Source organism: Neodiprion pinetum, chromosome 4 (genome assembly GCF_021155775.2).
Source record: "Neodiprion pinetum isolate iyNeoPine1 chromosome 4, iyNeoPine1.2, whole genome shotgun sequence".
NCBI classification, from domain to species: Eukaryota; Metazoa; Arthropoda; class Insecta; order Hymenoptera; family Diprionidae; genus Neodiprion; species Neodiprion pinetum.
The window spans coordinates 24,990,826-25,110,749 of record NC_060235.2 but is presented as its reverse complement, the minus strand read 5'-3'; the positions used below and the strand labels follow the sequence as shown (position 1 = coordinate 25,110,749).

At 40.6% G+C, this 119,924-nt stretch overlaps 4 protein-coding genes across 10 annotated transcripts; 3 read left to right on the top strand and 1 right to left on the bottom strand.

The window, feature by feature from the left end:
- The first annotated feature begins 8,718 nt into the window (after window positions 1-8,718).
- Oatp33Ea (Organic anion transporting polypeptide 33Ea) lies at window positions 8,719-18,634 on the top strand. 3 transcript variants are annotated; one of them, XM_046620652.2, is made up of 8 exons: window positions 8,719-8,873; window positions 11,600-11,811; window positions 13,867-14,292; window positions 15,705-15,943; window positions 16,044-16,323; window positions 17,233-17,428; window positions 17,512-18,116; window positions 18,190-18,634. In XM_046620652.2, the coding sequence occupies exons 2-8, from the start codon at window positions 11,625-11,627 to the stop codon at window positions 18,387-18,389; spliced, it is 2,133 nt and encodes a 710-aa protein (XP_046476608.1). In that variant the 5' UTR covers window positions 8,719-8,873; window positions 11,600-11,624; the 3' UTR covers window positions 18,390-18,634. The 3 variants fall into 3 exon arrangements, with proteins under 3 accessions (XP_046476608.1, XP_046476610.1, XP_068991745.1); XM_046620654.2 differs by lacking the exon at window positions 8,719-8,873 and adding an exon at window positions 9,547-9,633; XM_069135644.1 differs by lacking the exon at window positions 8,719-8,873 and adding an exon at window positions 10,141-10,329.
- Window positions 18,635-24,889: 6,255 nt separating this feature from the next.
- On the top strand, window positions 24,890-31,803 carry Oatp58Dc (Organic anion transporting polypeptide 58Dc). 2 transcript variants are annotated; one of them, XM_046620651.2, is made up of 6 exons: window positions 24,890-25,957; window positions 26,042-26,151; window positions 26,906-28,018; window positions 28,481-28,868; window positions 30,186-30,283; window positions 30,410-30,551. In XM_046620651.2, exons 1-5 carry the CDS (start codon window positions 25,633-25,635, stop codon window positions 30,254-30,256), a joined length of 2,007 nt encoding a protein of 668 aa, XP_046476607.1. In that variant the 5' UTR covers window positions 24,890-25,632; the 3' UTR covers window positions 30,257-30,283; window positions 30,410-30,551. The 2 variants fall into 2 exon arrangements, with proteins under 2 accessions (XP_046476607.1, XP_046476605.1); XM_046620649.2 differs by having other exon boundaries at window positions 24,896-25,957; window positions 30,182-30,283; window positions 30,410-31,803.
- Window positions 31,643-36,903, bottom strand: LOC124216305 (solute carrier organic anion transporter family member 2A1). 2 transcript variants are annotated; one of them, XM_046620647.2, is made up of 9 exons: window positions 36,292-36,903; window positions 35,992-36,201; window positions 35,548-35,806; window positions 35,208-35,349; window positions 34,802-35,093; window positions 34,434-34,623; window positions 33,936-34,194; window positions 33,420-33,852; window positions 31,643-33,018 (listed from the first exon to the last, which is right to left on the bottom strand). In XM_046620647.2, the coding sequence occupies exons 1-9, from the start codon at window positions 36,548-36,550 to the stop codon at window positions 31,895-31,897; spliced, it is 3,168 nt and encodes a 1,055-aa protein (XP_046476603.1). In that variant the 5' UTR covers window positions 36,551-36,903; the 3' UTR covers window positions 31,643-31,894. The 2 variants fall into 2 exon arrangements, with proteins under 2 accessions (XP_046476603.1, XP_046476604.1); XM_046620648.2 differs by having other exon boundaries at window positions 31,643-33,006.
- A 2,471-nt stretch (window positions 36,904-39,374) lies between these two features.
- dve (SATB1_N and homeodomain domain-containing protein dve) lies at window positions 39,375-119,553 on the top strand. Of its 3 annotated transcripts, none has more exons than XM_046621672.1 (8): window positions 39,375-39,406; window positions 39,623-39,901; window positions 77,426-77,684; window positions 109,684-109,826; window positions 110,194-110,496; window positions 116,099-116,632; window positions 117,576-117,953; window positions 119,062-119,553. In XM_046621672.1, exons 2-8 carry the CDS (start codon window positions 39,809-39,811, stop codon window positions 119,236-119,238), a joined length of 1,887 nt encoding a protein of 628 aa, XP_046477628.1. In that variant the 5' UTR covers window positions 39,375-39,406; window positions 39,623-39,808; the 3' UTR covers window positions 119,239-119,553. The 3 variants fall into 3 exon arrangements, with proteins under 3 accessions (XP_046477628.1, XP_046477630.1, XP_046477629.1); XM_046621674.2 differs by lacking the exons at window positions 39,375-39,406; window positions 39,623-39,901 and adding exons at window positions 62,120-62,747; window positions 63,217-63,279; XM_046621673.1 differs by lacking the exons at window positions 39,375-39,406; window positions 39,623-39,901 and adding an exon at window positions 62,121-63,279.
- Window positions 119,554-119,924: the final 371 nt, after the last annotated feature.

Genomic DNA, 119,924 nt, shown 5'->3' with positions numbered 1-119,924 from the left:
GCCTCTCGGTCAGAATTACCGAGTGGAGAGTGACGCCTCGTTCTTCACTTCCACCGGCTTTTCTACAGGCAGTTATACCCGAGGTCATGCGGTCAGACGGTTGGCTAAACCGTGGACCATGACCCACACGATCAGTCCTTGCCGACAGGAAGGCTGCGTCGATCCTCGGAACGATGGCTTTGTCAATCCGGACGTAGTGGTTTGGGGTCCTCCGTCACCAGGCCGGTAAGTCGGAAGATGGCAAGCTACGGTCTGCCCTTCACGCCGTCCTTACGGCATCCGATAGAGGGGACGGCTGGTTCCTCCTTGAGAAGCGGTGCCCTCGGCCGTCGGGAGGATTTTTATCTCCCTGTTCACCGGCAGTCGAGGCGATACGGAAGGTTCGGTTGGATGCTACCCCGGTAGCAAGAGAAGTGCACCAAGGTAGTCAGTATAGTCTGAAGTCGTCGAGAGCTGGAAACGGTAGCTATCGGTCCCTCGGTGGTCGGGATCGTTGTCGTCCAAGAACCTTATTAGCGTGCGCCGAAGCGCGAAATACAGAATTTACAAAGAAAGAATTAGTCAAAAGTAGTTATTGCCTATTTTGTATCGAGTTCGCTTGGAGTACCCCGCTGAGGACGCGTAAACTAGAAATAATAATGGTTGTGTGCCCTTGTGACGGTGGACTCTGAAACGCCACGTTACAACTCTCTCCCCCCAGGGGGAGACCGGCCAGGTCTTCTACCTAGGTAATGTCACGAAGGCTCTTGTTTGAAATTATGGAGGCTGACCCGTAGACTGCCGAATAAGTGGTTTTGTTGTCCATTGACAACACTAGCCAAAAGAATTAACGGAAATTACGTAAGAGATGGTAGAAACGGAAAACGCGTAAGCTTCGGTAGTTTTCGACGTATGATAGTGTGCACTAGTTAATAAAATATAAGAAAAGTACGGTAAAAGATCACACAAAAAGCGAGTCAGGTAATTTAGTCTTGTATATCCGAGCGCTGATTGTTAGTTTTTGTTTTTGGTTCAGCAGTTTTTGCCCTTATCTCAGTCAGTGACGGTTTTTGCGAAAAATCAGTTCATATAGAGGGTGGTTTGGAGTGATTACGAGACAGTACGGACGAGAGTAAACGTTGACGGATTAAGTCGGTCGTTTTTTCACGGTAGCTTAAATCGACAGGAAGGACGTTAAATTTCCACGACAGCTCGGAACGGTAGAACTGAAGTAAAGTTTTGACGATAGCTTGAAACGGTAGAAATGAAGTTACGTTTTTAAGGATAAATCAGACGGTAGAAACAAGGTAGAATTTAGACAATGGCTCAAACGGTAAAGGTAGAATTAAGTTTTCCGATAGCTTTAGATCTTTATTGTAGATTGACGGTAGCTGAAAACGGTGGTGAATTTAAACAAACGGTAGGCAAACGGTAGCTGAAAATCGGTAGTGAATTTAAATTGATTTAAAAGAAATGGAAGGTCGAAATAGAATTTTGAATTAGGTAGGCCGAAACAGAATTTAGAAAATGGTGTTCTACTATCCGCCTTGCGGGGTCGGACGTGGTGGTGCTCCATAAAATCTAGCATGTTAAATCACAACGACTAAGTTTGATAGATCTTTAGGTCTTTTACATGCACCTTTCCCACTAGTTGTTCCCATCTACCTGTTGCAGTTCCAACACGACCGGGGAGAGAAAACGGAAGATTCGGTAGGGTCCACTAAAATTTGGTGCCAATTTGGCAGCAGCATGTTGAGTAGCAGATGACAGTGTGTGTTGTCGTTTTAACACTAGGTCGTTCACAGTGAAAGCTTGGTCTCGTCGTCGGGGGTCATAATATCGCGCTTGTTTAGCGAAAGCGTCGTCGAGGTTTTCCGTGACCCAGTCCCGAAGTAGTTGGATATGTGTTATTTGTTCTGCCCATAATTTCGGAGGTGTGGGTTCTATTTCGATTTTATCGGTAGCTGATCGTCGGTAGGAATTGATCGATTCGGGTACGCGGCCTAGATTTAGGAAAGCGGGACTCGTATTGAGTGATGTATGGTGCGCGGTGTTACACGCGAATCGGAAGTCTGAGAGGTGTCGGTCCCATTCTCGGTGATCGTTGTTCAAGAAAGTAACTATCATGGTCTTTAGAACACGGTTAACCCTTTCGACCGGGTTGGCTTGTGGATGATACGGCGGTGTCGTGGTATGTGCCGGTGCTCCAGTTAATCCGTACGGCATCCGCGTAAAATGAAAAAGGTTGTCGCGGCGTGTTATGATGGAACGAGGGGGCTTCGCGACGCCGGGTAAAGCTAAGCGGTATCAGGAGGTGTCTGTGCGCAGCTTTTACATTTTGCATCCGGTTTTCCAGAGGACCTCTGATGTCGATAGCCGGAGCGTTGTTTTGGTTTAACGATAGATCATGCGTATTATCGGGAGAAGTATTATTTAACGACATATTATTTTTCGCGCTTATTCCGATTTCATGCGTCGATTGCGGGCTTTGTCTTTCGTCCGTCGGTATTCGTAACGAAGATGTGCCGTCTTCGGCATCAAACGTCGTTTTATCGGGAGTAGCGGGATCAGTCATTTCTCCGATTAATTATAATGTAATATAGTCCTTATCGTATAATATTATATGATTAATTATAATATAATACAGACGGCTTGGCGAACGTTATTTGCGCGAAGTTGGGAGGAGCAGACATCATACATGTAAGATACTCATATACATATTTAAACGTAACATCCAAGAAAAACAAGAAAAAAAAAAAAACAATACGGAACGGGAAAACACACTTTCCTATGGCATGTATTATTGTTTGCGATTTACAATACTGCTTGTAGCGAAGAACACAGTTGAGCGAGCGACATACACACGGCTAATCCTGGGTGTCAATAAGCGGTCACGAGCAACAAATACGGTCTCACTCGTGAGTTGTCAACAACGATAGCGGGCGAGAGAAAAAATTGTTTTTGGCCGCGCGCTGCTCTCCACGAACAATGCGTCGACTAGAAGTGATACTCGCGAGGGATTATTCCGTCGTCATAATAATATCTGTAATCTGGGACGTTGATTTAACTATTCAAATGACGTTATGTAATAACTGTGTATACTTCAATAGTTTAATGAATTAGTCACGAGTTCTATTTTTTGGTGTTCGTAGAAAAGGCGATAATAAAGCTATACCGTGTACGATATACATTGACTTGGCTATTGTGAAAAGATAAATATCTTATTCTTTTGATATTAGGGTGCTTCGTTTGAGATTACTATTTTTCTTTTTTCACTCCATAGACGAAATATCACTCTAGACATATGAAAAAAAAATTCCCACCAAAGCTTCGAGCTCTTAATTTTAATTTTAAGTACTCGCTAAATGAATTTGAAATTTTCCCATTTAATTAACACGTAGAAATAATTTTTTTTTGTCAATTATCTATAGCATCGCGAGTTTTCATACTATTTAATTGACCATGGCCGGAAGTTTTAGAGGGAATCTTCCTCTTTAAAAGTTCCTACAGCTGATTTAGGATGTATAAAGTATCTCGCCAGTAAAAAATTGTAAAGTTGATTTTTGCTAAAAAAATTATGGTTTTTTTCATTTTTCTCCTAAACTACTTAAACTATAACAAAATCAACTACTTGGGGCGCCGATTCCTAGAGGCTGATTTCTACGCTCGGTTATACTCCAAGGAACTCGATATGCGATATGATAGGCAGGAAATAAATAAAAATATAATACGCAATAACAGAAATAAAATACAAGGCACACTGCTATTACAAATAATTATGAAACGAAAAGTAAAGCCACTAGGGCTTAAAATACGATAGAAACTACAGAAGCGGACTGATAGAAATTCACAAAAAATCAGAAAATTCATAAATACAAGAAAATTAATTATCCGGCAGTTACGAGGTCGCTCAGACACGAAAATAATTAATTACCGAAATCGTGCAGTCACACGGCGGCTTACTGCAACTCTAATCCGTGGACCACGATTCACACAAAACTGGCATCGCACGATGCAACCAAAGTCGATAAATACAATAATAGAAAGAATAGAAATCATGAGCAACTTCGTAACGATACGATACAAAGGCAGAAGCCTCACCTTACTGGATGTTCTCAGGCACACGACACTGAATTTAATTTAAATGAAACTTAAAGAAAAAGGGGAGAAAACTAGAAATACGGCAGGAAATTTACGGAAACAAGGATGAAGCTAACGGTAGTGCAGCGATAGAGGGTGTGGAGAAACGGTAGATAAGTAACGATAGAACGAGAGGAAAAGGATCGGTAGCTTAAAACGGGAGAATACACGGATCACTCCGAGTCGTCGATCAGCGGGTCAAGCGTAGAATAGACGGAGGTCGGAGTTCGGCTCGCCGATCTCGTCGCTGCCGTCAGGTGATTCTTCGTCCCTTTGATTCGTTGGTTGACCCCCACCGCAAATAGGCCATCCCCCTGTGGCGAATATCGGTTACCGCTAGATGCGGCGTAATGTGCTGCTCGTGATTTCGTTGTTGACACCAACTCGTACGATTTATTAGCTGCTTTGGTTCACTGTCCAGGTTGCCTGTCATCGGGGACTTCTTTGACAGAGGCGTACACAGGGTGCCTCTCGGTCAGAATTACCGAGTGGAGAGTGACGCCTCGTTCTTCACTTCCACCGGCTTTTCTACAGGCAGTTATACCCGAGGTCATGCGGTCAGACGGTTGGCTAAACCGTGGACCATGACCCACACGATCAGTCCTTGCCGACAGGAAGGCTGCGTCGATCCTCGGAACGATGGCTTTGTCAATCCGGACGTAGTGGTTTGGGGTCGGTCCGGCACCAGGCCGGTAAGTCGGAAGAAGGCAGGCTACGGTCTGCCCTTCACGCCGTCCTTACGGCATCCGATAAAGGGGGCGGCTGGTTCCTCCTTGAGGAGCGGCGCCCTCGGCCGTCGGGAGGATTTTCATCTCCCCGGTTCTAAGACGGTTTTGCACAGCTTGCCCGGTATAGACAAGGTAATGGTAGAGGGGAGGGGTCGTATCCAGTAGATAAAACACAAGAAACAGGTAAAGCAGTGATATTATCAAGTATATTAACAAATCAAATGAATTAATAACAGCCGGAGGAAAGTTGCGAGAAGGAATTAACAAATGAATAATATGTTGGTGAGATAAGCGAGAGGTAGGTGGATGTTTGCGATACTATGGTTCGAGATAACAATCGGTAAGGTTTCAGGGTAATCAATCGGAATAAGCTAGCATGCAATTCACAATCTAAGATACTTAAATTACGTATTAATAATGCAAGCAAAAACAAAATGATATAGCGGAGCAATAGAAAATCATAGTTAAATATAATGGTTAAAGCGAGATAGCAAAATGAGAAGCACAAAAGTTAGTTGAAATAATGAGTGCGGCGAGAATTATAAGAATTCCAAGAATTACAAGAATTATAAGAATTATACGAGGTATAGAGATTGTAACAGTTATCGAATTACCGCAATTATCCGAAATACAATACGTGTGAGAACTATACGAATTATAAGAACTTGAAGGACAAGCTCAGTCAAATCATTATTTGAATTATAGCGGAAAGAGATACACAGATACTACCAATCAAGTAATCGGGTTGAGAATTATTCTCACAGAAATTAGACAGAACACGTAGTCTCTAGTTTGCGGTATGTGCGATACGAAGAGGGATAACGAACGGAACAGCGAAAGATATTCTTGTTATTAAAAAGAGAAAGGTCTTTGTCAAAAGAGAAGAAAAATTTATTTCTTTGTACGTGAACTAATCCTCGTGACTTTCGGCGACATGTAATTATATGATAAGATATTGATGAGAGCAGGAAGATGGAACGCGAAACCCCCCCCCCCTCGAGAAATCCCACAGGCTATACATACGTACCTGTAATTTATTTTTCAATACAAGGAACAATATTCTATTCGTTTTTAAGCTGTGATCGTGAGATTTCTTTCTTATGATGACAAAAAAAAATTTCATCCGATAATGATTCCTTCAACCTTGATTTTACATTAAAACAATCATTACAACATAAATTTATCTGTTCTACTTTGAAAAATTTCTGAAAATTTCAACGAGTTATCAATGTCTTGTGACAAAAAAAAAAAAAAATGCTCAAGCATGTTCGCGGATTCTTGTTATTCACTGATCGTGGAATTTGCAATATTTCCGTTCAATTTTTCGCACACAATACTTGTGACTTCTCTTGCATCGGCAATTCGGTGATAGCGTAAATACAATTGTCCGGAAATATTTGCGATCCGATAAGGATACGATTATCTCCAACATCTGATCCCTGATATATTGCTGCATTGCCGAGGAGTTTGTCATCGCGTGAAATTTCACGCCATATGGCGCACGGACTTCAAAAAGCCTGATTCATTATTTTTCTCCCGTCGGTCTGTCTGGTCCGACGAACTCTCAGTTCAACGTTTTCTCGATCTAAAGATAATCGTGTGCTTATATATCAACGCAACAGCTCGGCGTCGCGACGCTCAGACTAAATCTTACTTTTCCCTCCGTATAGCGAGAGAACAGCGAACGGAACGTCAGGCCAAAAATAGCAATTTCCTTAGTGAAAAATTTCACCAAGGATATAAGGTGTATGTGTGTTGTGTTGGTGTAAACAGGCGGGAACGAGGATCTTTCGTCAAGTCTTATTAAGATGACGCGTACGACAAGCGATCGAGAATTTCAGAGCTAAGACTTAGGCGGAATGTATTCTCGGAAAATGGGAAATATAATTTTACACGACGTACTTATACACTGACGAAACAATCGGTGTAATTATTTGTAATTGAATTGAGTAGATTGATTACAAAATTAGATGCGACTTTCAAGATGCATAAACGAAAGTGTGTAATAACAACAAAATTGAGATTGACCATTTCATCGCACTAATGCGATACAACTTTTTCCTCTTTTTCTTTACAATATCAATTCAAATCTGGCAATGAAATACGATTTTGCCATGCGATATGTATTTGGTGTTAGTCAATGGTCAAAAAATTGGAGGGATCCTCGGTATGGAACGCGTTACTAATAGGTATTAAAAAGCCAGTTTCATCATTTGCCGAATCTTTAATTCGAGAAAAATCCAGAGAATAACCAGCTCTTGTTTCATTTCGATTGATATTGTTGTCTTAACGAATTGATCGGTAAGATAAGATATAAGGAACTTTACTTGACGGTATTTTTAACAAATTTTTGAATTCCAAAAAGGAGATTATAGTATGTTTTTTTATTGAAAATAATCGACACGTGAGGTGTCAGCTTTTTTCTGAGTACTGCTTTCGGCGATAAAACGTTGAAGTTTGCAGAGGTGAGAATTGGGACGCGTAATCTATGTGATCAAATCAGGTAAAATCAGCCGAGGCTTTCGTTACAGATCGTAAACAATGCATAGGATTAGAAATTTTAGCAATTTGTGAATACTGTTACGTAGATGTCTTAATTCTCTCAATTCCTGATCTTCGGAAAACATTAAAAAAACTGCTCAACAAATTTCCAGCAGCCTTAGTTCCGGAAATGAAAATGGTGAACACTAATGAAGCAACTCGCTGCTGTATGACAGAATTGAATTGGAGCAAATTCGTATAACACAAGTTGATGTGTCAAGAGTTTGAGAAACGATTTTATAACTGGCATGTCCATAATGATTGAACTCTGGTATTTTGAAACGGATTCTAACGTTTTTCGACTAATTTTGACTCCTATAAAAATCTCCAGCGATCATGTGGACATTTTTTCTTATAAATAGCCACAAAGTTGATTAAAAGTACAGATTTGCGTAAGTCTGGTAGGACAGATATTCGTCAACAATTATATCGCGCGTTATAAATATACTATACTGTGACGTAACATTTTGTGAATGTCTTTTTAGACAATTTCTGGGGTTCTGGTCAAGAGGTAAACGAGTTCAGAAATATTAGCATCGGATCAAAATCACTAGAGGCTATAATCATTTTGAAATTTCTGATTGTAAAACTTTCTCCATCTGTCGAAATATTAGCTTGTGTCATTTGACTTTCCTTTGATTCATTTCTACTACATAGCAATAATGTTGTTCCAATCGCAATTACTATATAATTGACAAAACTATTATGGTTGGAAATTTTTGAACGTCTTTCTCTCTCTTCCCAATTTTTTATTCACGATCAGACAATTTTACGAGTATAATTAATCTACGCGAAACGTCAAACCTCAGTTGTAGATGTTTTTCTCGGATTTGAATAAATGAATACTTTTTCATTAAAATGACGTCCAAAAATAAAAGAAATTAAATTGCATAATAATTATTATGTAGGAAATATATAAAATAAATGATTGTGATCAACTCTAAATTATCGAAAGGAGAATAATAAAAAAAAAAAACGTCCGAATCAAGTATTTCAATGCAAAGCTCAAATCACATAATTTAACGCGACGCATCGCATCTCAGATGAGAAACGGGGTCAACCACCCCTTGACTCCTTGTCCACCCCACCCAGAAAGCGGTCCGAATCGTCGTCTACATTGCCGACAGAGTTTCCAGATTGGATGCGAACCAATAGGCACAATGATCCTAGAAGCGAGGCGTAATTCGCTGGGCTTTCGCGAGATAGAGCCACCGGTGAACGAATCGGACTATTTGGTGGGAAAGTTAAACAGTTTAATTTATTGGAGGGGGAGTATAGATAGAGGTATGACCCCCCCCCCCCCCCAGTTATACCGCGTTTATTCGTGCAATCAAACTGTGCCAACTGCAAGTGACATTTGGATCGACCGATCCAGCCTCTGCTGCCGAACGCACCTTGTTAGCCAAAAGGAAGGACGCGGGATTCTGCGGTCCTGAATCTATGGAACAAGGAGTGACATCCCCTTGACGAGTTAAGAAAAACGAGGTAAGTCCTGTCGGCCGAAAATTCGAACCGATTTCAGTTTATTACAGCATGAAATCTAAGAGATTAATATCGAGCCTTGGCATCGCGGTGCAGAAAAGATAATCAAAGATGCTTTACCGATTTCCGTGTTTCGAGTACATCGACCTCGACGCGATTTGGATCGTCTACGTCGACGTCTGAGACTCGAAACTGGGAAACGGACACACGACCCAATCGAATGATCCGACGCAGGTACATATTTCAGAGTTCGAATTTCGAACTTGTTGAAACCGGTAAAAGGGTCGGGCAGCGTGCCAAGCCTGTGAATTGCCGTTCGGTTCCGAACAGGAGCATGACACTCGGGCTTCCGATTACGCGATTGCGTAACGAAACAACGCCGGCAGGTGTAAAATCCGTGACTCGTCGATTCTCCCACACAGAAAGAAAGGTAAATTCGGAGCTCTGCATTGCGAAGGTCGGAACGACCAAGAGCCGAAGAGCCGAAGAGCCGAACGATTACGATCGCAATCGCGGATCCGATAACCGGTTTCAACGATAAGATTGAAAAGCAGCGTGTGTGTAATGCTGATAATCCCGGGTGCCGTAAGCCCGTTGAAGAGGGGATTTGTAAGCGGGAAAATTGACGCTGTTGTACCCACGTTATAGACTCGAATGCCTCGGTGAAACGCTTTAAACTAGTCAAGGCCCGAGTCTGTGCGAGGACCGTTTAGGCCGCATAACAGCCTTTATACTACACGGCATTCGTCAGGATGGAGTCGATGTAGATACCTATTATTGTGTCTGCTTTAGACGACAGCTTCATTTTCTTCCATGTCATTTCGCGTCGGCTTACCTTTTGCCGATTTTCTGACCATCCGTGCGGATAAGTTATCGATGATTATGATTTGGCGCGAGGCGAAGTTGAATCATCCAGTATGAAATAACGAGGTTTGGTTGCAACGTTGAATACATGAAAATCTGGACTGCCGATGATGAGGAAAAAATGCACTGTTCTGATTTATACCATTGAAGTTATAACGATCCAGGTCACTGCTATGATTACGAAGAACAAACATTCGATAAAAAATATAATGTGTAGTATCACTGTGACATGCTATATTTGTTTTCTTTACGCGATAGTTTTGTTTTTTTTTGTTATTGTAATGATCCTCCCCCCTCTCAAGCTTGAAGAACAGGTCAACAATTGTACACTTCGAAAAAAATATTTATTCCAATCTACCAAATTTTAGTTTCACCGGTCACGTTGCCGTTAAACGAGAGTTTTTGTCGATTGAATTCGTGGGATTGGTCCAATTGCATACATATGCACAAATAAAGTAATAATTAAAACGACGAAGAACATTGTCATGCGGCCATGTGATGTATGAGAATTCTCCATTCAACTGCTACATTATTTTTCCAGTTGTTACATCTGAACATTTTTAATCCCTGAGTTAAACGTGCCAATGCACCGAGTGTAAGTTAACTTTGAATTTGATCCGAGTGCCTTGAAACAGGCCACAAATGTTCTTTACGTATGGTCAATGCATTAATGACGTTTGAGAAAAAACATTGGAGCTAATCGATCCTCACAGAATTGTGACAAAATTAACGTCACTGAATATGCCGCCGGCATTGCCGGACATAATCCTAGCCAGAGCTTGCAAGTAGGTGAAGCAACCAATTCGCGTAAAAAATCGAAATTAACAACGAAATTACAACATGTTGAGACGTCAATTATTCACTAGAATGTAGAGCTACTTGTTGTTATAATAAAATGTTCATGCTGCCTGCTTTTATTCCACAGAATGTCCGCTCCAAATCTGCTTGAAATCGTATTTAATCTGACGTCTAAGACTTGGATGAACAATCATCCGCAGTTTGATAGAGTATATTTACTTGGTATCTTTTCACTTAGCTATTTGCTAATCTAAATAATGAGCTTGTAGTTTTGCTTGAAACCGTATTTAATCTGACGTCTAAGACTTGTATGAACAATCACCCGCAGTTTGATATAGTATATTTACTTGGTACCTTTTTAACTTAGCTATTTGCTAATCTAAACAATGAGCTTGTAGTTTTGTTCATCTTTTATTTTTAACAAACTCAATTTCCCATCCATCGTTCACCTATTGAAAGGTGCAATTAATCTTGACCTTTAAAAGCTCCCTGTAATCGTCTCGATATATAAATGATCATTAACGCGACAAGACTACTAATGAAGGGTAGTCTGGTAAAAATTATCACCCACTATGACCAAAATATTGCGTCAATTATAAACAGCATCGTGCCGAATCAACGAATCTTTGCGAGGATTACCAACAAACCACGAATCACACTGTTCATGACTCATCTTTGAGCACGATCGAAAATGCTGATTGTGAGTGAAACAAAATATTAAATATAACAAAATATTTGAAGAACGTATTACAAGGTGGACTTAGGCGATGGTGAGTCGTCAAAAAGGTCGGATAACCGATTTAGTCAGGCCTGAACGTAGTTATCTTCGGATTTTACAGGCATTCTGATTGGCGCTACACGAACCTTTTGACCATAACTGTATTGTGACAGCGTTTTGTATCCAGTATAGATCAGAATACGCTGGAGTCTAAATAGTTGCCGGCAACTGCAGGGTCGATAACCCGACACATTCGATCGGAGACGTAAAGCTGTTACGTAACGTTCAGAATCTTGCCATTTCGTTTTGAGTGCGGTAACTTTGAGTAATTTTATTTCGGTCTGCACAGATCGGTGTGGTCGCAGTGATCAATTATGGCCGGGGAACGTGACTGCGGAGTCTTCGGATTCTACCCCCGATGGCTCAGGGGGAAAGCGAACTTCAAGTCCTTCATGGCCGTCTATTCGCTTCTTGGCACCGTGCAAGCGATGTCCTTCATCTACATCACCGTCACTCTAACCACCCTTGAGAAAAGGTTCAAAATTCCCAGTCGCACTACAGGTGAGATATTCCTAATTTCTGTCCACTATTTTGGGGGTGTTTTTGAATAAGTGGAGCGTTCCGAGTGATTCATTGATTCAGTCGCAGTAAAACCAGTTTCATAAATGATTGTGTAAGCCACCGTTTTCGATTGGATTAATTTGGTTTGTAATTTAAATTTCCATCTTGTTTATCTTCATAGATGATCGTCACATTTCCTGATAAATTAAAATAGTAGTAAAAAGACTAAAATCTTCCGAAATTTTTTTTTGCATTGCGTTGAAATATACAATTAAAACGATGTGGTTGTACCGGTTATTACCAGGTGTAGAAGTTTCAGCTCTGTTTCGCTTTGCAAACAGCGTAAACTGGTGCAGAAAAATCCGATTGATACGATCTTAATAAAACAAATGTATTTCTGGTACTCGAAAAATTCCACACTCGAGATTGATCAATAGACACGAGCCAATCTAGAATCTAGCTGCTGAAAATACAGTACATGAAAATATACAGGAACTTTATCATTCGCGAGTATTGCTCATAGATTAGATAGTCATTGTATGAATGCGACGCCATAGAGTGTCTGTGTATATGCGCCATTTCCACACATAATTGCGGAGAGATATGACATAATTTGATGATCAAATGAGAAAGAAAGTTCAAGACTAAAATAATGCGTTGGTGAGTTAAAAATCTACATTTATTAATATTTAACCAAAAAAATAGCGAAGCTTCCCTTCGAAGTAAAAACTTTGGTTTTATAATAATAGTATCAAAAGTTATTCACAAAACAACGATTAGATTCTGTATTGATCAGTCTCAATCCGTATATCGTACATGTATATGATATTCGGACAGGAACTGATAATGTGTAAACAGAGCACTTGTTTGGGTATGGATTTTTCGTCTAAATGCAAGTCACGGATAGCAAGCATTACACAAAAGTACATCCGAAGAGGCGCGTAATAGCCATTGTTTTTCACCTCTCGTTCAAACAAGTCGACTTGTTTATTCAACCAAGCCCAATCCCGTTACGTAATTCAACAATGATCATGGTAATAGGAAATCACAATCAGTGAACGCAAAAAGCGCATTGTAAACGCGAAAAATATCGCAAACAACAATTCGCGATGTAGAACAAGCCCAGTTCGTGCATGTAGCCGATAAGTCAGAGCCTCTATTCATCGCTCCTTCATATCGTCAGCGATTGATCCGTTTTCGAAACCAGTACGAAAGTTATTCTCGTAACGTAAGAAACATTGTCGCGGATAAGTAATCGTCACAAGTGGATGTTGCTATTATTCACCGAATGGCATATGTGTCGGTTTAGTTCCGATCACCTGGCATTGCACTTTATGTATATTCACCTGCGAAAAATGGATCGATCACGCGTATAGCAGCAGGAAGGGAACAACAAAGAAAAGAAACGATACGTGCCGTGGTCCACTTTGAAATGTTGACTGTTGCCCGACATTGCGCAGTAATCGAAACCGATAATGAAATATCATCTGGTCTGGAAGTATTCGAGATTTTTCAGGGATCCGTCAATGCGAAACCTAGCGAAGTCACTTAACCAATGAAAACAAGTTAAAACCGCAGCCGCGCACTATGCGGTTCATTTTTCTCCACCGCAAGTGTAAATATATATATATCAGATACCAATACGCGGTCGGATAAGCATCGTACCTTGGGATAAATACTTGGTCTGAAAAGTGTTTGGGAATCATTGTGTGTGCAGTGTACAAACATCTACAGCACAGACGCTCGTTACCAACACTAATTAAATCAGCAGGTGGTAGCAGTATGTACGCTAGTCCGAAGATATCTTATCAGAGTCAACTATCGGCTTCCAAGAAAATGACTTCTGAGTAAATTTGAATCGTTGTTTACTGCGTAATTGAAAATACGATGTCTATAAAATTCTCGATGCTTGTCGTGTTTCGTTTTTTCTTTTATCTGTCTGCTGACGGAAAATCTCCTCCATACCCAGTAACCTTACAATATCGTTGCGAAATCTCTACGCCAGTCGCGACTAGTTCGACCTCGACACGTTTTCAACATCATAATGAATTTCAGGTATCATGCTCTCCGGAAACGAGGTATCCCAGGTCCTCTCCATCGTCCTGATCTACTACGGAGGGTCCGGCCATCGTCCAAGGTGGATAGCAGTCGGTGTCGCCCTCAGCGCGTTGTCCTGCTTGGTCCTGGCTCTACCGCACTTCATATATGGGCCGGGAAAGGACGCGCTGGCTCTGACCAAGGAGTACCTGGACCACAAGGTGCTGAACACCTCCTCAAATCCCACGGAGGTGTTCGTTTGCTCGAGGACGACGGGGACGGAAATCTGCGACGAGGACTCTCTCTTGGACGTCAGCCTGCTGCCCAGGGTCCTGATCTTCCTGTCTCAGTTCATCCTTGGCATCGGCACCACGCTCTATTACGGCCTGGGTCAGACCTACATGGACGACAATACGAAGAAGAAGAACACTCCGATGCTACTGGGTAAGGATCGTGCCGTCGCCAATTAGAGGAGCAGTTACAGACCTTGCGGGCGAAGGTTGGATGTGTTCTCGAAAGAAGCACCCGAGACAGCACAAGATTAACCCTTTCGCTACGGACGCATTCTACGTCGCGCTGTCCCCGCTGACCGAGCAGTCGCGGCAAGCGTCCGTACTTGCGGAACAACTGCAAGCGCCCGTCAGACGCACAATACCACGCTATCTTACGCAGAGCGAGTGCAGTCGCTCGTAAAAAAAATGCTTAAAAAATTATAACATAATGTTGGGTTACCACGGTCACCGTTCGTACATAACGAGCGTCAAATGTTGGGTTACCATGGTCACCGCTCGTACAGAGCGAGCGTCAGGCGTTGGGTGACTATAGTCACCGCTCGGACAGAGCGAGCGTCGGGCGTTGGGTGACTATAGTCACCAATCGGACAGAGCGAGCGTCGGGCGTTGGATGATCATAGTCACCGATCGGGCCGAAAGGGTTAAAAGTTGTCAACATGATGTCTGAACGATGATTTATGAGCCGTATTTTGAAGTCTGAACGTCGCTAAAGACATCTTTTCGACATAAAGATGTCTGTTCGAGGTCAAAGAATGGGTGAAAAGAAATCTTATCATTTGTTTCAAGACTTTCTGTTTTGTCTTGTCCGTATCTTGACTTGCTGTTTTTTCAAATCCTTATCGATTATTACTGATATACGTTATATGTGTATCTTCTTGAAGAGCGGTAATTTTTTTTCTTGAATGAATTATACACACGATATCCTATCTTCGATACTCCTGCATATTAAATGAAACCGGTGATCGTTCCAACACGTGGCGAGGGCGTGTGAGATAGGTTTGACCTTGGCAAGTAGATCATTAGGTATATAATAAGTACATGGACGCTCATACTTGACGAGATCGGTATCAGGTGGTTGGCTGATTTCAAGTGGGTCGTCTGCCGAGGTTCGGCCTGATTACACAAAAGTATTAAATCTTATGGATCTGAGCCGCGAAAATCATTCAAATTTGCCGGGTCACTTCTCTGGTGAAAGTCAAACGCTTATCACGTGGATAACCTTTCGCTAATATCCGAATAATCGTTAACCTTTGGCTTGTATTTCGATAATTAAGAGTTTCGCGTAGTTACGATTGAAGTTTTTTTCCTTTACGTGGTAACGTAAGTTATAAAGATCGTCTTATGAAGTTCAGACTATCATTTCTCTATGGCTGAAGTTACTATATTTTACAGCAGCATTTCTGTAAATATTCTGAAGTCAATTATACGATCGACTTACCGTCGTCAAACACACTATAATTTGACATCCCCTCGGGGAACTACGTACATTTTATAATTTCGTTAATTAGAATGTTCAATAGATGTTTGATTTCAGTTGTAACAGGAATCATTTTTATTCACCAGGATTAGCGTTTGGTTTGAGAACGCTGGGGCCGGTAGCCGGGTTCTTGCTTAGCTATCTTTGCCTGAGACTGTACATTGACCCATCCCTGCACCCTGTTATAACACCAAGCGATCCAAGATGGTTAGGAGCTTGGTGGCTGGGTTGGATCATCCTCGGCGTCACGATGGGAACTTTCGCCATTCTGGTAGCGCTCTTCCCCAAGGAACTGCCAAAGCGGGAAGAAAAAGTTTCCACCAAGGTGCGTGGAAGAGTTGATGTCGTTAATATCATGTCGTGATTTTTGTGTGGAAAATATTTAAGATATTTCACACTGATCTTTAACTTTCGTATGATAACAGGATGGCGAAATTCCGCTGAAACTGGATTTGTCAAGCGATATCAAAGCTCCGCCACAGCCGCAAGATGCGAATAAACCCGAAGAGTGCAAACCGGATCGAGTTGTCGCGATGAAAAATTTTCCCAAGGCCTTGAAGAGACTGCTTACGAACAAACTTGTATTTTTTAACAATATCAGCGCGGTCTTTTACATTCTTGGAGCATCGGGTTACATCACTTTTTACTCTAAATACATGGAGATTCAGTATGGAACATCCGCTGGCGGTGGCACAGTTCTTGCAGGTGACCTAGTACTTCAATTATCGTATAACCATGTACATACTTAAGGCAATCACTCGAAAGCAATGAGTTCTATGCCTGAAAAATCCTTAACTTTGTTACACTTGTGTGACAATAACGTGAAACGACAGCAAATTGTCGTTTCCTCTGTACGTGCAGGAAAGTCATCGGAAAGCTGTTTATCATAACGAGGGGTCACTTTGAAAAAAATTACGACATTGCGACTCAAAAATTGTAATTTTACGTGTCACGTTCGTTCATCAAAGATCTCGTAGGGATGCGAAAAAATTCACGAAATCTCACACACTTGGTGAGGTGTCCTGGAATTTTGCCGACTTCATCTAAAATTTAGAAGACATAATATTCTATGAGATTCTATCGGGTTTCACAATATTTTGCGTGAGACTTAATAGAATTTCCGGAACTTTTAACAGTTCCGAAGCGTTTTATGAGACTTGGCAAGGACTTCACATGCTTTCACAGACTTTCATGGAAAATGATGGTTTTGTCTAGATTTTGTGACACTCGAATGATTCCATGGAATTTCGTAAAGCTTCATAAGGTTTTCCAGATTTCATTCTCCACATCATAGAGACCATGTCTATAACCAACACGCGTTAACAACCATGCTTATTCGTTGTGTAGATATACATTCTGACTGTTTGTGACTTTGATCATATTCTTGTCTCACAAGTGACACTGAAATCGTTTTCAGCATCGTATGTAACAAGAATAGGAACAAAATGAATGGGAACCACATAAATACGAACTTTCTTTTCTATATGGCATGCGTTTGACAGACAATCTTCGGGGACACGAATGATCACGATAAAGAAAATACGCGTAACTTCAGCCTACGAATTCCTGTCCAATTATAAAATTGATGAGGACGTCTCTTCTCTTCTGTTTCAGGACCATTATCTTTGTGCGGAATGGTGATAGGTTTCGTGGGCTCGGGAATAGTGATAAGTAAGTACAAGCCAGGTCCCAGGCTCCTTCTCGGCTGGAACGTGATAGTGGGTTGTTGCTACCTGGCCGGAATGGTGACATACTCCTTCCTGGGGTGTCCCGACTCTGGCGTACAAGGCGTAGACATGGAAACCTCGACGTAAGCCATGAATAGATTAGGGCGTCTCTCAAGATGCGAACTTTGGCCGGTCGCCGAACCTGAGTGTTCAATTCTCTTCGCAGGTTGAACCTGACTGCACCATGCAACCAGGACTGCACCTGCGAAGGTATCAAGTACTCCCCGGTCTGTCATGTACCTAGCGGAACAACCTTCTTCTCCGCGTGTCACGCCGGGTGCAAGACGATGCTGAACAAAAATGAGTTCGGTGATTGTTCATGCGCAATTGGATTAGGCAGTTTGGAATACGAGGGCCAAACTCCTTCAGCTCCCACGCCAGTTCTGCCGGAAAGCCAAGCACAGTCGAATCAGTCGTCCTCGACGATTGATACCGACAAAGTGGTCAAGGCTGGACCTTGTCCGAGAAATTGTGACGGGCCATACACGTGGTTCATTGTGATAACTTGCCTGATGCAGGTAATCGGCTGCTCGGGCAAGATAGGGAATGTCCTGGTGAATTACAGGGCTGTGGAGAAGGAGGATAAGAGCATCGCCCAGGGATTCTCCCTCATGCTTATATCCCTCTTCGCTCTTATACCCGGGCCCATTATATACGGCACGGTTATCGACTCGACGTGTCTTATTTGGAATGATTCCTGCGGGGAAAGGGGGAACTGCTGGTTCTATCACAAGGACGACTTCCGTTACCTGTTGAACGTCTCCGCGATTGGTGAGTGACTTTACGAGTCGACGCGGTTTCGACGATACGGCAGTAGTCATTTTTAATCCAACCACTATTCCAGGCTTCATCGTGATAGGCATCGCCTTCGACAGCGCCGTTTGGTATCTGGCCAAAAATCTAGATTTGTACGGGTCGGATGAGGTGGACCAGCGGCGGGAGTTCGTCAAGGGTGAAAGTCCTGCGCTACCGGTCGGTAAGAGCGACGCCGATAGGAACCAAACGGTTAGTTCAAATCAGAACTCGGGACAAAACGTGACGTAAACACTGCATTTCTAGATTCGAGCAGTGACTGAGCAAATTACGGTAAATAAATTACACTGCACTACTAACAAAAATGATCGCTGAGGTTTCGAGGTCACTCGTTGCAGGCCGACTGCAGGTGACGTACGTCGCGGTGCACTCTCATTATAGGTAACGAAGCTTACACGAATATTATAGGTACTGTATAATATGTGAAGGAGACACACAATCTTTTGTAAATAAAGGTCATTGAATATTTTTCATAATTTACCAATCGTAATTTATTTTTTATTCTCTCGGCTCTTAGTCCGAGCTCTCATTACGAGGGTAGTTTTTCATCGAGAAAAACGTCGGGAACCCTTTCTTTAATTTTAAATTCGGCAGTTTATACCACTGTGCTTGATGCGGAAGTGAAACAAGAAGTAGAAGAAGAAGAAAAAGGAGAAGAAGAAGAGAAAAACCGACTTAATATATAAACCGCTTTTTTACATGAAAAAATGCTCAATGATCCTTCGCAAACGAAGAGTAATTCCCACAAAGCGGTCGTCTGAATAAAAGTATATACATATATAAATTGTTTTAGCATCCCTTCTCGGTTAGGCAGGGTAGGTTCGACGAGAAAGGGGATGCGGGCTGAGAAGAAGAACCGTCGCTTCACGGTCTTACTCGATTCGTCCGTCTGTCCGTGAAGATCGCGTCAGTCGTAACGGGGAAAAAAGGGGTGGAGGTTATACACGCCGTACGGAGTTTTTGTTTGAGAGCCTTTTAATTTTTAAGCCTCCTAGATTTCGTCTCTAATGAATTCAGCGCCCCCAACTTGCGTCGCGGCGCCTGCGTATCGATCGGCAAGGTCCGTCAGCGATATGGAGATGCGCTCCGGCCCGGTATTAATGGATTAACTGTCACTCGAGCGGAGGGTTCATCGCACCCCCGCCTCCGATGACGAACATCTGAGGAAAGACTCCGCGTTCGGAGTCGCGAATTTTCACCGTCTTGACGGTGGTTGTACGACGACGCATTGCGGATGACCCTGACCCATCTTTCATACAGAACTCATCAGCCTCTTCTAAGCCCAAGTACAGTCGGCACTAAATCTTAACAACGGCCATTTTATCCCCGGCAACGTGCCTAAGCAACGTTGCTGTGTCATCTCGCGCGATGCAGGCAACATCTCAGAGGTATCGGCTACTCAACGAGTCGCATGACGGCGAACGAACTCCAGGACATTGTCATCGTGCTCTAGGAAAAAGGCGTTTCACGGTTAGCCGTGTAATCACCGTCGTTTGAGATCGCGTTGAATTATTTATGGCATTTCACGTGGAATGATTAAAATTCGTCTCCCCCCCCCCTCGCCTTTCCCGCCCCCCATACCTCCCCCTCCACCTATCCCCCCACCCACAAACCGCGCGCGAAGGCGTCAAGACGCTAAATGGTCCAGTCCAGTAATCATGAGTCTAATCTAACTCGTCCGGCCTGGCCTCGACTCTGAATGCTGTAATTTACTTGATTCACTCGGCAATTGGGTTGCAACATTCAATTTACATTTTTGGCTATCATTTTACGCGCGGACCTCTCAATCTTTCGAAAACGAGTTCCTGCGAAACAGCGGACTGGGATTTACCGAAAATTGTCAAGTAATGGGAAAGAAATGGCAGACAAGGAATTTCTGCAAACATTTACGCAATAGAAGTAGGTACCCTTGTCCATTGGTATCCGTGGGAAATTCAAACTGTTTTAGAAAAATTAGAAATCTTATATTACTTTCAAGAAAACAAGAAAGCTCCTTCGAATTGGATAAAGTTACTTTGGTCGAACAAAGCTGAAACTTTTTACCTAATGGAAGGATTTATCGGATTTGACACAGTGTTATTCTTTATCAATCCGCACCGTAAAATCTTGAAATCATCATCAAAGAGCAGGAAATGTTGTTTAATAAAGAAGAAAAAAAAAAAAAATCCAGACGAAGCTTGAAAGCCGGCTTGACAATTGATACGTATCTTTGGTATCCAGTTCATTTTTTTTTTTTTTTGTATACCTTATACCGATAGCTCAGTGTACTGGAACGATATTCGAAATAAGTGAGACGAAAATTTCCGGTGCTTGTAAAATATTCGACGACAAACCTTGCGGCGGCGCCTGTAATGTATCCTGTGGAATGCATGCATTTTCTGCCTTTGCGGAGCACCTGTGGCAGCCACACTCGATTGGCTTAAACTGCATTCGGCGGATCATGAAAATAGGCTGACGATAAAGTTGCCTCGGTATGTTCATTAATCCATCAACTGATATCCGTGACGAATCGCGTGTATACCAAGTAAACAATTTAGTTAAGAAGTCACATAGTCACAGTCACAGACAATGATACACCGGAACACGGATTAAGCAATGATTATTGATGCCCTGATTTAGTATTTGGGATAATTTATGAAAAGTTGTCATGAATTCTGGGGAATTGAATATAAATTTTGAGCTGTTGCGTGATCGAGTCCTCCACAAATTTCCTCATCGCGATAGCCTTATCGTTTGTTATTTACAATAAGGAAAGTTTTATGTCATATACACATGTTCAATGGCGTTTTACTGGGAGATAAAAAATCGTTTTTCTCGACTATGTGTAATCGGCTGCAAACAGTGATTTACGCTGTACATTTGCTGCACAAATTGCGATCTATTCGCAATACTATAGTATCACTTTTCGATAAGATTAGTGACAGGGGCATCAAACTTAACAAGGATGAATTTTATCTGTGATTTCTTCTATTGAGTTGCAATCTCTCGGGCTTCGTTCGGTAAGATTGTCTCACGCTCATGTGAAAAAGGGTGAACCATGCAAACTACAGAATATTCCCATTAATTATATTAAGAAATGTTTCTGATCACCGGGCAACGACATTATCGATGCATTGAGATTCCTTTTCTGTTAAGCATTAACAATAGAGACATTTCAGATGCATAAAAAAAAGAACATTCTTAACCTTCAAATTTAATTGTCTTATAATTTTACTGAACAATTGTGAAAATGACACCCAAAGTATTTGCAAGAAGTATTTCCAAGGGATATTGTCGTCGGCATTTCTAGAATGTATCGAATCATGAACTAAGTAGCCGAAGTACAATCGATCAAAATAACTGTAACAATAAAAATGCAGCAGTTATCGCAATTTATTGTTTGCTCCGGGTGCAATCACACTAAAGTATACCTTCGATAAGCACTAAATTTCAACAATTGATAACGATCATTGGCAGCAGCGACTGAACAAATGAAGATGATAAGAGAAAATAGTCAGGATGATTGGCAAGAAGAAGAAAATTTTTCACTCGCTACTCGTCTTATCAGATCGCGAGTTATCACAAGTTTCTTCCATTTTGTCAACGCACGTATCGATTTCTTTATTTCTCCTGTAATTATTTGGATAGCTGCAGATATTTCAGTATCAGGTACAACTACTACAGGTACTACAGGTTTGCCGTAATGATTTCCATATGCGCATAATAATTGTGCTTGCATCTACTTGTGTAGAAAGCGCTTAGAGGTAAGAAATCCATGAACAGCAGCTGACACCACTTTTGTTGATAAATAGTACCGAGGCTTAGTCTCATTGATTTGATGCAACAACAAAACGGGTTTGCCACGTGTAACTCCAATGTTGTCTCTAACGATTACAGTATTAACGCCCGTGTTATTACTTCAAACAATTATACAGATATCGACGCGATCGAATATCCTATACTCGCTTCTCCTCAATCGTTCTTCTACGGAGTAAAATAGAGGGTTGAAAAAGTCGTTTGAATCTAAAAATCCACTTTGAGCACACTCCAATCGAAGATTTTCAGACGCATCGATAGTGGTTGCTGTAAAATTTTCATGGATATATCGACAGTTGAAAAGGTTCCCGTTCCCTAATCAGGATATTTTAACGGGACCCTTCGCACATAACTTCTCGTCACGCTTTACAGTTTGTCATGGCAGATGATGGTCACTAACGTGGGAATCAAGGAATTATCAGGGTGATTTCCAAACGTATCATTCAGTTAGGTGTTTCGTATTTGACGTTGAGGGTGGAAGAGGGGCAAAGCAGCTATCGCTTGGTCAAAGGTTCAGGACTCTTTGAATTTGGAGAAAGATATTCCACTGAAGTCGATTAAGTCACTGCTGAGAGGATGAAGCTGTGACAGGTAAAGGATTCAATGATGCGATCAATTGTAGGTGACTGGATATCATGAATTTTATTGCGAGTGTACGACGCGTTCGCGTAGTGGGGAAAATTTTGAACATGATTCATGAACATTGAGTAGACCGGAATTTTACTTATCTCGGTTTGAGTGTTTCCACACACCTTGATTAGCCCTAGCATCTAGTTTTCAGCGACCTTCCTAACGCATTAAATCACAAGCTGCGTTTAGCGCGCTCAATTGCACCATCCTATTTATTTTTGAACCAAGGTAAGCACATCGCACTTTACTGACAGCGGCTTGGGTGGATTAAGAGTCATTCGTATAACGCGTTACTTTCTCGGGTCAGTCAAGCTTACTCTCTTTTCAGCAGTGGAATTTTTCTAATCCATTTTTTATGAAAATCTTTGAAACATATTCGACGTTATGAATTTTCGAAGGTACTATCATAGCTCACCCGAACGTGATGAAAGGTGATGTATCATTTCCCATCCAATGCTTCCTTTTTTCACACCCTTCTCTTGCCTCCAAAACGTTGTCTTAATCTTATCAACGAATTTTTTTCTTATTCGTTATTTATTTGTGACATTGTCGAGCTTCTCGTAAAATGCAGGTTTTGTAATTTTTCAAATTCTGCACCAGTTAATGATAGTCGTATTAATATTCAGGGTGGGATTCATTTCTCTCCTATTTATTTAATCAAATTCCACAAATTTAATTTGTTTATAGAAGTAACATTTATGGCTTCCATGCTCTCACCGATATAGTTAACTTGGTTGCAGAACTTAGTTGTAAACGAAAATTCCAAAACCGATTAAAATTAAGGCTCATAATTGCGTCCAACACTTTTGATGTGCGTAACTTTTGACTCTCGCGACTTGTCCAGTTATATTTCGCAGCAACAACATTTTCTTTGCACTTGAACATTCAAGTTTTCGATGGTGTTTTAAATCCATGTGATTGTACACATGAAACTGTATTTCCAATCTAAAAATATCAGCGTCACAATGTTTGAAAATAAAAATGGAAGATCAAATTCACTGTTTAGTCACATCACTTTTTTCACCACAAATTAAATTGGTTTTCGAATTTTTATAACCACTTTTCTTCAAAACCAGTATTTTTTAATAACCTTACCAAATTAAAACAAGTATTAGAGTCATTAAAATTATGTTTATTAAAAAGTTCTTTTCAGAACTATATAAATTAAATACAAGAGTTTATAGTTTGAAAATTGGTATCAAAACTACGATTATCCTACTCAGAATTTTGTGCAATAGTCTCTGTAAACGACGAGGTTTGAAAAAAAGAAACAAAAGCGAGTGATTGTTTCAGACTGAGGGCAATATGTATAAAAAAAACTGCATCAAATCTGAGACAGCGAGAATCAGAAGCTGATCGAGGTTAATCCAGGTATTCGAACATATTATCTCGAGACGCAAAAAATATTATGGCGACACTGAGACGATGGTCGAGGTCAGGATAATTATTCGAAAGTGACATTTTGACGGCAAGGAATACAGTCGGATATACGACATTTTGTTATAATAAAGTAAAAAAAACAGCCAAATGTCAAGGATGTCTAGAATCACACATTTTTGGCGTTACTTTCAGTTACTACGAAGTTGATGCTCGGCCTAATGAAAAATGAAATTTCAGCAATTAGTAAATCGCTATTAGCGAGGACCGCTCGGCGAGCATGCACGGTGGGCAATACGCCGATTAAGTAAGACAGCAATATAGGAGGAAGAGTTTCAAGCGTACATACACGAGAGTACGTAAGTCTGCTCTATTAAGCCATAATGGACGCACAATGTGAGCAGCAAGTTCGCTCTGGAGTAAGCTATCTGACAAGACGCGGGCATCCTCATGCCGATATACGCTTGTGGTCCGATCTCTGAAGTCTCGGAGAGTGAGAACCTTCGAGCATCTCTCGGGAAATCCCATCGCGGGGATTTTCCCCATTTTTCCATTGCAGCGAATGGACTCGACAAGTGGAAACTTCTGCTCAAACCCCGGCGAGAGGTTGCACCAATTGCTGCTGATTTTTATGACGGTATGAGCCGGTGATGAAAAAATGAAAAATAGAGGAAGCGTCGCAGAATTCCGTGCAGACTTCGTGGCAAAAGGACCGGCCGTTTGCTCTTGTCGGTTTGAATCTTGTAAGGGAATATTACGGTGGTGGTGGGGGGGGGGGGCTACGGCCGGCACGGCAAGGTGGTGACTGACTAGATACGTTTGATAAGAGCAGGACGGACGGACGGACAAACGTCTTGCGAGATACGCACACGGAGATCCAGCCGCTGGATGTGTTTGATTCGCGAGGTGGGGGTGGCGGAGTTCCTAGATCCTCAATACGTCTCAACAGCCGAAGGATCTCGCCCTCAGTCGGGATAGAATATCAGCACTTTTCGGATGCGGATTCATTAAGCGCGGCTCGATCGGCGTTTAGGTCTAATTAGGGCTGCGCGTCTCTCCGGACGACGTTGCAAGTTCGCGTTAGTCACTCGGTTAATTTGCTACATTTAGTTTAGAGCCTCTAACGGTGGGTGGCAGTGATCGTGTTCCTTGGAACATCATGCGCATACCCGCGAGCAGACCGGGACTGTGCGGCTATAGCGAGCATGAAGCAGCGTAAATAAACGATAAAGAAGACTTTATTATTTATAATCTCTCTTGTCAGTTGTTAGAGAAACGGTATAGCGGCAGAGCGTCTTTCGTTCTCGAGCTCGGCGTCACGGGGTTTTTTTTTTTTCCCATCTTAGTCAATCCTACAATCCGAACTCTCCCTTTTTCATCCGGTCTCTATCGTCCTTTATCATGCGGTGATTCGTAGGTGTTTAGAATTACGCAATATGTGAATTAGACATTACTCCATCCAGAAGTGAGTAAAAGATAAGATAGAATAGAAGAATAGAAACACGGCTGCTACGCGGTAGAGAGAATACACGTAAATATGGCACACCTGGCCGGGGTAGAAGATTGAAAATTTTTCAACGATGTTTACAACGCGTCAACAGTCTTCTGGGTAACCGATCCGAGATAAAATCGTCGCAATAGCTGCTCACCGTCGAGCAGAAGTCTTGCCAGCATGAAGAAGCCTGACAATAATTCAAACCACGATAGAAACGGTCCGGAGCATGTCAACCTGTTGAGAGTTCCTTCCTCGTCGCCTCAGACGCCGACGGCTCCGAACCGAGGGCTCGAAGATGTCTTCAGAGAAATGCCGATCACCGAGGACACCGCGTGTGGAATTTGGTGTTTCCGCGGTCCGAATTTACAGAGATTCGCGAACAAGAAGGCCTACGTTTTCCTCTACGGTGTCCTCGGCTGCATATTCTCCGCAAGCTTTGCTTACTTCAACGGGACCATCACCACAATCGAGAAGAGGTTCAAGATACCCTCGAAAACTACCGGTAAGAACATCCTCGGTCCGAATCGTGTTTGAAGAGCGGGATTAACGCGTCAAAGAGAATTCACTTTGCTTTTATTCTCAACAGGATTGATTAGCGTGGGCAATGACATTTCCCAACTATTTGTATCCGTCGTACTGTCTTATTACGCCGGTCGAGGTCACAGGCCCAGATGGATCGCCTTGGGCATTTACACGGTAAGTCTCTTCTCCGGCGTCTGAGTCAATTTTCAGTAGCACCGTGCACCGTCTCTGCTTCCTGAAAAACAATCCCAGTCCCCGCTTCGTACTTCCCTCGCCATTGTACAGCTCGATTCATTATTTTCCACGCGAGAGCTGGTCTACCTACCGCGCGTTTAACAGAGGTAACTAATTGTCAATTGACGTCGCGATGCTTACAGCGCGGAGACTGTCTGATAACTCGATCATATTTGCACACTCGTCGTTTCCATTACACTGCGACATCATACGCGTCCCCCTGGGTCTACATCCCAGGTAGCACACTTTTCGGGATTACTGTCGAATGAATACATGAAAAATACTTCTCTCAATTGACAGAAATACGGTGTGAATGTTCACCTGCGATGTGGTACAAATGACTGTCGATAAGCCTAAAGTGGAAGCTGTGTTTCAGAATATTCTCAAAGACATAGAGATCAAGACAAAGTCGAAACAAAAATTTGATATCACGTAGAATTCTCCGTATAGCAAATGTAATAGGATTAACAAAATCTTGACCATTGCTCTGATGACGACAAGTCTATAACTGTTGACTGTTAGCTGTAAATTGACAACGCAGCGGAGAATCGTGAACGTCTGGTTGACGAGTAGTCACCTATCGGTTCAAAATACACGCGTTTGATCTGCCAGCAATAACTGAAATATGAGTCGATCGCTGTGCGTAACCTTAGGTATCCGCTGTATAAACTGTGCATCCACGTATCATCATCAGGTCGTTGTTTTCTGCTGCCTAACGATGCTGCCCCACTTCATGTACGGTCCGGGTGAGGACGCACTGGCCTTGACCAAGGAACACGGACCGCTGGAGTCCAAGAACTCTACGGTCTTCATGGACAAGCAGCGGAAGAACCTCTGCCTCGGCAAAGAGGGACGGGGTGCCGAGTGCGATGAGGCGGAGGGGAACTTCGCGCCCCAGGTGCTGCTGTTCATAGCCCAGCTGATATCCGGTGTGGGCGGATCCCTCCACTACACTCTGGGCGTCTCCTACATGGACGACAACATAAAGAAGTCGAAGACCCCGGCGCTGATCAGCTTCTCCTACTTCCTCCGGATGCTGGGCCCCGCCATCGGCTACGGCCTCGCCTCCTTCGCCCTCAAGTTCTACATCAGCCCAACCCTGACCCCGACCATCACGACCCAGGACCCAAGGTGGCTGGGTGCCTGGTGGTTGGGCTGGATAATCCTGGCCATCCTGCTCTTCATATTCGCGAGCATAATCGCCCTCTTTCCGAAGACGCTGCCGCGGGCCGCGGCTCGGAAGGCTTTGGCCCTGGAGAAGAGCAAATCGGCGGCAAGTTTTCCGAACGAGCAGGAAACCGAGCTGCCCACCTCGATTTCCGACATGATGAAGACCTTCAAACGTCTTCTGACCAACACCACTCTCATGTGCAACAACCTCGCCGCGGTATTCTACTTCTTTGGTTACCTACCATACTGGATCTTTATGCCCAAGTACATAGAGATGCAGTACAAGCAGTCCGCCTCCATCGCCTCCCTCATCACCGGCACCGTTGGCCTCGTATTCAGTGCCTTTGGCATTCTCCTCTCAGGGCTCGTCATCTCCAAGTACAAGCCCACAGCACGCTACCTCGCCGCCTGGAACGTCATTGTCGGCGCCGTTTCCGTCATGGGCATGGTATCCTACGCCTTCCTCGGCTGCTCCGCCAACGACAGTCAGGTCTTCGTTCTTCCCAATGGCGAACTCCGTACCGAATTACCGTGCAACGAACACTGCGCCTGTGATTATGTCACCTATAATCCAGTTTGCTCGGAGGATGGCCACACCTTCATTTCCGCCTGCCATGCTGGATGCAAAAACCTCCAGGTCAGTTATTATGCAGCATCGATTGAGCATCGGTCAAAATTCTGGGTGAATGAAATTCGGGTTTAACGTTTCGAAATTCAAATCCCCCAGACGCTCGAGTGAATGCTAATTAGTGGAAATGACGAGAAATAGAAGTGGTTTGTATTTCCAAGAACGTCGAAACTTTTGTAAATTAGAACCGCCAGAATGATTTATATAATTTCGATCCACGTTTTTTCAATCATGACTACTTCACCGATCTACTCTAGACATGAGCAACTGAAGCAGAAAAATAAAGAATTCTCCACTGATTCCGTTTGATTGATAAATGCGATAAGTCCCATCACGTTTCACTGGCAGGCAAATATCAATGCATGCACGAATATTTTTTTTTATCGAATCTTACCATCTTCACGAGAAATAAGATGATAACTCTGAATCACATTTCTTGAGTCAAGATTAATTGAGTAATTCTCGATCCAGGTCGCTGAAAATGGAAGTAAAATATTTACCCAGTGCAGCTGCGTCAAACCAAAGGCGTCGCAGGCTTTTTCACTCACCCTTCCCTCCAACGTGACGGTCTTCACGGACATTGAACTTTTGGAAACAACGACAAAAATTGCGGACATGCCAATTTTGGGCACCGCCCTTCCCGGCGCCTGTCCAGTCGACTGTATGGACAAGTTTTACGTCTTTCTCGCTGTTGTTTGTCTTCTGAAGTTCAGCGGTGCCACCGGAAGAGCCTCGAACTTTCTTGTTTCCGTGAGGTGCGTCGATGAAAAGGACAAGACCGTCGCTATGGGATTTGGTTTGACAATAATGAGTCTTTTCGCATTCATACCATCGCCTATTCTGTTTGGATTCATTATGGGTATGTTTTAGAGTCTTTTGTAAGATATAATAACGATAAGATGGCTGAAATAGTGGATGAATTTAGAGAATTCATACCTCGATAACCGAATATTAAATTCGATTGGGGTTTATTTAATTTGTAACTATGTAGATAGAGTTTCGCTTACATAATTTTTCATATTAGAATAAATAGTTAGGAAGCATTTTTACTGAAAATATAATTAATCATTTCACTCGGTGATACGTTTTGTGGTACCTGTGATGTCTCAAAAGCGGCTTGATTAATTATGTTTAAATTTGGAGACGGTATTTTTGGATGATTAATCCGTTTTACCACAATTCTACTTTTCTTATCATCATATTTTTTTAATGAGTTAAATAACAAAGTTGTAAATTTCGAACGAAAAATTAAACCCCAATCTCAAACGGTCAACATACGCCTATTGTTTGAAAAATTATAGGAAATTTTAGATCATGGGTAAAAAGATGAATTATCCAAGAACGCTATAAAATTTGATGTAAGTTTGTTCAGCGGTTTTTGAAACATTTTGAGCACGGAAAATATGACACCTAGTAAAAAGGTTGCCGTTACTGTCGACGACTTTCTATCATTTGATTCTAACAAAAGAAAATATACAATTACGTAAACAAAGGTCGATCGATACAATTTTGAATAAAACAAACCCCATTCGAATTGGTTAATTGGTTCTTACGGTACAACGTTCCAAACTTCGAATGTTTCAACCTCAAGTTTTGTTTTATAGTCAATAGTTCTGCTAAGCGCCAAATCTCCAGCAGAATTGCTTTATATCAGTTATCGTCAATTTATCGCAAGATTACTTGAGGAACGATCGAATACACAATTGGGCATAATCAAAACGTTAAATAACCAAAATTCGTTAGAGACAAAAAGACGGAGTGCGACCTTTCTGGTAATTGTCCGTATTGAACGATTTTGATTTGTTTTGTGAAGTTATGCAAGATAATAGAAGTACATCATTTTAAACATTGTTTGAGATATAGAGGCGATAAACTAATTGACAGAACTGCGAAACATTATTACTGAAGTAAAGATTGAAGGGATTGAATTCTAGACTATACCGCGGGTTTTCTGTGAAACTTACCGGTCAACGGTAAAAAAAATACCGTGGTTATATGTTAAATACATCTAATGATACCAATCGGAGTTTCGATTGTTGACCTACTGGCCTTAGGCGGTGAGTTTCACAAAAAACTCACGGTATATGGAAATGATTCGGAGTGTCGAAAGAAAGAAAATGATCACGGATATAAGCGATGTGAAGAATTGAACAATTTTTGATTTTTTTTCAGACAGTACTTGTTTGGTTTGGGGTAAAACTTGTACCGGAACAGGAAATTGTTGGCTCTACAACGGAGAGGCCCTGAGATATTTGTTGAACTTTACCGCCGCAAGTGAGTATAAGATGTTCACGTAATACACGTGAGCATGAACACTAGTTTCGAAGGATGATCGAAGCTCAAGCTGTACACTCATAATTCATGCGCATAAATTTTCACCCAGTATTCCTATAACTACAGGCTTTGTCACAATTGGTACAATATTCGACGTGGGCGTTTGGTACTTTGTCAAGGACGTGAAGATCTTCGACGAGGAGATCGAGCTGGAGGACATCGCTGAAGACACCGCTGACACTTGTGAACCAAGAGGGAAATAGTGGAGTGAACACCCTCGAGAATGATAAAAACGAATTCATCGTCAGAAACAAGACTTCCCAAAGTACCTTAAGCATCTCCTTAGATATTTATAATTAAATTATACAGTATAGGTACGACCATTTCAGCGGTACAAGTACCGGAAGCATATTTTTCTACGTGTATACCTATCGACGTCATTATACTATTCTATAACAAGTTATATGTAATTTATAGCACTTGCGCGAATAACAGAAATCGTGTCAATCCCAGATATTCCAAGGTGAATAATTCTTGCAAGACGGGAATGTAAGACCTGGAGATGGCAATAAAAATCTAAACAAAAATCTAAACACTTTAAAGGAAAACTTCGAAAAAAGTTCAATCGCTTTAGTAGTATAAAATAAACCCAGTACCGTCATCGCACAATAATGATACATTGTATTATTATAATTAAGTTTATCCGTTTCGAATGTCTCCATGTCTAGACTCTAGGTCATCCGCTTTATAATATTCTCGCTGTCTTTAGGTCACCCACTATGCTAGCCGTCAGTACTGCTGATGAATTATAAAAATGAGAAATTACGAGACAAGGAAGATACGTAATCAATCGTTGGATGACGCACGCAGCGTTCATGAGTTTTTCAACAACTTATTAATCAGGTAATTTCAACATTCAATGTTTGACTAATCGAGTTTTATCCAAAGCTTGAAAATCAATTTATTATTGGGCGTCATTGGCCGAAAATGAATTTTCGTGGCATCGAACAATTTCGCGGTCAATTATATTATTAGTACGAAGTCACCAACATTAATGCTTCGAAAATTCTTTTACCTAATTACATTTCAGATAAGTTTGAATTTTCTAGGAATTGATGTCTGTACTTGACGTGAAATTAAAGAGTCAGAATGAAATGGAAATTTAGGATGGTTAAGTGACGAGTGAAAGTGTAAGAGATAAATTTCGATTTTGACGACATGATTTTGTCGAGAGCAAGCCAACGACAGTCTAAATTGAATAATCGTAATAGATAACGAATTGTAACAGAGAATTTAGAAACTTGTTTACCAGATCATAGAATACTTTCGTGATTCAGTTTGTAATTTTTTAAAAACTCGAAGCATAATCTCAATGCCCTGCATGTCTATAACGTTTTAACAAGACTCAGTTACTCAATTCGACTACGTTACAGTCGTTAGGTGCTCTTCACGATGCCAATGTGTAAAAGCTGTACGGTGAAAAATTAGGCAAGTTGCAGAATCACAGCACAAATCAGCATATAACTGTTTTATTGAATAAATATATAAAATAACATGTTTCCTTGTACTATTCAGAGTGACGCGCGATGAGCGGTCGAGCTCGAACCCAGCTTAAAAATCTGTAATCAATGTTAGCAGCTTGGTTCCGCCAGGTGAAGTGGATGGACTGTCACTGCCGAGATTTTCCCGGGACCTAGCCGAGGCCTTGTTTTCTTCAACGTCCGAGAGAGGCAGACTGCCGAAACCGGAAGACCCGCTGCTCTGTGGTGGTGGACTGGTTGGCAGCGGAGGAACTTCCGGTTCCGCGACAACGTCCTCAAGCTTATACTGCTCCGACTTTATCGGACTCTCAGGGCTTCCAAGCTCCTTGCTCGGATCGTAGACGGGAATCTTGTCGAGATTTTCGCGGCTGAGATGACCTTGAAAGTTGTCCTGACTGGCCTGAATGCTCTGGATCTGGAAGCCCGGACTGAGGGGGGTCGTCGGCTCCTTGTCAAGGTCCAAAATCGGTATTCCGACCTCGTTGAAGTCCCCGGTGAGCCTGTAGGGCTCGCGTCTCGCCGCAAGCTCTGGAGTGATCTTCTTTGGTCGCTGCGGAGCCTTGGCCGAGTACTCAAAGCTGTCAGTCTTCGAAAACCCGTCGTCGTTGTCGCTCCTCGACTCGAACTCCCTGACTCTTTCTTGGACAGGGCTCAACGAGCTCACGTTCTGCATGGACCTACTCGGCCTCGACTTCCGTCGTTCCCTGTAGACACCGTCCTCCTCGTCGGACTCGATTGCCGGTTTGGGCGAATCCTGTGTCGGAAAGGATGCTATCCCGATGTTGTTCAGTACAGGGTCGAAGTCTCTGCTGATCACGTTCCTCCTGGTCCTCGGGCCCGCACTGCTTAGATCAATCTCGACGTCCGAGTCCAATTCCAATGGTCTGTAAGCGATTTCGGTGCTGCGTTTTCGCCCTACCGTGTGCGTCTCGTCATCCGTTGATGAGTCCAGCTCGTCTTCCGTTTCCGCTGCCGTTCGGGCCTCGGTTACGGCAGGCTCGGTACTCTTCGTCCTTATGTTGCCTGGACCCAAAGGTCCGAATTTCAGTGGAGTGCTCGTTTGCTTGGCTTCTTCCGTCACCGAAGGCTGGTTGACTCGTTCCTGAGGAACTGCCGTGACTGAATGCACAGTAGGCGTCACGGCAGTATCAACATTCCCAGGATTGTCGTCAGGGTTTTCATCTACGGTATCAACTGGTGATTGTGATAAATGATTGTGATGAATCAATCTCCAAGGGGTAACCGCTTCTAAAGTTTCGCGTGTACTTGACCTCAGAACTTGAAGAGTTCAAAAAAATTCATGACTGCATGACTTCAAGTGGCTTAAGTGCTTTCACGGGTTTACGACTACGAACTTTCAAGAGATATCAAGTGATTCTACGTAAATTCACGAGGCTTTACGTGATTTGAAATAACTTCAAATTGCTCCAATTAACTTTAAGGAACTTTAAGCGACTTAATAACTTTACGTCACTATAGGTTACTTGAAGTGGCTTGATGACTTCAACTGATTTCAAGTGATCTCACAGGATTTTTATTCACGACGTACACCTGCCTTCAGGATTGGTTACACTCTTGCACACATCGTTACTTACCAGATTTTGCTGGCAGAGGTTCCACAACGCCTCCCAGTAACGGAGACGTTTGCACGCCCTGGAGCTCGGTGTCCTCGGGTAGATCAATTTCGGGGTATCCGTACAGCTTAAGATTCCTGCTGAAGTACCAGACGAGGAACTGGAATATGGCACCTATCGCAGCGATGGCCGCTGAGAGGTAGCAGATGTAGTCGGCAAGCTTGTCAGTGTCATATAAGCGGCAAACGATTTCGTCGGTACCCCAAAGCTTGCAAGTTCTCGCCACGATTCGTTCGTACAGCATCTTTCCAGGCATGTAAGCCAGCATGGCTATGTGGGCCATGTGGAAACCTACGGTCAACGCTTTGTCTTGCGGGTATATGGCCCTGAAGACTATGATCACGTTTCCCACCGCCGCCGTAGCGAGCAACGCCGTAATCAGAACCGAGCTCACCTAGTATCAGAGGTTCGAACAGTCGTTGATCATAGATTCGGAGGAGATGGCGGATGGATTCTTGATAACTGGTCTGTACTCACCTGATAAATTATCCAACCGATGTGACAACTCGTTGAGCCGCAGGGTCCGTCCACAGCATCGATGTTGCCCAAGCCCAGCATCTCCTCAACGCAGCTACAGTCGCTGTAGTACTTGGTGTTGTTAACGAACTCAACAGTCGTGCAGCCCGCGTGACACGGGCTGTAGAACGTGAATCTTCCTTGTTCGTCGCACACTGGGCGAAAGTCCGCGTCACGGGAACAGCGGCAATTTTTGTTGCAGTATTTGAGGAGTATCAATCTGTAAATTGAGGAGTCTGCTGAAGTATTTCAGTGATAAATTTAATAACAGTATATGTTAATTGCATAAGAAAAAAAAAAATTCATATTCACCGGCAGTATTTTTACAGAGCAGAATCTAAATATTTCGTATTTAAAAACCTTGTTCTAACCATGCAATAGATTTTTAATTGGTGATTTCGTATTCGACGACTCGTCAACGAAGCAATAAAATCGAAAGTGGATAATTGTTTCTCTTACGTATCCCTGTAGGTTCCAACAATCGACGGCTTGTCGCATGTGGCAAACGCTAGAGCTAGAAAAATTGTTGCCGTTAAAGCCATGGCTATGACGGTGTATCCTGCCACATACGACGCTGCGGGCCTGAACTTTGCGATGATTAGACCAGCGATAATGACTAGCGAGCCCGCGATGATGGGTCTTGTGATATCTGAGGAGAATAATTGAAGATGATATCTTATTGCAGGGGAATGCTGAATGTCACCAATCAAACGGCATATCCTTTGGCAGTCATAAAAGTAGCTGTGCCTTAATTATTATTATCAAATTTGTTTGCTTATTTGACCGAATTGTCTCTTCGAAATGACTAGAGATCAAAGCGAGCTCACGTGCGACTAATCTGGACGTCCATGGGTCACCGAATCCAAGGTACATCCCCGTCGGCCTTGGGATGTAGTACCTTGACTCGAGAAAAATGCTTTCATTCGCCATGAAGTTGACCAATGCGGTTATGGCAAACGAGGCAGCCAGTGCATTGAATATTATTATTTTATTCTCAAACATCCTGAGCACTGATCGAAAAAATCCAGTACTGGCAAGTGCTTGGTTGTAGGATTTAAAGCTGCTGCGTCTGGACCCATTTGCACTGTCCAAGATGGAGGCTGCAGCCTGTTCTACAACCTAAAAAAACTCGTTTTGTACAATGGCATCGTTAGAATTTCATCGATTTTATGTTATATTTAATGTTTTTCATACACCCAGCTGTATTAAATGATATCAGGTACATGCGTTCACCTCTGAAGGTAATCTTCTCGGAAATATAGCAACGAAGAAAGCAGGAATTATTAAAAGAACTCCTAGGATCGGCCAGCCTAGCCACCATGCTCCAATTTGTTCCTGGTAAGTATCCACTCTGCTTAAGCTCTCGGAGTCTATCCTAAACACATTTATTGTCATTTCAGTTTATAATTTACACCATCTGCCAGAGATGCGTTCGCTTGTTGAAGATAATCATCACCAACTTCTTTAAATTCAACATCCTACGTCATTAAATATACCGAACACTACCAACAGTGTACCAAAAGTGTTTGGATTTACTTTTAACTATTTTATAGCCTCAAGTCAAATTGCTCACATCAGGCATAACCAGGCCAACAAGCAGCCCAGCAAGACTCCGAAGCACGTGACAGAGAGAACAACTCCGATGTAGATAGCGACGTTCTTCTTCTTGGTGTTGTCGTCAATGTAAGATAGTGCAAGCGCGTAATACGCTACGCTCGCAATTCCAGAGATGATTTGCACGACGATCAGCAGACCAAGAATCACGTAACCCGTGTCGGTGCTGTCCATGGTCAACGACGCCGTCTCCGGGGAGCAGAGCTCTGGACTGTCATCTGTCGACAGATATATTCATTTTATTGACAGAGAAATTTCACGATCCTTAACAGGTTTCAAGCATTCGTAGTGTGACTCGATCAACGTGACTACAATCGACTCCTGTCGATACTTTCGATGAGCTTCACTTTCACTGGCGTGAATATCGATTCTACCTGCACCCTTTCATTTCTCTCAAACCTACCAGAATAGAGTGACATGTGGGTGACGTTTGTCGACTCAGCTTCCACTTCGTCACTGCTCGCCAGGTGTGGAATGATCAGCGAAATATAGGCGACACCTTGCACCATTACCCAGCCCCCGGTCCATGCGGCTCTGTGGATTCTGTCGCCCCAATACGCGACGAGGAGGCCAACGAACACAGGGGTCAGGCATGAGAGAACAACAACCCATTCTGAAAGGGATAAAAGAGAGCCGTGGGTCACAAACAAGGGTCTTCTTCCACTGTCGAAGGAGGCAAGAGAATGATGTTTCTTTGACTTACCGATGATGGTCGGATCGAACTGAAACTTCCTGGCAATAGTGTGACTCGTGATCAAGAAGTAGGCTTGAGCCGCAGCCTGGACTGTTCCGATGGTGCTAACGAGACCAACGAACAGACTTCGCGTGGCGAACCTGGCAAGTTTGGGGCAGGACATCTGTCCGCAACCACAGTCGATGGATTCATCTGGAATGGGATTGGCGGGTCCTGACAATCCCCCCTCGAGTTCCGACCTTACCACCCTCTGAGGTCCGATCGCCATTTCGATCCTTGTGAGAAACACTCTTCACTTCACTGTTCGAGAGTTCATAACCGATCGAGCGTAATTCGTTATCAGATTGATCTGATGCGATGACGAATCATCCACACCTCGCGATGTGACTCGAGGCTGGTTGTTACAACTGCATGTATCGACTCACCGAGGTTCCCGACACACTTTAATGTTCGACGAAATACTTCAGGGTGAAAGGATAAGCGATACTCCGTAGTTCTTTTTTATCTCAGGCACGAATTCGCCCGTTGTTTTTCTCAAATTCGAGCATTTTTTTTTACCCCGGATGAAACGTCTGACGAGAGAATTAACCGCGGAGGCACAATCTGGTCGCTGGAGCTTCTATAGGCGCGGTGATTCGAGTCCACGTGTTATCTTCGCGTAGATACGGCAACAGATATCTCGCTTGATAAAGTTGCGTGACACACACGCCTTGTCTTCTACTGGCGTATATGGGCCACGTCGAAAACCCGCGCAAGGATGCCCTCCAGTCTGAGGGCCCTTTGTTTCATTTCCAATTCAGGGCCCATTCTCGACGAGGTGAAAAGCAAACTCCTTGAGAATTCGAGGAGTCGGGCCGAACTTACGCCTCACAGTTGCAATTTGTTGACTCGTTGTAAAACATGCTCACCCAGAGCGTAGCTCATAGTACGTAGAAATTAATCTTGATTCAAGTAGTTCGTATCAATGACTCATCGTTCGTTGACTGTAGAATAAAAAAATTACTTTCAAGCGAATTTTACGCAATACGCAATTGCGGATGCTGCGATTGACTCAGCAAAATTATCGTCACTCGTTCAAAGGTTTGAATTTTTTTTTTTTTTACAGCTTTGGAAATTTACTTGAGGTTAGTTATATCAACATAATATAAGCAAACTATAATAGTTGTACTATACATGTAATGCAATAAGTCTTGAGCTGAGAATTGAATCTTTCAAAACACTCAAAACTAACAAAACTTTATACCATCTCAAAAAATGTTCGATCTCGTCTGTGATTGCGATAATTGTGAGAATTCACCTTTAGGATGTGGAAGAATTTTTCGATTCGATTTGGGAAGGAAAAACTCTGAACTCTAACCTACAATTTTTATCCGTCTATCAATTACAGTGCTAAAGCCAGAAAGTAGCAATGACGAAAATGGAGTGTCTGAGTGTGTTATGATTTCGGAAATTTCGGAAGGTTCTGGAACTCGCGAGACGATACGGTAAAAGTCCACCGCAGTCGGCGTTCTAAGAAAATGACGGATGCCAATTAGCATATGAAAGCCTCTGAGAGGCAGAGGGCAGCTTGGGGCAGCACTTGGCAGGGCGATCACGTTTTTGAATATTAAGGGCGGGATTACACGCAGGGCTTAAGGCGCGAAATTTAGTCCGGCAGAACCTGGAAAAAATCACCCTTAATACCCCTCGATGCGCCCCGGTAGGCGGGGCACCATCTTCCCAGAAATGTCTACCTCATTTGCATTCGTATTTGCACTTGTTCAAAGAAAATACGTTACCTTATCGGCTCTGAGTACCGATCGCCGACTAATTGCTCGAACTTTTATCGCAAGACATCGGAAGTTTGATGATCATGAAGTTTGTCGTTTCTTTCGATATTCAAGTCAAACTTTTTCCGAAAATCATTAATTTTTTCCCTGTTGAGTTACTCAATTTCTATTCTCATTTATACGATTCTTCTAGTTAACGTATCAAAAACTATATTTCCGTTTTTGAAAACACCAATGTGGACAGTTTGTGAAAAAATATTTCGATACTTAGTTTAGATATTAGAGTTACATTCAAGTGTTATAGATTTGACGTTTTTCCAAGCGTATTAATACAGTTTACGGTGTATAAATTTAAAAAGCATTTAGATGCTAATCGTTGAAAGAATAAGAAAATAATCGAAATCGGGAAACTAGTTTTTTTACTGATCGATTATCTGCAGGAAAATGTTTCTAATTAATTTCCGGACTCGGTAACAATTGACTCAATTCTCGCAGTACAGGTGAAATTTCTTGTGTGAAAATTTGAATTTCTGGATAAAAAAGAATTTTAATCTAATTACCTAGAGTAAAAAATCATGTTTTTTTTTATAGTTTTGATTTGACAAAAAAATACCATCTCTGTAACTACTTACAGTAGTCTGAAACCCGTTTTCTTGGATTTCACGATCGAAATATCAACAATAAATGGTTACAAATCGGTGAATGAAATGCGGACCAAAAAAGTAAACTTTCGTCCTATTTATTTCACGGGAGAAAACAGGTATACACTACAGTATCACTCGGAACATTGACGAAGAAAGTGGGACCAACGTAAGTGAATATCATGTGCGAAAGTGTTAGTGACGGAAGGTGCATCGGGTTTGAGGAATACAATCTAAAAATCAGAACCGACGACCATAATCCGTCGGTGTCCAATCAATTCTACGCCCTGGTAATTTACCTTAGAACAAAGACCAAATACCTTCACAGAAAAAACAGAGAAAGCATTACTTGATTTCAATAAATAGTCTGTTTCATTATAGTCTGTTTCATTGAAATGAAATTGAATGGCATCTAACAAAATTAAACGAGTCCATGCACTTATTAAACATATTAATTTACTCCATTGAGTGGTAAGCTAGCTTTGAAAAAGACTTCGTCTGATTGGTCAGATTTGTTGATGTATGTACTATACATTTATATTGTACACACATATATCTATACTGTGTATTGTATACTGACATTGAGTAAACAGAATCCGACCTACACGTATGTATCCTAATACCGAGTGAGTGTGTGAGAACCAAGAGTGTTTATCTGTACAGAGTCGAGTTCAGTCGAAAACAAGATCGCAGGCAGAGCGCCACGAATGTCTGGTATTGTCCCAAATAATCAATTATTAACTCTTAATGTATTATAAGTTGACTCGAGTGCATTTATTAAATTGATCCAGAAAAGTTGCAAGTCAATTGGAATGACTTATTCTTGCACATTCTTTCCAAATCACAAGTGACCGGTTCCCTTGGACCAACTGACTGAATAAATACTGATATTTTGCCCCCGCATTAACTCTATAAAATTGTGGCTCTCAGGCAGTGGGGTGGCAAAATGCTTCGCCCCGCGTACGAGATATCAAAGTATTTGGATGCACCGTGGAAGGATGGGAAGGACTGGAATAGGACGTGAGGAGGGCGCAAGGAGGGACGGTCAGGTCGGCGTTGGACGAGAGGAGAGCTTTCCATTAGCGGAGTGAGTGACCGGCGCGAAGCTTTTCTTTGATGTTAGCTAATTTGCTAATAACATCAGCGGCCAGTCCAGCCTCTAAATATTTGTATCGCCCACACATCGACTTGACCTCGAGTAATCAACCCGTAAGTTTATTTAATTATTTTACAATTAAGCTCTCCGACCGTCCGGGAGCCCGCTTGCAGTTTACTGCGCACTATTTGCCAGCATCGCCCTGTCCTTTGGATGACGGTAAATCGGTGGAAATTGTTGTATCGGAGTCGAGGCTGCGAGCGAAATCTCGGTCAGTTGAACTGTCATAGCAGTGCAACAGCTGGAAGAAGTTTCAACTATTTTTTTGCAACAAAATATGCCAGCATCGTTTAATTTGTCTTTATCCGCTCGAATCATTTCAAAATATCTATAACAACTCCGAGTTCTATCCAATTTGATGGTAGAGTATTAACATAACAGTTTTGTGATTACTGGAAAGACTGGAACGAAGTTTTCTCATTATATTATTCCAACCGTTCGAAATATACTCACGGATACAATATAAAATGAATTTCTTCAACTCTAACGAGAAAACCTATCGTATGTTACTATTCTTTTTGATCTTGGTGCAGCAATAAATTGATGATACGATCACATCCGATAGTTACTAATGCAAAATTTTTGTTTCAATTTCAACAAAATTCGAACCGTTATTGCAACGATAAAAATTTCATCGCGCAAGTGGAATCGATTGCAGATTCTCGATCACAACTGCCCTCGAGTTTCCACCGTAACGGGGTCGCGATGCAGCAGGCATGCAGAGGGCGTCGCGACGCTGGGGGAAATCTTAGCGAGGATTACATGGAATTAAGTCTGGGAGGTAGGGGAGGGGGGCGGGGGTCGCTCGTGCCCCCGTAACACTTAATTTTTCCCTCGATTTTTTAATCTCCCGGTAAATATCCGCCCCCCCCCCCCCCCCTCCTCCTCTTTCTTCTCCCCCGCTCCTGCCCCGGACTACGGCGAGTATAGTCTGCCACTTCCCTTCCCATTTTCTTCTTCTTTTGCCTACCCCTCCACGACTCGTCGCCGTCAAAGAAGAACCCATTTAAAAACCTCATCAATGCTTAAGCCTCCGTGCTCCTGGGTACGAACTAATCCCCCCCTATTTTACCGGCAACGGTAGCAGCGGTTGCTTTTAAAAGTAAGACCGCTTTTATTAGTAGATACAACACTTTTTATATATTATGTTCGTTTCTTTTTTTTTTTTCTTTTTTTTATCTCCAAAAAGGTAGGAATACATCCCACCTCCATCTACATTTGCTACCGCCTACCTAATTGCCAATCTCATGCCCTCGGGGCGAGTATTCCAAGCCGAATGTCCTTTTCGTTGGCAACTCTGACTCGAACTTAATTAATGGACTAAAATCGTACCGGAGCCGTGAACAAATTGAAACGAATACAGCGAGTCGTGGAATTGCAATACGATTTCTCTTACGCGTAATTAATTAATTATAACACGGCTCTGACGAGATCGCGGTTGCCTGATGTTTTGAAACGAATATTTCTGTTAGATACAAATCAACCGAGATTTCGAAAATTCAGGGATTTCAAATTAATAATTATTCTATTGATGCAATGGTTATCAATATTTGGAAAACTTCGAGACTCAAATTGAGTAAATCATTAGCTCTCCAATAACCCTGAGTTTTATCATCATAGAACGGAGAATAACGCTGAAATCATTTTAATGGTAGTCAGCTAATTACACAAATATAGATGCGTGCACTTGTTTACGGAGGACCAGAAATTTGATACAATCGTCCATAGTGAGATTCAAATCTCGTGATTTATTCACGCCCACAAAAGCTAAACAATATATCATATTCTCCAGTTAATTCACTGGAATCAATATTTTGTGATAAAATATTATATTGCACGCATCAGTACACCTGGTAATGAGGCAGATTATTGCAGAATAATAAGAATTCACTCGTCATATCTGAACAATCTTGATTTTATTGACGATTTACTCAAAGAAAACAACGAAAGGGTCATAAAAATATCTCTGTTAATTAAAAAAGTACAGATATTAAATTAAGAGGTATGATGTTTATCCGCTAAATTTTAACGTCATGGAATTATTTCACCTACGAAATTTACGTGGTATAAAAATATTTCATTCATCGAGTTACGATCGTGCGTATTTTCATTTGTTTGTTCGAATTTCTGATAGTTTGATGCTGAAAATATACAATTTGCATTAGTCAGGTCGACTTTGCTTATCAGAAGTTGTAAATTTCACGGTTTCCGATGGACGCATCGATCGCGATGCGTGTATCGTATACACGTTCGGCTGCAGGTTGGGCAGTTAAAATAACTGTTAATTATTTGAAGGGTGTTTGATTTACGGGGGATCCTCGAGTGGTGGACTAACAGTCATAATGGAATTAATCTACCTTCGGACGCGGCTGGTCGTGGAGTGGAAGGTCCGATTACCCAGCTCACACAGAATGAGCGCAAAACTATTCGGATGAATTTTGCGGGTTGTGAATAACTTAGAATTAAGTTACCATTTACGGATTTTCATGCACAAACCGAACTAGGATTTCAATTTTCCTTCCTTCTATCGAAAGGTGCAGTGTTGCCAAATATGTTTAGGTTTGTATTTTAATTACAGGCATTACAATGTTGAGCTAAAATTTGTAAAGAACACCTTTTGTAAATCGTTAAATGCGTATTCGCTTGTACTCGTTCGCAGTATGCAAACTCCGTGAATCGAAAGTTGGTGATATAAAAGACGAGTTTTGAATGCGGAATCGACGCGCGTATAAATGCCAGTTCGAAGCTCGAAAAATGACAGAATTTTTCTTCCAAAGTTCGGTTACTTAGCATGACAATGGTTCCCCTCTTGAAACCCCGAGGTCCCTATTTCGCCACCCCATCGCGAGCCGAGGTTATGCCAGCGTTGCCACCTGCCCCTTCAATTCATCGCAAAGCACCGACGACCCCGGATTACAACTCTTTTATGAATCGGAGATCTTGATGAATTGTCTACGCTGTTTATATCGCTTTGTATATGAGGCGTTCCACGCCAAATTGACCTACGTCTGACCCTCACCATCGCCGATTTTATTTATTTCTAAGTATGGTGTGAAGTAAAGAAAAAATATAAAAAATTATCCTTCGTTGAGTTTTAGATTTTTTGGACCACGGGTTTGATTTTTACCTCTTCCAAAAAGGTGAAAGCCCAATTTTCTTACGAATAGCCCCGATCGATTGAATTCGAATTTTTCTCATGAATTCCTTGTTATAAAACGAAAATTCTGAGATCAAGATGGAAGTTAGAGAAGTGAGAAAGAAGAAATAAAATATAAATTTCTATTCAATTCGATTTTTATCACTTTTTAATTACTTATTTCGTTTCTAGCATCTAAATCAAGAACTTAACCACTTCAATCTTGGTCTCAAAATTTTTGTTTTTCATCAATGAGTTCATTAGAAAAATTTGATATTAATCGATCAGGGGTATTCATTTGAAAATTGGGTTTTCGTGTTTTTGGGATTAGTAAAAATCAAACCCGTGGTCCAAAAATTCTAAACCCTGGTAAAAAATGTGTGTTTTACACTCTGCACCATACTAAAAAATAAAAAAATTCGCCGATGGTGAGGGTCATACGGAGATCGGTTTGGTATGGAATGCCCCATATAAATTATACCTAATAACGCTCGGCTTTTTTCGACACGGAGAAATTATACATCGCATCATGAACTACGATGTGATCAGTTTCTTAGTTTATACTCTGTCTAACTAATATTAATAGAGGAAGAGAAAATCTAGAATAGTAAAATAGTAATGTCTCGTGAAAAAATGACTGAATTCCATTAATTTTCAAAACTTGTCGTGCTTTGTATCGGAACAATTATCGCCTGCTTCAATTGAAAGGATTTCTGAGTGCTCATTTTTTACTAACACCGCTTTGAAAGATTAATGATTCGAATGTTGCCTATTTGACTGGAACATTTTTAACAACATATAGCATATTCGGTTGCTTGGATACTGATTACTATAAAACCTGCTCAGAAGTTACCGTATAGTTTATCGGTTTCTGAAAACTATCAAATCATAGTATAAATGATATTGGCATAATTCACGTGGAGCCTAATTCATATGGACATATCTATTTATATACCCGATCGGTCGTTCGAAAACTTTCTGCTCAAATGGATAAAAGTGAAGTAGCAAAACGGGTTGAAAGCATCGGCCAGACGTCAGCTACAAGCGCCGTATTTTTCCCGGCAAAAAAAAAAAAAAAAAAAATAGGAAGCACGATTTATTTGAATTTTCTTTGATATCGTCTTTTCCTCTTTTTCATTCCTTTTTTGCACACCAATAATTTTATTTCGCCTTGCAAATAAAACGGCATACATATGCTTATAAATATATTTGTGTATATTATACCTAGAGACACATACAAGCAAACGTACACCGTAACAGTTTTGAAAATCAACACGATGCTCGCGAACGCAGATCAAAAGGAACGGTATCGATAATTGGTAGAAATCTTTCCCATCCCTCGAAGAACCGTCGAACCTCGTTTGAGGATTACACGTTCCCTGCACAACCGTGCGATGAAAAACATTTCATATTTATTTTGTCTCTTGGGCATCGAACGGAAGACGAAAAGAGAGAAAGAGAGCCCCTTTCCTCGTACACGGCACCACCTATCTTTGCTCTACGCTTTACTTTTATTTATCTCTGAAAAAGCCTGAATACTCACCCCTGATATTGTAGATACCCGCGTCGTCGAAGACGCGATCGCTTTTGCATTGACTGTTCACAAAACGGGCATTGAATTTCTTTGCTCTTTTTAGCTCAATTCAAGCCGTCTTCCTTGCCGTTTGTGAGAAGAGAAATAAGCACCTAATGTGAGGGTGAAAAAAAAAAAAAATAATCATCCAGCCGCAAATTATGAGGAGGTTCATTCGTAATATGCTTACTTATTATGTACCTTATAAATGCATCGCACAATTTTCTGACCCGGTTAAAACAAAGGATTATATCTTACACAATCGCTTTCTTAACACTCCAGTTACGATCATTATATTATTCCAATTAAAATATCCCATTAATCACGAATTGCCAACGCCGTTTTCCAACCAAACGAATCTCGAATCAGGTCAGATTACATAACTATGTACAATAACACCGACTTTAAGCGACCCTTGTGAAAATTGTATAATTATTCGTTGTTTTTCATGATCGTGAACGTAAAATTTACGGAAAAATTACTGGAGTCGAGGAATTGTTTGTAATCAATAGAAAACCTGTTATTTCTTAATTTTTCTTTCATTCTTGAACAAAACAAAAACCAAAACCAAATTTAAAAAAAAACAGTGCTTACGATGAAAAAAAAGTGTGCAAGTAAATCAATTATCTTGCACGCAATGGCTAATGGATTATAAAGTGCGTTTGAAAATACAACGCAGTGAGTAACGTAATTATTTCGTCGACTACCGAATACTGGAAACGTACCCTGAAATGAATTTAAAATGTATTAATTAACAATCAACAAAAATTTGTTACTCGCATTGTTTCGAATTTTTTTTTTTCTACAGATTGAATACGTCGGATGATTTTGTTCAATAAATATCTTAATAAGACGGTTTGCGACGAAGATGACATATTTTTGTACCTATTTGCAATGTCAGAAATGAAGAAATGACTGAATCGATTACGGCTGATGTGTAACCGGAGTTGGTGCAATGACAAGTAAACGTCATAGAGGCAAAAAACAAAGTACACAAAACAAAAGGGGAAATAAAAAATGAAGAAAAGTAAAAGATGGGGTTAACTCGAAATTGTTTTGTTAAATGACCCGCGAGTAACAATCCAGGGTCCTTAAGCCCCGCGGCTCATTCCATTCTACTTCTCTTCGCTCCCGTCTTAATTCTTAGCTTTATTCTCTCTAAGACTCTCTCTTAATTTCTTATTTCTCCGTCCCTCTCCGCGCCCCATTACCCCTGACCCGTAGAACCTACCCCGCCGCGCCCAACCCTTCGCCCGGCCTTCGCCGGTTCTCCATCGCAATTTATACGCGAAGCCAGGAGGCTACTGAATGCCAGGCTTACGATGCAGACAATGCTTCGCTTTCAGACCTCGGCTCCGAGAATCTTCTTTCGTATTACCAAGACTTAATTCTTTAAACGTGTCTCGGAACGCACCCGCATCCCCTCGACCCGACCCTCGTGGTTCAAATTTTTCGACAGCCCCTAATCGATACCAACCCGCCTTACGCTAGAAACCCTGTGATCTGTTTCTCAATGCCTAATTTATAGTGTCGACTGCACAATTTATAAAGTACTTCCGCATAAATTTATGCAATTCGGAGTACACTTTGCCGAAAGCCGCCTGAACGTATGCAATTCAGGATACATTTTACGAATCGACATTCGGTACAATGTATCCTCAGTTGCCTGTGTGCAGGCTGATATCGGTCGGATGCACCCTGAATTGCATAAACGAACGCGGATTTATCCGGCGTTGAATTGCGTACATGACATTTTAACGAAATAACCTGGTATAGAATGCAATGGCTTAGGGTAGAAATGTTTTTCATCTTCACTGAACTGCATGCTGAAATGCGAAAGACGTGGTGAGCACAGACAATCAGCAAAAGAAGTCACCAGAGCAATCAACCAAACTGCCTCAAAACTTGAAAAAAACGCACCACGACCACAACACCACGTGGATTGGAAGCTCTCTAACTGCCCAGCCGATAAACGGTGGTCAGCCAGAAGGGCGGCAATAATCAGGCACCCGAAGGGTCGCAGCTCAGCAGGTGAGTCCCTCTAATTGGGAAAGTTGCGGCAACACGGTTACACTGTGCTGATTCTAGAATCCGTCTTACTCGGATGAAATTTCGAAAGACCGTTGGATGCACAGTGGCCGTCGTAATGACCACTCTGAGGCGAACTAACGGTAAGCCAGCTTCTGGGTAACCAAGCTTCGACGGTTCTGTCTGGACTTTGAGAGCCGGTAGGGTCCAAGACTTCCATCGATGCAGGACTAACAAGATAGAACAGGAGACCTGACTTATGCCTATACATCCTTTCATCTTCGGCATTCGATGTTCACTCGGAGTTGCCATTTGCGGGCAAGAGATCGATGATGATTCCAACTTTCCATCTACAAACGGTCATAAAACTATCAAGTCGACTGCAATCATCAAATAAATCGAACGCTACTTTTTTCCTGAGCACCAAAGTTCCGGTTCATCACGAGTGAATGTGCTTTTACAAAGAAATCGCATTCAGCTGCGATTCGGTAAGGCAAGTTTGAAAAAGTGGTGACAACAGTGCAGGAATTAGAAACGGATAAGCGATTCGGTATTTACGCCGACTCGAAAGGCGTACTCGGAGGTACTGAGGAAAATTTATAAGATGCATACGGACTACGGTATAACTACCTGTGAAATACATTGCAGTAGCGTAATTCCCCGACGTTGGAGATAATATACACGTATATATTTGTGTGGGGGATGGCATAATAATTCAGAAATTTGCATGTACGCGGGCTAACTCTTCAAGTAGGTTATCTATGCTCGAAGTTTTCTCAGCGTGATATACTGTATTATACACGCCATTTATACCTACGAACCCGCGCGGGCTAAAACACCACCTGCGGAAGTTGCGGAAGGCTTGGTACACGGTATTAAATGCTGCATCCTAATATATGGTGCGGAAGACGGCAGACATTATCTTTCAAATTATAATAATACCCAGCTCGGTTAAGGTGGTGAGAGTTTTGCCTTCACTTAAGGGTTAGGTGGTGTAAGGTGCAGCACGCATAACTGTGAGACTGCAACACTTCGAGCGACTTGAAAATGTAACCGATTTCAAATGACATCATCACCTTAGATCAAGTCATTTTAAGTCACCTTGTATGGTTTTGGATGACTCGAAATGTCTTGAAACGACTTTAAATAATTTTAAAACTTCTACGACCTTACATCAATTCACACGACGCGACAGATTTGAAGATACTTAATATGACATGCATTCGAATAACGTAAATGAGTCTTGTACGACCTTAAGTAACCTGATGTGACTTTTACTTCATTCAACTGGGCTCAAATATGCTCAAATGATTTCAGCTGCCTCTGCAAAATTTACTACTTTACGTGAATTGAAATAACTTCAAATGACATCGAGTCAGTTCACACCAGTTTCCCTGTCTTGCATTCACGTTGATTGACCTGTGCCAGTTGACTTTATTAAACTATCCGTGATTTTACAGGACATAGAAATCTTCAATGACTTCAAGTGAATGCACGTGAATTAAATAAGTTTATAAAACTTGACGTGCAGCCGGCTAGAAAATAATGCCTTGCAATGAATTCAAATACTTTTCGCCGTAAGTAAACCTTTCTTAAACCCTTTGGCGTACACCTAGAGCATCATCGTTCCCTTAAGTCCTTCCTCACCGAGCCCGGGGGTTTCAATAATGTATCTATATTCTAATAGAACTGACGGGGAACGAAGCTTTTAAAGGTTGTTACAACTCTTCCGCAACGCTTGTTACATCGCGTAGTTGTACGGAACATTTTTTTCATGGTACGAGGATACACCGAGACACAGATGTAGTTATGATTGCACGCATACGCGTAGAACATACAGAGGCGACAAATTGAGTAGGCTATATTAGATGTTAATTAATAACGGAAACTTAATTGAGTCGGGGACGCAGACAGCCCGGAAGGGCGGGGAGGGGGGGGGGGGGGAGGTGGCGTCGCTCTTTGCAGGACACAAAGCTAACTAACTGAATTTTCTTGAGAAGCGTCCATCAAAGATATTCTCGCAACTGCGTCTCTCTATCTATCTCTCTCTCTCTCTCCCTCTCCCTCTCCCTCTCACGCTCTCCACAAGGGGGTCTCCCATTCGAGTCGCGGGTATCTGAAGGCGCGGCGTCGAATCGCGTCGCGACGTCTATACGCCTCGACGGCTGAACGTAGGTATCCACAATGTATATCAGGGTGTTCGCGATAAGTAATTGACTTACGGCTCTATTGAGTTAACCCTTGCTTCTCTGCCGTGCCTCGCCACTTAGCTTCTCGAATCCTCTCCCTCCCATTCTCCCTATCCCCCGACTAGTCCCCTTCCCTTCACGCCCCCCTTTTCACCCTGGTAGCAACCCGCGTCATGATCGAGGAGCGCGGCTTCGGGACGTCCGCGCTTTTCCGCCCCATGTAGTAAAATCCACGCATTTCCCCTTCTCTCGAGGCGCGTGCCTCTAGCAATTTAACCCCCGACTTTACGACGTCCTACGCGAGTACGTCGTGTGGGTTGCGGTGCGTCAGGCTTCGAGGAGATACCGCGGGATCGACCGGCTGATAATCGAGTTGTGGGCATTTGGTAAAAACGTGTTTGTGGCCGTTTTTATATTCACAATTTTGAGCAAACATGGTTTTTGAAGTTATACTTCTTTAGGCGCGTTATGAAGAACTGATGAGAGTGAAATTTCAAGATGCGCGCGCATCACTGTAACACAAAATTAACAGGATGAAGTTGCCCACTCAACCGAATTCGAGAGTGAAATTTCAAGATGCGCGCGCATCACTGTAACACAAAATTAACAGGATGAAGTTGCCCACTCAACCGAATTCATTAAGTCTCGAAAAAAGCTAATGTTAGTACGCTTGTCGCCTCTGATCACTGTTTTCATATTTATTTATAATATTTATCCACATGGTTTTAGTTTTTACAGTCACAACACGTGTTTTATTTTCATACAACTGCGAATTATATATGTGGCAATAAAATATATTCAGTAGTGATTTAAATTGAATATTTGGATTAATATTATTTACTATTTGTGAATATTAGTGAAAAAATTGTGCTAAAATACTTTTTCAAGTGCTCCAATATAATTGAGGTTAGTTATCCGTATGTATTATTTATTGATATAAATTAAAATATCATTATTTAATATAATTAATACTAAATATTATTAAATTATCAATGTTGAATATTTATTATTTAATGATGCCAAAGAAGTATAACTTCTCACGCGCGTACATAAGTACACGCACCCATTTTTTTTTACAGCAGTGAATCAGTGACATGCTGCATTGAAATGTTTTTTATACTCTTATACTGTATATTTCATTTGGTAAACGACGTACTTATATTGTTTTATGATGCAATGATACGAATGTAACAAATATTCGTCTCGGTTGAAGTTCTCGATCGTAGTAACGAATATACGATATTTTTTAACCATTTAAAAAAAAAAAAAAACCCATTCTCATAACACTTCATACGAGGAGTTTTCTGGAAAACTCATCACACCAAGTCAGCAAATAGGCAACCGAAACTAGATTCCGAACATATAAGAATATAAAATTGTAGCTTCAGTCGACTATCTGGTAGCGTTCAGTAGAGAATTTTACAGAAAACTTCCGGTGCGATTTTATTTTCACTTATGTGATAGGCAAATATATCTTGATCGTATGTTCATACGTATATACGACGAATACTTAAAAAAAGTTAAATGTGTTAGCATGAAGTCTTGATAGCGAACAAAATTTTTTCCCGTGAATTCGGATGCGTTATGATAGCTGAAATTCACGTCTCAATCATTAATGCTTCGAAGAAAGTATTATCTTGCATCGACTTTACACGTACATTAGTAATTAGTAGCTGGTTCAAGTCAGTGAGTGAAAAATTTTGATCTGATAATTACTTAATACAGAAATACTGATTGCGGAGACTATAATCGATAAACGGAGCGAAAGCAATTTTCAGATTTATTTCAGTCTTATTAACAATTTTCGTTTCTTTTTTCATTTTTAAACATACTAAGTGTGACAATTTCGATTTATCAGTAATTCAAGATTGATGCTTAAGAGTAGGAGAGCAAAAAATTGCGAAAAATTTATATCAAATAGTCTTCTCTAGATTAGCGCAAGATTTGTATCTTATACAGCAGTTCACATTTTCAATCGAATCTTTTCAAACTTCCGACTGTACAATCATCGTATTACCAGTTACGAAATCACGTGTTCGCACAAGCCGGATGTTGTTAACCCTAATCAAATCGTAATTTAGATTACGATTACAAAAACTAGAGTGTGTAAATTAACAGTTTTTGTTCACAGCTCGAGATAATAACAGGCGTTTAAATACTTAACCACGTATTTTGAATTTCATTTTACAAGTAATCGCGCTACAAGTTAACATTTATATTTAGTGCGATGAATTCTGAATTGCGTGTCAACACTAAATTTTCTAGCCACCCCGACATCAAATCTGTAACATATTTACTTTACTATATATATACATATTTCTTTTTATTTCAATAAATCCTCAACATCAGTTTATCGTTTCATTAGTATCAAATTATTACGAGGGCTTTCCCTGGGAGACGACACAGGACGTAACGCGATATTACATAATTATATTACGAGTGTAGCCGGTCAGAGATTCTAGAGATTATGCGTAACGTAGTCGTCTCCAAAGGCTGCAACTCTCACACAGCGATGATCTAAGCAGCTTGACGCAGCGTCCGTCTCGTCCCGAGCATCGACCTGCAGCACGCGGGGGTTCTAATCCAAATTTCAAAACCTGAAATTTGCCTTTGAGCCCTCCCCCCCCCCTAACTTGCAGACCGAGTTTGTAAAGGAGAACACACGTGTCCCCGTGCACGTCGTCAAATGTGCAGATAATTCCCTCTTCAGCTTCCTCCCTCCCGCCCACCCTCTCTCTCTCTATATATCCATCTATCTGTCTATCTCTTCCTCAAAGGCTCGAGGATTATACGGAGCGCTTTCCCAGTTCGACGGAGTTGGAACAAGCCGGGAGCTCATGCTGGTGTTACCGTCTCTCTGTCCCCGAGTACATACACGTATGTACGAGTATATCAGGTACCCCGGTTCTGACGGAGCTTCAACAACGTATTAAAATTTACTTTGGCCCACGACTCACGGATGCAAAGCTCCACCCTCATCCACCCCTCACGTGCATACGTTGTCGAGAATTAGACAATTGCAGCGGTTTCCGTCGCGCTGTTCTGTATACACGCTTTATGCGTAAAAGACGAACGTGTTGTACGCGTGACGTTTTATATGATCTTGAAGGAAATGTTATCCTCCTTTTTTAAACCATTTTAGAAATTACATATCTCCGACGATATTTCATCCACGAATACTGGTTTTAGATTGTGAAAAAAATAAAAATAAAGTAAACAACGAAAAAAAACCAACAAAGAAGAAAAGTATTACCAAATGCATCTGATTCGTTTTGTGAGAAATTTAAAATTAATGCCAACTAATTGACCAATATTTTGCATGCCTGATCATATCGATTAATTCGTGCGCTTTTATACGTCACTGTCTCAGCTTTAAAACGTTCTTAGATTTTGTACAGATTATTTTTTCGAAAGGCGATTCATTTACGATTTTTTAAGTTTATGAAATCTACAGATTTTAATGGTTTGACAAGAAACGTAGAATATTTTTCGCTTGATAATAATAATTTTCAACCTTCATCTTGAGAGGTGAAATTAATTTCTTTGCGCGTCATCATTCATTGCTTTTAGACAATTTCTTATAGTTTCGATATAGTCGAATTAGTGAATTTCACGATTGCTTAACACGGAGAAAATGTTTATTCTAATAAAATTGTTCTTATACCACTGAATAATGAATAAAACAATAAAATTAGCTCTACTCTCAGGCAGATTGGAAAATCGGACGTTAAGTGACGAGAATTTGATACTCGTGACTACATCGGAAAACCCAGCATTTCGATCGAAGAATTGTGAATACATCGTTGTGCATCCTATTTTCTTGCTTCCCCGTTCGAAAGCACACATTTATTCAGGTGTATAAAATACGAAGGAGTATGATAGACTCGTATACAATTGACTGAAACGATCGTTCGGTCCTTCGAGTTAGAATAAGGAAAAGGGGAAGCCGGCAATGCTTGCTGCAATAAACTCAGGCAGACCTTCGATATTGATATTCAGATTCGCGTGATACTAACATCTATAGATTTACAAGGGGTAGCAGTCTCTATGTTAAATATATGCGTGCGTAGATTTCCAACCGTGGGTATTACGTACCTATTTGAAAAGGTTTCACTTGAACTCCATGTACATCTGAAATGAGAAATAAGACATCGAATGGTATTTCGCATTTACCGTTTCAAACATTTTCTTCTTAACAAGTATGGATAATTCCCATTTCATATTTCACATAATTATTCAAGAACATATATACGTGCCTTTTACAATTTCACAATACTGTCGAATTAAATTTTCAAATTCTAAACTCTACATACCTATAATTATCTACTTCGCGGACTGGAATAAACAAAATTTGCTACTTCCGTTCTTCTATTTGGAGTAAATTTTTAAACACGTGCAATAAAATTGCAACCGCGCTCAGATGTATCTGTTAAATCACAAGCATACATACGTTTCGGTATTTTTACTGCAGCCTCTGTGTTATAGCCTATAGACAATAAATGAGAATTTACCGAGAATCGAATATGCGTGTATACGTGCATATGTATATATATATATATATATATATATATATATATATATATATATATATATATATATATATATATATATATATATATGTACAAGTATATAGCATACGTATAACCTCGCGACGTAAAGATACGTATGCATCTTCGATGACCCTCCGCAGCCGTCGTAAATCTGAATTTATTAACACTCACAGGGCTTGAGGAGATTCGCCAAATGGTTTTCAATTTGTCTCGGAACATACGCGCCCCACTTCCAAGACACTCCGCATTCGGGATCACATCCCGATATTTTTATTTCGAAAATGGGGAGCACCTTCACGTACATCCCATACCTCGTCTGTATTATAACAATCATGGTGCTGGAATTCCTGCAGCGCAAATTTGAAAATCCGCATACTCTAATAATTACGAAAACCCGTATTAACTGAAGTCAGAGATCTTCCTTACTCGAGATATCTCTTTGTTGATACCTAAATAATGTGAAGAACTCGTGAAAGAAAAATATAAAATATTGAGGCAGGATTTGCGTACAAGATTTGGTGGAATAGTTCATATACTATATAGTCAGTTAATTTACGGAATATAAAAGGACTGCTGTAGTTAAGGTAGCTTAAATCCTGTTCTCATGCATCGATCCTATAAAAGGAATTAACAAATTAACAAATTAAAATTAACGCGAAGGAATTGATTATAAAATAAGCACTTTTTGATTATAATTGGGTAATGGCTGAATTCAAAAAACTGTAATCATTATAACGAAGCTTATAATTTAATTCGATTCAGAGGCGGAGCATACAGTTCAGTTATTATGAATTACAAAAGAAACGGACGTGTCGTTCTTAGCGTTTTCAAGCGTTATAAAGTTCAGTGTAGTGCCGCCTCAGCTGGTAATCTTTATTGGATCATTATTAGTCGATTATATCTGTATTATAATCATGGCTTGTACTTCTAGCAGTGCCCTTGGTGTATATTAATGTAGATTATACGGTATATTATATATATCTAAAAACACGATTATGCGAGGACAAATCCGATCTATACACCGTCGCGATTTAATTATTGTTTAGCGTTGTCTATGTAATGTACTTATACATATAAGTATATAATATTGGGCATTGAGTTTCAACGAGATTAACGCAGGTTTCACTCTGAACATCTTGGATCCTATTCCCATTTTCTAAACATCGCTGAACGGGATCTGAAACACTCTCGCATAAGTTTCAGATATTATGTTCTTTCGAAGAGTCAGTTACGGGTAAATTTTTACTTCAAGCTGAAAACAAATGTATGAAAATCATAATGATGAAAAATTGAGAATGTTAAAATGTGTTTACCGATGTTCAAAAGATATCTGTCGTTTCTACTAATGAAACTGTTTCCCGGCTCATAGAAAAAGACAAAAACAAAATTAAAATAAAACTGTTTCTACTAGGGATACATCAGTTATTCGTTGTTCTTCACGGGTATGATCGTTAAATAATTTGATGGAAATTGTTTCATAATAATTTTGAAACCATTGTTGCTTTATAGCATTAAAACGAATTATTTACCCGGTTGCAGTTTTGACGTACAAACAATATTTTCGCAGGTGATATTTCAATTTCTGTCAGAGTAGAGATTGTATAGCCCCGAAAGCTGTATTGTTTTCACTTTAGTGGTCAAGATTAGATTAAGGCTTAGCACGGCAGCCGGTGAAATCAAATGGATTTTATCAATAGATATAGATTAAGAGTTTCTCTGTTCGTCGAAATCACAGTCAGCTAAGCATTGCCTCGTAGCGATGAAGATACTGTTGTTAATTTTCATATGCAATCCAGACTGATTGGAGGATGTTGGATTATGAAATTAATTGGTTGACCGTTTATCCTTGATAAATTTCAAGCGTGTCGATAATTCAGGCGTATGACAAATCATTTTCGCAAATGTTTGAGTCTGCGTAGCACGATGCAATAAATTTCCGACGTGAAATATTTGATACATGAAAAATACCAAAGGTATCTGGATGAAAATAAGGATTTTAAAAATAAATACACGTTCAATATCAGCCAAGCGAAATGTTTTAAATTTTCTTTTATTTCTCTTCCATGATACATGGTCAAACCTAATCAAACCTGACCTGTCCTCCAGCATTTATCAAATTAAAGATGCAAGAGAAAGAAATAATCAAATTTCAAACAAGAACTTGGATACTTGATTATTTATCCGAAATCGCTCGAATACGGTAAAAAAGTATGGTGGATTCGTTCGCTTTCATTTCACAGTGTTTCATTATTTTGAGAAAACTATTTTTTTTACAAACTAGCTAAATTAAAAAATTTTCTCTGAATAGCCGGTCGAATGTTGTTATTTATTGCTCAAGATCAAACTAATTAAATGATACTTGGCGATACTGACATGACAATGAGAATTGTCAGTGAGATTGTAGAAAATAGTCTCCTGAACAAAGTCATTTACGCAACAGAGGAAAAACAGACAAATGAACTAGATTTTTTTCACCATTTCAAAACGATTTGAGATGAAAAATCGAGATAACTGAGTTCTCGTTGATAATTTTTGTAAATTCTTTTTTTTTCATAGAATTTTATGTAGTTGAGCTAACAATGGTGATAAAATTATCGAAAGCAGGTATATAGACCAAGTATCACAAATTCGGTGTGAAAATTTCAAAAAATTTAGGGAACTTGTATTGCAGTTATGAAACTTTCAAACCACTAAAAATGTGCGTTAACGTATACGGAGGAATAGCTTCTTCGACTACGTCACGATAAGTTTCAAATAGTATTCAGCTCGCAAGTGAAAACGAAAGTTTCCGAAACTCGCAAAATTTCAACATCAATTATCTGTTCATACTGAAACCAATCAGCGGGACTTTCTTTGATAAGAATTTCGGCATTATTATCACCGAAGGTTTAGAACTTTCTCGAACACATCGAGGCATCTTCCAGAGTACTTTCTGTTTGGATAACACATCCGCAACCGCAGCAGCAGCCCCCAAGAGAGATAGCTACAGAGAGATAGACGGGGGGGTAAAAACAGAGAGAGAGAGAGAGAGAGAGAGAGAGAGAGAGCGCGAGAGAGGGGGGAGGATACGGTTCCATCGGGGAGAGGAGAAGACGGGAACCGCTTCCTCGAGGAGATGAGGATGTTCCGATGCATCGTGCGGGGGCTCGTAATTTTACCGTAAGCTTGGGCAAATTAGCTCTGGGCATACGTTGCCCGGCCCGGCGCGCCCTTCCTTCCCTCCCTCGGCGAAATGGGTCTGCGTGCTTTCCCCGTGTCGCGACGCTCCTAACGCCTCTGGAAATTCTCGAGATGATAAAAAGGGGGAAGGGTAAGGAGGTGGAGAGAGAGAGAGAGAGAGAGAGAGAGAGAGAGAGAGAGAGAGAGGTGGAAATTCGGAAAAGCTCGGCGAGGGGGTGGTTCGCTAGGAGGCTCCGCCCGCAAGCTTGCGACACGCCCCATCGATACGCCCCTCGAATATCGTTAAGCCCTCTCCGGTGCATCCCCCCCTCCCCCTCTCCGGCCCCTCACCCCTCACCGAAACCCCTTCCCGTTTCATCCTTACCAGCCGCGGACGAGCTTTCAACTTTATCACCGCTTTGCACACAGATTGCTGCATCCAGGCTGATGCTGATGCTGCTGTTGCTGCTGTTGCACCGTCTAACCGCCCCCACCTTGAACCAAACCATTATACAACCCTGGACCGACGAACCCTTGCCTGTGCCTGTAGCTTTTCGTGTAACTCGCCCTCGCTGGGTCTTTGTTTTATAAATGCAGAATGCGTTTATCCGCCGGAGAGCATAAGTTGGTCCGTTGAATTGTTTCAACTATTCTGCAGGGTGATTCGAAATTTTCCGTGTGTGTTATACATATTGATAATCGATAATACGTTAAATAAAGGGGAGGAAATTTTACTTTTTAGGAAAAGGTTCAATTGCTACTCGCACTCAACCACGTACAGTGATGCGTGGACTTGATTTTTGGTCGAAGCATTTTTATGCTATTGTAGTGAATTTTTCGTCTGTAAATTCATTGGTTTAGCCACTAAAGACATTTGATGGATTTTTACAAATATTCGTTTTCAAAACTCGTAACTTAGGTGAACCGTTGAACTGAAGCTACAGAATTTGCACTGCAAACATTTTCTTAATATAGATAGTTGAATTGTTTATACATTTGTTATTTTAATTTTTTTTTGCCAAGTCAGTAATTTAGTCACTGAAAATTTGTTTAATAAATTTGTGATATTGAAAGCAAGGTACTCAATTCTGAACAGTTGGAATGATAATGATTCAAAAAATCAAATAGGAATCGCGCGAGCAAAGACGACAAAAATATTTCCGACACACGAAAAATTCTTTGTTTGTCACAAAAATGTGTGAATACTTCAGAAGAAAATTGTATTTTATGTTACGATCGATCGAATTTTTTTTTTTTTACATACTGTAGGCGCTGAATAGATGATTGTGTGGTAATGTTCGGACGTATCACCTAATTGGTGTCATGATAACATTTTCGTTGTAACAACGCTATATGATGACATAGAGATACAACGAACCCATTCGGGAAACTGTTAGTACCTATTCGTTACTGCTAAGGTTAGAAAGCGTTTCTGTAATCTTCATACAGTAAGTACGTTGCAAAGTTCGGAACTATCTTTTCCTGAGATTCCTTCCTAAGTACACGTGATGTGACTCTTTAATTAAGGAGATTCAGCCCCGCAAACTAAAATAGACTTCGCTAAATTTTTATTCGTTTATTTTAACAGTAAGGTTTGTTAAATTATCGCAGTGGAAACAAATTGTATTGCACAATTGGGCATCGCAGCGAGTTTGCAACAAAGTTCAATTTGCTTTTAAATTTAGGTATACAATAAATCAAAACTGTAGCTCCAATTCAACGTTAACAAATGTTGTTCAAAGTCAAACGAAATTTTTTTTTTTTTTTGAAAATCTTTCGAAAAGTAGCAATCAATATGGGAAATCATTCGAAAATCATGAGAATTTCTTTTCGGTATTTACGTTTCGAATCTTTTAAAACCATGTGAATTACATTGAAATGGGATGTTCTGGAAATTGTCAAATATCATTGACAGATGTTAATAATCGAACGACAGCTTTTCGAATATTTTTTTATCCATTGATCGTAAATCCAAATTTTGGAAACAATAATATGATATCTTAAAAAAACCCTGGAAGCTTTTGAGTCTAACTGTAGGAATGCATGAATCAATCCTTTTTCTTAAGGAAGCGAAAAGTAGGCGAGGTGTTATCTCTGAACGGGGTCGATTTCCAAATTATAAATTCGGTTCGATTCATGGTTGTGTTTCAAATTCAAGATACGATTTATCTGCGTTCACTGAGCCCCTGATTCATGATATACTCAGAGCCCTCGCTTTATATACAATTTATATATAATAGCGAATGCGCGGGCTTGATTAATTGTAATTTGCAAAATGGTCTATTCGTTAATACTTGAGTGCCTAATAATTTACTCTGTCACGTATATCCGTAGCTATTGGTCTTATCTTGGCTACTAAACATCGTGATTTCCGTAACTTAAATTATCTAAACCCAAAATGTTCCAAAAACTTGTGTGATCAACGTGCATCCAGATATTTAATTATATAATTATCAGGTCCCAATTGACATTTTTATGATTTTGCCAGTGGCTAGAATCATGGATTCTCATGCCAGTTCCACGAGGTGCATTTGGTTACAAGGAAAAAAAATTTCATTTGTTAAAGTGAATGCTAGAAAATTTCACCGTAATTAGTCACCATTTAAATATTGTTGGAATTTAGCGATTATTGAAAAACTGATTAACGACCATGAATAATTTTTTTCTTATAAAAAAAAAAATATATATATGCAATATAAGTGACTATAATCAAAAAGAATAACGTCACATACTGAATTTTCTGATTACAACTACCAAACTCATTTCCATTACGTACGTACTAAAGACAATGTTTTTCGGTTATTGTAGAAAGTAACAATAATGAATAATTGTAAAGTAACTTTAACTAGAAATTTTTCTCCTTGTGGTGTGAAAAATTATACCTTCTGCTGGTATGAAAATATTGATATTCGTGTGAACAAATATCGTTCAATTTTCACAAGGACTAACTGTTTCGTCGCATGTTTTTCCTTTAAATTTTTGGTTCGTTTTAAAACTGATTCACTAAAATTGAGGAGAGTTTTTGGCGGGAAATCCTGTTGAACTTGCAGAATGCAGCCTCTGATAAACTCGGAGACAAAGATGAGGTCGAGCTTTAATCCTGTCACGTGCGAAATCCATTGTCTAGCCTCGCATAGACACGCGTTGAAAGAATTTTACGTACCTATCCATGCGTGAAGGTGGGTGAAGAAGTCTTGAGATATTGGATTTCCCGAGCGTGAAACACTGTTGTAGTCTCCCTGACGGAGACGAGGGGGAAAAACGGAGAGACTATATTTACAGAAATTGTCGACATCCATCGACTCTCATCTCCATTGAATAGACAGGAATTATTCTCAGAGTCTTGCAAAGTCTATACTGTACGCAAAATCCTGCAGCAGATGCGAAGAAGAAGGAAAATAAATCGGCAAATTGGATAGAGTGGAAATAAAAAGGAGTCATTTTTGTATAAGCAATAATGTAAGTTTTTATTGTCAAATTATTTAATGCTTCGTCAATTATTCATCTAATCTGGAAATGGTATTTTTGACCTTTAAACAATACCGAGGCAACTGTTCGTAACGATGATTTAGAATTTGATAAATTAATCGCAGAGCGAATGAAACGATCGTTTACAAATTTTTGTTAATTTCATTCTTCAATTCTTTATTTTTTTTTTTGTTTTTTTTCGTCCTCAACTTTTCCCGCATCCTCTGCTTCGTTCCTGATTTCATATTTAGCTTTTATTCATCCCGCGTGTTTAACAATAAGTTACGTAACTCGCAAAAATTAGTATCGTATCAAAGCCGGAAGTATATAAAATATGCGCACACACGCCTACATATATATGTGCGAACCTATGTATCATTCTTCCGCAGACGATTAAAATCCCCGGCGACAAATTTCCTCTGTATAATTAACATATCCATCCGTACTGCATTTGTATTACTGATAACTGTAATCGAGCACAGAGATTGCCTGTACGAAATATTTTCTGTCGGATCATTTAACTCTTTTATTATTATTATATGTTATCTGCGAGAAGAAAAATGCGCGGTTTCCATAACGATGGAGAGAAAATAATTAATTTATGTATTATACGTAATCAGAAATCAATGAAAATGATTTCAAGCGAATTTAAATTAAGAGGTAACACTTTTTTGCTTAAGCTACGAACGTATCGAGTTGATTTATTGTATAGAAGCTCATCAGTCAGAAGGATTTCATGTTTCGAAATATTTGAGAATGGTAATTGCTCGAAATTATCTGGAATTTCAATCTTTCGGAATAGCTTTTTCAGAGATTATCCCGTCTTTTAGTAATCGTCCTCTTTCGCAACAGTCGATGGAATTTATTATAGGCTTTAAAATCGCTTAAAATTTTTTTCAATCAACTGTACATCTATTTCGTAACCCCATAAAATTTATCAAAATTATTTGAAATTTTCGAAATCTTAAGATATCAATAAGAATCCCGTAAAATATTTTCAAAAGGCGTGAATATTCTAAAATCCCGTGACGTAATTGAATCATATACGTGAAATCGATCGAAAGCATGAAAGTATAAGATACCGATAAATTACTGAAATCACTTGATATTTTTTCAAAGCTCGTGCAATCTTTCAAAAAAAAAAATATTTTGATATTTCTTGAAATCACCTGACTTTGTACAAATTCACGGACACGGATTTCCATTTTTCTCATTAGTGGATCCAATGTTTACACTTGTTGATCACCATCAATATCGGTGCAATGTTGTAGATAATAGTACGGTAATGTCTGGCAATAAAATAGTCCAAAAGTATAGATTTTTGATTAACCATTCTGGTTCATACTTTCACAGTTGCAAATTTGAAACCTTTATTTACTCACTTATTTGTTATTACGTATTAAGGATGTTTGAAACGTACAGTAAAGTTGAAGAGCTGTTAAGTCACAATTTATTATGACGTAAGGAAGGCTTAAAAGTGCTACCAAAGTCGATCGACTTGAACTCATTTCAAACAATATTATGTTAACATAGAAAAAAATTACGCAAAGATCGATGACTTTGAAGAGATCCAATTCCTTCACGATCAAAATGAGCCTTAGTTCGTTTAAATCGTTCATACTACGCGATTTTTTCATTTCCGAAATGACTTAACACTGGGATCTCTTCACATCCATCAACAATTATGCTATTGTAGCTGAAACGTATGGTTTAAAACATTGATTTTGCTTATTCAAGGGAATATCGTTCCAACAAAATCCAACCCAAGGAACATCTTCAGCTGTACTTTCGAACCTTCGCTCTACGATATTTCTCTATTCACAGCTCTTTGCCTGGACTGTACGTATTTAAGTGTACATCCTTGAGCGATCATTGGACCAAGAGATCCATGCTGACATCCGCGTCAGGTCATGTATAAAAACATTTTAAATTTCCATGCACGGTTTTCCGCAAACCGTGAACCCAAGACGCCCCCCCCCGAAACCAACCGAAACGGATGAGACACGGAGGTGCGTTTAGCAAGAGGCAGTGCCAATCCACCCCCGCTGTCAGTGGTCATCGTCTCTCTCTCTTCGGCGTCGCGGCGGCGGCGTCGCAGAGGACGCGTGCCTTGTCCCAAGACACACCCCTCGGAGGCCGGATACCTCAGGGGTTGACTCGGACGCGGTTCTACGTTCCGTTCCCGGGAAACTGACGCGGGGATGCGAAGCGCGCGACGATCAGCAACGGCTAGTCGGCGGGGAGGATCGGGGAGGATCGAGGGCGCCGCGACGCTTTCGATCAGCGCACAGTCACAGTCGCGCGCGAGGCGCCGTCGCACACGAACGCTATTCGGGAGCTCGCACGCTCGCTTCGAACACGCTTTCAAAGCCAGCGGCAGCTTTGATAGACGACGCAGTTCCGAAAAGGAACCGACGACTCCGAGAACGCGGGTTCAAAATCTGATAGCCTGCATTCGGTTCGCGGTGCAAACGCGAGATCGTAATTCGAATCGTTGGAAAAAGAGAGAGAGAGAGAGAGAGAGGGGGGGGGGGGGGGGGAGAAAAATACTCCGAAGAGGATCGGGGATGAAATATTGGAGGGAATCGCATCGTAGTTCTTTAGTAGCTGCAACACTTTTGTCAAACCAACCGATTTAGACTGTGGATCGAGATTTATGTAGGTTTGAAAAATCGTGACTGGCTATACGTACGTGCAGGTATTTTCGGGATATTGAACGATCAAAAAGGAAAAAGTGTGTTTCTATGACGTGTGACGGTACCTTTGAAATTTCTTCTGTACTCGGAGGATCGATCGGTAAACTTTATCAAATACTGTATTAATATGTTGACGCGTTGAGACGGCAACATTGTTCCATTGTTAGATTTGTTACGTGAACTTAACCGCAAGACGAACCAGCCGCATTGTAATCGTAATTGAAATAACGGCGAAGAGTAATCGCAATTCGGTTGTGTTTTGCTGTAGACTTGTGCGAGGGGGAAAGGCAGCGGGCTTTGAATCGCCCGCCGAGCCGTATACCCATCCTCCCTCGGTGTTTTGGCGCCAAGTTTAAATCCCCGTATAAACGTTTGTAATCGGGCGAGAGCGGGAAAAAACGCGGGCCGGTTCTAAAAGCAGAGAGCATTGCAGAGCCGATACGAAACGGGGTGAAAGTGTGTGGTGACATTTGTTTTCTCTCGTTTTTTCCAACCGCCGACAAACATGCCTGCGACGTCGGGACTGGATTTTTGGGACATCTAAAATAATAAGGGGAATGGATTTTCAGAGCGCTATGGAGACCTTCGCCGAGGCATGGGTGGCCGCTAATACGAAACCTGATCAAGTTCAGGTAAGATTTTAAGGCAACGCCTCCGTCTTATCTTTTCTCAACGCACGATCGCTGTGCAGATTACGAGCGGAGTGTAATGATATTTATGATTCAACCTATCCAGAACGCGTATTTAATCACTGTCCGCTAAATTTTTCGAACAGATCACGCAGCGATATCGTTCTTTTTCATTTTACAAAGTTTTTAAACCAGACTATTTCAATAACTCAACTCGAGATTGGAACGCTGAAACGGCAGTGAAATTTCTCGCCGTCACTGCGATCCACTTGTTAAACGAACGACGACTCAATCCTCGTACAGCGATAAGAAATCGGGTCTACCTACTCCAGTTTCGTCAGCCGTAAGGAGATTCGCCTGGGCCATCTAACAAACTCCTTCGTCAGACCTCCGACCGTTATATCGCTAAAAACTGTTACTCAAGATGTCGCGAAGACGAAATTTTTACACTCCACTTCGAATTACTATCTCGCTGCACGCTTCCGAAATTGCTTGCACGCGTGACGTGTTTTTATTGACTTTGAATCGTACGAAATATATAGTAATCAATGTATACGCAGGAAGGATTTTTAATCGAAATTGAAATATTTACTCGAATTCTGTTGAAATGAGCGGGAAAATATTAATTAGTACAATTTTGAAGTAGTTGAGCTTACGAAACATGTCAGTATGTTCTGCTGTATTGCGATTCCTGAAAAACTGCATTGTTATTTATTAAAAATCACAGTGTCTCTCACGCAATTTGACTCGCCCACGCGTTAAAAGGAATGAAACATTTCCGATCAATGTTGCGAATGTTGAATTAAATCCACGTGTTGCGACTCATTGATTTTCACTCAGTCGTCAACATTATGGGTTAAAACAAATATGAATTGATGTCAAGATCTGCGAAATATTTGAAAAAATTACTATTTTCATCTCAAAGATTACTTTTTACACGCAGAAATTTTTTTAGTTGTTTTACACTATACGGTATTGAACCAGAGTTGTTGTTTACCATAAGTAACAGAAAAATAGTGCGATATTGGGTATGAAAAAAAATGAGATTGAGATCAGAAAGTTTAGTAAATGTTACTATATCCTTATCAATCACAATTGCACGTAATACATTTTCTTTTAAAACTCTCAACTATATAAAATCTATGTTCATATCTCAATCCAGCGATACAATATTGTAAACTAAACAAAATAGATTCAACGTTGCACTAAGCAGAAAATGTAGTGCTCACTCTGTGAGTTTTGTCAAATGAAATGTCACTTCCTTGGATTGAAAACTGAGCGTGAGATTTTAGCCAATCAATAAAATGCGAGATCCTTTCTAATTCTCTAAAGCTTTTCTGTTAATTTTCCAGACATTTTCAATCTCACTCCTATCGAGTGCCTCGCCTTTGACTCGAGTAAAATTTTTAAACTTCGAATCACAACCACACTAGGTAAATAATTACTTGTACACGATCCTCGTGCAACTCCCTGCAGTCTCTCGCTTCGATAAAAGGGATTCGAGGCCTCGAACGCCGGCCCGAATCAAACTCGAAGATTATTTTATCCCGAGGGCGGTGAACGGAGGCTAAAAGCAGCGGCTAAAAAACTCTTCCATGATACAAATGCGCGGCTCGACGAGATAGAGGCGGATAATCCTCGGCTCAACGGCTCGGGTTTAGGCTTTCGGGTACCAGCGACGGGCGAGGGTGTCACGGCCCCGTGGACACGCTACGGATGTGCCTGCCCCAGCCTTCTTCCTGTCTTCTCTTCCCGGGCTCCGAAGCCATCCCGTATCCCAACGGCGCGCCGCGTTTTACACACACCGGGCAACGACGCCGGGTCCTTCGTTTTTTATCCGAGGGGCAATTCGAAGGAGCTTCGATTACCGAAATATTCTTTCAAGCAACGACGAATCCATGGTTTCGACGCGTTAACGTTCCGCTGATTCGTATCTTGCGGTTTGTTTTCGCCGATTTTCAACTTCTCAAGTTATTATACCCAACATCGATTTTCAATGATCTTTCACCGTTTCGCGGGATTTTTTGTCATTCTATTCTACACGAAATCAACTAAAGCAGAGTCGATGATATCTGAAGATTTTAATCTCCCGTCTTGCTAGTAAATCGCCTAGAATACTCGGAGATCATTCGAAATCAGTGGAAATCACTCGGGATCGATATTAACGAATTGGAATTGTTCGTTAGATTTTCGAGTCAATGGCCTCTCGTTTTTTTCCTTCTTCTCTTTATCACACTTTTTCTTCACCCTGTAGCTGTTTCATTTTTATCATCTTTTCGAAACGAATAAGTAGGTACAATGATTATAGTTATACGATTCTGCGAAAATTTTATCACCAGGATTTAAAAAAATCTTTTCGCAAAGTAGAACCAATTTTTTCCTGTGCAGCGATGTTGGAGGTTTTAACTGTTACACTTTTAACTTTGTCAATTCCGTGTTGAATGTTGTCTGAAGTTTAAAAATCTTGAACACCGAAATCCGATAATAATTTTTAAAGTATATGATTTTTCTCTGAATTCTCGTTTTTACTGGTTTTCAAAATCGTAGAGTTGAAAGTGTAGCATGTATATTTGTATTCTTTGTAAAACAAGATCCCAAGTTGTTATATTTGTTAAAAAATTTCCTTCGTTACAAGGAAAAAACTCGCAAAGTTTTGTTGAAACGTCCGTTCTCGTTTCTGTTACTACTTCACCGCAATATTTTTGCGTCTTTATAATTCGCGATTTCTGTTCAAGGCCTTAGGCCACTCTAGAGGCCGGAAAAAATAGGCTTGTTGAGGATTTTTTTTTCAGAAATATTACAAAATAAATCGAGATTACAGAAGTGGGTATTTATTATACATATCACTGACTGTATACAATAATTTTTTTGAAGCGATTAATTGCAAAATGGTGGCTGCGCAGCGTTTTTGCGATGACGTCTTCGGTTTTCCCGGGTCCACGGCCGGAGGAACAGCTCCTGTAATTTTTGAATTATGAAAAGCCAATAAATTTTTTTCGATTATATATAATAACCGCTATAGAAGTACGTAGGATTTTTTCGATATATTTATTTTTGGCCAAATGGCGCACTTCTAAAGTGGAAAGTGAAAAATTTACCTAAAAAATCGTCAGATAATTGTTAATAATAAATGAACTATAAAATATAAAAAAAAAAAAATCCTACGTACTTCCATAGACAATGTATTTTTTAAGATATATTCGAAGTTTCAAGTGAATCGGTTGAAAATTTTCGGAGTTATGTTTCCGGCCAACTTGAAAAATGCAGTTTTGAGATAAACGCGTTTGAAGTTTTGAATAGTAGAAAATCATGAATAATTTTGCAATACCTTTAATCTGCGATGCCTGCACCATACAATTGGCATTTCAGATTATCGTCTCTTGCTGTTGCCAAATGCCGTTTTGCCTCCTTTCTTCTCACCGTATACCACTTTGTCACTCATTGTAAAAACAAATCAATAATTACACAGAGGAAAAAGAAATGAAAGTTCACAGAAGTATCGAGAAGAACGAGTGTTTGTCGATTAGCGTCCTTTCGATAACGGAGTACTTGGAGATTTTTCCCGGCCATTATCTTTTGGGGACATCATTTTTGAGGTCCTAGGGGACTATTTGAGAAAAAAAAAATCGATTTTTCGAAAATTCTATAGTGGCCTAAGGCCTTAACCATCGTGTGTTCTATAATGGTGCATTTAATTCAAATAATTTTATCAAATATACCTCCAGACTTATCCTATAATGAGAGAACAATTTGACTCGAATGAAATTCTAAAAAATGCTACGTTTTTTTTTTTTGGACGGACGATAATTGGTACAATTCATATATTCTTCAGTAATTTTCACGAAGCTTTCGAAGTTACTTCTACAGCATGTCGAATCCTGGGACAGTCATCACATAGCGGACGATTAATCTAGAGAGCAACTTTGTCGGTCTTATATATTAATCACAATGCACACGGAATATTCGGTGATTTAAACTCGTCTGGAAGTTAATCATAGTACTAAAATGCTGCAATAAAATTTAAATCATGCAAGAGATTAATTCTCTCAATTTAGAGCTTCGTTTAATGTTCGCAAGTTTACCGATAATTAACCCGTTATCTTGTCATTCGGCTACTGTGAATTTTGTAACACGTGCCTCAAAATGAAACATATTTTGAAAACCAACCCCTGATGTATTATTTCGTCATTCAGGATCGTTTTTAGGCTTGTTATAAAACTGTTCAAAACGCTTTATAGAAATCTAATCGAACTGCCACGAGACCGGAGGTCGAAAAATTCGGCATTCGGAAACGTTCTTCCCAATTGTCTCACAATCGGAAATTCCAGGCGCGATAATATATTGCGGCATTGCTAATTGACATTTAATTTCGTTCATTTCGGTACAGATCTATCGTTCACTGCAGTTTGTTTCCTGGCGGATACAGACTCGCTGTAATACCGTAAGTTACGTTCACAAATTTCGTTAAATCGGACAACTCAACCGTTTATGATTTACAGCTCTGACGAGCTGCGATATCTTAAATTGGCGCTAATATTCGACGATTCTTAGCTCCGTATTTTCTTGTTAATTTCGTGAAATCGACCACGGTCGGGGCTCGAGTTACGACCGCAAAGTTCTGAGGCGGTGACGAAGAACGCTCGGCGAGCAAGCAGGCAGGCAGACACGCATGGTCACGGTATTTGACCACCCTAGTACGGCGGAATGATTGTAATCCGTCTATCCGTTTGCCGAGTGCCGATACATCAAACGTATTTGGGACCCAGTTGTGTTGGCCGGTTCGCGCGTACAAAGCGAGTAGCATCGCCGGCGCCGGCAGCAGCAGCGTTTGTAATTCCGTACGTACGCGCGTGTGGGTATAAAACGGCCGTCTATGGACGAAATCTGATTTATATAACGGTATTATGTACCATGTATCGTTCGGTATCTTTTAATCCGTGGATTATCTTTTCGGGTACCTGAAACCACTCCAAACGTCTCAATTACTGAGATATATCTGATCAACGCTCGTTGGATATACCCGATACATGTGTGTACGTTACATATATTATTTATATATATGTATATATATGTATATATATATTTATATCTATATGTATACAAGGGTATTCGAATTTGTTATCGAAACGACCGATGAGATTAGCGCCTCTATACGTACGTAAGCGATAATATCGCTAGATTTTACAGGCGCCCTCCGTGCCGGCATCACCGAAGTTGTATTGACCAATTGCGTTCGAAAGAAAAACGTTGATTTTATTTTTTTTTCTTTGTTTTTCAAAAATTGTGAAAATTGTAAATTATACAATCCGAGATAATGAGGATTTCGAACGATTCGCTACACGTTCGATTCTTTGTACGATTATACAAGGCACTTTTTACCCTCGGTCCGTTTTGAATCCGCGGATGGAAAATGTTGAAAAAATTCAGGATGCTAGGGATGAATTGACACCAATAGATCGGATGTAATGAAATTCTATGCGGGGATTCGTCGATAATGATTTTATAAGATTTGAGTTGACCGCCGTATCAAAACCGGAAAAGTGCGGGAGGTTGATAAATGTTGTTTTCCAAAGCTTCGTCGAACTTAATATGTAGTCGTCAAGTTTTCCAGCTGCTGTGGAGTCTGGATAATTGCGTTGTTATACTTATATTATTAGCATCTTTGTAACAGGTTTTTTCACAGCATCTTTGTAGTTCTCGTTCCTTATGACTTGGTGTATAAAATGTGAATAATTCATGCTGTTTGTAGAAGATAGAAATTAGAAATCAACTTGATTAAAGCCAAAGTTGTGTTGGTATATTGATTGAATTCGTGGTCGTTAAATTTTGTTTCAATGAAACATTTCTGGATTTAGAAATTTGAATTTACGTTAAAAATCGCACAGTCGCTTTATAACGTCAATTTATGATCCTGTCTATGTTAAAAAATCTAATTTCATCTCAAAACGCATTGTGCGAAGTTTGCTCCTCGACGATGCTCGTGCTAAATTCATTTTACACTGACGCGCTGTTACGAGTCGTCAGACAGCCTTACAATGTCTCATCACTGTTGTTGCGAGAGGGTTTCGCTTGATGCGACACCTGGAGGCCAACCTCGGAATCTGTTGTAAATGAATCAAATGACAGAAAATTGACGTTTTATTGCATATTATTCAGATCTCAGGCTTTTTATGTTGAATTTATAGTTTATTTACAGGTTTCATGTTTATTAAAAAAAAAAAAAAAAAAAACCAAATTTATTCATTCCGACGCTTCTTTCCGTCGTCATCAAAACGTTTCTTCGTCCCGATCGTCGCTGCAACCGCGCAAATGAAAAGGACCTCCAACAAATTGCCGAATGTGATATACATCGCGCTCCTAAGGAACGTCCAAACGGCCCGCCATGCAGTTACATAAGCCGACGGCGGCTGTCCCGTCTTGCCAAGCAGACTTAACGACTTATAGATGGCATAGATCTTTATAAATCAATTGATCAATCGCCTAGCCAGCATCACCATCAGCGACAGCAGCTCGAGATTCTACGCCGAGGTCGAGGTAGTCGCTGGTCCAGGAAATCGGTGAGGAGCTACCATTGGTTTTCGTCAATTGGAACGACGCCTTTGCGGTGACGATCGAATCCTGCAAGCACACGCGCGTTATAGACATTTATTGGAAAGATTGTCAGCCGGTATCGGATTCCCGGTTTAACCTGCATCATGCAAAAAGAGAGGGGGGTTTGCTCGATCTCTTTCTCTTTCGACGTTTTTGCCAACTCCAGAATCGCATTCTCTGCCGATACAGCGGAATGATTCTCGCATTAATCGATTGATCACGAATTCATCTCGAGGGTGTCGTTGACCGTACAAATCAGGGAAATATTTTCTGAACCACTCGGAGTGATTCTTTTTTTCCTACCTTCAAGATCGGCTTTCATTCGGTTGAGCAGGAAAAGTTCATTACTTCACAAATTAGGAGGAATAAAAATTAATGTGAAACAAATTCGAATCGGGCAAATAATCCTGAATATGAAAGAAAACATGATATTATTAGTATCGTTTTTTTTTTTTTTCTTTCTTACCAAATTTATGGTAACGAAAATTATTTTTTGGACGGAAATGAAATTTCGCGGTAAAAAGGATAGTTTCAACTAATTCTTGTACGAATTAAATTTATCGACTGATTCATTCGTGCGAACAAAAATTGATGGGTGTCATTTGTATTTATAAATTTATACGCATGGCAGTTGTGTGATTTTGGTGCAAAGTAATTTGTGCCGCAAATTTGTGTAAATATATTTGAGGTTTGAGGTTTGAAAAATTTATAACAATACGTGATAACTAGGCGAAAATAAGAATAACGGATTTACAACAGATAAACGTTAGGAATTGTTTCACGAAGGTTTAACCGAATGAGGAGAAACATCTTCAGGTAATATCTTGCAGCACCTTTTCTCTTATCCATTTTTTTACAAAGATCTAAAATACTTGGAGGAAACCGCAAATTTCCCTGCAACCGATAACGATTACATACATGAATAATAATAACTACGTTATTATGCTAATAAAAAACTGTACGATATCGTTTGTATCAACAGCGTTGAATTTCGTGACACGAATTTTGTAGTTTAAATCAAAACATTTAGTACCTGTCACTATTCTATATATTATCTTGCAATTACTGCGCTGATTCGACGCTGTTGCGCAGCAATAAACCGACGTTAAAGTCTAAATTCGACTGAAAAAATGTATTCAACCAACAAACAGATCAAGTGTTTACCGCGTCTCTTTTTCAACAATTCCAACATTATTTAAACCGCTGTCCCAGCGACATCCGCATTCCCGGTAGTTTTTATTTCTTCATTTTCCTCCCGACAGTAAAAAATTCAATTCTCTCTCTCAGCCGCAACAAATCGGGAGGCATCGATTCGACGTTTCGGCAACCACCGAATCCGGGGTTGGTCGGCTTGCAGCCTGTGTCTTTCTATCCCGGTGGCGGGCTTGTCTCCCGTCGCATGAGAGACCCGCGGGATTTTCCGATGCGAGAGACGGGATAAGCCGGTAACCCCATCCCATCTCCACCTGTTGCCCCGTCTTACTCGAATCTCGTTCCTCGTCGCTCCCGCTGGATTAACCATCTCCCGACTTCTCTCCAGGCTGCCGCCGGTCTCTTCTCCCTCACCGCCTCTCTTCACCCGTGTGCAATGAGTGGGTCTTCAGCGGTCGGACGTGTTTTTTGCCCGTGCATACCTCCGAGCAGCTCCCGAAACAGTAGCTCGCACTCTCCCGTTTGGTACAGTCATGACAAGCGAAAAAATACCACCTTTCGCTGCTCCTCGAGGTACGAAAGATTCGCGGATCGGTCATATACGTATTACGACGGAAGCTTGGACATTTTTTCGAAATCGTAGAATCCAACCGCGAAATTTTCATCTTTCATCTATAATTTGCCTCGAAACTTGGGGAATCATGAAATCTCTATTCGTTTATGCCCGATTTCCCGGAGTAGGGAAAAATTTCGTTTCTCTTACATTTATTATTGCGACACGAAATATCGATACTGTAGACTTAACGGGTCGTATTTAATTACAAACGCCGTATTAACTCAACGTACCTAAACAGAAGTCGAATCACTTGCAAGAAGTCTTCTGTCTTCTCTCTTCGTGTTCGTATATTTTAGGTAAACCGATCAGCATCGTCATATGTATAGCCTCCATGATCTTGACTTTGGATCTCGGAACAGGAAATTCTAGTGAAATAGGAATCGTTGCAATAACGACTTGAACATTGTTTGAATCACAAGATAATTTCGAACAAGTAACTACCGAGTGTCGTTTTAGCTGCTGATGTTATATTTTCCGGTTATTACAACGTTGAAGCTGCTTAGTTGACTACATTTTTTCAGACAAATGAGGGCTCGAAGTCGATTTATCGATGCACCAACATCAAATCATCGCAATAGTTGCAAGGAAATATGTAAAAAGAACAATTGTACATGATAGATTTATTGGTTACAGCGGCAAAATTTTTTAATCCAGAACTATAGAATTTTCGGTGACGGTAATAATTTCATAGTAACGACAACTAGAAATTCACCTCGGTGCCTGGTAAATGAAGAGCCTGCGATTTCTAAATATTTCACTAAATTCCATGTTCTGTTCTGAAAATGTTCCGGGATCTGTACACTTGTGACAAATTGTACAATCCCAACGCGAATGAATTGAATATTCTCGTCAAAGACGCACGTTGAAAGATAAAGTTTCGCATTTGGAAGCTAAGATATCGATGAAGTTGGAATAATTTGTATCAACTGAGATGAGATTATATAAAGCTGAAACAGTTGCGATGAGAACATGCTTCGTGTGTCCACGTGCTTTACTCAGACTTGGTTTGTGGTCCCAATTTCACCTAAATCATCGATATTATTTTGCTGTTTTCAAGTTTTTATCACGAAAAATGTAGAAAGAAATGACGAAACACTTTTCACATATCTGTAAAGCAAAGTAATGTGAAAACGCATAGCAAATTTTACATCGAAATATACGTGAAAATTGAAAGACCGTACGGTATTGATCAATTTTATTTTCAGGATTATTGTTAGGTACGAATCATTTTGTAACCGAAGGTACTAGCGATATGTAAAAAGTGCAGTCATGGCACATGGCTGGCGAATACTCAATTTCCCAATCGTTCCAGACGCGTTATATCCGTCTAGACAACGCATCAAAAAGTGGGCAATTTTCGAAACTTATGCTTTACAGTCTCTTTGTCACGAAGAAAATGGAAAAGTGAGAAAATGACTATCACGAGATCTTTCGCTCACTGCATCGGTGAAAGTTTTGCGTAAATCGGTGTATTTTAAATAATTTTCAAATCGTTCACGGTTCTTAAATTCGATAGAACCCTTGCACGGAAACGTGATAAGGAAAATCAGCTCGATTAAGGTTTTTGCGTAGCCACTGATGATGTTGCCGTGACAAAGCAATCAACGGGTATTTAAATCCATTTGTGCTGCACGTAAGCGTTATATGCATTTCGCTTTGTCGATACTCCAAAACACCTGTGTAAACCTGACATCCTTTTCAAACCGGATGAAAAATACTGCACGAAGATATGCCGAGTTTCCGTAATTAATACCTTTGCTCGTGACACGTTGAGCGTATGTATGAATTAGAGAGTACGGAACGAAAGTCAATTCGAGTCTCTCAACGTTGATTATACTGGGATTTCGGTTATCAATGACAAAGATCAGCGTCCGGTTGGAAAAATTCAAATTACATGAGCGATATAAATTTATATCTGAAAAAAAAATATCATGGGTACAGGAGAACTTACCGGAATTAGAATAATACATCCTAAAACGAACATTGATAATATATGTTATAAGAATGACATATTATGTGAAAAATGAAATATTTTACGATAAATATCGTATCCTTTTTTCGATCGACATCGTTTCGGGGCTAAGAAAAATCACCAAGGAAATGTAAATGGGGAAAAAACGTCGAAAAAAGTTACATTGAGGTCGATGATTATTAATTGTAATCGTGCAGTGACTAGCCTGACGTATAACATTAAGTAGGTACGTATTCATTCGGATTTTGGCCAATTGGCGAAAGGTCGTCGGTGTCAAGTGCACTGCTGGTCTCTAAAATCGATAGATGGAAAAAAAGTTGCTTAGATATATACATATACGTATAACACGGCGGATAAAAGTCCTGGTGCGATATTGAAATTGGATCTGGCTTGACGCAAGTTGGCGAGTGCTTCTGTACTTTCTCGTTACAATTACGGCAATGGAATATATTATTCAAAGAATAAAGAGTGACAGCCGCGAATTGAACGGCGAAGGACAAAAATCACATTCTCCTATCATACGCGTTTTCCAATATTGAGGGACACACAGAGAGAGAGAGAGAGAGAGAGAGAGAGAACGAAGTCTGTTTTTTCAAAGTTTCAACAACGCTGAAGCAGATTTCATTCCATGTCTAGTTACTAGAAGATTGTAGTAAAAATGGGTATCGTTACAATAATGGTTTTAAATACGTTTGGATTTTGAAGAAAATACGATACGATTCGTGAAAATTCCGTGCGATTGTTATTTCAACGTTAATCCTTTTTCTCGGTTGTAAACACATTTTTCACAGAATTAGAAATTTGTCTGTAAATTTTTACGATTTTTTGCGAATGATGACCATTTTTTCATTCATCTCTATCTTTATCTCAATCAGAGACGAAATTCATTCAGAAGATGCATTCGCACTTCTGTGGATGGAAGATTGTCGCATTCTGGAGCTAGTTGACCCCTGTTAACACCGCGGACGGCTTAGCCGTTAGTGTTAAAGTTAACTCATACTACACAAATCTATGCCTTAGCAACACCGTTACAATACTGAATTGAGCACGTGTTCAGATTTCATCGTAGATGCTGACAAGTGACTATTAGATCATCGAGCGATTCGGACACCGAGAGACGAGGCGGAGAAAAGCCGCGATATTCTCTCTTCTCATTGCCATCTCTGCATATTTAATTCACATCCTCTGTAACGCGACCATTCCGTCAAACTGATTAATGAAAAAAAAATATTTTTTCAACAGCTACATTTATAATGTAAAATACCTGCGATAGGAAGATTTCTTTATACTTGTATTGTACGTATTATATGAAAATTATTTTACTCGTGTCGTGATTAGTTATTCGATCTTCGTCATAATATTCGAACCGCCATTCAATTTTGGCCTGAGTCGCCTAACAAGCATATTAATTCGCGAGTGGCCGCTGCTCCCTGATTGGACCAAATGATTTCAAGACTATCCATTTAATGTAAGGGGCAAATCTTCTCGGCAAAAGTTGACTTAAACGATTTTGCTTGGACGAATTTGGAAATTCGAATTTATGAGAAATTGATCGCCTTTCCCGATAATCACGATTCCTTCAAACTTTCATCGCTCAACTATATAAAAGCATATCAATTTTCGTTCATTTCCGGAGAGTGAAAATCTTGAGAATATGAAGAATTTATTAAATTCTAACCCAAGTATATGAAAATTTTGCTTAACATTAAAATATGTGTCGATAAAATTCGCAGCGAGATTTTTTTATTGGTCCGTGACCGAAAATTTTTGTTCAAGAAATCTGAGAATTCGACTTACGAAACTATTTCAGGTTATTCAAATTAATCTGATAAAATTACCATTTTCTATCACGGATATAAGACTAAAATTCATCATATAATAATCTAGCTATACAATAATACAGCTGAAAAAATATTTGTACGTGAAATTTTTTTTTACATATTTCGTTTTTTACAGTATTATAGTGCAGTAAAATTTCTCTGCTGCAATTTGAAATATAAATTGGAGAGCACTTATTTTTCACAAGATCGGGTTACGAAAACCATTGTAATTATTCTTTACAGTTTTGTCATCGTTTGTTGATGATAATGCATATAGATAATAATTGATGTACACAGTTTATTCTGTTTTTATTCTACAGCAGCAAATTCCGCTTACCAAAATTTTAGACAATGAGACAATCTCGTTGTGTAGGCACTATGTTGAGAAATCGAATTAGCATTCGATATTGAGTATAATCATAATTATACAGATACGTGATACCGTTGAACTGGCGCCAAATCCAAAATAACAGTGGACTGTGACGATGCGATTATCGCCGTACAGGTGACAGTTGTTAATGAGCGACTCATTAACCAGGGTTAAGAAATTAAGGTGAATTCGTTCGACGGTAAGAACGGTACAAAACAGTCTTACTTAAGACTCGCGCCCTTCGGCTATGAATCTGTTATTCGATACGACTCTGTGTCGGCGATTTCAGTTAGATAAAGAATTCAGAAATCTGTAACTCGAATCGATTTCTATCGAAATAGGCGGTATCTTCGTTCACTGAAAATTTATTATTCAGGCAGAAAATTTTCCTCAGGAATTTCTTTCGACTCGTCAAATGAAACGCGAAATTTTGCGAATTGAAAAAATCTGGTATCGTACCTGTTCTTAGGAAAAAGTTGTCATTTATTGCTACAAAATATTGTTTTTACTCCTTCGTTCGATCCGAAGCGCAAAATGTGTTTTAGACTAATCGAAGTTTTGTTTGATTTCACATAATGCAAAGTATCTGCTTTTTTCGGGACTACAAGAATTATTTCAAAGAATATTTTACACATTCAACCAAGTCGATTTCTCATCCCAATCAAATACTTTGTTGTCGTTAATATGTACTGATTTAAATTAAAGAAAAATTTCACAGAATTTTAAGAAAATACAAGAAGAAGGAAAAGTATGAATTAACAAATCCCGAACATCACAGGTTTGTTTTATTCTTACACCGATGTATTCGACTGTTTCGAACTGAGTTCAAACGGTGTCAACTCCCAATTAACATACTGTAACATTGTAATAACGAGTATGTATAAGCGCGTATTTCGGATTGCAAAAATCGGTAGGTACATATTACAAGTAGGTACCTACACAACCGACCTTAAATCTTTTCTCATGAGCGTCTTGCGGTTTCCTCGAGTTTAATACCGAGTGCATGTAGGGGTAACAAAAGTATCACGAGAGACCCTCCCGCCTTACCGGTTTTTGTTAAACCCGTAACCATCGTTTTCATGCGTATTCTCCTTATTTTATACCGTATATATATATATACACGTATGTATTTCTTTTTTTTCCCTCCCAAGTATATACTCGGGCAGAATATGGCGTGTTCGAAATGATCGGTCTCACCGCCAAGGAACCGTAAGTGTTTCCACACGATACTATACCTACATTGTATGCATTGTACACGAGAGCGAAATCAGCGGAGCCAATTTCAGCTTGAGAACCTGTCAGTCGTCATTAAATACATTTACATTTCTATGGAATTATCGACGTCTTGCACATTTCGGTAGGTTTTTTCGTTTTTTTTTTATCTTCTTCTTCTTCTTCTTCATCTTCTCTTGCCGTGATCGGACCTGTGGGATATAATTTTATACATTGTATCGCACCGCTCAGGAATTATTTGCACGTGTACAATTTTGATCTCTCTTTTCTTCGCGTTAATGCGCGTCTGTATGCATCTGTATACATATATGTATATATCTATATGTGTATATATATATATATATATATTTACATGTACATAGGTATTATTTTTCTTCTGCTTCTTCTTGTTCCAGAGCCAGGCGTTAGCGTTGACGCACAAAGCTTCGCCTCCGTCGAGACCCTGCAGCGTTTCGTCATTGCCGAAGAGCCCGCAGTCCCATCAGTCCCGTCAGTCTCAGCCACACAACATACCTCAGCCCTCGATTGCTCACCAGTCCCAAACACCCCTGAGCACGCCGCAGACTCCGTTCTCGGCCCACAGCCAGCATTCCAAACCGGAAGTCAATGCCAGTCCGAAGCAGGAGGGTTTCGATCTCAGCAAAAGCGCTACCGGTAAGTCGAGGATGATGATGATTGTTATCAATGAAATTGGAATTATTGAAGGGATTTTATTTACATCAGGTTTTAATTGGTGTTTCGGCGCTTTTTAATAATGTAGCGAAATTCACGCGTGTTTCGTTCGTCTCTGATGATTGCCACCAATTTTAAAGATCGTGTTCCTTGAATCTACAAATTTGAGAATTTGAGATATTCTAGAAATAGGTATTCAAATATCTCAATCTGATCCGTGGATTGATGCGATATACTATTTATCAAATCGTTATAATTTCAACGTAAAAAATATCAGGCATCTATTTGTACGAGAAACAAAGAATTTATTCAATAAGACTTGCTTGACTGTTGGATTTAAAAAAGTCATCGTGCATATGTCCGTATTTCGATCGTTAAGGTAACCGTTTTTTAAGTGAACATAATCGAACCATTTGGAGTGAAAACAAGACTTCCTGTATTATGAATTCTGAATTGTATCGATTACTAGCAATTTTGCGCTGCGTACATTAACAGATCTTTCGCAGCATTGCATTTGCGAAAAATTTTCACCTCTGGGGGTTTCTCAGATCGAGGAGAGAAGGAAGAGGAGGAGACTCCAACTTGTTTTCGACAAAGTACCATTATCTCGTCAACCCCTTGTGCCGTCTACCATTTGCATAATGAAATTCCTTTACAGTTTATACTTTTGCTTTGGTACAGCAGGTTTTTTCTCTTTGCATCCATGGCGCAAGTTCGTAAGGTTGAATAAAAAAAGAATTAAAAATGTATCCGCCGTTCCGAGATCGGCATACATGCAGTACCAGGAAAAAAAAACTACATACTCTGATGATCTGCAAGTTCCGTCGGTGATACATCAAAAGTAAACCTCAGCATTCTCAAATAATTGTATATGCAATACTTGAAAACGAAAAGTTAATTTCCCGTTGATGTTCGGTCCCAGCAGCAGTATTTAGTCGCAAATGTTCTTAAGTGCTGCTACTTCCAAACTTGAATGGATTTGGACCACACGCTGAGAACATTCCACGCATATTCCGTGACTTCCAAACCACAATGTGCGTTGACTTAACCACAGGCCGAGCAAATACCGATTTTTAACAGTTTCGCCGATGTATGATTTACGCAGTGTCGAAAAACAATCTAAACCAAGGGGCGAATGATTATTTAAATTGATTAACATTGATTTCTATCGATTTATACCTTATCATACGGTTCTCGTTGATTTCCAGTGGAGCAAGCTAGTTTCATTGGTTTCCAATGATATCTTTGATTTCCTATGATTTCTGGATTAGATAGAATAATGGAAACTTGAAAACGTATCACCGGAAATCACCTAAGACGTTGGCAGATGATGGGGAATGAATAGAAATCACGCGGTGAACTTGAAATCAACGAAGCACGTGACAAGATAAAAATCAATGGAAATCGACTTGCAACGATTTCTATGATTTCCATGATTTCCAACGTTTGCTGCGGGATCTCTTCATCGCTATCATGTAATTTCCATTGATTTTTAACAGTTTCGATCGACTTTTCGTTATCTCACACAATATTCTGTCATCTAATTTCCCTTAACTCACGATCTGACTTCCTCAACTATTAAGTTCCTGACATCCTCAAGCGAATGTTCCCTTGATTTGAACGCAAAAGTTACTTATATAGTCTTTTAGTGACGCGGTAAAATATTTCGTCCATCACGCCGATGTGCGGGACGTGAAAAACGCGACGTGGTACAAAAAGTGATCGTCGGGTAACGAGTTGAGATTCGGGTCCTTCCACCTTGGGGTCACTTACCAGCAATACAGAAGCGGCTGCGATACACACGTTTGCAGCAGGTCGCCGTACGGCACGGATTTCGATTTAATCCGGATTAGTTCCCGAGGGTTAGAATACATCCCGAGTCCCGGTTGCTCGGATGCAGACTCACACCAGGAGTCCGGGTCACACGCACGTCGATCACCAGGACCGTTCACAAATCCACGTTTAACGTATCGCGACTCGTCCTCGCGGGTCCTTCGGAGGAGGGGCGAGACCGAGGGACCAGGGGAGAAGAGACGCTCTCTAGGATTTTTGGGGGTTTGGAAAAGGATTCCGCCCTCATTGTCAGTCGACGTTTTCGTTCGGGGCACGAAGGGCAATGCACACAAACGCCGACCGGCGCGATGCTCGCTGGAAAGTTTCTTCTAAGCCATTGGAAATCACCCCGTGTGAAATTTTCACCTCCGTTTCGTGACTCCGAAAACTAAGGGCCGTTAATTTGTCCGATCATCCTTTGAGCTCCGCAGACTTTTCGTCCAAATCTAGGTACCCACTTTTTCTTCTACCTCCTGCGTCAGAGTTTCAAGGAGAAGAAGGATCCAGCGATGAATTAGTCTGTTTTCGTAGCTGCGTACACCGTGTAATGGAATTAAACGGGAGGGGTTTGAATTTTCTACGACCCTTCGTGCTGCGCATTTGTCAATAATAAATGTCTGTTTGAAACGGGCTGTAACTTTCACGGATGATTAACTCGGTGCAACGGATATTCAATCTGTACACAGACTGTCTAGTGGCGCGGACTGCAGGGGCGTGTGAAAGCGGTTTTAAGCTATTTAGGGAATCCTGAGGGATTATTAGGAACTACGAGTTAGGGACGACTCGTCGCGCGTTACGAGAGATCTTCAAACAGGAAAAAATTCGTCTAGCTGTTTGACTTTTACCTGCTCTCAGCACCATTCGCGGTGACTACTCGTACCGTCTGTTTGCACTTTACCTGCTAACTGTGAGATGAAACCCGAATCTTTTGGAAAACATTCTTCACTCAAATCAAGATCTGTTCTCGGCTGTATTTTTCGGTTACGATGTAATACGAATATATTCAAGGACCGTGTGTAGTAATCGTAACTGAAAATTGAGTATGCGTTAAACTTTTGTGGCATTCAAATTCTTTAAACCCCACAAAATCTAATTCAAAGTAAACATCGGTTTTTTTTTTAACGAACACGTTATGTCGTTAATCGGAAATTGACATTTTTAACTTCCTGTTGGTTACTTTCCCAGAAGCATAACATTCTTGAATTAGTCGCGATTTGCAACCTCAACCTACCCCAACGACCATCTGACCGCACAGTCCGGAACAAAAGCTGGGATGATAGAATCGATACATTGCACTTTCATTCCGAAACATAGCGAACCAAGACCGAATATAGTAGAGCGTCGACCGGAATAAGAGTGAGTGTAGGTTGTATCATATTTTTCTGCAGATGCTTCAGGATTGAAAAAATTGATGGACTTAATCATTGGGAACTATCTAGCTTGAGATTCGTCAACTTCTCGAGAGTGTATTAAAAAGAAAAAGATAAACGATTGAAAAATATTATCGGTAAATTTCAAAGTAATTGCAACAAGTTTTCGCACAAGAACGATAATGGCTGTATTTTTCTTTCTACGGTACAACAGAAATATACACAAAAGTTGCAATATTATGTTTAAGTTATTTCCATTGTGGGTAAAAAACCGACTGTAATTCAAACATCCTCGGATACCGTTAGAAAAATTGTAAAAACAGGTTTATCAACGTATCGATGTGGACAACGAGACATTTGCACAACCCAAGAGGTGTTTTATCGAAGCGACGATTCATTCGAAGTCATTTCGCAATCTTCGAAATCAGTAATATTAAAATAATATTCTGCATTACTAATCATCAAGATGATCATTGGTGGTCGTGAGAAATCATTTAAGATTACGGAAATCTTTTTGTAATATTAAGAAATCATGAGAAATCAGGTAATCAAAGTAAAATTTGTTTGTCAAACTTGAATTCGTTTAGCATGTTCATTGCAAGCAGAAGATTCGTACGACATAGCTCACAAATTCTAACGATGAAAAAAATCATTCGTATGGACAAAGCATCTGTGACGTGTATCGGCAATCTGATTGAAAAGGGTATTCAGAAAGATTTATTCGAGGAAGTTTCCGAGTATCGAGTGTATCGCGGAGCGGCACAGGAGCATACATTGTATGGGGAATTCCATGCGGTTTCCACAACGTCGGACGATCTCCATTCCCGATTTCATGATAACATCAGTGTCTGATAGTACTCTCAGATATATCCGCTCACATATATTTGTTAAAGTTCGAATTTTCGATATGCTTTTAAAAGTCTGTGAAAAATTACAGTAAATTCCACGAAAAATGCAAAAAATTTATCGACGTTGCAGAAAATGGCAACTATCTCAATTGGGTTGAAAGTCTACGAATTAGATTTTTGTCAGATAAGAAGACATTTATCAGGAAAGTATTGGAATTTTTGAAAATTCAACATAACATAAAGTTGCAGAAAAAATTGCTCAAGACTATTTCGAAATAAACAGAACCTATTCCGACATGTTCTCAAAAACTTTACGATTTTATCTAGAATTTTTTTTTTTCTTCCATATCATTCCGATTCGTCGGAGCATCCCGAATAAACAATATTCTATAACAATAAATCGAGCCTTACAAACTGAAGTAAATAATTCCATACATATTTCCAAACTTCGATCAATAAAGCCAATACGTTATACCGAAATTAAAATTGAATCAGAAATTCTTAACGTTGCAGATGATTCGAAATCGCATTTCGAATTCCCCATACATAATACCTATAAAACCGCGCGAACCGTCCGCGTATTACGTTAGGTTATGTCAGGTTACGTTGTACCGTGCGCACACAGATCCGACATTGCTCGGCCTGAAAACGCACACATGTTAATATATCGAAGGGGTGGGTGGCGCAGCGTTAGCCGGGCGAGAGAGACTCGGCGGGGTTAGGATTATCTACGTTGTGTGCGTTGGATTTGAGCGCGAAGGCTCCCCGCACACGACGGCAATAATCCCGGATTAATCCGTCGGCCGTACACAGCGCCGCCTCGCGGCGTGTCCCGCAACTATGAAACGCCGACCCGACGCACACACGTGCATCCATCCATCCCCCCCCTCCACCCCCAAAATCCTACCACCCTTAAAATCCCATATACACGGGGCGCGAGTGTGAGGAAGGTTCTCCGCCGCGTTTACGGATTCGGTCTCTCTCTCTCTTTTCTCCCTCTCATATCTCGCTCTCTCTCTCTCTCTCTCTATCTCTCTCTCTCTCTCCCCCTCTCTCTTTCCCCCCCTCTCTCGTGCCTCGTCGAGATAATCCCACGAGTACGGAGATCGGATAATCCGCGGAGGCTGGTCAGCCTGGCCGTGTATCTCGGCGTTTGCGAGAGTAGACGGAGGGTTGCCGGGATGAGGGGGGAATGAGGGGGGGGGGGAGGAAACACACTCACAAAGAGGCACCAGGACCAGCGTGGCAGCGCACACAAGGTTTAGAGGCTAAGCGGCTCATCCCGGTAAGCCCTAGATCTCACCCCGGTTTTCGAGGTAGACGGGCACCGGTATACGATAGCTATATATGTATACCTATATATGTGTATATTATGTATGTATGTACATATGATACACACGGTTCGGAAAACATCGATCTTTGAGATCGCTGGACCACCCCTCACATCCCGTATGATTGAGGCGTTTCGGGATGAGGCGGGAAGAGCATACTTGTTGTATAGGTAATTGGTTGCAAGATTCGTCAAGTATAGAGATACAATTTCCATTTAATATGGGTATAACTTTAGGGTGCGTTAGGGTTCATTTGTTCCCAAGAGATTTGATTCTTTTGACAATGATTCGTCATTTGACGGTTTTCAGTACGTCTGATGGGATATTGATAATACGGTATGGAGAAATTTCGTACGATTACGTTGTGGATATGTGATTATGAATTGAACACGGTGTTGAAAATTTAGCGATGTTTCTAATTTAAATGTACGTTTGGAATTGAACATATAAACGTTTTGAATTGATGCAAATTTGAGGGTTGAACAATTACTGATGTTTTAGAAGCGTGCACATGTTTTTGTTCCGGTAAATGATAAGAAGCTTCTCACCTTTATAAATATTCATTGTGGGGATCATTTACGGATTTTCAATTATGCATGGTAGTGTGGAAATATTTGAAAAACTTGACATTGGGATTGGAATTGAAAGTTGATGATTTATGATTTACCGTCATTGTAAAATCGACGCGAAAACCAATCAATTTTGGATCGGTGAAATCTGTAAATTCGGGAGGACGCCTTGAATTTTTCAGCACGCAGTTTGATGAAGTAAAATTCGGGCCAGAAGATTTGCGGTAAAATAATGAAATTTACTTCAAATTGTGTATAATCGTCAAAATTTAGTTCTTTAATAAAGAAAACGGTATATCGGTTATTAGTCCGTTTCGGACTAATTGAAACTGTAATCAAAATAGAGTAATCCATGCTTCGTTGACGTTCAAAAATCATCCGCCACTTTATCAATTTTTTTAGAACTTGAAAGCAGTTGGGTTTCCTTCGTTGTATCTATTCAGTTTGAAACGTTCGTTCGTTAGCTGCTCAGAAATCAACGTCCCATTTGATAAAAAGTAATTCATTAGTCCACCGGCGTGACCTCGATTTGGTGAGGAAACGGGCATCCTGTTTCTGGGACTTGATTCCACCATATAACTTCCACAGCGTCACCGTCAGTTCGAATCCAACCATCAATCACCTTGTTCTTACACATCCATGTTGCTCTCGAATTAGGTCTACATCGCGTATAATTTGCGGTATATTAAAAAATCGTTGCACTAAAACTCGTGAATATCTTGTGTATACATACATATAATACCGATATTTAGAGCTGGAGAAAAAAAAAAAAATTCCGTGAAATTTCTTTCGCAAGGATTAATCGAATAAACTTTAATAATTAAAAAATTGATCATTACGATACTTGGTCATATAATTTCACAATTTCATAATTCTTTTTCTCAGAAATTAACACCGGAACAATATTAGCAATATGGGTTTCCATTTTCGATAACAATGGAACGATCGGAATTTCAGGTAAATAACGGGAGGAACGAATCAGGCTAGCTGAAAGTCTGCGACAGGGAAATGTTCGGCTCTATTTTCGTGCAGCGATCGAAAGAGGTGAGAGAACGAATTTACGATAAAAGGTCGTTCAAGGCTGGCCGCTGTTAGGTGAGAATTCACGTACGCCATCAACCAAAAGCGATACGGGATAGAAATTGACTCCCGTAACTAGTCGGGAGGATTAGCGAACTCGAGACGCTAATTGTGCGTAGGGTCTACAGGCCGCGGGATCGGCGGAAGGACGACGACATCCTCGAGGGTTTTACTCTCCGTTCTAAAATTTGGCGTGAAGGTCCTTGCGGCAACCGGATCAAGCTTGGCATCAGAAGGTTCAGCTCCGGCTGCGGGATTCGACTGATTTCAGCCACTCGGGAGATGGGGATCATTCACTCCCGGCACCTTCCGGGGGATTTCCCATAGTAGTTTGGGCCAGGGAAGCAGGACCCGAACGGAGCTCGAGAGATCCTTGATCCCGCGAAGAGTCCTGGGGACTTCGGATAGCTTAGTTCGAGAAGTTATCCTTCGGATAAGACTCGGGATGTGCAGCGGATAGAACGATCAGGATCGCAAGCCCTTCAGGAGCGGGAAGAGTCCCCCGGGATACGTCGGATTTCGATCATCCCCTTTTGGCAAGGAGTGGAAACCCCGTCTTGCGCTCCTGGTGGGCAAGGGTCAACTTCTACCCTTTTTTGCCTTTCGAAAATTTTTACAAAATATTTCTACGACCGTTACGTTATGTCCTATTCAGGTTTACTCGGTTCGGTGACGTTTTTACGAGTAAAGCTTTGCAGCTCAATCAAGTCTGTCATCTCCGAAGGTCTTCGACCCGTTCATTCTTCTTTAGCAATGCTCTGTTTCAGAGGGGCGCATGTCTCCGAGAAATTCCCGAGGGTAAGTTCATTCGGAAAGAAACGGGAGGAGAAAAAGGAGGGAACGGGCAGTTTTATGATTGAGAGAAAGATATTATCGGGCAATGCATAATTGTCACAGCAACCGATCATTGCGCACTTAAAGCCAAATTACGTTCACCGCTGAGTTTTGAAAAAATTTACTTATTACGAGAATGGAGTCAACAGGCAAAAACACTCTTTTATATATATTCACTTTGCGAGATGGGACCATATGAACTTTAAGGAAAGATACATCCCATTAGTAACGTCAAAGGGTCAAATACGTCAGTCAAAGAAAACAATAGAATCTTATCTGCAACAAATCTTCCTGCAAACTTTTTTCTCTCTTTTCCTTTTTTCTTAGATAAACTTCTAGTTCTTTTTTAATTCATTGCCTTTTGTGTGCTTATATGAACTGAAATGAAATTTTTTGTCTTTTTGCAAAGAATTCATTCTACTGAACGTATCATAACTCACTGAATTTTCAATATTTTGAGCTGAAATATTTTTGACTGAGTAACTTTCAAGCACGGATATTTAGGAAAAAATTGGAGAGAGTGGAGATACTGCGCGATGAAAGAAAGGCATTTATTTGAGTGACGTTGAATGTTTGAAAAAAGAATGAATTAACCATTTTTACGATATTTCATTATTTCTCTTGGATCAAGTCAGATTATTTTGGATGTTTTTCATATCAAATTTACGATTTTATGCCGTGGGGCAATTTTCATCTCGGTGTGCAGCGGAAAGGTTAACTAGTTTACTAATTTGAATCAGCTCTCCGGGTATTTTGTTAGCGTTCTCTTGCGCCTGTAATCTATCATACATTTTTTTCCAAAAATAATCTAAAGACGGTGATCGAGCAAATTTCGGACGATGAAATTTCCGGTTTTTCTTTTGTCAAACTAAAGGGCATGTAACGGCCCATTTTTATCGACCAAAGAATCTGATACTTTTTTCTTTTATTACATCATTAAAGAAGTGACGGATGAAATTTGTTCAAATATCCAATGACATTGATTTTTTCGTCGAAAAATTCTAGTGAAATACATGAATGAATATTACAAGGGTTTAATATGTATTCATTACTTTATTAATGATAATGAAAAATAAGAATCAACATATTCATCGATAAAAGAGGACTACCTGCAATCATGAATAATGAATATTAAAGAATTCTCTCGAACTCCACGACGAAAAAGCATTCCCCTACCGAAATTCGAGCACATTAAGTACACAAATTTATCAACGACAACGAAAAATGGGAATGAGCCGTTTCGGTCGATAAAGAAGGACAGTCGCTTGCCCTTAACACAGCCGTCGCATATATCCCCAGGGTCGTGAGGTTCGAACGTTGCGTGCGAGGTGTGCAGGCGTTTCGAGGCGGGGGCGGTGTCTGATCGATCGTAAATTTGTAGGCCTACCAGACGTCTGTTGTACCAGGAGAACAGGTCCTGGCGTCGGTCGTCCGGATCGGTCGGAGCTCCTCGCGGCGAGCGATTAACGCCAGGAGATATGCAAATGAGATCCTTTGTTCCGTGGCTGTCGGCTTATTTTCGAGGCAAGGGCAGCAGAAAGCCGGTGCGAGTGAACGGAGTTGCCGAGTGGGGAAACGGTCCGACCGCAGGTGCCCGGTGACCCAAATAAGGGCTTCCGTAGGACCCCCGGGAGCAGGAAAACAGGAGGCGAACGGCGAGTCGTCCTCCGGCTCACGCAGCCCTTACGCAACGCCGCGTCCCGCGAGTCCTGCGAAACGGGGGGGCGCCCGACCCGATCCTGCAGGACGTTTTGCCGGGCATGCTGCCCTGTTAGTTGTTTACGCATGAAAATCGTACGGGGACAAAAATCACCTCTTTTTGTTTGTCTGACTTTTTTTGGTTCGTTTCTTATTCCGGGGTGCAATGGGACGAATGAATTTCATTCGTTGTTGTTTATACTAGAAAATTTTACGGGTACAACTGTTTAAATACTATGATCATAGCTGTAGATGCTAAGTTTTCTGCAGTTACAGCTACGAAACTCATTTTCCTTTTTTTACTCGGAACTGTCGTTTCTCGGTTATGATAGAAAATCAAAATATTATTGTGTTATCGACGACTAGAAATATTTGTCGATGCATGGGTTTATGGATTATAACCGTGTCTAGTTAACACTAGGATTATTTTTAGAGATGAAAAATTGTCTTGCTAATTTCACACCTGTCTCCGAATTATTGTCAAACTTCAAACGGTTTTTATGCATATTCATAGAAAACGTATAGAAAGAAGAAATTTCTATTAAGCTACCTTATTGATTTGTCAGATTATACACAGGAACTGCATGTCATTTTATACAAAATCAAATTTTTCGGCATCTCCAAAGCTGATCCCACTGTTATCCGAGTAGCTTGTAAATACTTTAAACAATTGTAAACGTTTTTTTTTTTGATCGCATACTAATTTTTTGCCTCCTCGCTAATCTTACATGGGTAGATAATAATTTTATAGAGCAGAAAAGCCAACGATAAGTTATAGCGGTGGAATGCTCGGGAATTTACCACAAATTAATGTTCAACAGGAAGTGAAATACAATGCTCTGCAATCTGTCGAGCTAATGATTTAACTCGAGGAATGGGAGACGGGGAAAAATAAACGAATATCCTACAACGAAGCGCGTTTGTGTTTTCAGGAAAAATATGTAAAAATAATGCTTAATTGTGATATATATGTCGAGTTAATTTAAATGTCGGAGTGACTTGCGGAACTATCCGAAATATGTACGTGTAATTGTATACATGACGTTTGTAGATATCGATAATCACGTTGTTCGTTGCATATATTAAGCCTGAATACCAAATGTTGCAGTGCATTCGAATGTAAACGAAGGATTGACAAGTCTTAATTATGCCAAGTCCAGTGTAAAATCACACGATTAACCAAGTCTGGTTGCATTTCATGGCGTTTGGCACTACGGCTTCAACCTTAATTAACAAAAGATTTGATCAAATATAAGATCCATAATCGTTCAACTGTTCACTAACCTTAATCGAAAGCATGTTTTTTAGTACTCGTTTTTTCTCATAACAAGTTTCAACCAATATTGAGATCAATCAGTGTCACATTGACAACGAATTATAGTTGACAGAAGTCCACACCGCATAATATATTTCTTACAGTATGAATTCGTTTCTACCGGGAATAAGAACACGGAGGTCCTCATTTAGGGTGCTGACGATTTTTTTCCGGGCCGCCCCGCGCGTCAACTTTAAATAATTCAAAAACAATTCATCCAATTTCTTCAGGGTTTTATCTCAACTCTAACCCGTGCCTGTAAGAGGATTGATTTCCCCATTTAAAATACACGTGTTTCGGACACATTCTCAGCATATATTTTATCGTAAGATTAACAATGTTGAAAAAAATCTGTAACCGCGAGGTTTTATTGAGCATTGGTGCTACTGTCTGAGAAAAAATTCACATCATCATACCATGCAATCTCATACTGTCGATGAGAATGTGTTCAAAACGCGTTAGAGTTGAGATAAAAATGTGAAAAAATTAGGAAATTGTTCTCGAATAAAAATTCGTCGCCACCCTAAATCGTAGACACGCGTAGGCGAGACTAAATTCCACGATAAATCGAATTTCCTGCACGCGTCGTCAAGTCCGCGTCAAAGCGGCATGCTCTCCTAGTTGACCCGTAAACAAGTTCAGTTTGGGCAACCCTCCAGGGTGAGTATCGAAAACAGTTAACCGCGCACCCTTACGGATTGGGGTGTCAATGTCCCGGAGCCCCGACACGGCTCTTCACGGCGCTGTTCTCCTAGGAGGAAGAGGTCACGAAGCAGCCTTACCCACAACCCCACGGGACGAATTCCGGGCGCGAAGTCAACGACGCTACGACGAATTCGACACGCGAGCCGTCGCCAAGAGGGGATGAGCTTGGACTCGGCGCTCGGTTCCGCATCAGGATATCAGGAGGAACGACCTGCCAGGATCTTCGCGACTCCTGAATATCCCCCGTGGCCGAACGCTCCTTAAGGATGTGACAATGGTACAGTCCGGTCGAAGAGCTGTAAAGACGAAAATACCGCATGACAAATGTTTGAAAGTGAAACTGCCGACGTTCGTCGAGTTGAATTTAGTTGAAACGATATTTCCTTGAAACAGAAGATTTTTTACAATATTGTATATTTCAGCTACAATACCATTGAAGAAGTCACGGCAATTGATAATTTTTGTAATGAAAAAGTCGCATTGTTTAAAGAAATTTAATAAATTAGGGCTCATTTCGAGCGTAAGTGAATTTTCTATAAATCGTCGAAGTGATATCTTTTATTTGGCTTTTCGGTTGATCAAAAAATATGATGAGTAAAATCATCATAAGTGATAAATAGTAAATCGATTAATGCGTTGATAAAAGATACTTCATCGTTATCCGATGTCTGATTTTTCAGATTTGTAGAGAATTCGTTTACGAACGAAATCAGATAGCGATCTTTCGAGTCAGACAAGCAGAATAGAATGTTTTGATGAAAAAATAGTATAACAATGAGATTTCTTCCTTTCAAAGAAGTGTTTTAACATTCTTACGGTTGAATGTAACCAGATTAGCTTCAGTGACACGATTCAAAGTTCTGTTTCATCGAGTATTCGTTTCTACACCTTTTCAACCTGACTGTACACCCCGTGTATCCTTGAAGACTCGCTCCTTGGCCGAGGTATCAAACCGAAAGTGCACCTCGGCGGCATCTCCTACGCGCCTATGCTCCTGGTACGAAAATCCCTGTTGATTCTTGGCTAAATCCAAATCCACCTAGCGGCGCAAATGTCGCGTAGGACGGGTGCAATTCGATTTTTATAGGGACTATTTTTACTGCTCTTGATAATGTCGATGAGAATTAACCTAGCCTCTGTGTTATGCGCTACTCGATTTATTTCTGCGTTTGGTGCTGCAGCTTGGAATTTTAACAATCGGCCAAAGGGTTAGACAACATATCAGGAAAACAAAACGAGGGTGAGGATCTTCCTCGGTTTAGTACAAGGATTATTCCCTCTCGCTTACGTCGGAGAATTAATTCTTTATCGGGATAATAATGTAACCGAATGATATCCATTTTACGATAGTCAATGTAGACTATTTTCACACTTTTATAAATAATGTACCTTATTGTGACCGATTAATTTTTCCAAGTGTTCAAGTTGATCGTGAGTTTGAAATTATTTTGTAATTACTTCAGAAGAAAACGCAAAAAGTAGGTATGATTCGTTAACTTTTTAAAACCAGTGTCAAGTATAAACTGGATCCTCAGAATTGTGAATCTTTACGAATTGACGTTTAGTAAAAAAGAAAGGTATTGATCGGCATTCGCTAGTAACAAAAATCTATTCACTTATGGATAGTATAAAGTACGTTCTAGTTCGTGAAGATCGATATTTCACGATCAGACCGAAAATTGACCAAGACGAATAGAATAATATTTGTGCAAGTATGTGGGAACGATGTTCTTTCATGGGCTCCTAGTAAGGAGAGCTCAGCTATTGGTAATCCAAAACGTCCTCTTTGTTGTCCTGGATGAAACTAACCTAACCCAACGTAAGGTGACCTGACGTCCAGGCTGCGTCGCAGGACTCGGTCTGTACGACGAGCTCTCGACGGCATATTATCCTGATAAGAAAAACCCCTTTAACCCTGCCCAAATCTCGGCTTAGTATCGTCCTGGAGGAAAAGAGACCGTACAGCAGCACCTCTATCCGATTTTGCGCGTGAGTTTCATACTATCCTGTTGTCTTAAGGATTCGCTTATCCTTAGAAGTTGGTTGAACGGCCAAGGATCGAGGCTAAGAATGGTGGGGGAAATCCGCCCGATCACCACCTTCCTTGATCGTTCCAACCTTGTCGTTCGGTTTAGAATTCGAAAAATCTTCCGCGTTTGGCCGAATTTTTTTAGGATGATTGAAACGGTCCATCGATGTTCTTGCCTTTCAAACGATTCCCGCGACAGGTTCGCATCGCTGCGACCCGTCGTTGTAGGACGAATTGATCACGGCAAAGTGAGACGAAGGATGCATCTGCAGGGGAGGAGGGATATATCGTGTTGCGCAAAAGAATATCATGACCTCAACTTGATCTCTAATCCTCAAAGCGGTTCTACGGTAACGAAAGTAATCCGAGATTAAAAGCCATAAGATAAGAAAGGAAAGAGTAGGATGGAGAAAAAAAAAACTGTGTGTATGTATAGATATATGTACCTATATAATATAATAATAAAAGCCGATCTTATAATACCCTAAGCTCGAGCTGCTGCAGGCTCAAATCTCTATCTTCCTGCTTAGCCGCGTCTTAAAAATTTCCCAGCCGGAATTCGAAATTCATAATTTACGATCTTAACGGTAATCCGCGACTATAGCTGGGGTCGGGAAGTCTAATACATATTTTTTTTTTCTTCTCTCTTCTTACTTTTCTCTGTGTAAGTATAGGAAGGCGAGGAGGGGGGGGAATGTTTTATATATATATATATATATATATATATATTATATATAAAAAAAGTACTCATCCTTTGATCCTGGATTTATTTAACTGGGGTGAGATAGGACTCGTACCAAGGAGATGCGAAGGGTGATTTCAAGGGGAAGACTATTGATTTTCATGCCACGGATTAAATGCCTACTAGTCGTCGTCCCTTGCTTTGCTTGTTTGCTTGCTTGCAGCCGTCGCGACGAATGTTACGATAGTCGAAAAAATCTAAACCTCTCTTCCCGAAAAGCTTCAATTGCATTCACTTATCAGGTACGATCTGTTACGCCAATCAGATCTGCCGCTGTCCGATTGAAGCCAGACTTGCGTTCTAACATCCTTGTTTTACGATTTTTCGATCGAGTTCCCTGTAGATGAGGTACGAATTCCGTCACGTCGTCATTATTCCTCACAAAATTTAATCCCTTGATCTTACAGAAACTCAAAACAAGAACTGTGTATAATTCGATACAATTACACCTGTCGTTTTGGAAAGCCGGTCTCTTTGCGACTCTTTCTCATTGTCGGACAAGTCGTCAACGGAGCATGAGGTGCCGAATATTTTCTGAATTAAATGTGCTGCAAAACTGTGGGCAATGTGCCCAACTATTTAATACAAATCTCGGGAAATATCGTTAGTAACGAAGATCCTCGCAGTAGATCGATAGTGGAAATCGGTGATCTACGCACACGATGAAAATCGTTCCATGGATCACCGAAACCTCCGATCGGAGTTCGTCAAGTTGCAACGGATACATCGTCGTGCTATCAACACCGTCCGCTGATGAGATGCATAATGTAAAGATAACAGCTAAGTCGGAATGTTAGAAAACTTCCATAAATAAATACAGAGATAGACGATTTTGACAAGGAATGACAATTTAGAGGGGTATAGTTTTAAACGGATACACCTTTTTCACCAATAACTTATACCTTGAACGAGTGTCTGAGTAATTTTGCTCATATATCTAAATTTAGTATTCCACATTTTGTTTAAAACTGGTTAAACTTGAAATTAATACGTTAAATAACTATTAAATTTCGTGCAAGAAAACAAATTTGTTTGTTATGTCTGTCTTTTGGCAGAAAATAAACAATCCAACTCTTGTGTTTTCTTAATCAATTCGAGGTTAATCGTTCATCAGAGTCCGTTCTCTGTTTACGACATCTCTTTTACACCTTAATAATCTAATTCGAAGTAATTTTTCTAATCTGATATTCAAGATCCGGAACGGTTGAACTATGCAGAAAAAAAAAAACAAATTAAAACAACGACAGAAATTTCGTTCATTTCCAAAATCGATCCAAATATTGTAGTTAAAAATGACGAGATCCGGTGATCCTTGAATCGTCCTGATTTCCGCCAAAACTTTTTCCAACGTATACGACAAACGAAGGCCGGTGAAAAGATTGCGGCGACGAATCCTGGGAATAAAATGGTTTGGCGAATTTGAAACGGCCACACGGATCAAAGTGGAATCTGGAAAACATCCCCCCAGCTTCGCGAGTCGTGTCAACAAGACGTTCGCATTGAATAAAACACGCGAAACGGATCACCCTGTAGAGGCATACGCGTACCTCTACATTTCATTGCTTACAGGCGATGCAGCTGAGGATGGGCGGCAAGTTCGATGTATGTGTGTATAACGTAACGTATAAGAGGAGAGAATGACGAAGATCGCAGTTATCTCTACGGGTCACAGCGAAACGGTCTTAATCTTGAGCTGCAGAAGAAGGGTCTTTGATTATCTTTATCTCTGGCTTCCAACTCTCTCTCCCGTCCAAGTCGCATTGCCTACTTTGCTCCCGGTCTTCGACACTATGTTGCTCTTAATTCCGACCGAGGCGAATGGCCCCTTCGATCAGAGAGGGTCGGAACCAATGAAACGTCTAAGCGTGCTTATTTAACATCGATCTCCGAATTCCCACCGCCCGATGATGGAGATGAAAATCTTGACGCGTATGTGACTTGCGTCGCTTTGCGCGTGGAATCAAACCTCACGATTCAACAAGTTTTTTTTTTTTTTTTATCAACATTTGAGTATCGGTTGGAGAAAAAAATGCCTCGGGCTTATAGACCCTTTTCTTCGGGTCTATAACCAGATTCGTCTTGCCATATCTGGTAAAGTCAACAGATTCTTTCGCTACGTGTAAGTTCCTGAAAAAATGTTATTTGCAGAATGGGGTATACGACTGTGGGATTTCCGCCGAGTTACGTAATGCCTTTGAACAATTCTAATTGAAATTTTTGAATAGTTCATACGATAGAGTATTTGTATTTCATTTCATTTTTCTGACAATGATGTTTCGATAGGATAACCTTTGCCGAAAAGTTTCGATCTTTCAATCGAAATAATTCCAAGATAATCCCAAGATGGGAAAATGCTCGTCGAGTGAATCTTCAAAACCCTATTAAAAAAACAGATTTAACGTAGGTACTACGTAGATTAAACTTTTTCACAAAACTTTTTCGTAAGCAGATTTTTCCGTAAGTAGATCGCAATAAATATTCGAATGCACAAGAATCCAATCTCGTCTCAAAGTAGAAAATTCTATAAAAAAAAAAAACTGAAAATTCTGAACTTGAGGAATTTAAAAAAATTCTCAATCCGTAGGTATGTATAATTTATGTCATATGAAAATTACGACTCAGGATTTGTCTGAGGTGAAGAATTAAAGGACTCATCCCTGCATAGGTACAAAATACACACACACGGGTGTAGGATAAAGCTTTTTTCCTTTCCCTATCGAGCGAGAAAAATCTTCATTCACAGTTGATACCAGACCAGAATCCGCGGGTGAACGACTGCGTCGTCGGCAGGAATTGCGAGTTAGTGGATACACAGAGTGCGGACGAACCGGACGCGGGGAAAACATTTGAACTTTCAACGCGATCAGCGAAGCGGCGGCCCTGCCTGAACGAGCTGTGTAAATCGTATTAGGGATTATTGCACGATCAAAAATATCCCGGGGGATAATCCTCGCGGCGTTGGAACGGTGTGCGTGGGTATTAAACTCGATCGGTGTGCCGGTTTTCCCTGTGTTAATAAGCGTATAGTTGATGCTGCTGCACTGCACGTTCCTATCGCCTAAAACTAGGCGAACGAATCTATAGTCGATCGTGGTGTTTCTCCCTCCGCAGCTCCGCAACGCGTTGAGCAATTTATATACGACCATTTTTTCCATATCTATTCCCTGATTTGCATATCCCGGTTATTTCATTTTCGAGAGATTTTTTTTCTTTTTTTTTTTTATGAATTGATTTTTTTGCAGTTTTCTTCGAGTTTGAGTTTCTTTTTTTTTTTTTTTTTTATTATTTGGTCGGGTTCGTAACATTTTTTCATTACCGTTTCGCATCTGTTCGTCGCGTTCGTACGTCGTGTTTGTATAATTTGCAGTTAGTAATTCGGGTGGCGGCACTTTTTGCGGCTAAGCTTATGATTTCTCTACAGCGGTGGGTAAACGAAAATACATGTCCTGAATATTGAAGAGGTTCAAGTTACAAACCTAAATGCGAACGAATAATTGCAAAATTATTTGGAATTTTTGTATCTTACTTTCTTGTACAATGTTCTGAATTTCAATCGAGAGTTAAAATGTTCGTTACAAATGTGACTTTTCAATAACTTGGTGAACTTCATTCCCTTAAAAATAATATTTGAGAGATATTTCAAATAATGAGGCAATGGATGAAGTGGACCGTATTTTTCTTCGTTTGAACTCATTTTGCGAAAATATAATATTGTAACCGTGATACATTCGCAAAATTAACACTCCATCTATGTAGTACACAATATAAATGATCCACAATACGGTGTTCAGATTGTGATTAATTGAACATACTATGTCCAGTGTTGCAATTTGGGTATCGCAGGTTTAATTTTCTCAATTCATACATAATTTGCTATCTTTTGTCGACTTTTTTTCTTTCGTTCGTACCGTGACTGGAAAATACAATCCGGGCACTGTGTAACGCTCTATTTCATGGGTATACTTGCAAATTGCATTAATATGCGAACTGAAAGTATGGATTATTAGTTCGTCGCTATTGCAATTTCCCTACATCAGTAACTAAAAACCCTAGAAATCGTTCGGAACTTAACCCTGGTCCGTATATCATCTGTTTGAAATCGATTAATTTGTCCCATTTTAAGACTCACGAATCAGATTCATTCAAAATAATGAAACATACAATTGCTCGGATGAATTAACGGATCGATGCATTTCGGAGATTTTCAAAGTGCAGGTTAAAATTTATATTGAAACGGGCAGAAAAATCCTTTTTAGCGTAATATCTGAGTAATACGTACTCGCCGAGTTCAAGACTTTAATTTCACGACTGCAGCCTCAGACAGGTTGTAATTCTCACAGAAAGCTTAGGTTACTTTGAGATGGGAGTGCGGCGAGTGATGAAGAATTGCTTGTGATTCAGCATCGCTGCAATGTTGGGGCTTCGTATAATGATGACCTCGGGAGAGATTCCTACTTAAATACGTCTTGATTTTTAATTATTAACGAGGTAATGAAGGAAGCCCCGTCAGAGTCCTCTATTGTGCATACATAATGCTCGGTCGGTGGCTTAATGTTCTAAGGCTCTTAAATGAATATATAAAGACAGCCGTAAGCTCGTCTTTATGCAAGGTATACGTGGGCTGGTAATTTGGCATGCTAACTCTCCTCACTTTACTTTTTACAAAGGATAGGTAGATATTTTGAATAGGATTTTCTTCGTTACCGCACCGATTCTTCGGGAGTTTCCTTACGGCGATAACTTCCTTGTGCTAACTGCAACTACCTATTATTTAAACTCGACACAACGAAGATTCACGGCTACAATCGCACATGCAGCTGCAACGTAAACCGGAGGAGCAGAAACTTGTGTATAGTATAAGTTTATTGTTCTCATCTTCCCTTCGAATAAATTAAGAACGAGATCGGGGTTTCCAAAGATACCAACATTCCAACCACAAAAATTCTCGAAATCTTATTATAGTTGAATGGAAACACCGTGGAACTTGACATTATAAGATGATCACTGACCCGGTAATTGAATTTTCCAGAAAAACGAAGTCGCGTTTGTGATTCTTGCGTTAAAAATGACGGGACTCGAATTTTGTACTCGAGTTACGGCGTGTATCCTGACACGCTACAGAACGAGAGTCTTCTTCGCTTATTCGGCGAAAGGATGCATGGATTTTTTTCACCCCTTTACCACCGCGGCAACTAGAGGGTAACGATAATTAATTGAGTAGTGATTTTTGAGTGCCCTTGTCCAAGGCCGTAGATGGCCGGAAGGCGATCAAGATAAAACCTGTAATAAAGAGAAAGAAGAGCGTACAGCGTGCAAGGAGGGTTTCCTTCGCGCGTCAGCGTGTCAGTTTTCCAAGAGCTCGGGCTAAATAGTCCATTATCTGTTTCGCTTATCGAACAGACGTTATCTCGATTTTTGGTCCATGAAGCTCCGGAGTAGGCAGGCAGTCAGGCACTCGCGCCCGACCAGCTTCTGACAATCTGACAGGCGTAAGCCGACAATTACTCAAAGCGCAGTATCTCGTGGTCGTTCTGATGTTCCGCGGCTAGAGCGAGATGGTGAAAGAGAGAAGGAGAGAGCGAGAGAACGGGTGGAGGAAGAGAGACCGGGAGAAACGACTCTTAATCAAACCGCGACAAAAGACATTAAAACTGTAAAGCTGTTGTATCTTTATACTCTTCGGAGCAGCTCTGGGTGATAAGACTCCCTTCGCTCTCTGCACTTGTAATTATTGTATTTCTTGTATTATGACGTTACACATTAACACGCGCTGAGACGAGTTTCGGCTTCGTGTCTCTCACTCCGCCTCACTTTATACTCACTGTTTCATTTCGGTCACAAATCTTACGCGTATCTCTTGCGACTTTTGATCACTTCAATCACACACTCTCAATGAAAAGACACTTCTATTTCTGTTACTTTTCTACACGGAATTTTCCTCTGCAAAGAGAATCGCTCAAACGATTCATAAAAATGTTCGTAAAAACGTAGGACTGTAACGTAAAAGCGACTAATCTTGAATTTTTTTTATCATCGTAATACGCATTCCTTCATCGATTGTTGAATCGGAAATTATTGTCGAGTCACAAATAATCGTAGAGTAGCGGAAAGAATACGATACTCCCACGCAGCTCATGGAAAATTTACTGTATCCAGGTATAAGGTGTAGGGACTATAAGTTTACCGGTAGATGTTCCTGGAACACAGGTATATATATACGTATACGCGGTCTATATCGACTAATGCTGAATACATAAGACGTAATCCCAGAGTATGCCGTCTTAAGTATTAAGCTAATCTTGTTAGGGCGTAAGCCTTCGGCTGACCCTAGGACAGTCTTTTCATTCCCTCAACACGCGAGTGGCTATAAAGATTTTTTGCACGCTCGAGGATCACGTAAAAAGTACAAGACTGCAAGCCTAATTGTCTTATACGGATGTGTAAAAATATCACTAGGAAATCCGTGGAGGTGTAACTTTCGTAAGAGAAAAGTCAGGGAATAATAGTTGAAAACTGGATTAGAGGTAAAATGTATCGTTAATCGGTCGAAGAATGTACAGTTTTTACGTAACGACCGACCAAATCCAGTTTTTTCAACCTCGTTTCATCCTGTCAATTATTTATACATTTCTGAAACAGCGGAATTTGGAAATGACGTGACGGAATAGAGAGAGAATTTGAAATTGATAATTTTCGAACCATCCCGTTGCTATCAACTTTCGACCATTCGAAGTATCAGTCAATGTGGTCTTCTTAATATATTGTCCATTCCTATAAATACAGTGCGCGGCAATTCGTCGATGCAAATTCCTCCCGTCGCTATTCGCGCGGCGAAAATGATGCTAGTTTTTTCTATTAACGGAGGGTAAAACGAGTCGCGGTGAGGGTATAAGATGGAGGAAAAGGACGAGGTGGAGGAGGAGAGCGAAAGGCAAGGGTGGTAGGAGTAAGTGGTGGTTTTGGTAAGGGGATGCTGTGCCCCTGATGCGATTTCACGCTGGATTTGCCTAAGATCTCCGCTAAGGAGCCCTTTAACCCTCCCCCTACTCCTTTTCCCTTTCCTCGGCGGCCCCTGAAGATTACGTGCTTTAACGCTGTTACTAAAATGCCGACGTTGTAAAAATGACGGAAAGTCCTGCTAAGCGTCGTACGTATAGAGAGCTTCGCCCGGCAGCTGAAAGGAGACTCGGCTTGCCGATGGCCGGCTAAATCTCAAGGTCGTCTCAAACCCTCGAAAAGTCGATTCGCCTCATTTGGCCACTCGATATTACGTGTCGTCCCTTTCGGTTCGTCGGCTGCACGATACCCTGGATATCATTCGCGATTAGGAACTCCGGATCCTTGCTAAGTCTCCACTTTATCGTTCGAGATGTGACTTGATCGGATTGTTTATTATACTATTTCTTTTTTTTTTTTGCAAAGTCTTCACTTTGCAGCAATGCGTAATAACTGCTTCAATTAACCGAAGAAGATTCTTCGGGGAGCGAGAAAAGATCACGTGCTTTCAAAGACTCAGAATTCTCTGTGCACGACTTCGTCACGAGGATTAAAATCGTGGTACGATTTTCGAAGCATTCTAGGTGGTTCTGAAAATGTGTCGAGCAATGATCGATAGGTTTGATTTGGCACGAAATCCTGAAAAAGACAGCGAGTATCGGGGAGAAAAGTTTCTCTCATTCCTCACGAGTATCCGACGTCTTGCGTCGAAGACGAGGTACAAATTCGCGCATGCAGCAAGGTCTTCGGATTTCCCCGCGACTATGACGCAGAGGTTTATGCCCGAGAGAGCGAGCGGACAAGGCTGAGAAAGTCGTCGAGAGCCGGCAGCGAGCAGGCGGGATGCTGAAGGAGGAACTGGTGCAGCATCTAAGCCCAACGTATCCCTAGACGGCTAGGGGTCAGCGCCGCTAAAACCGGGGATTTGGTGTATATGCAAACCCAAACGGCTTAGGCCGCAAGACTGAGGCTGAGGCTGAGGCTGCGGCTCCCTTCCTCAGGATTACTACGTCATCCTACAGAACTCTGGTCGCCGGAAGGATCAGCCATCTTCCTTCTGAGGATTATACCTATCCCCTCTATCCCTCATTCGAGTATATCCCAATGGTTCGCGTCTTGCGTCTCTACGGCGACATTTCAAGATCGAAAGGCTTACGAGGTGTACTTGTTGTGCTCTTTTCGATCTGTTATCCTCTCTTGCTCATATGGTATACGTTCTATGGGTGCCGTGCGATTATTCGATTAGGTAATCTTTTTTCGATCAATCGACGGCCTTGATTCATATAACCATTGACAAGCGGAATTGTTACGAGGCAACTTCGATTAATCGATTTATCGCACATCCTGTAAATCTCGAAATCTGCCAGCACCGAATGGTTGAAATTCCAAATGACGAAATTTCGAATGTTATCAACTTTCAAATTGCCATGAAGTGCTCACCGCATATGTGAAGGTTGATAACGTTCGGAGTTTTGACCATTCGGTATGACGTCTGTCTTAACTTTGGCCAGTCGGAAATTTATCCCAAGACTTGTATCGATTTCTACGATTTCCAGTGATTTCGGTTACCTTGATCGATTCCTCGTTACTTCAAAAATAGTCAAGTCATTCAAGTTCCTTTGATTTACAATTTGATTTCCAATTGTTCCCAATTTTTGGCTTCTTCGAGACCATCGCACGCGTGATTAAATATGATATCAGTGAAATTGAGTCATGGAGATGGAGTAAGTAATGTTATCAGTGATGGAATTAGTATTTTTTCAATCCTTTTTTCAACCAAACACTGCAATGAACTCGAAAATCAATGTGCGGTGTGTTCAAGTTGAATATGATAAAAGTCCGAAACGTTTCCGTAACGAATATTCACGTTCAGCCTTGCGTTTTTCATTAAATTTTTATTCGACCGATCGAATTGGTGGTTTATCAAGAATTTTTGAACATATGCAACACGTTTTTCCGGATACATGTATCACATCAGAAATTCAAAAGATCCTCGCAGGTCACCTGAACGTGTTGCAAATCATCTTGAAAGTGACTTCGAGTTTAAAATTCTTCTCTGAAATGAAAAATGAAGTTCTAACGATGGTGAAGAATTTCCTTGTTTCTTTTTTTTTCCATTTAATTTGAAAACAATACCCAAAGGATGCGTAACAAGCCGATTTATTTCCGGTAAAACCGAAAGTTCAAAGTAAACCGAACATGACAATTTCTCACGGCCATCATTTGATTGTAAAATCCTGTAAGTTTCAAATTTATTCATCCAAGTGTTGAAACGAGAAAAAGCTACTTTCGCCGAAGGCGATGATAGGTAAAAAGGCGGTAACGCGGTTGTACAAAGTAGTTGGATACAATCGGTAGGCGGTGGTGCACTCGAGCCAAAACTGACAGAGCCTAAACCGCCTTTCGATGAGTTAGCGCTTAGAACAACTCGTTACCGAAAATCCAAAATAAGCTCCTTAGCCAAGAAATTTACGAGACATTCCCCCATAGTTTGGCAAAGTAATTTTAATCTTCCACACATAGCTCTTCCTCTAGGGTGTTCGCCGCGGTGGACGATGAGGGATGGAAAGCCGGAGGGCCGGAAGGAGGAAGAGAGAACGGCGGCTATACGCGGATCGCGGGAAGTAGCGATGCGCACCGAGGAGAGGCCGGTTCCTACATTTACCGGTTCATAAAGCCGCGTGTTTCCACACTCCTTACTTCCAGCATCCCTGTCTTATTCTCCGACTTGTATAAGGGCTCGCTCCCTAAGCGTCTTAGCCTAAGTTTTAACTCTTCCTCATACCTTACGAACCTTACCGCACATTATGCTTCCTATGCATTCACCTTTGTAAATTCCTCTACGTTGGAATACGCACGTGGGTGCTTTGTACGGTACTAATTTCCACGCCTTTCTACGCTTTTTTCGTACGACTCGCGCGACACGTTCGAGAATCAGCCTGCGCAGAGAGACATTTTTTAGCTTCGTTTGCTGTACTGTAATATTCTTGAAAGATTTCAACCTTAATCATATCAGATTATCAATTCTGTTCCAAAACTACTTTCAAGTCCAACGATATTCGAACCGTTGTCGTATCATTACACTTTATTACATTTTTTTCGGTAACTACGACAAATGAAATTCTTACAAGCGTTAATTATTTGAAACTTGTACTGTTAAAAATCGTTCATTCCAAATTTGGCATTTGTTAGTTCAAGTCAATATGTTTAAATTGGTTAACCTAAGTATAAAAAGGTGATAACTTTCTGGATTCAAATGTATGAGCGATCGAAAACGGTAAAACGACTGAAACTGCAGTTTAACCAGTTCCAATACAGAACGATGTATTTTTTTAATCGTTAATAAAATCTTATGTACAAAAGATAGGTTTAACTTTTACAGGTTTTATCATCGAAAATGTATGCCTTCTTAACAAAGTTGGGCAAAGTGTTGATTTGACGGGTAAATTTTGAAGACACCTATAACATCAAGTTCAAGTCTTTTGTTGAAGTCATTCGAAGACGTTTTTCATCCTACCTACCTACCTAGGCTCATTAAAATCCAGCAAAATTCTTATGCCCTGATTTTCGACAGTTTCTGGCAATTTTCTACGTCATCTTTTCTCAAGACGCGATTACAAGAGAACGAAATCAAAGCTCGATCGATTTGAATGAAATCCTGGGTCGCATATTCCTTGAAAACCTGGGCAAATCGTACAACTGATATTTCTCGCGCGTCGTTCTTTTGCGGGGGTGGGAGTGGTGTAAGGAGGGTGGAGGGCGCATGAGGCTTGCGTGCAGTCCGAGCTTTCCGCCGGCGTGGCCGTATAAGTAGGCGAAAGCACAGATAGGATAATGAGATAACCTTTCTAGCTTACAAGATCACCAGCCACGCGACGAAACCTTCCAAATCCCAGCGTTAGCCGGGCAGCCGCGGAGTCTTCGTACCAGATCACGCCATCCTTCGGATTGTCTGGTATATTTACGTAAAACACTGCAAGATACACACCGGAGGGGCTGTCACAATCTATCGATTCAGAATCACGCGGCATAAGGCCACCGGGACTCGAAGACTGGTGCAAAATCCTGTCAGCAAAACTTAATATAAGTCTCTTAGCGATTCCCTCCTCCTTCTTATTTCTCCGCTTTCCTAAATTCTCTGCAATAAAGCTCACGTGTCGCTGATTTCCAGAAAACATCGTCGTTGCATATACGGTCGAAATCAATCCTCATTGTTCAAATATTTGTTCCTGTCTTGTTATCTTGTTTTTATCCGAGAGGATATTCGCTCGAGAGTTACAAGGAAGTCGGAAAATTAACGTCTGAGAAACTTTGATGGCTGAAATATTCTTTGAAATAAATAACTGAGATAACGGTAATCATTGGAAATTAATGTGAATCAATTAAAATCACACGAACACGTTGGAAATGATGAAAATCGGTGCAGGCTTTCGTTTCGTTGACGTTCCGTTGATTTCTATCTTATCATGTGCATCTTTCGTTGATTTCCACCGATTGCTAATGATTTTTTAGCATCCCAGGTTATTTCCAAACTGACATGTTTTATATACCATCCGGAAATCACTGCAGATCGTCCAGAACGCCAGAAAATCATAGGAAATCAGGGGCGGAATGAAAATCAACGAATATCACTCGTCGTCACTCGAAATCAATGTCAACGAATTGGAATCGCTTATTCGATTTCCAAGCGAACGGCCTTAATTCAGTTTCATTTCGTAAACTAACCTCGGTCCTTCAAAGTATCTTCTAAATTTTCGAATCAATCGATGATCTTTGTTTCAATATTTCGTCAGGTTAACGCTGCCGACTTCAATCTCGTCCATTATACGGAAAGTTACTCGCCTGTAGTCCGTTCAGTGTAAATATCGTAATTCCAGAAGGCGAGATATCTAAGGCTTGCTAATGAGAGGAAAGCAGCGCCAACAGCAGCACGTCGCTGGACCCGGGCGTATAACGCGTATAACGGACACGGGGGAACGGAAGGGAACGGAAAGGAAGGCGGAGGGTGGAGATAAAGAGTTCGAAAGAGTTGAAACCTTATCTTCGGTACATAAAGGCCAGCTACATCCGCCGGATCAGCCTCAGATACTAAACACCCACACTTTCCTACTCGCTTAATCGAGATCTGCTCCGTCAAAGTGGGCGGCGAACGTTCGCGTTGCGGTTGCGTTTCGAGATTCCGAAATACATTATTTTTTTTTACTCTTTGTTTTTATTTCCCCCACACTCGATAAAATTGTCGGAAATTGTGGAGGAGCCTCGATAATTAGGTTAGGCTTATTTCTCTGCCGCCGGCGCATTTAGGATTTTTTATCTTCTTGAACTGCGATGTACTCAGGATTTCTAAATGCGTGAAGGGCAGCGCTTTCTATGTGAAGGGATTTGATCTGTTTTGCGACTCCTACGATCTACAATCTTGAAAATGTTATAATATTGTACGAAATTACGAAACCATAGGTTCTGTTGTAATTTCGCACGTGCAGGTAAAGTAATTTGAATTCCGATAAACGTGGGGAAAATGTGCGAAAAAATTTTACCCATCAAGTATATGAAGATTTTGACAATAGCTTTTGACGTGAGTAACTTTGGTGGTTTTGTTGTGACAAACGTTTCGTTGAACTACTTTTCGAATCCTTGCAAAATCCTGAAACATTGCTACGAGTTCATTCTTTAATCCGTTATGTTTTCGTACGCCACATTTCAGATTTTAAATTATTCATTGATAAAAATGAAAATTCAGTTCTCGAAAACCCGTAGGAGAATCAAAAAATGTTAAATTTTGATTGCCATGAATTTTATCTCATCTGCCTTTGAATCAACTTTTCCGCGGAAACAATTGCTAAAAAAAAAATAAAAAAATAAAAAATGTACAATTTTCACAGTAACTCGAACCAAAAATGACGTTATTTAGTAAAAATTATTCACGACCTAGTCCGAAGGTCAATTTTTTGATCCACTTGCTATGATTTTGAAGAAGATGCAAAAGAATAATTTCCACGATTGAGAAATTTACGAAACAATCGTTAATCGATCTTTGCCAGCAATTCGCGTGGCCCGGAAGTTCCCGAAGGCGCAAAATGGCAGCCACACATACATCGCGGGAACTTGGAAGTATCAGTGGCCACGACGTATTCACGATAATTCACGACGCGAAGAGTGATACACAACCTTAAGAGAGACACGCTAGGCAAAGTAGGCTTGGATTACGGGATTACTAAGAAGAAGAAACCTTACGGCTAAAATCCCTCGCGCCTACTTGTCTTATATTCAACTTGTCCTTCGGTCGTTTTACATCGATGCCTCACACGAACGCACGGCGGCCAACAAGAGTCCAAATCTGGATCTTGAGAGACGCGTGGCGAAAGTAAAAAGCTGCAGGTAACTTTCGAGTTGGAGGCGAAAAGCCATTCGCTTGGAAATCAAACGAATCGTGTCTATTCGTCGGCATTGATTTCGAGTTATTCCTATCGATATTTTTTGTTCTTTATCACGTGGTTTTCATTGATTCTAAATTTTACCCTTGATCTTCAATGATTATCGAGAATTTTGGACGATTTTCAGTGATTTATAGGTTGGATAGAATCACTGGAAATCTATGCAAATCGCTTGGCGAATTAGAAATCAACGAAAGCACGTGATAAGAATTTACATTCGCGGTCTATCGGAAGGCTTGCAACGATTTTTTCACCGCTATCACGTGATTTCAAGCGATCCGTAATGATTTCCAACGATCTTATACAGTTGTCTCGATTGATTACTCGTTGCGTCAAAGAATATTTCAGTCACGCAAGTTACTTTGATTTACAACCCGATTCCCAACTGTTCGATTTATAACTTGGTACCTTGAGTAAATGGTCCCTCATTTTTGCGCGTAGGTACAGATTGCAAGAAATTTTAAGAAGGAATAAAAAATGAATTGAGGATGAGATAAGAGGGCCGGCTTTTGACGCCCCGAAAAATATGTCCCAACTTTTTATCAGACCGTATGCATCTAGTTGGCCGCAGGTTTCCGGGCTGTTTGCTAATTGTGCAAGAATTCACACCCGCCCGATTAGCTCCGCTAGAAAGAGGGTGGGTGGGGGGAAGCGAAAGCGCTGCTTTTCGCACGCTGCAGAGTCTTCAAGAAATATTCCTATATCGCACAAGCGGAGAATTTTTCAGAAGGATCGACGCGCGGAGGAAAGTAATCAACCCGAGGAGAGAAAGGAGCGGGAAAAGAGAGGGAGAAAAGCGCGTCAAAAAATTCGTTGCTATCTTGTTTGGCAGGGGTTGTCTTTTGACAACAGGGGAGTTTATCTTCGGACGACGACTGTCAAAGAAGTGCTCGGGACGCTTCCGTCGTACGGAAAATTCGGCGAGAGATACGAAAGAGAGAGAGAGAGAGAGAGAGAGAGAGAGGGAGAGAGATGAAGAAAGACGGAGGGAGAGAGAGAGACGACGCCGCGAGATGTGAAAGAGCGATACGGCCGCCTGGACCAGAAATGAGAAATGTCTTTGCAGTTATGGTTAAAGATTAAATTGCCCCGGTGGGCGAACTGTCGTCGTCTCTCTTTCCCTCTCTATCTCTCTCTCTCTCTCTCTCTCTCTCTCTCTCTCTCTCTCTCTCTCTCTCTCTCTCTCTCCTGCTCTCTTCTTCGTCGACGTATCCGTTGCGCGATCAGGGGTGTGAATTCCCGTCCAAGAAGTCAAATTCGCTATCGGTGCCAACTTTTTCATCCGGTTCAGCACGATAATAAAGCGACTCGCTGTTGAGAAAAACAGAGGCTGCGCCTTGCGTTCCGCGTGACTTATCGCTGTAACGAAAAAAAAGAAAAAAAAAACAAAAAAAAAAAAGGAGCGAAAAAAAACAGCAAAAAGGAGAGAACAACATGAAGTAAAAAAAAAAGCATTAATTATGAAATCCCAACCAACCACTTCTGGACCTTCGAGAGCCTGACTTCGTCGTCGTCGTCGAAATGTCAAGATTCGCTGCTGCGTAGTACCGAACAAAAGAAAAGAAATCTCCATTTCTTTTACAATTATACCCGTAATAATTAGTCCGAATGCTAACACAGCTCAAGACAGTTGATTAATATCTCTGTTGGCGTCGAAAATGCGAAAATTAAAAAAATTAAACAACATTATAATAGCAAAGTTAACTAACACCCGCTGTGTTTGTTTTGACAAAGAATACTTTATTCTGATATTATGTAACTAATTTCCTGAAACTACTACGAAAGACAAGTTAACCCCTTGAATACTTCATTTTATGCTTTTTTTTCAATTCATCTTTACCATGTTTTCGAACATGCGCTTTGTTTTAATGACGAAATTAGATTTGAACAGGCATATCTGTGCATAAAAACACCCGAGTGTAATAAATCAGAGTGTCAAGAAACGCACATCATCAGATTAAACGTAATCTTGACTAACCTAAATAACGGTTATCGGAATGCAAATTTAGCAGCTTATTTATAACACCAAGTGGTACATATTATTGTGAAAATTATCTTGGATTTCTTGACACATTAGAAATTCTCAGCAACGATTTTTTTTCAGTTTAGGAAAGTATTATTTTGCACCATGAAAAATAATTGGTGAACATTACGATCGAAGTCAGAGATCGCACAAACAATTAGACGAATCTGACCGCGTTTTGCAGTTTCGGTCTTCGAATGTTGGAAGCATCATTTTGAATGATGACAGATTCAAAAATTTTACAAGTAAACATGGGACAGGATAACTCTGCCGTGTGATTATAATCTTCGATACTACATTATTAGTTAATTGGTAAATTCAAACTGTTTGTTTGGTTGATTGTATTTTTTTTTTTTTTTTTTGTCAAACAAAGCCGTTTAAAATCAAATTATTGTTTCGCCAACATGAAGTTTTATCCCAATCAAAAAAAGAATAGTAAAATATGCTAGATTGTCCGTTTACAGCTACAAATTATATTTTCATTTATTGCCCAGATCTGAATTTTTCGATTGTCATAAGAAATGAAAATAGTCACGATTGGAAATTATTTTCGGTGTTCAGGTTCGAATCAGCGCAATATAATCTCCAACCGTGACTGGAACTAATTGCAAGATATTTGGTACCAGCCAACTACAACGGCGGTTAAAATCATAGACCAAGATTATAGAGTAACGTTAAGGGAGTGACGGAGAAATCTGCCCCAGGTAGCGCCGAACTTGACCAGCTGATCCCGGCACAAAGGCGCCCCCAAGAGTGGCAGCCCCCTTAATGAAAACTATACATCCCTGGATTAAGTTAGCCACCGGTCAGTCTATGTGAGTCTTACATGCAGTACATAGACCGGCATATTGGATGGAGTTAAGGCATTAATAACTAATATCATGGCTCCTCCTCTGATCTACCCTGCATCGTCCTTTGTTGGCCATCTTAGTTAAGTCTTAGTATAGTTTCAACGCTCGCTGGACTCGCCACGCTCTAAGGAGATTAACCGATGACCCGTCTTTGACACGCGCCCAAAGATCTGCCACCGCAACTTTACGAACGGTTACCATATCGATCCAATCACATCGAGAAAACCACCCATATCCCAGAGTCGACATCTCATTTGAATCAAGCAATAGCATCCGTTTTCTAGGTTGCCCTCAATTGCTGCACTCATGTGGTTCAGGATAAACAATGCAATTATATTAAGTTATTCAACCAGCCTCAAGGTGTCCGGCTTTGTGTTTTCGGTGATTTTAACGCATGTGAACATCGGAAGAAGAAGAAGAAGAAGTTTGTAGGTGCAATGCGAATATATGGGATCATTTCCTTTCAGACGATCCCGATGATCGTTCTGGTCTTCCAATGTCGTAAATCGTCTTCCGTAAATTCCGTTCTTACGATCTACGGTGGATTTTCCATTGAGCCTAACTTGAAAGATTCCGAGGCTTTGGACACCGCAGCGACATGTCGAAGAGGGATGAGAGAATTGCAATTTATTTGCAGTCTGGTTACGTATATTGTACGAGGTGCGCGCATCGGCGTACCTTTAAGACGCTTTTGACGTAAGTGGCTCGAAATGCTCTTTACGGAGGGTTGGTATTCCCTCAGTTTGGGAGAGGTCTGGGATTAAATACTGGAGAGGGATAGAGAGAGCCAAGACTTAAGCTGGAGTTAAACAAGGATCGCCACCATTGTGCTCCCCGGGTGGCGCCTATTGTCTCTTCCTCCGGATGCGGATAGATGAGTAGATCTGCATATGCTTAGCAAGGGGTTAGATTTCCCCGCACCTCTCTCCTTCACCCGTCACCCGGTGTGTCGTTCGGCTCAGAAATATGTTCTCCTTCGACGAAGGGTGATTCGAGTGGCCCCCTGACTTCTCAATAAATTTTCCAGTCGCCTTTTTCGACCGTCACCGTTTTGTTACCAATTCTTACAATAAATCACTTCGCGTCAATTCCAAACGGCGTCATGTCATTTATCGGCTGATTTTTCACTTTGGAAGACAGTCAAATTGATTGGAAGCAAGGAATCGAATCAGTTCGCTTCACGTGTTTATTGCTTAGCGATTGTCTTTGACTTGGCCATCATTGGCTATGAGCTCGATGGTTCGTTGGAAAAAGCGAGTGATTTCTCGGACTGTACAAAACACTCGCAAAATAACAGATCCGTTTTTCGTTTTATGTTTTCAGGCAAAAGTCTTCCGGTACACTGCGTCGTAGAAGCCATTCATAGCATCGTCGAGAGTCGCGTCAGCAGTGGAAGAGAAAATTGGCGACGCCCTCAGGTGGAGACAGACTCTTACGTAATCATTCCAGCGGCAACAGCTTTTCAGGTAAAGAGAATATCATTTTTGCCCATCTTTTCTTCAGTACCGAGTTAATGTGACGTCTGTGACGTTAAGAACACTGTAAAATGATACCGTTTCTTGGTTATCAATTTCCTGTTATTGCGTTTTTTAATTTGATTCGAATATTGCAGCATTTTCACGTGCTTTTTGTGAGACTGCATTTTTGCAAGTGTGTAGAAAGAAATCTTACTTCAGATAGATGCTTTTATTCTTGTACCATAATATTTTAATCAAAGAAATGAAGAAAATCGATTTTTGAAAAATCCTGACCAGGTATAACCCCTTGAAGAATCTTTGAAGGAACTCGAAAGACCGTTTAGACTGATGCGCAGGTTTCGATTTTAATGCGCAGGATCTGGTTGGCGTGGCATTGGTGAGATTGGGTTATCCTGCTGATCTGACGCCCAGTGCCCGCGGGAGCATCGTGATAAGGAACTGGAAACCACTGCCCCTGGAAAAGGTGGCCGACGGACCGCTGCTGACTGTCGGCGACATCCTCGCCGAATTGACGACCGTCGCCACCCTCAGGATACAAGTCTATCGCTCCAGGCCGCCGCCCCCAAGCCCAGCGGCGGAAGTCAGGAGCAAGCTCTTGAGGCTTTTGCTGCTTCATAGTCACGCGCTTCTCATATCCGCCGGCTGCCCCCTGGACGAGGTGAGAAATTTCGAAGAATCGTGATTGGGACGGTTATATTTATCGTTACAGCAACGTAGATGAAAAGCTGAGTTTTACGTGGAGGGTCATCGACGCCAAAATCGAAACAACGATTGCAGTTCGTTAGCATTGATTTCTAATGATTATTAGTGATTTTTATCTCCTCGCGTGATCTTCTTTCATTTCCAGTGTACAAAGTGATTTTCATTGCCTTTCGATGTTACCTTTGATTTCCAATAATTTCCAAGAGTTTTGGGCTATTCAAGCGATTTCCGGATCGGATAGAATCGGGGGATATCATAAAAAAAATCACTGGAAATCAACGAAAACACCTGATAAGATAGAATTCAATAAAATTTTTACGAGTTAAAACCATTTGGTCTTTATATAAAGATTTGCAATGATTTTCATGATTGCAACACTTTTTACGAGATTTCATCAACGCTGTCGGGTGATTTTACGTGACTTGCAAGGATTTCAGCTTTCTCAAATGACTTCTCGTTATTTTAAAGAATATTTCAGTCATTTAAGTTCGTTTGATTTTGCAATTTCATCACTAATTACTGATTTTGTGACTTCCTTGAGTGAATAGGATCTCCGTGTTTCGAGGTCTGTACACTGAGAAGAAAATAATTAATTGCTTTGCAATCATTTGTTTCAATGCAGCGACTTGTTTTTAACAAAATTTTAATTTAACGAAAAAAATGCTTACTCGTAACCATCAAAAGGCGAATTCCATCGTTCGATACAGAGAATTCCAATTGATCTAATAAATGAATTCATGATGGGCCGTCAATGAAATATTTAGTCAATTTTATGTGGTAGTATATGTACGCTAAAATCAAAGGATATTCATTCGGATTCGGTAAATGTTTATTGCTTCAAGTAGATTCGATTCCATTCCACTAAATTAATCATCTGTTTTTAGGTTTGTGTGATGAATTTTTTATCCCATGGAACCAATTAATGAATATCGATGTTTTCGGTCTTAACCGACACGATTTTGGATTACGATCGCTTCGACATTTCCCGAGTAAAATTGAAGCAAGTATGTATGTTTTATGCAACAACGTTTTCGCTGCAAGCTCGGAACGCATCCGAGCCGGGTGAAGCTCCTAAGCTGTCCCATCAAAGTCGGGCGGATTAAACGCTTGTTTTTTCTCGAACTGGATGCGTAAGGACGATTTGTAAACCGGGTGAAATTAATTGAAACAGTAGCAGCTCGTTAAGAGGACGAGAAGAAGGAGGACCGCGGGCCCGCAGAAGATTAAAGTTTAGCACGGTTGTAAGGCGGGCGGCTTAATACACTTAAAAATGTATAAAATGTAAATCTAGATACCGGAGTGCGTCGTCGCGGCTCGCGAGCTCTCCGGGCGTGCCTAATCTCATTAAGAAGTCCTCCTTGGTATCCCGGACCGCCTTTCTGCCCTGCATGGAGGCCACCGAGTTAATCTTTCGAGACGTTGAGTCGCGGTTTGCCAGTCCTTTCTTTAAATAAATACCCGAGTCGAAACCCGTGCTCCCGTTATTTATTTATGTTGATGATGTTGCTTCGCCGAGAATCGATGCCTTTCAGTAATTTTATCCCGAGATAGGAGAGGATCGTAAGTTGAGTATATTTCAAGTTATTATACTCCTCAAACCACAAAGATTTATTTATTCATTGTACTGAAATTTTGAGAAGAAGCTTAGATGTCGATGCTTCGTTTCAAATTGTTTTACAGTTGTTGAATCTACAGTAGATTCGTTGGATTTCACTGTACGATAGTGAAGCATTTTCGTTCGGAAGATTGTTTGCTAAAAATTCAACGAAATCCAAGTTTTTTATTTTGCCGATCACAATCAATATCGCAATGCAATTTCGTAAAATTAAATATTCAATCTGCTAGATTTTCAAACTTTTTGAAACGAAGCATCGATATTTATTTCTATCGTTCTTAATTCCAGTGTGCAATCTCTTGTTTTCGGAGTAAAAAAAATATCTTCGAATAGCCTAGGAATATAATCATTCTTTAATCATAATTTGATAAATTAAAATATCTCTTCAACGCTCGGTTTTGGGCCCTTGGGGGTGTTTGTGGAATGGCACACGCTTGGAAAATACCCAAAGAGTCCGAGTTACGGGGATATGAGGTAAACGGCGAAAACTATAAACCGTCGGGAGATCCAATAGCCAGAATTATAGGCCGTCGTCGAGCCTCGGTGTGATAGGATTACCCTCTGCTTAGCCGAACTCGCAGTCTTCATCAAACGTCCCTTCGACATGGGAGGAGGGTTACGCCGGGCATTATCTAAGTGCACCTCTTTGAAGACTGTCTAGTAGAAAGGCCCCCGACTCCCTGCGCTCCCTAATGCCGCTTACCGCAGTCTATGATTACCAATTTTCCCCTCACAAATTCGCTCTGCTTAAATTTCATCGGTAAACTCGACGTCGTCTGGAAGACCACCGACGATGGGGGGGATTCGGCTTTACGGAGATGGCGGAGATCCGAAATACGTTAGAGCTGCAACTGATGAAATTTATACACGTCCAAAAATGAGCCGATGTAACACTCGAAGTTGGAAATTAAATTAATTATTTCGATTCGTTATTCTCAATTTTACTTGGTTTTCAGTGTCAACACGGATTAGCGTTCTTGGTGATTTATAGTGATTTTCGTATTGGATGGAATTATAAAAAATCACCTAGAATGCTGGGAAATCATTGAAAATCATTGTAAATATCTTTGTCAACTGGAAATCAACGAAAGCAGACGTTAAGACGGAAATCAATACAATTTTAAAAAATTGAAACCATTTCCCACAAGACTGATTACTCCTTATTTTAACAAATTTTTAAGTCGTTTAAGTTCCGTTGATTTTCACTTACGTTAACTTTACAAATTTCTTGAGTAAATAACCCTTCAAAATGATTGATTGTTTTAACCGTGTCAAAGTTAGAGAATTTTGCTTTTATATAATATTAACACAATTTATTAATTCCCTTTTTCTCGTTTTACTTTAAAAATGCTTGCAAGCTGATTGACTTATACAAGCGTCACTGAAACCCATCATAAAACAAACTAAGTACTTATATCTAAAAGTCTATTTTTCAAAACAATTTTATTCGGTTTGATATCATATGCAACAAAAAATTTTCATCAAACGTTAATCTACAGAAAATAATTTCTAGTCCTGTGTATAATATAGTATTTATTCATGCATGAGAATTAAAGGAATGAGAAGGAGAACGTTTGGGCGATTTTTGCAAGGTACGATGGTGGATGGCTTCAGTGATTATAATTGGCGAAAAAATGAGATATGATCCTTATAATAGTTCGTTTCGGTAGCAAACCGACCCGGACGTTAAGTGATTAAATAACAATTCGTGAGATGATAAAGAGGCGAGCCTCATGAAAGCGGGCTGCGTCTGTACGATTGACGGACGGAAACTGTGAGTTAAAAAACCGCAGCGAGGACCGTTTGATAAACGGAAAGATTTAATCTTGCGCCGAGTTGGTGCTTACAAAGTATGAGGTATTTTCAGCGTGAATTCATTTGCGTACAACAGCCGCATGACAAATTCGGCACGCAACACGGGTCTTTTTTTTTTCGAAGATGGCCTGAATGATTTAGTCGAGAGAAATCCAGCATGTGTTGCTATTCCCTTTGATTATTGGTCTCTCTTGTTACGTTATTTTTTATTTTTATTTTTTTGCCAATAAATTGCGCTGATTTGTTGTTGTCGCATCACTGAATTGACGTTATGGCCTTATTTTATCTAAATAATATACATGTAGTAAAAGCGTTTGACAATTACGACTCATACCAACAAATTATTTCTATGAAACTTTTCTTGTCAATCCAACGATACAATCCATTCCATTAGAAATTCTTCTAGAATGTGTATATACGAAAAATAAAATTTTTCCCAGCGAAGGACTTCTCATTGTAATTAGCAAGAGCTTCTGGGGTTAACAAATACGTTACGTGTCGTGTAGATTGTAGGTAGCTGGGTGTGTTTAACGGTTCTGTCATCTTAAGAGATAAGGGATCATGCAGCCTTCATTCGTCGACCTTCAACGGTTGATATCTCCGCTAACTCCGCTCGTTAATTTGTTAATTTTTTAATATGCCCCGAAGGCAGCGGCTGACAGACGCCCTGAAAATGTTTAAACTGGATTTTGAACGGGAGTGATTTACAGTCCTGTATTTTGGATCAGCTGATTCTTGCGTCACAATTTCTGCGGAATAAATGGGTATAAACTAGGCTTAACGAGTGTCTCAGATAAGCTGGTTGGTAGGTCTAATAACCGCGTGTCGTCGTCTTCGCATCGTGTTTGTGGAACGATTTCTCAAATCTGGTAGCTGTCAGTGTGGTGAGTGATTAAGTACGGGGTTGTAAAATCACGCGCGAAGAATGCTACCAACCTGCGGAGGATTACCTCGTTAAGTGCGTCTTGAGTGATCCTATGCTCTTATATTTATCTTATAAATCAAACAGATAACGCGTGTGAATTCTTCTTCGGGCTTGAAACATTTTTCTTTTTTTTTTTTCATATTTTTAATTTTTCCTTTTTTTTTCTTCGTCTTCTCTCTCGTACTCGACATTTCGACTCCTCATAATCTTACAGCGACGAACGGCCGACTGAACTAGATGTAAACGTCGTCACGTGGTCACGACGACGAAATTCAACGATTTTTACATCAAAGCAACACAATGACAAAGGGCTCCCGAATTTTATATTAAAAATTGACTAGCCGTTCCCTTAAAATTCATACTTACATGAGAAATTCAAATTTATTCAAATCAAACTCTTCACTGAGAAAAATTTAATTTGTTACAGTTACTAAGGGAGGTTACAGATGCAGTGACATCTGTATAATAGTGTCAAATATCGTTGAAAGTATTTGTAATAAATTTATTTGTACTGTTTAGTGTGATTATAGCTAGTTAATAATAATTGTTTTGACAAATGAAACATTTCATCTGTTTGTTCAATTGACAGCATTTTTTCAGTAAATTATGGCCTTAGCATCAATTTATTGTTCCTCAAACGTCAAATTATTACAACAGTTATAAGAAAATATGTATAGTATGAGTAACCATAATTAAAAAGAATATTGACACATACCAGATTTTATATTGATAGCTACAAAACTCATTTTCATTTGGTACCCAAAGTTGTATTTTTTTGGTTATGCTGTGAAAAATGAAAGTAGTTAAGGAAGATATAGTGGCCATAACTGACAGAGTTTTTGAGGGAGGTAGAATGCTCGCATAATAAAAGGGTAAAAATATTGACTTTGCCAAAATGCGCAAAGGTCAAAGTATGGAAAGTCAAAAGATATAAAATCGTTAGAATGAACAAGAATATACTAAAATTCTGACGATTCTATGTTCTGGCTTTCGGTTCTTACCTTTTGTTCGTTTTGACTCTTGTATACTTCGACTTCCTGCATTTTAAAATTCTGTAAACTACATTCACGTGTCTTTAAAAATTTGCCAATTTGGCCAGTTCTATTCTCTGCTCTTTCCACATTCCTAACCCTCACCCTGATACCAAACTCCCCCCGTCCCCCTTCAAAAAACAAAAATCTACCCTAAATTACTTGCTTACAGATGACGCTCTCATCCCTTTGCGGAGGCGGCAACGATCTTTCCGAAGAAACGAGGCGGAGCTTCGAGTCTTGGCTTCAACAGCAGCAGCTTGGCCTCGGTTTGAACCCCATGATGCCGTCGGGTAACCACCACCCCCAGAGTCCGCAACCGGAAGTCGGACCCCTGGGCCCCGGGGGCCCGATCGGTCCGCCGCATCCCGCGATGATGCCGTTTTCCCACAAAACGCGAATGCGAACGAGCTTTGACCCCGAGCTTGAATTGCCTCGGCTTCAGCGTTGGTTCGGCGAGAATCAGCACCCCTCTCGCCAGCAGATCCAGCACTACGTCTCTGAGCTTAATTCTCTCGAGTCGAGGAGAGGCCGGAAACTCCTCGACGTCAACAACGTCGTCTACTGGTTCAAGAACGCCAGGGCTGCTCAGAAACGGGCCGAAACCAGGAGCGTCAACGGTTACAGTCCACCGGGACTCAGTCCTAGGGGTGCAAGCATGGTCAGCGAGGACTGCAGCGACGAGGAGGACGACTCCAGACATCAGGTAATTCACTAGGCGACGAACACACTGAGGGAAAGGATGCTTCGAACAAAGTTTCTACACCTCTTTCCTTCTCATCTATACTTCATAGTTATAGACGACCTTGCCGAGAAGGAAAAAGTTCCGAGCAAACGTTTTAATTTTTCGTTTTCGAACGTAACGATCTGTTGCTCGTTAACAAGCAGAAACCCTTGGACATAAAAAATCTGAGCTTTCGAATCGTTTTGCCACTTTTGCTCAATTCGACTTGTTCTTTTTTTTTTTTTTTTGAGAGTCTTCTCGCTGCGAAATCACGTGTGGTTATAAACTTTTCAATTGGAATTGTGGTAAACTTTTCGAACAGCAAGGAATTTTAGCTATGATTCGAAAGATTTCGCAGACAAGTAACAGTGGCAATTTGGTAATTGCGGTGACACGTGTAACACTGTTTTACTCGTAATAAACTGTTGAGGGTGAATTGGCCGAACCGTCTGAACCAGAATATGTAAAAATTGGGAAGTAAAAAGTGGTTCGTATTAACGAGTTGTTAGCGTAACATTGTTTTCCACGATATTCGTCAGGCACTTGTCACCTTATTTTACCCCTAAACTGGTTTTCGAACCCATTTGGATATCAAACGTTATTTCACGCGAAAGAAAATAATAGCAAGACCTGCTGAAGTATAACTTCACCATCAACCGAACTCCAGCAATTGAGAATTCAAAAAATGACGAGCTTGCGCAGGTATGATCTAAAATCGCAAAAAGAAACGGGAGGTATGTTTGGCTCTTGGTTAATTCTCGATTCGTTTCTGCCACGCGTAAAAATTGTCGATTTTTTCTCCCGCCTGCAGGCGGTCAGTTGCTTCACCAAATCCCCTCCCTCAGTGTGCTTAGCTGTTTTGTACGACAATGCCTCGACGTTTAGTAACCCGCTACGAAGAGTCCTTCGCCTTTGGCTGTTCCAGTCGACTTCTCCGTCGCCTTGCCCGCCACCCAGCCCTCCGGTCGGCCCTTTGTCCTTGACGACGCGCCCGGAAGACCAGCAGCCGCCATCTTCGACGCCGTCCTCGGTGAAGCAGGAGGACGCTAGGGCCTCCTCCGGGTCCGAAGACGAGGAGCCTCACCCGACGGGCCCCATCCCCTCCGGCTTCCCCCTTGTCCCCAGCCCCATGTTCGGGCACAGCATAATGTACATGCACTACCTTCCTCCTCGGGGTCCCACCGGGTGCCCCGCAAGCCTCCTCGACGAGAGGAGGAAACGAAACAGGACTTTCATCGATCCCGTCACCGAGGTCCCAAGACTGGAGGGGTGGTTCACCCTCAACACTCACCCCAGCCACGCGGTAAACAGATTTCTCGATGAAAAAGAGTCGATGGCGGATTGATTGGCTTCGAATTTTTAAGATCCGATCGATTCTCTGCCTCGTCTACTTCACGTCGTCGTCATCTTCTTCGGGTTTATAATTCAGCCGATATTCTCTAGGTTTTTAATTGAGGGGAGGCGATGACAACTTTCGTATTAAAGAAAATATCTAGTTGGTATAAAAGTGCTTCGATAATTTTCAATTTTCTGGTCTCTATTATTTACTTGTTCAACAATTTCATTTAGAAATAACTTTGAAATGTATTTCCAAAGAAGGAAAAATACAATTTTCATCTTTGAGTTATTTTTTAAATGTCCAGAATCAAGCGGGGAATAAATTAAACCTTATCCGATAGACACGAAATAAATTAATTTACGTTACTACGGATTGTGATGGCCGCCCGAAGCATAAGGGCAAAGTTTACCCAACTTTATTCTCCATTTCGAAATTCCGAGTTTCTCAATACGTGCAAAAAAACAATCAGCAATAACAAATGCATTAATAGAAATAATGTCTTTATAACAAATAACAAATCCCAATTGAACGAGCAAAAGATAAAAATTTTTCTTCAATCTCCGAAGTCGGGATATAATTTTATAGATTTAATTTCGTCCTTTTTTTCAGCCTCTTTATTGTAATAACTTTCTTCGGTTATTTCTCTTTTTCGTCGACTTCTTATTTTTCTTATTTCGTTTGCGACAACTTCTAGCCGAACACACGTGTATCCGAAGGCCCCTTGTCTTCCTACTACCCGCGTTGCATTACTGCGAGAAGTGTGGCCTCAACAATATCAATAAAATATACTTAAACAATTGGTTTTTTTTGACGATAGATTTTACCCAAAAAACGCACGGTGTAGACAGAAGATCGTTGTAATTTTTCCAAATTCTTCATATAATTACGGAATAAAGTACGGATTAATTTTTTTAAACACACATTCCCGGTAAATTTGTTTAGACTTGTATTTCTCTCGATAAATTTTCCCCTGAAAAACTTTGTCGATCACGCGTTTTGCCTACTTTCATAGAATTTTCGAGCTATTAATTTTTCAGCGCCGCGATTCAATAACGGCTTTTGAAATTTTCAGCTGATACTAAAATACACCGAAGAATTGAACCGGATGCCGTACCGCCAGAAATTTCCCCGTCTGGAGCCGAAGAATGTACAATTTTGGTTCAAGAATCGCCGAGCCAAGTGTAAACGGTTGAAAATGGCTCTGTTCGAGGGTGAATCCCCGCAACCGCATCCATACCACGCCGATTAGTTAATTGGATCATTTTAATCGTGTACTGTACATTACGATATTATATATAATATGAAAAAACAAGAAGAAAAACAATATCAAAAAAAAAAAGAAAAAAAAAAACAACACACTTTGTTGATTCATTTGTTATTTCGTAAATGTTGATTAATCGATACGGAAAGAAGAAACTGAAAATTTCCAAAAAACCGTACCTTCGTTGTAATTAAAAAGAGAACGAAAAAAAAAATTAAAATAAATAAACGTTCAATTAATATAATTATAATTATTATTATTACGTAACGCAAATGCGATGAAAAGAATAATAGAAAATAAACTGTATACCAATCACGGATGCGTTCGTCCAAAGTTTTACCTCATTCCACCCTGAAACATTTGTAATGCGTTGTATGCAATTAGTGGTAAACATTCGCCGTGATGTTAAACGGGAATATCAGGATCTTCGGAACTTTGTGATACGAATATCGGGAAGATCATTCGTAAGTAGTTGAATGGAAGAAGAAGGTGGCGGCTCGTTCTCTTGATCAACACCCCAAGTCTAATGGCATGGAAACTATCGGCGTGCGGGTGTTTCGCTTGTCCTCCGATATCTCCTACATTCGGCTAAGATAACACCTCCGGACGCTGTCACCACGTGTAGAACCTAACTCAAGCTGCACAATAGGGAATTGAATTGCGTATCGTCTAGG

Excerpts from the sequence above, each read along its gene's own strand:
- dve (XM_046621672.1), top strand. The coding sequence starts at position 39,809 with ATGTTAGCTAATTTGCTAATAACATCAGCGGCCAGTCCAGCCTCTAAA. Across the intron at positions 77,685-109,683 it reads TCTCAGCAAAAGCGCTACCG|GCAAAAGTCTTCCGGTACAC; the intron begins GTAAGTCGAGGA and ends TTATGTTTTCAG. Across the intron at positions 109,827-110,193 it reads CAGCGGCAACAGCTTTTCAG|GATCTGGTTGGCGTGGCATT; the intron begins GTAAAGAGAATA and ends TTTAATGCGCAG.
- Oatp33Ea (XM_046620652.2), top strand. The coding sequence starts at position 11,625 with ATGGCCGGGGAACGTGACTGCGGAGTCTTCGGATTCTACCCCCGATGG. Across the intron at positions 11,812-13,866 it reads AATTCCCAGTCGCACTACAG|GTATCATGCTCTCCGGAAAC; the intron begins GTGAGATATTCC and ends AATGAATTTCAG. Across the intron at positions 16,324-17,232 it reads CGGTGGCACAGTTCTTGCAG|GACCATTATCTTTGTGCGGA; the intron begins GTGACCTAGTAC and ends CTTCTGTTTCAG.
- LOC124216305 (XM_046620647.2), bottom strand. The coding sequence starts at position 36,550 with ATGGCGATCGGACCTCAGAGGGTGGTAAGGTCGGAACTCGAGGGGGGA. Across the intron at positions 35,807-35,991 it reads CCACATGTCACTCTATTCTG|ATGACAGTCCAGAGCTCTGC; the intron begins GTAGGTTTGAGA and ends ATCTGTCGACAG. Across the intron at positions 35,094-35,207 it reads CGAGAAGATTACCTTCAGAG|GTTGTAGAACAGGCTGCAGC; the intron begins GTGAACGCATGT and ends GAGTTTTTTTAG.
- Oatp58Dc (XM_046620649.2), top strand. The coding sequence starts at position 25,633 with ATGAAGAAGCCTGACAATAATTCAAACCACGATAGAAACGGTCCGGAG. Across the intron at positions 26,152-26,905 it reads TCGCCTTGGGCATTTACACG|GTCGTTGTTTTCTGCTGCCT; the intron begins GTAAGTCTCTTC and ends TATCATCATCAG. Across the intron at positions 28,019-28,480 it reads CTGGATGCAAAAACCTCCAG|GTCGCTGAAAATGGAAGTAA; the intron begins GTCAGTTATTAT and ends TTCTCGATCCAG.